The sequence below is a fragment of the Semicossyphus pulcher genome, unplaced genomic scaffold, assembly GCF_022749685.1.
Source record: "Semicossyphus pulcher isolate SPU_LCO1_2020_fin unplaced genomic scaffold, fSemPul1.0.p SCAF_13, whole genome shotgun sequence".
Lineage (NCBI taxonomy): Eukaryota > Metazoa > Chordata > Actinopteri > Labriformes > Labridae > Semicossyphus > Semicossyphus pulcher.
The window spans coordinates 13,816,589-13,933,197 of record NW_027211637.1 but is presented as its reverse complement, the minus strand read 5'-3'; the positions used below and the strand labels follow the sequence as shown (position 1 = coordinate 13,933,197).

General features: G+C 40.4%; 6 protein-coding genes across 6 annotated transcripts; 1 reads left to right on the top strand and 5 right to left on the bottom strand.

Moving 5' to 3' along the window:
• Positions 1–16,943: 16,943 nt before the first annotated feature.
• LOC138590147 (somatostatin-1B-like) lies at positions 16,944–18,237 on the bottom strand. The gene is made up of 2 exons (XM_069660721.1): positions 17,969–18,237; positions 16,944–17,417 (listed from the first exon to the last, which is right to left on the bottom strand). Exons 1-2 carry the CDS (start codon positions 18,071–18,073, stop codon positions 17,190–17,192), a joined length of 333 nt encoding a protein of 110 aa, XP_069516822.1. The 5' UTR covers positions 18,074–18,237; the 3' UTR covers positions 16,944–17,189.
• A 3,284-nt stretch (positions 18,238–21,521) lies between these two features.
• srm (spermidine synthase) lies at positions 21,522–24,660 on the bottom strand. The gene is made up of 8 exons (XM_069660114.1): positions 24,491–24,660; positions 23,990–24,110; positions 23,811–23,903; positions 23,556–23,709; positions 23,389–23,472; positions 22,978–23,123; positions 22,678–22,800; positions 21,522–22,567 (listed from the first exon to the last, which is right to left on the bottom strand). Exons 1-8 carry the CDS (start codon positions 24,619–24,621, stop codon positions 22,550–22,552), a joined length of 870 nt encoding a protein of 289 aa, XP_069516215.1. The 5' UTR covers positions 24,622–24,660; the 3' UTR covers positions 21,522–22,549.
• Positions 24,661–30,141: 5,481 nt separating this feature from the next.
• On the bottom strand, positions 30,142–32,394 carry LOC138590097 (spermidine synthase-like). Its single transcript, XM_069660654.1, has 8 exons — positions 32,264–32,394; positions 31,610–31,730; positions 31,407–31,499; positions 31,171–31,324; positions 31,003–31,086; positions 30,582–30,727; positions 30,279–30,401; positions 30,142–30,175 (listed from the first exon to the last, which is right to left on the bottom strand). The coding sequence occupies exons 1-8, from the start codon at positions 32,392–32,394 to the stop codon at positions 30,158–30,160; spliced, it is 870 nt and encodes a 289-aa protein (XP_069516755.1). The 3' UTR covers positions 30,142–30,157.
• Positions 32,395–36,475: 4,081 nt separating this feature from the next.
• exosc10 (exosome component 10) lies at positions 36,476–48,314 on the bottom strand. The gene is made up of 25 exons (XM_069660111.1): positions 48,185–48,314; positions 46,525–46,661; positions 46,137–46,260; positions 45,946–46,050; positions 45,610–45,769; positions 45,418–45,526; positions 45,270–45,345; positions 45,077–45,187; positions 44,778–44,921; positions 43,035–43,225; positions 42,741–42,897; positions 42,433–42,581; positions 42,195–42,245; positions 41,976–42,087; positions 40,173–40,220; positions 40,007–40,082; positions 39,815–39,924; positions 39,636–39,728; positions 39,487–39,555; positions 39,278–39,383; positions 39,125–39,198; positions 37,137–37,317; positions 36,961–37,025; positions 36,803–36,879; positions 36,476–36,715 (listed from the first exon to the last, which is right to left on the bottom strand). The coding sequence occupies exons 1-25, from the start codon at positions 48,308–48,310 to the stop codon at positions 36,685–36,687; spliced, it is 2,682 nt and encodes an 893-aa protein (XP_069516212.1). The 5' UTR covers positions 48,311–48,314; the 3' UTR covers positions 36,476–36,684.
• A 4,530-nt stretch (positions 48,315–52,844) lies between these two features.
• cntn3a.2 (contactin 3a, tandem duplicate 2) lies at positions 52,845–94,710 on the bottom strand. The gene is made up of 21 exons (XM_069659500.1): positions 94,583–94,710; positions 91,164–91,339; positions 88,198–88,293; positions 87,830–88,033; positions 86,853–86,955; positions 86,319–86,503; positions 84,123–84,259; positions 82,774–82,903; positions 82,170–82,320; positions 81,794–81,921; positions 80,360–80,529; positions 78,884–79,001; positions 62,071–62,229; positions 60,523–60,672; positions 60,297–60,367; positions 59,417–59,651; positions 58,787–58,896; positions 56,537–56,723; positions 56,315–56,427; positions 55,977–56,145; positions 52,845–54,259 (listed from the first exon to the last, which is right to left on the bottom strand). Exons 1-21 carry the CDS (start codon positions 94,675–94,677, stop codon positions 54,162–54,164), a joined length of 2,985 nt encoding a protein of 994 aa, XP_069515601.1. The 5' UTR covers positions 94,678–94,710; the 3' UTR covers positions 52,845–54,161.
• LOC138589287 (uncharacterized) lies at positions 68,618–72,628 on the top strand. The gene is made up of 3 exons (XM_069659501.1): positions 68,618–69,182; positions 69,639–69,810; positions 70,037–72,628. The coding sequence occupies exons 1-3, from the start codon at positions 68,703–68,705 to the stop codon at positions 70,615–70,617; spliced, it is 1,233 nt and encodes a 410-aa protein (XP_069515602.1). The 5' UTR covers positions 68,618–68,702; the 3' UTR covers positions 70,618–72,628.
• Positions 94,711–116,609: the final 21,899 nt, after the last annotated feature.

Genomic DNA, 116,609 nt, shown 5'->3' with positions numbered 1-116,609 from the left:
AATCAAACATCTGTGGGATGTGCTGGACAAACGAGTCCGATCCATGGAGGCCCCACCTCGCAACTTACAGGACTTAAAGTATCTGCTGCTAACGTCTTGGTGCCAGATACCTCAGCACGCCTTCAGAGGTCTAGTGGAGTCCATGCCTCGACGGGTCAGGACTGTTATTAGGCAATATTAGGCAGGTGGTCATAATGTTATGGCTGATTGGTCTAATTTTAGAACAAACATTTTTTTGTGCAACACAAAGAATTTTGCCGAAAGCCTTGTAGCCTATGATTTGTAAAATGTATAACTTTTAACTCACCTCTCACCTCAGTCACATGTCAGTTCACTGTGAAACCTGCTTAGACAGTGACACTGATCAGACCCGACTCATGCGAATAATTATTTCAGACCCTGCTGCCATGATTTCTGAGCAGTAAAGCTGTTAAATAAAAGCCACAGAAAAATGAATACACTATACCCGCTATACCACTGCTATAAAAGCGCTATATAAGTATAGTCTATTTACCATTTTACCATTTACCTGCCTGGCCCTTTTGTTTGCACCTCAACAAAAGGGGTCAGAGAGTTGCTCCACTAATCACAGGCTTGTTTGTTTGACCCCTGGCTCGACCTGTCCACCAGAAGAGCCATTCAGAAAGTCACTTCATCTCAAATCGAATGCCAGTCAGTGTGTGAACACGTTGCAAAGCACTCTGTAAGGTAAAAGAGATCTATAAGTGCAGTACATTTCCCATAATTACTGTATCAGGGACCAAACCAGTCAGGGGTACATCAACAGCAGCTTCCAGAGAATAAAACCGTTTCTATTCGTGTGTGTGTTTTTTTTTTGTCTCGATCTGTGCTGTGCCAAATGTGTTAAGGTCTGATCTCATTGTAAATGTGTTTATAATAAGGAGATTGCAAATATGCATGCTGTCTGTTTGGATGGAACATGTATATTGATGTCATTCGGAAGCGATGGGGCCTTTCAACCAGTTACAATTGTTCAATAAGTAAGCTTGTAATGACCAACATCCATTTCCCCCTAACACTAAAGCACTAATGGCTAGCATTTTAAGTGAATAACCATAATTATCCACACAAACATCACTGTTAAATTCACTTTGCAAATGACCTTTCTGATTGTACTCTTTTAAAATGGTGACATTCCCTTTTATTTTTTGCTGGATGTGAGCTGGTGGGATGTCGAGCAGGAGGGGAGTCTGATGGCAGATGTTCTCCTCTTGGACACCATCCAGCTGCCACTCAGGCAATGACCCTCCATATCATCCATCAACAGAGATGACACCCACTGACAGACACAAACACATCATCCTTGGAAAATCTACCTTTTTCATAAAAAAACAACAAAAAAACAGTTTAAAAATGATTGTGGTGTTTATGTTCTATGCGTCATTCTGACCCAGGGTCTCATTTCTTCTGCCTTTGGGAGTGAAAATAAGCTTTTAGGCCCGTATTTCTGGAGAACTCAGAGCGATCTTAAAGGTGAGAAAAAAGAAAGATGTGCCTTTTTCAATTAGGCTTAACCTCCAAGGAGCTGCATCACCAATACCCACACAATAAACCTCCTGACAAACTCCTTATTTCTTTGCCTCAAGCACATCTTGCTCAAATACTTTATAGATATCAAACATTTCATTGGTACAGAGAGATCTTTAAAGTCCCTTAAGTAGGAATATGCTGTTTTACAAAGAAAATAACAGTCTGTTCTAACCCTTTGATTCCCTTTTCTACGATGCACTGTACATTCAGACTGGAAAGTTCAAATTGTAATTGGGGTCAGCGCCCTTGGAGTTAAGACCTGCCCCTATGTTTAAGTGAGGATGTAATTTTGGGTTGAAGACTGCAGCCTCCAGGAGCTGCTATTTGTTCTTTATATTTTAGGTTTTTTTCTTTTGTTTTAAGATAAAGTGTAAAAAATCTGGCTTGAATACATAATAATGTAATTATAATAATAATGTAATATTGTTTTTTTTTTAATCATTATTTATCACTTCATAACTATGTTGTGTATACACTTTACGACAGAACTGTAACTGCAAACTAAAGTTAAAGTCATCTTTATTTGCCACCATTTTTAATCATATCCTCAAGTTTGCATTATTTGGACAAAAAAAAAATCGAAAAGTTGAAAGCATTCACTGCAAATGTTGCCATTTAGAAGTCCCCTCACTAAAATGAGTGTTTCAAGTTTGCACTTGCTGAAGGTAACTCTAGTTTCTAAATGTCACTGAAGTGATTGGCCAAGTAATTAATAATTTGAAGTTGCAGGAAAGCAGATCCATCACAATGTACTGTTTATTGGTCTTATTGACTGGACACAAAAGAGATTTTTTTTGTGGCAGAAGGCTGTTACCTGCACTACAGTCCCACCTCAAACAGAAAAAACACATCTGTCTTAAGTGCCTACAGCTGATGACACCAGCACCTTCTCCATCACATACTGCTCAGCTTTATAATCGTTTCACACTTCAAGGTTACCTCTCACATCCTCAGGTCAGGCCTGATGGTGTGAGAAACCTTTCCTTTTTTGTTGCTAATTGTAGACTTGAGGAAGTATTTGATGATTTGTATGAAAATGAGAGAGAGGAAAGCACATTTAACACATTGTAATGATGTTGTGATCACAAGCTTCCATATTTCACAAACATCAGATGAACAGTTTACATATTTCATGCAGGACATGACGGAACAGTAAACATCTTTAGAGACTGATGTCACTCACCCCTTCTCCACGTGACCGTTGGGTCATGATTACAGGCCTGCAGGATTTACACAAAACCCCTGTGGGCTTACAGGTTGATTAAAGGAATCATTTTGATCAGGTTTAAGTCCTATTTATTAGATCAATTTCCTTTGTATACGTTAAATTGGAACCCTCCATGCACGCCAAAGTTAGATTCAAAGTTCCACAAGTTTTTTTACTTGGATCTTTGCTGTTTTGCAGATGACACCAAATTCTACCCATCAATGAAGACAGATAAAACCAATCAGTAAACTTAAAAGCAAACATGCCTCAAGCATAGAATGACCAGTTCAGCAATTTTCTGCTTCTAAACTCAGAAAAGAATGAGGTTATTATTAACCTGGTCTGCATCACAACAGTCAGGACTCTGGGAATCTGAAACCTACATCATATCTGGCACATTGTCTCTAAAAAAAGGTGCAGAAAAACTAGTAGCATTTGCCACTACTAGACCCACGAATCATCCTGCATGTACTTAGAATAACTAGAAAAAAGTACTTGTCCCATTTTAGCTTCACTGCATTGCCTCCCTGCAAAATCTACAGTAAATGATCAAAATCCTTCTTTTCACTTACAAAGCTCTCAATGGTCAGGCACCATCATACCTTGAAGAGCTCGCTCTTTCTTCACCTGAACATTACGCCGTTAAAATGCAGGCTTACTAATGCTAGCTGGAATCTCCAAAAGAAGTATGGGAGGCAGATCTTTATTTTATCAAGCCATGCTCCTGTCGCCCAGTGCCTTCTCATGGTGGAATTGAGAGGTCTCTGTCAATAATGGCATTTAGTGCTATATAACTAAACTTTGGTTGATTGGCTGATTAATCTGCTTTTTAATTCAACAACAACATGGAATGATTTGTGTTAGATTAGATTTTCCCTTTCAGGAAATCTGAAAAGCCTGCAACCTAAAATATATTTCTTCACAATGTATACAGTTATTTTGCGATGTACACATTGCGATACATGTACATCTGTTTATGGATCACATTGGTTTCTTACCCAGGGTATTCCTTTCTGAGCTGGAATTCATTAAATACAGGATGTCTTAACTGCGGTTGTTTTATTGCATCAATTGAATTTGTCTTATTTTGATCTGGTAGAATTTTAAGTTCAACATCAAGAAGTTTGCATTTGCACCTGCAAAAGTCAGAATCTGAATATATAAGAGCTTTATGTCAATGTGTCCTGGTTATTTAATCCACTCTGAATCCGTCCTCAAAGCACAGATATTCATCATTAAGGTTTCAACATACGCATGTATATTGGGGCAAGTGTGCATGTGCGTCATGTACAAAGCACATTTGCTGGAGATTGACTTCCTCCGTGGTGTGTTTGTGCATGTACCATAGATAATTTGCTCACTACACAGATCTGAGCATGCACTCAAAACGTGCAGGGACACAAGGCACAGGCCCTTTTGATTTCAGCATGATCAAACCTCAAATGTCCATGCGCACAAGACGGACGCTGTCTTGACAGCGGTGTTTGACCTGCTTGCTGTACCGCGCAGTAATGAAGTGCTTCCTTATATGAAGTCAGCCAGTCATTAAATAAAGAACAGACCATCTGAGATCGATTGAAAAGACAAAAGGACAGGGACTGTTTGTATCCAGAGAGTTAACAAAAGGCAGTGATGGAGACGCAGGGAGAGAGTCATCTTCAAATCAATGCCTATGAGAAGCTGAAAGGAGGCATATAGGGGAACGTTTCTCTTGTTTTTGTCTCCTTTTGAACAACAAACACATCTCTGAACATCTTGTAAAAGAAACAAATTATACTCCCAGACATGCACTCACATTTTGTGACTGTGTTTACCCTCACAATGACATCCCTCTGCCATCTCCCTGAGCCTCTCATCATCTTTCTCCATTCCTCCGGCTGCAGACGCAGTAGTCTCAACCACCCACATGCTCTAAACTGTAATTAAGACTTGAATAAGTGGGGAATGGGTCTTTTTAGCTGAACGGGGAAGAACAATGAAGAGTTAATCCACTGTAATTTGCTCGTCCACTGTAGTTTTGCAGAAAAGACGGCATTTAGGCTTCCACAGCAAAGTACCTGCTGCACAAAAGGGACAGTTATAGAGAAGAACAGACCAAAATGTCTCCTTCAGTCATTTGTCAGTGTGTGATTTCAGGCCACATCAACAACCTGCAGTGCAAAAAATGTAAAAGGTTGCTGACGGGAACATGCACATTTGATACACAGCATAGAGGAAGATGGTTTCAAACGTTGCTTCTAGCTGTTTCGGGGACTCACTCTGCTGCTGCCTCGACCTAAGCCTGGAGGCCAGATGTTCATGAACACAAGACACAGAATTGATGGAATGGCGTCATTACATATTAACATATTTCTTTGTTCTGCAGGGAGCAGCAGGTTCACATTTATGTTTCCATTAACATCGCCATTGTTGCTCATCATGCGTGGGCGCAGAGAACACATTAAATGCCAGAAAACAAAAACACACCTGGAAGTGTGTCATATGGATTTCTTGCTTAAGACTCTCGTTAATTTCCCGCATGTGTGAAGTTTCTGTGGGGGTGGGTGGTTTCAGTGAAAATAACTTTACTTAAAATATGACTTTAGGAATTTTTGAATATGTAAATGGTGCCGGGCTGTCATCGGGGTGAGCATAATCGAAGTTTAAAGAGAATACACAAGGGAAAAACCAGCCAAGTGATGAATGAAAAAATGCTATTCACTTTGAAAGTTTCAGATAAACATGCCAAAATGCAGCCAGATAGAGGTTGTTTTTCCTGTAGTGCAGACACTTCTTCTACTTGATTAATTTTGTGGATGATCAGCAAAGTTAAATTTCCCTTTTTGTGTTGCTGTTTTCTTATATAAAACATTGAATTTTCTCATTATTTTTGTGGTTCTGGGAAAGTAAAAAGACTAAATGAATCTGTTGACTGATGGTGGTGCATGCTGGTGAATGCTGCAACGTTTAATGAGATTTTGTAGTAAAAAAACATATTGTTTTAAACCCTGTATGACCTGAACCATGAAATTATTTTCAGATTATTCCACGTTTTTTAGTCTTTATGGAGCACTCTGACAAATAATAATAATAAATTAACACGTTGCATGGATGAGATTTGTTTTGTGTCATATTTACATCAGGTGTTTTGTTTTGCAATTTACTGGTTACATGATGTAACGTGTTGTTTATAATATATTTACAAACTCATTTATTGAGTCTTACTCACTAACCTATTATGCCTTTTTAAGCCTTTACTTAACTTAATACATACTTTATTATGCAGAAATTTGCAATTAACTATGCGCTTATTTACAGTTAATTATGCTTTTTTGCAGCTATTAGATCTAAAAGCGAGAACAGTGCCTTATTAAGGTTAGTGACTGTTAATAAGTGCATAATAAAGGATGTATTAACCTTTATAAGGCACTGTTCTTGCTTTAGATCCAGTAGCTGCAGAAAAGCATAAGTATCTGTTAATAAACGCATGCATATTTATTTACTAATAACTGCATAATAAAGTATTATTATGTACAGTTGCTTTATTAATCTTAATAAAGCAACTGTAAAGTTTAGTAAAGGCTTAACAAAGGCATACTAGGTAAGTGAGTAAGACTCAATGAATGAGTTTTTAATACTATTCAAAACAATAAGCGCATGCATAGTTAATAAGCGCATGCATAGTTATTTGCTAATAACAGCATAATAAAGTACTTATTAATCTTAATAAAGCAACTGTAAAGTTTAGTAAAGGCTTAACAAAGATAACTAGGTTAGTGAGTAAGACTCAATGAATGAGTTTGTAATACTATTATAAACAATTATAAGAAACTTAGAAAGCTTTTATTAATGCTCTTAATAACTCTTAATATCTCTCTTATAACCTAACAATAAATATGATAATGATACTATCATTAACACTTATAGTCTTATTAACATGTATTTAATGTTAATAAGCATCTTATACGGACTTATAAGGGTCTTATTACCTATTAACTAACAATTATTACAAGGACCTTAATTCAAAGCGTCACCAAAAACTTTTTACCCCTTTAAAGTCCTTCGTAGAGCTGATAAAACCACCCACAAAAATTTACAGAACACAATTTTTAACCCCTTGAACTCCAATAATTATTTAAATTTTCCTTTGAGCATCTTCAAACTTGGAAAAAACATTTTATCATCATCGTATCAGTAACAATGTCAATGTTTTGACCCTTTTGGATTATCCATTCACTGCATGTGTCTGGTTGTATTCAACAAGTTTTTCAGGATCACACTAATGAAGGGGTGTTAAAAACGTATATATATGTATATATATATATATACTGTTAAATTAATTTAGACAGTTTTGTTGAGGGTTAGGGTTATAGGGTCAGATTATTGTCCCCATTTCATCGTCATGTCTTAAAAAATCTGAATTTATGAATAAATACTGATGGAAACTTTTTTAGTGTTGAAAAACAGCTTTTTAAACATGAATCAATTACCTTAAAAATCTTGCATTGTTTCACTCAGTGTGATCATTTCATTCATTGCATATTGCCGGGACAAAGCCTGGGTGCATTACTGCACAGTGTCCCCAAGGATAAACCCACATGTTCAGTGTATAATTCCCTGCTCAGCCTGTTTTCCAGCATCCCCTGATGTTAATGATCAAGAATGGCTCCTGATGAATTGATGTTGAGCGTTTTTCGCGCTGGATTTCACTCCTGACGTCAGGGCCATTACTCTTTCAATTTGGCCCGGCATGGCTCTTTTTCACAGATAACAAATACGGCCATTTCCTTGCTAATTCAAAAAGGCCCAGCTTTAGCAATTCTGTGGATTGGACATAAGGCGGTAAAGCATTCGGTGACGTCGGCGCGAACAAGCAATGATGAGAAATGGCACACAGGTGCTGCTCTTGGCCCTGAATCGCTGCCTTCATTATGGTGCCTCAACACCAGCGCGTTTTCCCCTTCATTATGTCTCAAACAGGTTTTTTGTACAACTCAATTACAATTTCAATCTTGGACAGAATTTCTAGCTTGAAAAAAAATAGATATAACATTTGGTCACCCAGTATTACTTTAGGAAATGCCTAAAAGAAAAGCATCACTCACTTTTTTAAGGTTCTTGGTAAAGCTGCAAATGATTATAAATACATGTTTCTTTGAGCAACATTATATGGACGCATCATTCTCATATCACTGGTATGAAATTATATAATAGTGCTGACATGTCATGACTCAATAACCCCAGTAGGGATATAAATGTGGGGGCTATTTCTTGTATAATTGATTAAACATTTTCAGGTCTGTTAGGCCTGAGAAAAATGATGGTCAGCCTGAACATTAAACATGGATTTCCAATATGAGTAATGGCCCGACTCTCTCCTCGGCAACAGCGAGGACTCCCCACGGCATTAATAAACGAAAAGCATCACTGTCAGCCGTAACGCTGCGGTAACATTTAGGGGCTCAACGGCTCACATCGCGTGTCTCTTTTTCTTTGGTCTCTGCACTGCGGCCAGATCATTTGACATAAGGGGGATTTTGTGTTGTTAGAGTAACTGCAATCAGGTGTATTGCCATCCCACAAGGGCCCAATTGTCCTGAAAATAGTCATAAGCAGCACTACACACTGCGAGAAAATAACATTACTTGAGATCCTCATCTGCTGCTGTGGCAACAAATCCATTACAGGTGCAAAAGGCTGAGCCAAACAAGGACGCCTCTGGGAGTGAATCACAGCAGTGTCACCTCTGTGATTAGACACCTGTATTGTACACATCATAAAGGGACTCTGAGGTACTTAAACAAGGCAGTCAATATCATCTTGTGCTGAAACTATCATCATGAGCGTCTCCCAGACATGAGTCTGAGGCTTGGTGTATAAGCTGAAATCATGAACTCAGACTGCTTTATTATGATCGATCAAGGTTTGACAAGACACCATATAAAGGCTAAAAGAAAGTGTGTGTGACTCTTTTCTGTCTTTAAGCCCTATTTGCATTTCACATCTATTAGCTTTCCTCATCATAACATCAATACTGTAAAAATGCAGAATGAAACCAATATAACAGAGACCTGATATATATAACCTCAGTGGAAATTGGTCTTGAGGCTCACAACCTATTGAAGAATTTATAAACTTATAACCTGCAAAACCATGAGACAATCGACACCAGTTATTTGCATGAGCAACTGACAGAAGGAGTCAAAACCGACAAAGAGATGAGATTAGTAGAGTCATTCAGTTGGTCCACACAGCACAAAACATCTATCTTTACATGTGTTACATTGTCACCAAAATGGCAACTGACTTGGTCTTCGCACCACATATAACACTTATAACTGATTCCATTATTTTTGTAACTTAAGCATGATAGCACCTCAAAGCAAAAAGTGAGTGTAATGAACTGAGCACATTTCCTGTCTTCCTTGTAAATAGCTATTCTAATGCAAAGTATAAATACCAAAAATTGATTTTTTTTAAATAATGCATCATTTGTTCAGCTATTTACTGCTGTTAGCTAGCAGCTATCAGATGGTTTGCCATGATATTTTGTACAGAGGTTCATGGTCCCTAGAAGATAATTGCTAATGGCTAGCTAGACTGTTTCTCATATGGAGCCATGACGTTGAAATTTGTGGGTTTTTTTGTGAAATATCTTGACAATTTTTTAAATGAATTAACATGAACATTGGCACGTACATTGTTTGTCACTCCAAAGATGAATTGTAATGAGTAATGCATGCTAACACTCTAAACTAAGATAGTGACTATGGAAAACATGATACCTGCTTAACCTGCTTGAGCTTAGCGGCTGTAGCTCAGCAGTAGAGTCAGTTGTCTCTCAATCAGAAGGTAGGGAGTTTGATCCCTGACTGCTACAGTCACATTTCCTTGGGCAGGACACTGAACCTGAAAATTGCTCCTGAAGTCATAGCCAACAGGTATGAATGTGTATAGATTGCAGATTGGCATAGTAACCTTAGCCATCAGTCTGTGAATGTGAAATGTAGTGTAAAGCACTTAGAAAAGGGGTTATATAAATACAGTCCATTTGTTAGGATTGACAATGAGAGTGTGTTAGCATAATGATTTTAGCATTGAGTTCTAAGCAACTATTGAGTTCTAAGCACCACTCTGCGTATGTACAACCTCACAAAGCTAGCAAGGCAGCAGACACTGAGCCTTGGTACACTTAGTCATTGGGGATAATGCAGTCAATTTTTTTTTTTTTATGTGTATAAAAAATAAAATAGTGTGCACGTTTGCTAGAAGTCCTAATTAAATTGTGAAGGCAAAAGATCTCATGAGGTAGTTGTCATGGTTTAAGCACGCTAATTAGCCCCAGTTTAAGACGTCTCATAATAAACTGATAAGATTGCTGCTTTTTGCTACAGCAAATGTAACCTGCGGTTTGCTTCTCAAAGCACTTAAAGGTCATCGTTAACTAAATCCTCCAAACCCTGTGTTTTGCTCCCACACCACAGACCTGCCCAGCCTCCCGGAGTAGTGGCAGCCACAATGAACAGGGTCGCTGCAGTGACCGGCGCGCTGCATACCTTCCTCATGCCGGTGACAGCTCATTTTCTGAGCCGCAGCTTTAGCCCTGAGAGAGCAGAGGGCCCTGTAATGATCAGCTTTTAGCAGTGGCACTGGGCGGCAGAATAAGCCATCAGGCATCATTAGGCCCTGCTGGGGGAAACTATCTTTCCATTCCCATCGGTGCTCCCAAACAGGAGAACTCTTTGATAGAAATACACCTGCAGTTTAGCCTGTGTTTTGTGTCCGCTATGAATGCTTTGCTCTGTCACAGTGGGCATCATTTAGAAGTCAAACAACCAAGTATAATGCATTAATCTTGTTGATGATTAAATAGTTAACACCAACATATCTCTACTTATGCCTACATATAAAAAAAAAGGATGCAGCGACTGATCAGCAGCAGGCACACATGGAATCATATTACTTCCAGCTGAATAGAGTCACTTTTGAGAAGCACTAATGATCTCTCGACAGAGCGATGCAAACCTGCAGCACACTCAAAGATACAGGTCTATTATTCCTACTGGGCTGCTACTTTCCCCAGAACATTTTTTTAAATTGATATTTTTATATTTATTTTACTTCAAAATGCCTCAGCTAGTCAACCATGCAGCATTTGTTCGGTACTCTGGATACAACCCCATCTGAAATGTCACCACTAAAGAAATTGAGCTGGGCTGACGGAGATGAATAAGGCTGCTGCGGGCGCCGCGTTCAGAGCCACTAGGTTAATAAAGTACAAGTACATATATGCAGACTGCACAGAAATTCATCTGCACTATTCAAACAAATCCTGTACACCCTGTATAGTGTATCAGATAATTCAGGAAGGCTATAATGAGTTTCCTAAATGTTAAATTAACATAGTTTTGAATATTTCCAATTTACTCAGGTACACTTTGAAACAGTGCTTGCTTCTAAAACACAAAATATGTCAGATGTAGTGACCCGAATCTGTAAAACATAGAGAACAATATAAGTCTATGTTGTTAGTGTTGTTGCACCCAAAGGGGACAGCCTTTTCTCACAGCAGGAAATCGACACACAACCGAGATGCCTGTTCACACCTGACCTCAGAAGCATTAGCCGAGCTCTGGGTGATAATTTGACCTGTCCTGACCGATTAAGGCCAGGTTAGGGAACCATATGATGTCAACCGTCTCTAAATGTTCACTAGTGCATGATTGAAATTATTCTGACGCATGTGAAACACTGTGATCATGTAGCATTCACAGAGGCTCACACGGCCAACAATGAAGGTGTAGGGCTTTAAGAAATAATAAATAAATAAATAATGTAGGAAATCATTTGTAGTTTTCATCCAGATGCAGTATTTAACACCAAAATCACTTTGGCATTTGCAAAGACAGTGACAATGTTGCGATGAAATCTATTTCCTCCTTTTCTTTGGTTGTTTTCTGCTACCTGCTAAAAATCTATTATCTATATCACTGATGCTGTTCAGGGTCGCATGGGCGAGAGGTGGGGTACACCCTGGACTGATCGGCGGTCCAGGGCTGACACGAAGAGTCAGATAACCTTTCACATTCACATTCACACCTACGGCAAATTTTTAGAGTCATAACGAGCATGTCTTTGGACTGTGGGAGAAGGCCGGAGTACGCAAAGGGAACCCACACATACAAACTCAACACAGAAACGGCCATTACATCCAGGAACCTTCTAGCTGTGAGGTGACAGTGCTAAAATATCCTTCATGCTAAATGAATACACTTAAAGCTGCATTAATAGATTTTTGTCCACTAGTCTGACAGTTGTTCTCCCATTACCTCTGTTTTGGTCTCCATTAATTCTTAAGGATATATTTGCAAGATAGCGCCCTAGATATTCCCCTTTTGCTTGCCATCTAGATGCTGCCTGCTGTTTGGACCTGGACAGGCAGTTTACATTGAGTTTCAAGCTTGTTTGCTGAAAACAGCTGCTTGCTGTTTGTGGTAAACAAGGTTGATGAAGTGGAGAGAATTAATGTAACAGAAATTCTGTCTACAAAACAAAAGTGACAAACTAAATTAGTCACAAAAGCTCTGCAGAACTGCAGAACTGGATGATAATTCTCTGTGGGTTTTTCTCTACAAATGACCCTTTTTAATGTACAAAGTGATTTGATTAAATGTTATTATATACCTAGATATCCACAATTGTTTTTCATACAGTGGGCAGTTATATGGTTCAAGTATTCCAATCTTATTTTGATCATTAGAAATCATTCCAAAGATGACAAATAGTCCCACTTTTTGCATAGAGAGACAAAATGATAAACCATAAAACACCAACCATACAGTAAATCGTGACTGACCTAAAATCGTACCACGTATATATACTTCCCCCAAAGTTTACAACTCTTCCCTGCATTTATGTAACTGTGGTGGGTTCACTTTGAAGTTGTCTCTTCTACGTGGAGCACCAACACAACTCAAGTATTTGTTATTTTTAAACACCGGCACATATGAATTTGAATTACACAGTTAGGCCGGAGCACTCGTTTGCCTCCTCCTTCAGATCAAAAGGAAACCAATAAAATGCTTCGCTTGCAGGCCTCAGCTTTGATGTTGCTCTTCTGCGTGCTCATTTGAGCCCAGGGGCATAACGTCCGGAGTGGACGGGAACTCTGACAGCAAATTGTTGTGTGTTTATAATCTCAGCTCCAGAGACACTGATTGGCATCACAAGCTTCTTTTTTAAAAGTTCAAATCTTGTTGTTGTGGACCTTTTTCTTATTCTGCAAAATTATATTTCCTTCAATTCTCACATAAGACATTCTAGTTATTCTGCCACAGGTTGTGAACCCTGATAGGTGTTGTTTTGTTATGGTGCTGTTTTACTGCACAGAAGACAAAATGAAAGATGCTACTGGTTGAACTGTAATCAAGTGAGCCCATAGGAGCTTTTGTCTTTTTAAGATCATTGCAGCGAGCGACGGAGCACAGTTCCCAGCGGCTGCAAGAAGCATGTAATTAGATTGCTTTGAAATTCACAGAAGTGTAACTCAGCATCAAGCGGTGTTTTCAGTGGATCTGGCTGCCAGGATGGATCACTGACAAGCTATTCTCTCCAACTGTCTTTAACACATACATGATGACAGTTACAGAGAATAAAGTGTCATCACCACGGCCTTTAATGTTCCGCATTTAACTGATTCGTTACTGTGAACTTATTTTAACTAGTGTCTTTGCACCTGTGAAATAAGCACATTCATGTGTCATTATCTCCTATTCATCCTTTAGGGGAGGATAATGAGACAGAAACCCTTTTGAGACGAGTGTATGGAGACTACTCTCAGCTTGTTTCTCCTCTGGCTGTGCAGGGTGTCTATGGTGGTACATTATCCCTCATCCTACAGACATTAGGTGTTTTTGTGTTAAAAATGTCATCTGGAAATAAAATTGAAAAGATTATTATAATATCAGAAACAGCACTGTAAAGTTACAGTGCATATTGTCTGCTGCAATCGTGCCTTCTACTTAAAATAGACTGACAGAGTGCCCCCTGATAGTGTGTGAACTTGATATTACAATGTACGGCAAACATGACCTAAATAAATTGGCCATCTTTGTAAACTGCAGAAACACACATTGGTATTTGTGAAAAGCACAAATTAAAAGAGAATCAAAATAAAATAATATGAAATCAGTGGGAACAAAATGATGACAAAATCATTGGAATGATGATATGATAGTATAGCAGTGTTATGGCAAGAAGTACCTCTGGGGTCTGGGGGTATCCAGGTCAGTAAGATTCAGGTCATTGTGTAAGATTTCACACATTTCACACAATGAGTCGCATTGGATTATTGCCCACTGAAAAAACCTCTGCTGAGCAACGGGCCTAATTAGGCTCCTGCCAGCAAGAAACTCCAAGCAGAGCATTCACCAGGGGATAGTTGTATGGATTTTTGTTTTTATGGATCTACTATAATCTACAAGTTTTGTCTCAAATAAAAAAAAAAGAAATAATTTTTTCATCAAGGGAGGTCTTCGCAGTGTAAGCACCACTCCACAACTGCAGCAGAATGGAGGAAAAGTCACAAGGGATTCAAGATGAAAATTTGTTAACCTTTTGCTATGAGATTCAATCTACATTGAAATGTATCAGATATATACTAAAATGTAAAGAAAGGAGACAATATTAAGAAATTTGGGTTTCTATTTCAATAGAGCCAGTAAAGAAGCTTATGTACAAAATGGGCGGAAAAAGATTTGGTTTATAATTTATGTTTATAAAGAATATACATAGTTAGGGTATATTAACTGTGTTTAGGCTATATTCACTGTCTTTTAGGGTATATTTACTGTGACTAGGGTATATTTACTGTGATTTAGGGTATATTAACTGTGACTTCGGTATATTTACTGGGTATAAGAGTTTAGGGTATGTATTTTATGGTATATTTACTGTGTTTTAGGGTATATCTGTGTGATTAAGGGTATATTTACTGTGTATTAGGGTATATTTACTGTGATTTAGGGTATATTTACTGTGTTTAGGGTATATTTATTGTGATTAGGGTATATTTACTGTGTTTTAGGGTATATTTACTGTGACATAGGTATATTTACTGTGAGTCGTTTTTTTTTACTGTGTTTAGGGTAGGTATTTTAGGGTATATTCATTGTATTTTAGGGTATATTTACTGTGATTAGGGTATATTTACTGTGATTTAGGCTATCTTAACTGTGACTTCGGTATATTTACTGGGTATAAGGGTTTTTTTTTTTACTGTGTTTAGGGTATGTATTTTATGGTACATTTAATGTGTTTTTGGGTATATCTGTGAATTAGGGTATATTTACTGTGTATTAGGGTGTATTTACTGTGTGTTGGGGAATATTTCCTGTGATTAGGTTATCTCTCCTGTGATTAAGGATATATTTACTGTGATTTAGGGTACATTTATGGTAATTAGGGTATATTTACTGTATTGGGTATATTTACTGTGTATTAGTGTATATTTACTGTGATTTAGGGTATATTTATTGTGTTTAGGGTATATTTATTGGGATTAGGGTATATTTACTGTGATTTAGGGTATATTTACTGTGTTTAGTGTATATTTTTTGTGATTAGGGTATATTTACTATGTTTTAGGGTATATTTACTGTGTATTAAGGTATATTTACTGTGTATTAGGGTATATTTACTGTGATTTAGGGTATATTTACTGTGTTTAGGGTATATTTATTTTGATTAGGGTATATTTACTGTGTTTTAGGGTATATTTACTGTGACATGGGTATATTTACTGTGAGTCGGGTATTTTTTACTGTGTTTAGGGTAGGTATTTTAGGGTATATTCACCGTATATTAGGGTACATTTACTGTGTTTAGGGTATATTCACTGTATATTAGGGTACATTTACTGTGTTTAGGTTATATTTACTGTGATTTAGGGTATATTTACTGTATTTTAGTAATTTGTGTTTACTGTGTGTGTATATTTGCTTTGGGTATATGTACTGAGAATTTATTTACTTAGGGTATATTCACTGTGTATTTATATTCATTAACCATAAGCCATAAAAAACACAACTATTAAACGTGGCTCAAATAACAGAATATTTCCCCTGCATGTATAGCACCACATTAAATCCATAAGGTCACTTATAAAGACTGTGTGCCCGGCTTGAAACGTAATATTGTGGCTATCACATACCCAATATTCCAGAAAGTCTGAGAGTGTGTTGCAATTACAGTGTCACTGATCGAGTCTTGGTTGCTGCGAGAATCGAAAACTGGGTTGAGAGGGTCACACTGAGAACATTTCATTATCTCAATATGCAGGGGCAGCCTTGTCTGTATATCCACTATGAATTACTGAGGTCAGATTCATATCAACCTGTTATTGTTTTCACTGTTCAAATGTACAACAAGTTTCCAGCTTACAGGCTTTATAGTAAGTCCATCTGCAGTCAAATGGCAGCAATGACTGAATTCAGGGGAAGCTTGTGATTTATATAACTTCCTATATAACTGACATATTAATCGTCCAGTGGGTGACGGTAGTGTCTGGCTTGAATTGTGACTAGGAATTAATTAGGACCTCAAATACAACGTTGTACTTAAAGACATGTATATTTATTTTGCTGACTCTGGCCTTCAAGTTGGGTTAAGAATATTTATTTTTATGTTCTTTTAGTTTTTAGTGTTTTTCAGTTTTTTATTCACAAATCAGTTCTATACAAATGATTTAAGGGTGAGTTGTAGTATTTTTATTCCATATTTTGGTTCTCCTGTGTTTTCTTACACAAGAGGAAATATCTCTCTCCCCTTTAGTATTTTCTTTGCCTGTACACTAAAAAGGCAGGTATACGGCAACAAGAAGATGAAAAATAATTCAGGTTGAGAATCTGCTCTGTTGCTTCCTGAGAGCAGCAGTGGAGAAAAAAAGTAAGAATGCAGATTAATTGGCTTTCAAAAAGGTGAAACGTGTCTGTATCTTTAGTGTAGGATTTACAACAGCAACTTTTTTTTAGTAGATGTAGAATATATTTGAATAATAGGGGAGTAAAGCAAACCTTTTCACAGTTTTAGTGCAGTAAATGTCCTGATTCATGCTAAAAATATATCCATAATTTTGCATGAAATCTGACTGATTTATAGTAAAGAAGCAGTTTACAGTAGTAATTAAATGTGATTCCCATCTCAAACATTATATCCATGCTTTATTGTTGACCCTGAAAGAAACGTACATAAATACATACATTGTATAGATAAATAGATACATACATTTTAATATTTAAACAGCCACACTGTCTCAGTGAAGTCCATGGATGCTGAGTTTGACAGGTGTAGATGATGTATGTACAGCTGAGGTCTACTACAGTTCATGTGGAGCTTTGAAGGGGGGGGTTACAGTCGGCAGGCAGGTCCGGGTGGGTAGTTTTTTTTGGCTCTGTTAGCAGGAGGTGAAAGTTTTCCAGAAGAAGTTTTTACAGGGGGCTTTGCGGTCGCGCTGAGGCAGTGATAGTCGGTTGTAGACGGCTCTCTCCTCCAGACGAGACTCCAGCGGCTCCTCGAGGTCCACAGTGGCCCCCTCCCCCGGGAGCATGTTGGTGTCCAGAGCTCCGTCCAACAAGCCCGACACCAGCTTCAGGATCAGCTCCTTACGCTCTTTGCTCAGCTCCTGAAGAAAATAAAAAAAATAAGAGCACATATTATAAATAGGAACATTTTAAAGACACTGAATTGTGGAAAATTAGAGCTTAATTGGAAGCTCAAATGTCAGGAATTATCAATTTCAGTAATCAGTATTTTTTTCATTAAAAATTTATGAAATAAAAAAGTTGACTTAAAACTGAATGCATTTTCTATTTGTTAGTTCTTTTGAATGAAATATAACAATTTCAGTATTAATTTCTGATTATTTTACATGCATTGTAAGTTAAGTTAAAATCATGATTACGGTATTACAGAAAGTGACAATTTAACATCTTAAAGGGAAGTTTTAATATCAAGAATTACAGGATGAAATAAGATGAAAATTGAACAAATGTTCTATTTTAAACTCTATAAAATTCAATACATCAATTTTTGTTTTTGTATATTTCACAAGCATCTTCAATTCATCATTTTTTTACAGCAAAAAAGTGGTAAAATCTATCAATCATAACAGTTGCAATAAAGAGAACATTTGTTATGAAACTATATATAAGAGATAAAAATAACCCGTCATACCCTGCTCACATGGATGGGGCTCCTATCGTCCACAGGAAGCACGGCCGCTGCTCTCACGCTGAACAGAACCCCCATGAGAGCCGCTAACACCACCAGGAGCTGCATGCTGTGACAGGAGAGCAGGTGACAGAGCGGAGCTACAGTCACAGGAGCAGGAGGCTTACCGAAAGAGGAGTGTGAGTTAGAGGGAGAGAGAAGAGAGAGTGGAGAGAGGTGGAGGAGAAAGTGCAGTGCAGTAGTTAGTGGCCGCTGGTCACAAAGATTTGGAAACCACTGATGTTCTTTCTGCTCTACCTCCAAAGTCACTCACTCTTTTATACGCCTCTCCCCCCTACACTCCTCCGCCACTGACGTAGAGAGTGGTGGGTGTATGTATGACGGACGGTGGAGGGTGTATGTGTGAGTGTGTTTGGGGGTGTGTTTGGAAGAGGATGGGGAGATGAAGGGTTCAGGACATAACAAATGGAAGCGTTCAACAGTTAACCTTTGTGACAAATTGTCAGGTTGGTGTGTTGATGCAGATTCACCAGAGGGAACATCTGCAGCAGACGGAGACGTCACCGCGCTAAAACCAGGTTCTGACATCAACATAGAACTAATGTATGACATTTAGGATGGACGGTCTCAAACTAGACCTCCTGATGCTGGTGGCCAGACTGTTCCTCAACTCATCAACAGCTTGACATCACTGTCCCTAACACTGCTGTAGCAGCAATCAAAAAGCATCAAGGAAACACAAACTGATCAAATTGTTCATTACTTTTACATCCCAGAGCACTTCTGTGAGCGTCTGATTCCTGTCACGATGCATTCATGTTCCTCTCTGACACCTGCAGATTACAATTGAACCGTCTGACACTCACCATGACTTCAGGCAGTGTCTTTAGGAAATGCACAGCACCAATCTAGGGGGGTAAACATAGCTGTTAAAAAGAAGAAGCTGTTCTTCTACAGCAGTTTAGTTTGAGACGTACAGAGGATCTTGAGTCTACATTAACATGAGGAAGATTCAATTAGATTTTATTTGCTCGATTACGGTCTGCCGGTTTTTTGGTTTTATTGTCGTTCCCTTTTACTGATTTCTTGCTTTTCTTTGAGCACTGTAATCATCTTAACCTTGCTCTCTGAAAGGTGCTGTATAAAATAAACTCTCTTTCACTTACGGAACGGTGTCCTTTGACTCAGGAGAGATACTACAGACAGGAAAATACTGCTAAGTGATCTCACTCAAAGGTCCAGAAGGTTGTCTATAAAATGTGTTTGTGAAAGCTACAACTAACTATATTCCAACTACACTCACAAAACAGAGTCATATTAATGTGTGTGTGTGAGAGCATACAATGTATTCTAGTTAATATATTGCAGGCTGCAGGCTGTTTGCTTTCAGCTAGTTATAAGTTGTCTCATGCAACCAGAGCACATTCAAAATGAGTATCGGTAAATATTTTTTTTGTCTTTCCTACACAATATTGTTTGGAAGCGTGCCCTCGATAGCATTTATAATAAATTAGGTGTGAGTGTTGAGGCCTTTGTATTTGGCTAAAAACACTAAATGTAGCCCACAGCTTAAAAAAGAAATAGATTTTGTGAGCGTCTCCTGAAGTAGTACAAAACTCAATTATACCGGTCTAAATGAGATAAACTCCTCACGAAAACTAATTACGGAGAGCTGATTAGAACAAACATTCTTGTTTGAGAGAAAATTGTTTCCAAAGTTCGTGAAGTTGCAATCAAAGCTTCAGGAAACATCGCTGAAAAAGCACAATTAGACAAAGTTCCCTGGTTTACTGCTGTGACGTCTTTAGACGATGCTACCGGCAGGGAACATACAGTACTTTGTAACACTTTTTACTCCAGTAGGCCTCAGTTGATATGTTGTAATGGATTTGTCGTGCCTTCTGAACAGTGTTGACGTCCTTTTCTTCATACACTGCTGATCTGGAGAAGGCCCGGAGCCAATGCAAAGATTAGCTGACTGTTGAAACGGCTAAATTGGCAATTCAGTGTGTTTGAAGAATGTACAAAAGCAGGCCTCCTTAAAAGTATCCACACAGTCCAGCCTGCAAGAGGCTTTAAACTGTGGTGAGTGTCAGCAGGACGACTGGTATAGATTCTTACACTTAATGCCCACGTAAGTCTCCATTTTCACTACATCTGCTTTAAGTACAGCCCCCAGCATCACCTCAACAACTCTCTTAACTTTGTGGTGTGTATTGAGGTATATCAGTCTATTTAACTGCACTGCAAACATTTTTTTTGACTCAGAATTTAAAAGTGAAACATTTCCCTCTGAGTTTTGTTATTGCAGTGCAGACATTGTTTAAAGCAAACATTCACTCAGATATTCATACATACTCTTTCTGTGGTCTTAATGTAAGACGGGACAAATTTTAGGTTTACTGTAACACTTATCTCCACACTGTATAGGAAGTTCAACAATAACGCACTGCATTGACGCAGGTAGGAAACATTTGAATAGAAACCAGTGACGACTGAGGTCCACACAAGAGAGTTGATGCAACTGAGGGCAACAGTGACACTTCTACAGCAAAAACATTGACTGGGTTGAGCAATTTACCGGGGCCGTGGGGCTTTTCATTCAAATTCAAAGAAAAACGTAAAATGCTGAAGCGAATTTTTCAACAGTGTCATTTAAATGCAGTCCTTTAAACCTCCACAGTCTGTGACAAAACATGAACTTAACAGCTTAAAGGATGCCATCTTGTGCCTGATTACTGAAACTGCAAACAGCCATCACTGATGCTATGGTAATGATTATACAAGTATCTGTTAAACTATGTTTAAGGTTAGTTATTTGCAGTGAACAGCAGCTTAAAAAGCTCCTGAAACATATCACATATTAACCTGTGTTTGGTTGGAAAGTGATTCTGCAACTGGGAAAGAGAAGCTAAAAACTGTGAGACAGGTAGGAAGCAAACACAGAATCATTTTCATGAGAGAACATGTTCGTTTTTTCTTTTAGGTGCACATAAGGAAATAAAATTGTCACAAGAGTCATTTTTTAGTAATTGTAGGAGCCATAACTTGCTTTTGGCTATGTTGATTATTATCTATGTTGGGACCTGGGTGTGGTTTCAACCTTACCTAACTGCTCAGTTGGTGGGATTTCAGATAAAGTGGGAGGGTAGGGCTCAGACATTTTCTGTTGAATGTCACGTACTGTTTTTGTATTATAATCTTTGTTAGTGTTAGTTAATAAACAGTTAAACGCATCTGGACCTGGGTGTCGGTTTAGCTCAGGGTTTGGATCGGCGACCCATGTGCATGGCCTGTGGTCCTCGATGCGGCGGCCCAGGGTTCGACTCCCACCCTCAGCCCCTTGCCGTGCGTCATCCCCCACTCTCTCTCTTCCCCTGTTTCCGACACTTTCCTCTCTATAAATAAATGCATAAAAGGCCCAAAAAATAATCTTACTTTTTTTTTTTTAAAAGCATCTGGACCTTAAAATGTTTTTTGTGTACAGACACATGGCAGTAAAGGGACCACTTAGTAAATAGCAGCATTTTACAATCACAGTTGCTACACAGATAAATTAGCGTTTATGTTACCAATTTATTACAGTTTTTATAAAAACAAAAATCATTTGAAATCGCTCAGTTATTACAGGTATTACATCATCTCTCAACAAACATTCAATGTGGATTGACAACTAAGAGGTAACTTAAGATGTTTGACAATGTAATGACTCATCATACATGCCTACTACAGTACAAGCTTACTACTGCAAGTCAATACCCAATACTGCAAGTTATGATTGCATAATGAATTCACATTTTAAATAGATTACTTACACTGCGAAGCTCCAATGCCATACTTAGTTTGACTTTTAAAACCGTTACATTAAAGAGAGTTTGAGAAAACTTCTTTCCTGTGATAAATCAGAGACAATTTGATCAATACTTGACAACAAAAAAGCTTATGTCTAGAACTCTAGCTACCTTTTACACCATGATCAATACAGAACAAGTTTTCTTCTTCAACCAATTTTAGGCACTATAGGGTTCATGTGTAGGGGACACATTAATATTCTGGATCAGTCATAACAGATGGCCACTGTGTGTATTCCTATGAGCACAAATTGATATTAAACATAACAAATAAAAATACAGCAATAGATTACATAAACATACTCTATATGGTATGTAATAAATTGCATAATATGTAGACGCAGTGATTCCAATAAACAGTACACAGATTCAGCGTGAGGTCAAGTTTGATCGCAACGCTCCTCCCACTCCCGCCACCCAGCCAATTAATCTGCCCTTCACAAAATGCTGATAAGACATTTACAGAGTAAATATGAAAAACAAAATATATTCCGATAATAAATTAACACATAGAGTGTGTAAGACTGAAGGAAGGAACAAACATTTTCTCTGTATAGGTCAGCAAGCTCCCATACACTGATTATTACTTTCCCCCACCCATAAAAGCTTAAAAAGGGTTCTCTCGTCAGTGATGCTGAACTGTTTGAGAAGGTGCAGATGTCTTAGGGCAAAGTTGTTTATAAGTGGTTTGTGGGCCAGGTAGAGGATGAACGTAGAGAGCTGTAGTTGCTGGTCATGCGTCACTCAGTACCTGTCATGGTAAAGGAAATACAAAGGAATTAGTATCAGATCTATGTTGACAGTTTTAAACTGCACTAAAATACTGAGAGCATAATATTTAAAGGTTGTTTAAATATTTACCTTTCTTGCAAACTCAGGGAGGACGAACGATGCTTTGTGAATTTCAGGGTTGTAATATTTAAGGCTCATATTTTCCATTTCTTCTTTTGACAAGGCTTTCACTGGCTCCTTGAAATTTGTTTCCTAATTAAAGAACGGAATATGCGTGTCAGTCATTTACAGGACATAACCAACCACAGGGAACAGCAGATACGTTATTGCACAACAGAACAGGTTTACAATAAGCCACAGGCATTTAGAGCTAATCTGACAACAATCAGGTGTGTGGTGAATGGCAAATAGAGAATGACGAGCACTTACAGGATTTTTACTGCACAGCATGAAACCAATTTGGCCACTGGGATAAGTTGGGATAGTGCCGTAGGCATAGTCCACCACAGGAAATAGGGTCTTGCAGAAGGTCCGCATCTCCTTTATCAGCTCCAAATGGAGCCATTGACACTCTCCTGTGAAATTGACACAAGAGGAGATGTGAGGGCATAGTAATTTCCTTTCCGCCTTTTTCAGCACTGTTCTACAATATATTGAGGTAGCTGGAAGACATAAATGAGGACATCCCAGCTCCAAATGAGTTTAAAAAAAGGCGATACTCCTAAGTAGTTTTTTTTAGGTAGACTTAAAAAGGGGTGTGAATTATTATTTAGCAGCACAGTTATAACTTCTACGCTTTTCTCCAACTGCCAACAAAAAACTGATGCAAGAAAAAGTTACCCTGGGAACAAAGTATTCCATCACTTCTCAGTGCTGCCTTCATCAGCTGATAGTAAGACTCCTTGAACAAACTCTCAGCAGGTCCTGCGACAAAAACAAAAGTCAGAATGGGGCCGTCTCTATTAACAGCTAACAAAGAACAAAGGCGTTTAAAGACTTGTACACACCAACAGGGTCTGAGGAATCTGTTATTATTACGTCAAAGGCATCCTGGTTCTGTTTCATGAATTCAAAGCCGTCTCCAACATGGAGGGTAAGCTTGGGACTGAAAAACCCTTTGGCCATGCCTGGGAGGTACTTCTTTGATACATTGATGACATCCTGCACAGTAGAGAACATCAATATTAATGACAGCAGGTGATACTTAAATGCAGCATTAGGGAAATACAGTAGTTGTACAGCTCTCATCTTCATCTTCACACCTCATCTATTTCACACAGAACCACTGATTCCACCAGTGAGTTTTTCACCACTTCCCTCAGCACACCGCCATCTCCTCCACCAATAATCAGCACCTGAAAGAAAGAGAAATTTGCCAAATGTCAAAACAGGGGTGTCCTGTCCTATCCAATAATTTTTCATTTAGAAATGTGTGTGATACCTTCTTGGGGCATGGGTGGCTGAACAGGGGAAGGTTGGCAATCATCTCCTGATAGGCAAACTCATCTCTCTCTGTGCACTGGATCACTCCATCCAGCACCAAGACGTTCCCATAGGTTTTACTAACGTTAGAGCAAAGTGTGGGAGGCACAATAGGAACGCCCTTAAGTTATATTGATCTATAATGTCTCAGTCATTTAGAAAAGGATGCATTTAAGTTGCTAACGTTACCGTGATTCTGCTCAACCTGTCAGTGACAGTAAATGTAACTCTGAGTCAACCCAGAGTTAGCAACATCATTACTAACGTTACCATCTCGCCACTTATCTGTCGTTTATTCGCTACCTAGCTAGTTTGTTTGTGAGCAACAACTTGAGCCAAACGGCTCAAGTCACAGGCAGCTGAAAAACTTAAACAGCTTAAGATTGGTCATTTATTTCAAGTAACGGTATATGCTAATAGCTAGCAACGTTAGCCAAGTTATGTAGCTTAAAGTACTCACCTCTTGAAAACCATAACATCTTGAAATTTTGATTTCTTGTGATAGAGGACCTCTTCTACCTGAAGACTCATCGCTTGGCCCGGCCATAGCGTGCACGTTTCCGTAAACCACCCATCTCTAATGTGATCCATGTCGGCTACCAGCAGCCACAAGTAATAGAAATGTGTCTGTAAGTGTGGCGATGTGAGTAAGTTACGACAAAGATCTGACACTTCACCGTCGTCTGACGGCTAAACATGATGTCTCACATTGTAACCAATGGGATTCTGTCAACGTCAGTGACGCGCCGTTATCTGAGCCAATAGGGTGGCGGGACTTACCGGTTCGTGTATAGTTTGTTTGACTTCACACTAACAACGTCGAGCAAGGCCCCGCCCTGTAGCAAGAGCCGTGTGGCTGCATGGAGGTATCCTGTAGCCCACGTGAAGCTAAACCAGAGCTAGAATCTTTAGCTTAACCACGCTGGCGTACTACTGCGCCTGCGCACACCAGTAAGGGGGGGGGGGGGGGGGTAGAGGAGTGAGTGGGGTCAGTGACCAATTAGTTGTTTACTTTTTTTCTTTTAAAAAGGAACTTCTCTTGTAATCATTGATACAGAGAAATGATTTTCGCTTTGTAAAGCCTGGTAAAAAATACTACAGGTGATGCAAAATTATATAATTCAGTATGTATTACATAAGCTACATTCCCTTGGACTCTTGTTTGGAAGTGTTGCAATTTAGAATGGTAGGCCTGCTGCCAGCACAGCTCAGGAGAGAAGAGTGGCTGCATGTGTACAATATTATGAATGGGTGTGCTCCTTACTTAATTTAAATAGGCTACTTATAATATTACTTGTAAATATTGTTGTACTCTGGTGCCATATTGTGAGATGCACTTTAAAGGTAGCATGACAAAACTGTTAGCCTACAACATTTTTGCAGGTTAGCAACATTGAAATAGAAAACCTTCGACAACTGAGGTTTACTCATACAGAAATAGAGTTGATGCAACTGAGTGCAATAGTGACTTCACATTGCCAAAAAAACTGTCAATTTACGGGATTCAAGGGGCTTTACATTAAAGTACAATGAAGACCTTCAAAACAAAGTCAGATTTCCAGAGTAAGCATTCTGTGAATTTGATACAATTAAAATGAATTCCTTTAAAACTGCAAGGTATCCATAACAGTTTCAAGTATGCCATCTTGTGTCTGAATACTGAAGCTGCACTTGGTCCTCACTGGTACTACGAACAGCACTGCTTATACGAGTACTGCAAGTCTATGAAGAAATAATTATTTCCTGAGAAAAGCAGCTGAAACAGCTCTTAAAAAACATCACGTGTCTATTTGGTTGACACTTCGCTGATTAGCACAAAATGCTTATTTAGCTGTAGGTTTTTACACATTTAGCTTGTCACATTGATTTGAATCACCAAAGAGGAGGATTGCAATGGATGAACTTCCCCATATTGTCTATATACTGTTTGTAAGTCTTACGGTGGCCATGTGTTGTCATAGAGTTTCAATTGTTAAGCTTTCGAATAAAGTGCACTGTGATGTTACAAATCTTTAGTTCCTACTCTAATAAATATTATTTCTTTTGCTTATAAACCAAACTCCATTCCAGTGATTACTTGTTCTGTGGTTGCTGTGAATTAATGTAAACCAAATTTAAGGGAATAAATGTAGAACTTTTGAATAAATTAATGTTCATCTGACCTGAAGTTACAGTTTCCAATTCAAAGAAATGTCCCAAATGTTCCCTCAAATTGCAATTGGAGCATGGTTAACTGTTTGTAAAACCTATAGGTGACACACACGCCAACCTGCTCACTAGAAGGATGCCAGTGTGGGAAATGCACGTTGACAAAGGTAAACTCCATTTCACCCCAGGCTAGCTGTACCCTTGTTGGACACAATGAATGTTAGATGATACCAGTCTAGGATACCAGCATCCCTCCATCAGTCTCACTAAGACTCTGTCATTTGATTTCAAGTTGAAGGGCAAAAGGCAAAGAGGAACAGTAGATTAGAGAACAGGTTCCTTTCTATCCACAAATCTGGAAAGTAAACTTGATAGAGGACTGCCGCCTGAATATAGCACAGCAGCAGCAGTAGCAGCCCGTTTTTAATGTTGTATTGGCTTAAACACACCCATTGCATGATCTGACAGGCTGTATCCTGAGGATCGAAACGACTTTCTAAGTCCTTTCACTCCTGGACCAGAAAATCAAGACAGGATACACAGAGGGCCCACACCTACAATTCCCACATTGTGCTTGCTAATCCCAGAGAATTGCCCAGACTTAAAATAGTCTTAGGCAATCTTTTAGCCAATGATTCTACAGAGTGTTTCAAACATCAGCTTCAAGATGCCTCCCCCATTGCAGACAAATTCCTCTGTCCCTTTGGCTGCACTCACAGCCCAGCCTGCAGTCTTAAAGTAAGAAACTGTCCACATTGCAGATATAACCAGCATCACCTAAATTGGTGCATAAAATTCAGTTAAGAGAGCAAAATGAAATACAGGAAACCTATGCCCCAGGTCACCTACCCCCTAGCTCATCAGGTGAAACCCTGGATTCTGACAGGCCAACTGCCTCCAGTCATGTTCTTCTTATGTTCTCCAGAAAAGTTCATCCCATTGAGACTGTGCAACAAGGCCCACCAGGTGGACCCCCTGCCATAAAAACAAAACAGGGTTTGACACTTCAGGGCCAAAGAAGAGCAGTGAAAGGGCAGATGTATAGACTGGTGTTTATTCACCTCCACGCTTAGATCAGATCCTGATTAGCTGGAAATATTGAATGGTGTTGTCAATTCGATGATCTGCCTTATAAGAAAGATAAAATGGTCTAAAAGGATCAACATGCTATCTGCCATTTTGATGAGCAAACAGTGAGAGTAAATGTGAATAAAGACAGAGGCTGTTTTTTTCTCTCCTGTCGAAAATGAAAAAAAAACAAACCCATAAAGATTCCCAGAAAGAAAAAAAACTTACACAAGGAATAGCAAAGTTAGAAACGGCAGGCTGTCACCAACTTTTATGTGGTCAACTGTGTTTACAGAATTCACTCTGTTGGGAAAGCAAAGCATTTGGTAAACTGTAGACGCTTCTCCTCTCAGGAGGGTTTGAACAGAGGCAGTGGGCGAGCCTTAAAGTAATTGCTCAACCTGCCATGAGAGGCAAAGAGTGGCAGCAACAAGCAGGCACTGCCACAAAATCAACTAGAGCGACAGGAAATGCCACTTAGGCTCTGCTAGCGTTATCAGAGAGACAAAGTAGGCAACAGATACAGCTCAGTGACAGGCACCAGACCCACAATTACATGCACTACAAACACACTGAAACAAAAAAGCAGTAAGATACTCTTTCCCCCTTAAGAACTAAATTGGTTAGTTCAAATGGCCTTACAACATGAGCAGTTCATGTTGTCATCCTTACTATGGATAACACTATAGATAACTGATTCCTTCCTGATGTCTTTGCATCAGGTTCAGCTTCTGTCCAGTGCCCAACAGTTTAAAGGACTGTGCGAGCAGGACAGAAGATTACACAAGCTGGCTCAGTGGATCAAAGATCCTAAACAAGTCTTGAGAACTGTGCTGATTGCAATAGAGGGAATATTAAGGCTTTGTGTCATCAGATGCACACCTATATCCATCAACCCTGAATCACCTTATGATGGGACAATCAGATGCATATTAGCCTAGAGTCATTTAGCCTGAATCTTACCGTCTGACCCATCTGTACTTGAATCAGGTGATGGCAGAAACGTTCTGGAATACCTGCCTAGCTTGCAGTAATGTCAGATATGGTAGCTTGGAACTGTAAACTTGCACCTGAGTAGTAGATATGATAGTGTACAAGCAGCTTTCCAGAATACTTGGGTCAAAAGTTTTCAGCAACTTTAGGGGCATCCTGAAGTCCCTTAGGTGTCTGAGGTGGTGGAATGCTAACAGGTTTTATTCATCAAGGTGACAATGTAAAAGGACCATGATTGATCGTATTTGATACAGACATTAAGGTATCTGAAGATCTTCACCCTTTACACCAAGACCCTGATAATCCTAAGTGGATGCTTGTACCCCTCCTGTTTCTTCTTAAAGTCTACTATATTCTTTAGTACAGCTTTAATTCACAGTGAGCTTGTTCTCCTGGCACAAGGTCTCCAGGTGAGTCACTCTAAGTAGACCTTTTCTTTGTGTCACCCGCAGTCTTAATGATCATGGTGAACTCCACCATGGACATCTTAGAGAGATGAGGTGTGGTTGCTTAACCCCAGTTAAAGGTACAATTACACGTGGTTGAGTTGAGCTCCAGGTCTTCAAGCTTTGTGATGAGTTTGGGTGATTGTGTTTAAGGCTGAGCTGCAGCTACAAACAACATTTTAACTTAATTCCCCTTTCCCCTCTTTGATGAGCCTCTCAGAGAGCTTCTTCACCACAGAGGTCAGAGCTATGTATCAGTTGTTTATTCAGCAGCTAGGATGTGGTTGCTTTAGAACAGGAACCCAGTGCCCGGCCATTTGTATAAGTGGAAATAGTTAAGACACTAATGGTGCACTCTGTATATTAAGCTAAAGACCACATTGCCGTTAGTGAATATACAGATATGTTTATATGAATGCTTATCTACTTTGGCTTGACCTATAAGAACATTGATGTTAGGTGTAGTTCTTTACTCCTTTCTCTTGTCAAAGTGATTTATATCACCACCAAGAGGAATATGATTGATGGTTGATTAAACTCAATTTTTATCCCTCTGTTGGGCTTTAAAACAAACTGCTTTGATGTTGCAAAGCAATAATGTAGTTCAAATTCTAATGTACCTATTTTATTGATTTTAGTTATAGCACACTTCTGATTATTTATGTAGAAACTAAGATTTGAAAGGACTTTAAGTTTCACCTCCATTTTTCCGTTCACCGAGGATTTTTCCTGAAAAGTTTGTTATAAAACCTTTGAAAAATATCAGAAATCTGCATTTTGAAGCGTATACCTGTGTTAAACAGTCCCCGGCTGAATGAACAGTGATCTTAAATAACCGTTTATGTTACCAATTGATTATAGTTCTCATAAAAACAAACTCAATGCTCAAGTATGACACCATTTCTCAACCAACAGTCAGTGTGGTTTTACAACTAATATTGGTCTGTTAAGACTTTTAATGATGCAATGATTCAGCATACAGTTTTACTACAGTACAAGTTTTACTACTGGTAGTGAAAACCCAATACAATTTAATTGCATAATGAACCTTCTGAATTAAATTGATTTTCAAAGCTGAAGATCAATTAGTTTTCTTCTTCAACAACAAAAAAGTACATAGATTACTTTTACATAGTCTTTATGTTACCTAATATATTGCATAATGTGTAGATGTAGTGAATCCATTAACCAGTACACAGTTTGAGAGTGCATTCAGGTTTTATGGAAACCCTCTTCCGAATAAGCTTGTAAGAGACTTAGAGCAGAAACAAAAAACCAAATACAACCCAAGAAATACATTAACACCAAGAGTGTATAAGACTTGAAGGAAGAGAACATAGGAGTGTAGACTTTTTAAGTATTAGTCAGCAAGCCCTAAAAATCTTTTGGAGTCACTCTCTTCAGTGTTGCTCAACCTGTTGAGGAGCGGAAGACCCGGGTTGGGGATGAACATGTTGGGCTGCTGTTGCTGGTCATTCGTCACTGAGTGCCTGTCAAAGGTGAAGAAGATATTGAGGAAAAAGTAGGAAAAAGTGCCTTCAAGTACTTGGAGCATACAAATAAAGTATTTTGAATTATTCTTACAACATTTACCTTTCTTGCAAACTCAGGGAGCACAAAAGATGCTTTGTGAATTTTAGAATTGTAATATTTGAACTCCATGTCTTCAATTTCTTGTTTTGACAGGTTGTCCAGTGGTTCCTTGAAATTTGTTTCCTGATTAAAAAACACGAGGGGCACATCAGTCATTTGATGGACAAAATCAATCACAGAGAAACAGCGGACAAGTTATTGTGCTACAGAATGATTTTACAATAAGCCACACGCATTTATAGGCCATCTGACAACAATCAGGTGTGTGGTGGCTGGCAAAAAGAGAATAACTGGCACACTTACAGGATCTTTACTGCACAGCATGAATCCAATTTGGCCACTGGAATAACTGGGGACACAGGTGTAGGCATACTCCACCACAGGGAATAGCTTCTTGCAGAAGGTCCGCATCTCCTTTATCAGATCCAAATGGAGCCACTGACACTCTCCTGTGAAATTGACACAAGTGCAGAATAGAGGGCATATTAATTTCCTGTCAGTCTTTTTTGGCATCGTTCCATCTTAAAGAAAGTGGAAGACAGACTATAAAGGGAATTAATAACAATAAGCAATAACCTGGTTTTTGACTTGAAAAGTGGAAGAAAAGTCTCATTTTATTACGACTTCTACTCAAGTGAGTAGCTTACAATGAATATTATTATTGTTAACGCAAAACTGTGATGGATTAAGAGGAAATGACATGAAATATATCGAAATATTTTACCCTGGGAGCAGAGAATTCCATCGCTTCTCAATGCTGACTTCAAAAGTTCATAGTAAGGCTCCTGGAACAAACTCTCAGCAGGTCCTGCAATAAAAACACAGACCTCAGAATAGGACTGTCTCATGTAACAGTTTGCAAAGAAAGATGTTAGAACACAAAATAACTTACCGACGGGGTCTGAGGAATCGGTTATGATTACATCAAAGGCCTCCTGGTTCTGCAACATGAATTCAAAGCCGTCTCCGACATGCAGGGTAAGCTTGGGACTGTAAAACCCTTGGGCCATCCCTGGGAGGTAGCTCTTTGCTACATTGATGACATCCTACACAGTAGACAAAATCAATATTAATACCAGCAGGCACTACTCAGATGAAGTTAGAGCTCGTCAGTGGTGTTTCTCGCACCTCATCTATCTCACACTGAACCACCGACTCCACCAGCGGGTGTCTCACAACTTCCCTTGCAACACCACCATCTCCTCCGCCAATAATCAGCACCTGAAAAAAGGGAAACATGCTGACAGTCAAGACAGGTAACATGACTCACTCAGAGTATAGCCATACTGCAGATCCATGAATTTAGAAGAAAAAAAAAATGTGATTGATACCTTCCTAGGACAAGGGTGGCTGTAAAGAGGGAGGTTGGCCATCATCTCCTGATAGGCAAACTCATCTCTCTCAGAGCATTGGATCACTCCATCCAGCACCAAGACGTTCCCGTAGTATTTACTGTAAGATGACATTACAGCAACGTATGAGAGGCACATTTGAAAGCTTAAATGCCCTGAAGCTAAATTCTCCAAATGTCTACATATTTAAAAAAAAAATTTAAATAAAGAACATGCTGCAGCAGATGTCTAACAAATGTTCTTAAAAAAAAGTTAATGAAAGTTTGCTAATCCTGATTCTATTTGAGCTATAAATGCTGGTGCATCTAATAATCCAGAGTCATCATTACTAATATCCACTTTTGATACCCATAATGCTTTGGGAATATCTCACAGGTAGCTACCAGATACAGAAACTTCTGAAGTTCCCAAGTGCCCTAGATTGCTCATTCGTTTTTAATAGATGCTAACAGCTAATTACATGTATTGATATCACTTATTAGCCAGGTAAAAGCCTCTATTAAGATTAATATCTCTATATCTATATCAAGAGTGTAGCTGAATTATTTTTACACCAATACAAAAAAACCTACAATTTTTATACACCGTAACCGAGCTCTCAACGTCAGTTAATTAACGTTGCTACGTACTCACCTCTTGAAGGCCAGAACATCTTGATATTTGGATTTCTTGTGGTAGAGGACCTCTTCCACCTCCAGGCTGGTTGCTTGCCCCGGCCATAAGGGTGATAGTTCCGTAAACCATCCGTCTTTAATGAGGTCCATGTTATCTGCAGACGGCTGTAGGTGATAGGGATGTGACAGTTGACCGATGTCTGACAGTTTAACCTGACGCTTCACGTTGTAATATATAGAATGCTGCTGACGTCACTGTCTCATTTATATGTGAGCCAATGGGATGGCAGGACATACCGGTTCGTCTTTATATTGTTTGACTTGACTTTTTAATTAATGCCTTCCCTAGTTTGCGTAATATTTCAATATGTCCCGAAGCTTGAATAAGTTACAAAAGCGACTAATTTACAATTTAAATTGACTCATTATTGCATAACTGAGTGCTCTCTGTCTCCCCCCCCCTCAGAATAAGTAGCCTACACACTATAGGTCCACCATAACTAATGAAACTGTTTTTTGTGGCCTAATAACTTTTAAAATATGACTTCAACAATATTTCCGTTATGAGACAACTGGTGTCATACATTAATAAGATAAGATAAGATAAGCTTCATTGATCCCCCACAGGGGAAATGTACTCGTTACAGCAGCAAACAAAACCGGCAAATTAAATACAGTACTCAAGTATAAAAAAAGAGACAAAAAGTAGGTGGCATATATAAATAATAACAGTAACAAAATAATTCAAAAAACTATTCAAACTATATACAAATTTGTCCTTGTCGAAAGATATGCAGGGGCCATTTTTTAAAATCAAATCACACATGGTGTGCAGTAATATGATTCAAACCAGAATCAGATATATTAATATTACACATTGTAGCAGAAATTATTACACAGCATTATTGCATAGCATGATGAACCATGTATGGAAAGGAGAATATGTATAATTGTAGTATAAATGTTGGATAATAGTTAAAGTACTATTATAGTAAAGTAATCTACTATAATGAGGTGTTATAAAGCCTGACAGCAGTGGGGATGAAGGACCTGCAGTAGCCCTCCTTCTTGCAGGGTGGGTGTCTCAGTCTGCTGCTAAATAATTATATATAAAAATAATAAAAATAATAATAAATACATAATAATAATAATTAAAGCATTGACACAGTCATTTTAAGCAGCTAAGTATAGCTGATTGACGACTAGGCCTAAATTTGGTGTATTTACACAAGGCTGGCCTTAATGCTTAGATAATGGAGACTGTTATGTCCAGGGGATAAAGTAAGCAACGACTGTAGCAAACTCGTCATATTTGTCAGGGGAAGCCAAGACAAATATCAGTTAAGGTCACAAACTTGCTGTTTGCTGTTAGATTGTAACAGTACCTATTATTGTCACTTTCATACAATTACAGGCATTAAATGAATAATAGTAGTTTCTGCCTGGTGCAAAATGTGATAATTTTGCTGCTGGTGTGTTTGGAATTGCTATCACTGTAATTGCAGACCTGGCACCAGTTTTTGTGTTTGTGCTGTTACAGACCTGAGAACTACAGGAGCCACCTGAGAACCAGAAGGCCTGAGTCCTAAGAGAGGATTATGTTGAAAAGTTATATGGTAATGCTGTATGTTAGGGGAGCATAATATACATTTCTATCTTTTTATTTTTATTTTTTGATAAGTTAAAGTCAAGAATGAACTTTCAGTCTGAACTTTAAAATCAACATGGACAAGAAGCCCTTTAAGGGTTCAGAAAATTTGAAAATTAAACATCTGTCTACATAAACTTGGAAAACTCCCACTGCAAAAGCTCCAGGCAAGCTTAAAAAAAGGGTTTTGTAAGTTTTCTTGTTTATTTTGAGGAGCTGATACTCGATGTTCATCTGATAACAAATTCCTGTTTTTGTGATAAGCCCTCTCAGCCAATTCTGAATAATGTCTAACTGTTATTTAGGCTGTTATATTCAATAATGCTTCATTTACAGGTTTATGCAAATTGTGAAAGCTTGCTTTTGTTTGTCTGTTTAAACAAGGTTGGCCTCAATGCTCACATAACAGGGACTGTTATATCCAGGGGATAAAGTAAGCAAAAAGGTTAGCAAATATGTCAGAGGAAGCCTCGATGAAAAACAGTGAAGAACACAACCTCTTTGCAGGAGAATGTAACAGTAAAGATATGTAATTTAATGAAAAAATGTCAGACTAATCACTCTGTTAAGTCAGGAATAGTAGTTGGTTTAAAACCTGAATCACTGCAGGTGCTTTTGGAAACTGTCATTTCAAAGCTGGCACTAGTAGTTGTTATCTGGCTGTTAAAATACATTCCCCAGAAATAACATAGAACTTTGCCAACAACTAGAAAGCAAAGCTGAAACTGTGCCCAGGTGTGCTGTGTTGGAAAATGATTGCTGGAAATAATGAAATGCAGGTAATTCACTTAGATTATTTTATTTCCACAATGAACCCTTTGATGTATTTGTCATCTCAAAGTCAAGAGAGCATTTTCAATCTCCACTCAGAGGCCAGAACATCAAAAATCTAGAAATCAATGACCACTTGGCAAACTCCAAGAGGTGAAGACCCTCACTGGCTCTCATGATGAACAAAAGCTGCAGAATAACTCCAAAATGGGCCAATTTTTTAATAAGATCTTGGATTAAATATTAGAGGAACTAATATAATATAGCTTTCTGACATGCCAACTACTGGTTCGCAAGCTCTATATTATTATATAAACATACTGTATACTGTATGTGATCATGTTAAAAAGTACAGTTTGGTTTAAAATGTAAAAGTTGTTCTTTTTTTGTTTGTCAGTTGACAAAAGGGGAGCCTCAGTGCTAACAGAGACGGCTGTATCCAGAGGACAATGTAAGCAAAAAGGAAAGTAAACTAGTCAAAGTCTTCAGGGCAAGCCAGGAAGTATTTAAACTAAGACAACAACCCTGCTGCAATTGCATGCAAGATAAAAGAATACATGATATTGATGGGTAATTGTAAGACTAATCACTCTTTCATTGTCACACTAATAATAGGGATGGCAGTTTGCTAATTGCCATACAGATAATCAAAGGCATAGGGTGAGGCTTCCTCCTGCAGGCATGTTTTACATGCTGAGGTGCATTTATATATATATATATATATATATATATAGGCGTTGAGAACTCATCTCCATGTTCACAGTTACTGAGAATTAACCATTATAGAATTCAATAACATGAGAGAACAGTAAACATAAAGTTCTGTGTTAAAAAGCTGCAAAACCACACAATGTGTGGAGGTGGGACACATTTTATCTACTTTAAATACTGTTCATGTTCATAAAATAGTTTCATGTAGAGCTCAGTAACATGTTTAAAAATGGATCGTATTGTGATAGGAAGCAGCTTGGCGACTATTTTTTGCTTGCCCTAATGAAGGCCTTAATGTAGGCATGTTTATACTACGAGTCTGTAGCCCTGCAGAAATAAAGGCCGTTTATAACAACCCCTCTGAGTGCCTCAGATCTTCTCATTAACTTTAAACTTGGATCCCAACGCTGAAGAGCACCAGAGAGACAACTGTTTTCACGTCCACGCAGCACTCCATGCATCTGCTTTTTGATCACATTGTGCTTGTTGATGTAATTTGTATTTTTACCTGTCAGGAAAATGAAGTGATATAAAAAGAAGATATTTCTCTGAAATGTAATGAAGCACATGTGTAAAGTTGTATAAAATGTAATTAAGTTAAAGTGCTGCAAAGTTGTACTTAAGCAGAGCACTTGATTAAATGCAGTTACTTACCACTGTACATCAGCCCATTAACATGCATGTTTTTGGAGTTTGAATAACAGTGTGTACATCTGGGTGTAGTGTTCACATGTCTACACGCACAAGTAGTTCTAAGTTAACATTCTTCCTGTACAGCACATATCCATGGCAGTTCACACATCTTAAAGTGATACTTTGGTGTTAAGAATAGATTTTTTTTTATCTTTGCTTCCAAAACTCCAGAGATATTTTTGCCATCTTGCAATCTGGATATGCTGAGTTTCAGTTTCCCCACTCGCATTCTACAACTTTTATCTTTGCTTTTAAGTAAAGTGTCACATATAATCTGAATAGCAGTGGTGGTAGTCATGAGGAAAGGCCTGGTTATGATATCGCATGATACTGCTCTTCCAAAATGAAACTCTTGAAAACACGTCTTTGGTTTGATAAAGAACAAAAAATGGAGGCGAGACATTTTATCCTCTAAAATCAGCTTTAATAAAGAGGTCTGTGTGTGCACATATTTACAGAGTTAACTGTTCCACAGATGAAAAAAAAACACTTTGAAATTCATTAATTATTGAAATACTGAATTTCATTTACAAGAAAGGAAAGAAGGGGAACACTGTTTCTGCATGTTGAAAAAAAAAAAGCTTTAAAATATTACAGAAAGTAGCCTCAAAGAGAGTTTATCTTTTGGGCCAGTTATGCCTGAATCCTCTGTAAGGAAGAAAAAGACAGGATGGTTAAAACACAGATCTTTTAACAGGCAAAAAGGCTCTTGTACTGTATACTGAATATGTTTACCTGTCCGATTTTCCAGCCATGTACGACATACTCCTGTTTCCAGCTGCAAAGTTGGATTTTTGTCCCTTGGGATTTTTCTGTCGGATAAAAGATTTATACTCACCAATCACAAATTAAATACATATCATTAAAAAATAATTTCATTAAATAACAAATACCTTTTTCCTAAAATCATGACCCTGCCGGTTTGGATCGAACTGTGTGTTGTCCTTTGCTTTGGTACCTGTAAAAACAGAAATATTGAACGTTTTCTAAAATGTAAAATAACTAACTGGATGTCAAGTAATTGATGATTTGTTCAGTATGATGAGAAAATGTATTTTTAAAAACATACCAGCAAAGACTTTGAGGTCTGACTGACTGTAGTCGAAGGGCTTGAAGGCATCTTTGGGAGGTGCTTCTGTCTTTTGGGGATTCTCCGCAGATTTCATCAGCTTCTTACTCGGTTTGGGAGTCGACTCTCCAACCTCACTGGGAACCCTCTCTCTCTTCTTTCCCCCACCTTTTTCAGACTCCTAAAGAAAGTAGTCAGCAACATTACACTCTGCTTAATACTATGAATAAATATATTGAATTTATAGAGGCAGTATTATGCCGATTCATATTTTAAAACATCCATATATATTGTTGGATGTCCAAACTAAATATGGGTGAAGTTTCAAATCTGTAGGTAAAAGTATGTCGGAGTAAGGCTTCTCAGCTCAGTCTGCAGCATAGACTGTGTAAAAAGATGGTTAAAGCTGCAGCTGCATTCCAGTATCTGCAATTAATCTTTTACCCATGTCTTTAAAGGGTCTCATCTCATCATACTGCAGTGATTCTGCTTCCTCTGCTTGGATAAACTAGTGCAGTCTGCTAATTAATCAACAAAGAGAAGCTTCCCTCAAGGCTTGGGAAGTCAAAACGGCTTCACATCTAACTAGGATCACACTATAAGAAGGTGTGAATGATAACATCTGTGTCACCTCACAGAGGTGTCACCTTCCTGAATGTTACACAAATTAGCAAACAGACTTTAAAGTGGGATTTAATAGTTAAAACATGTTTTTATTATCCCTCAGAGTATGATTAGAGGTTGTCAATGATTTTTAATTTACACATACACAGTTCTTCAAATTAACAAAAATTATTTGCCACAAAGCTTTAACGTGTTTTCCTGTGACTTTATCGCCTTTATTTTATTTAGCTAACTGCAGTTAATCGTTTTGGTTTTTTTTGCATCTTCATGAACAGGTTGAAGCAAGACAGAAACCTGATGATGTTGGAGCCCAATCACAGCCCACACCCTCTAAGATGTGACTCATAATATCAGCGCGGTAGAAGCTTTGGAAAATCACAAAGCTTTCTTTCAAACTAAAATAAGACGATATAACTTCACTGCCAAAGTGCCGGCTGAAACTGACAGCTAGCCCACAGAGCCAATATTTGCCTGCAGTTGGCAGGTTGATGAGTGTTACTTTCAAGTGCTGCTGCCAACACTTGTGACTGTAATGCATGCCACCGACCACATGGTGCCAGCGTGCTCATTTGACGGTGGCGTTTCAGCGGGGAGCGCCTTTAAACCAAATTTCACTTAAGCCATCATCACACAATGGATTACTGTGGTGCACTCCATTACTGTGTGCACTGCCGATTGATGGCTGAAGGCTCACACAGCGAGAGGCAGAAGGGAAGGGGAGCCACCTGCAGGGACAGTCAAACGACGGCGACCATTCTGCATGTTCTCTTGCAACATGAACGGAAGATGAAGCACTGAGACTTGTGTCTAACTGAGCATTTAAAGCAGAGAGGAAACACAATATGGTGGCGAGAGCGCACATAAGAAACGGAGCAGGAGGGTGCCAGGCGATACCCCAGAGAGAGAGGGAGCTAAAGGAAGTGGGCTTTTGGGCAGACAGTAGCTTTTGTTGTTCCCTCAGAGGATAGAGAAGTGTTTGATGAGTGGAGGACACGTCTCTAATGCTCCACTCCCACGCTGTGCGTTCTTCTTCCCCAGACACGTTGCGAGACAGATAAAAATATTAAAGAGCACTAACACACGGCTCCTGCAGACTGGCAGCATTGCTTCACTCGCTTGTGAGTCACCGTATTCGCGTGCAGAAATACCTGCCATGTCCTCAGAAAATGGGGGGCATTGGAGAGGGTTAACCTAGCTATTAAAGACTATCTTTAATATTCAGTACCAGGCTCTTGGGTGAACACAACTCGTGTTCTTCATGGATTTTTACTTTACCCAACAGGTGCATTAACAGTGATGTTGACAGACTGCAAAACCTGAAGCAGCAGGGAAGAAACAGTAGAACAAGAGATCAAATGACTCACCGCTGCTTGCTCACGAACTGTGGCAACGTTCTGTAGAGACTCCTTGTAGGTCTGTTTAGCCTTGTTTCTTTCCTCTGTGGAAATCAGCAGGAAAATACAATAAGGAACTTCACTTGAAAAAGTGTAAGTTTATAGAAAGTCAGAGCCCGTTACCTGCCACTTTCTTTGCACGCTCCTTTGCTTCTTCCTTCACTTTCCTCTTGGCCTCCAGCTCCTTCTGTTGCTGTTCGATACTCTGCAGCTTCCATCTTTTGCTGATCTGTAAATGTGACAATGTACAGCTGTGAACATTAAATATGTAGTCAGGAGGACAACACAAAGAAGGCTGGATTTGCATGACTGTAAGGAGCGACTTTAATGACCTCGAATATTTTTGAAGACGGATCAAACTTGGCATTCTTGTTGACGTGCACATCGCTGGAGGGTAAATACTGCAACACATAAAGGTGGCTGATTACTGTGTGTCTGGTTAAATAAAAATCAATGCAATAATGACTTAATCATCTGTTACCATTCTGAAAGGGTTTTCGAAAGACTCAATGATGCGTCTGGCTTTCATCTGAGCCACAGGGAGGGACTCTTGGTCCTTCTGTGGTTCCAGCTCCTGCAAAAGGAAGCACATTCTCACATCAAGAATCAGAAGTGCGTAAAAACCTGACTGAATAAAGCCGCGTAAAAGATGATAACTACCTCAAACAGTGTGATTTTAGCTGATGCAATGAGACCACTTGTTTTCGGAACATCGACATCCATTTTGTGCTCGTCGTCTGAGAAGAGCACCCCTTGTTTCACAGGCAGCTCTGAAAATACACACATTTTGTCGAAGATCTAAAATAGTAAATCACCGGGATTATGCATAATATGTACGAGCATGAGGCTTACCGTCAGGGGAAAAGGGATGGTGATCGCTCTCAGAGGCCCTGGATGTATCATGAGGACCGAACAATGTGACCTCCGGCTGGAAAAGGAAACGACAGTGTGTATTTAACCTCAGCTGTCGCTTCTTTAACATCTGAATGCAAAAACTAGAATATACATCTGAACTGACCTTTTTTATGGGCGTGAGTCCCTTCTTCTTCTGAGCTGCAATCTCAGCCTTTTCAAGTAGAAAACATTACAGAGTTCATTGATTTAGGTCCCTTCATTAAAATGTGAACTTGACATTACATCAGTGACAAAAACCATTATATGCAACTGCTGACACTGGGGCTGCACCATATTGGAAAAGTGACATACGCTAATTTTTTGTTCCGTGATATTTATTGCGATATAAAAAAATACCGGAAATTATACCAGATAAACGCAGTGTTTTTGTCAATGACTGTATATATAGATGGACGATGCATCTCCTTCTGCTCTAATTGTATGAAATTGATGCCAAAATAGCCCCCGTGATAGGCGCTGCTATCATGTAATCTGGAGCCAGAGTTGCACAGTAGCAGCTTCCGCTAACCAAAACACACACTTAAATTACTGAAATAACAGCAGAGTCCCCGCATGACGGCATATTTAACAGCTTTAACAGCTTCTTTGTGTTTGTCTTCACAGATATGGAAACCTCAATGACTGTAGTGATTGTTTTAGTTACGTTTCCTCTCGCCGATCGTCCTCTACTCTGCTAATCTGGAACAGATCGGCTGCAGGAGCCGCATTTGTCAACAGAGCCGTCAATCATCCTTTTTACAGCATCAAATAACTAATTAAAAATAAATACTTGGACGTAAATCAGCATAATAAGACGTACAACTACAGTGACAAAAACCACGAGAAATATTTATTTGGCATGTATTTTCAATTTATAGATTGACTCATGTCCCATCTGATAACATTCATAACCGTTCCTCCTCTACTCTGCTAATCTGGAACAGATCGGCTGCAGTAGCTGTATTTGTCAACAGAGCCGTCAATCATCCTTTTCGCAGCATCACATAACTAATTACTTGTCAGAAACATTAACACTTGGACATAAATCAGCATGATAAGAACTAGCTATAATGACAGAAACCATGTTTGAGAAAATGTATTTGACGAGTATTTTAATTTATAGTTTGTCTCATGTCCCATCTGTTAACATGGAGGAGGCGGTCTTTATGACCTATACTGCAGCCAGTCAGCAGGGGGCGCTCGACATGTTTTGGCTTCACTCTTAGGGAGCTGTCATGTCGTCCATCTTTTTATACAGTCTATGGTTTTAATGTACATATACCATTAACGATCATACTTTTCTATTATTTATGACTTTTTAGTCTATTTGCTTCTAACAAAACATACACCGCCTCCTACTTTTATCACTCTTGGCTCAGCTACTCTGACACCTGCATGAAAAAGTAAAGAGTTAAGGTGGAGTGACATGTGTCGTTATATAAAGTAAATACAAATAGACTTGTAAGCAGCTGTTGCGTAACTTATATGGTAAGTCGTCTACCATTTTTAACGCTCTTCAAACGTTTAATCAGCGTTATCAGCCCCATGCTGGTAACTTTTGGAAATGAAAGCTCACCGCCTCCTACTTCCTTTCGGCACGCATACTTTACGCCGTGTGTACGCTGCAGGTGTAGCCGCTAAAAGTAAGCACTCTGTGGCACGTCCACTCAGTTACTGTATATGTAGCCACAGCGTTAACGAGCACCGGGACAAGGTAACGCTGATACAGGAATGAGTGATGGAAAACGTGAAAATGGCGAGTACTCCTTTAGCATAAAGAAACACTAAAGTAGCAGCTTAACTTGTTTCAGTTCATTTTCCTCACTATCACACGTCCTGCAATGTGAATATTTCATAAGTGCTCATCGCAATCGTGATTGTTAAACGATATAACGTGCAGCCCCAGCTGACACCCGTTTCTTCTCACCTTCAGGAGAGGCATTTCTCTGCCTTGCTGCACCAACAAATGGAGCTCATTGACCTGCTGCCTCACCAGCGGTGGTACAGGGTTACAGCAGGCAATGATGCCCTGAGGCTCTCTGAGTAGATTAAGACAAAATAATGAATCAGAGGTTATGAATACAAACACTGGATTCACCTGCATTGAGGTAAGAATATGAAACAGTAGGAAATGTAATGGACTTACTTGGGCAGCTCCTCGGATATCTTGCTCATCATATGAGTAGGCAGCACATATCTAAACACACACATATTGCACCATGTTAGGACAGATGTCAAAAGAGTATGAATGGTTCTAAAAGTGTGGAGACTGTCACAAAAATATCATGGTTGCAAAATCTGGCTGGGCACCAACTATAAAAAGGAAAATAACAGCTCGAGCAGATTTCCACAACAGCAAGTCTGTCCATTTCCAAACAGCCTACCCGGTGCTTTCATCTTCCTGCCTGGCCAGCTTGTCCCTCCAGGCAAACAGCAGTCTGAAGGCAGTGAGCTGCTGGGTGTTAAAAGACTTTTTCTGCTTCCGCTGCAGCTCCAAATACGACTCCTCCGTGTAGATGGGCTTCACATATTTCTGTATGGAAGGGGGGAGCGAACAGTGAATCGAGAGAAATGTTGGAAAATGTGCCGGATTATGGTGTGGAAATTTAAAAATATGAAAGCTGTAGAGAAATCGTGCAACTGTTGGGAAGAGAGGAGTGGAAAGGGAGTGTGAAGTGAGGTTTGTGCTCACCTTCAGGGAAATGTCCTTGCTCTTGCTCCAGACACTCTGCAGCAGGCCGGGCTGTCCGTGGTTGAAGTCCAACAGCTGCGCCCTCACACAGTCGTAGATGTAGAGGAGGTAGTGGGTGTCTGTCCGGGCATACTGCACCATCTCATCTGGTAAGGGGCTGCAGGGTGGCATTATGGGACACAGTTAACTTCAAATGCCCAAAGTCAGGTACTTCAAAAAATGCATAATCAAAGCACAGTTAAAACCTGTACAACAACTGTCTATTAGCATCAAACTGCCCCGTTGTCTCCGTACCGAATCCTCCAGTCAGCCAGCTGATAGCGTTTGTCTGAGTCCACATTGCAGAAGTGTTTGAGCAGGTGGTCGAGGGAATGTCTGGCCAGGTTCAGACCTCGGCTGGCCTGATGCGTGTCAAAAAGGTTGACGACGTACAAGCCGAAGTCCCTCTGCAGCCACTCAATGTCAGAGTCAGCGCCGTGAAACACCTGCGACCAGGAGAGAAAGCACATACAGCTGAAAGCCCTGTGGTAAGGACCCAACTTACTATAAACTGTAATTTGCTTGGATACAGAAAATATTGGAAGCAAAAATATGAAAAGCTGAGGAGACACTGTGTGACATTTTTCCATTTGGCTTATTTTCACAGATCTCTCAGTAGTTCGAGCCCACACACCACACATTTTCACAGGAATCCTACAGTGTGTGAGTCATAGTGGCTCCCACACACAACAGGACACCCGCGGACTTTATTAAACATGTTTGAAAACTGTGGGGCTCCGAGACACCTCAAAGACAGTCTGGCTCAGAGGTTTCAATCTTTACAAAGTTATTGTTACTATGTGGTGAGATTTTCTCCACTGAATTACTGAGATATTCAATAGCGGGTGATTAAACGGTTCAGCTGCAAACAGTTTATAAGAAAGTCTCGGCCTTCTTCAATTTCATTCGCTTTAAAAAATATATTCCCCTCAGGCGAATTTCAGGCCGGTTTAATTGCTAGGATTAAGGAATGCAATGACACAGCTTTACAATGCAGACCAAGTCAAGTGGAACAAGTGTCCAGACAAGCGGACAGGTTCTCTTTAATTAAGGAGTTTAATGAACTAAACTGCTTATTAAGAAGTAAAACCTAAAGGAAAATTGCCATTATATGTCATACCTGTGCAATGCATTTTAAACCTGCTTGTGCACACAAATAGAGTATTTTCAGCAGGCAACTCTGCTACTAATGAGTTTTTACTAGTGACAGTTTTACAACATACACCTTGATTTTCAGTAATAGTTAATATGATATGTGCTTCAGTGTGGCTCCTCTTTGCATGCCACTGTCAAGCTGTGTCTAGCAGAGTCCTCTGCTTTTAAGGAGAAAGCGTCTAAATGAATTGTTCATTCATAACCAAGAGTGTCTAGGAATGTTGCCAATAACTCTGAGACAAAGCCAAAGTTGAACCGTGTTAAAATTAAAAAACAAGAGCCACTTGGACCATGGACTTTCCCATTTTGAAAACAAATCGTATCTGAATTATCCCATCTCCTCTTTAAAGTGGTCATCTCGAAGATCTCAGATTAGTTCTCTTTGGCGGTATTGCGGAAGCACACTTCCCAGATATCCAAACAGTGTCGCATGTGTGACGTCCGCGGTCACTTTGTTTTTTTTTGTTTCTTTTTCTTTGGATTTTCACGTATTTTTGAAGTTGTATCTGTAGTCATCGATCTTGTCTTTGTTTGTTCAGCCACAGTAGATTACTGTTTACTCGCAACACTTGCAGAGACCGGAAATGTATCCACTTAGCTCAGACCAACCACTGCTGGCTGATGAAAAACGCCTCACTAAGTGTCACCACAGACACCCAGCCCATAATACTGCAAATGCAGCGGGTTTCATCAGGGGGCCATAGGCTCAATCACCATTGTGTTACCTCATTCGGCGATAGATAGTAACTTAACAGACATTTATTTACATGAAAATCTTCATGATTATATCTTTAGGATGGTAAAAGTCATACAAGAAGAAGATCTGAAGAGAGTTTCCATTACCTTGACAATAGTTGGGTCAGTGAACGCCTTGTTCAGGATGTACATCTCGCTGCGGAGCGCCAAGGTGTCGATGATGAAGTCCTCGTCTCTGGTGGAGATCTGCATCAGGGAGGTGAGGCCGAGGAAACTCCTGTAGGAATGGTGCTGCGAAGGAGAACAGAGAGTAAAAAAATGATCTTCTTATACAAAAGAAATTACAGGGGGGTTTAAGACAGTCCAAACCACAGCTTTAAAATTCACCACTGAATTGTATTAATGCCTTCCACATTCAAGCCTCTAACAACTTTCTAATCCTGTACCTCAAGATCCACTGCAAATTCAGATCGTTTGCACAGCTTCTCATTCAGAGCCACCAGATCCTCCAGAGAGTCGATGAAAGAGCACTTGGTCTCAGCTATTGGTTTGTACATCTAAAAATAACCACAAGCAACAGATTTATTAGAAGCTTGACCGACAGTCAGCAGATCATCGTGTAGAATCGCTGTTACTTACCTGCGGTTCTGCCTTTGACAGAAGGCTTTCTGGTACTGTAAGATGATTCAGCTCATAATGGTAAGGGTGTGCAAACCTACATGATAAAATCACATGTTTAGAATAGGAAAAGGCACGCTGTTAATATTACACAAGGGACAAGTCTTACATGTCGTCAACATGCTCCTGAGTTCTCTGCTGGTGAATGAAGTCAGCCAGGGCAGCCGGGACATCGAGGTCCTCTGGTCTCTGCTTACGGATTTGTTTGTTGGTGAAATCTACAATTGGAGAGCAAAATGTTAAGAGTAAGGTTATGGAAACAACAGCTGGGTCTAACATGAGTGTGAAAAGTAAGTCTCACAAGATGGAAGAGGCTTTATTGCGTTGGGCTTGATGAAGATCTTTGGAATGAATGGTGTGTTGCTGTTGTCGACTTTTTCCTTGAATTTCAGCTGAGGCCTCGCAACGTTCTTGGCATGGAGCAGTCTGAACATCTCCGACCGACTGCCAGAGCCTGAACCCTGATCAATAAAGCAAAAGGCATGAAATACAAGTTAGACTATTTATCAAGTGCTCTTAAGAAAGAGAAAATCTACTGTTTTTAAGTGCTTGAATGCCTGCACATTATATCTCAGCCTGAACGCAGCCCAAAAAACTGGCATTTGCATTATAGAAGCTGACAGGTTAATTAGCCAACCTTTCGATTCCAGCTGGAAACGACAATCTTAGGAGGCTGAAACCCTGAAGGCATGACAGGCTGCTGGCTCCTGTTCACCCCGTCAGCTTCGTCCAGAAGAATCCCCTAGAAACCAAAAACAAGAAACCAGTTGGATTGCAAAGACTTCCTTCATGATGAAATGTTTTTAGCACCAAAACTGTAAGACATACCGCTCTTTCAAGGATGACATCGTTTGAGTCCACAACCAAGTCAAACCTCTCCTCCAGCCCCGTCAGCTTGTTCTGGTCTCTAATGTGAGATCTGCAGCCGTGATGCTGCATTATCTGACTCATGCTAACACAGGGAAACAGTGAGGGGGATTAATTCAGTTTATTTGGAACAGCAAGTGACAGGTTACTCATCAAACCCACTCATCTTTTTGCATGTCTAAGGCTCTGTCAGACTTGCTTTCAGTATCACAATCCAGCCTCGCACTCAAACTAAACAAATGTGCTTTTAGGCAGGTAAATTCGGGGAAGAGCGACAACATTGGCAGAGGCGGACGCAGGTCTTACTAAGCCAAAACTCAAAAAAAGCAGTAATACAACACACACTCACCAGAGCAAAAGCTTATCTCCTTGACTTTCACAGAACTCCTGGAAACCCGGGAAGCTCCGATAGAAATCATATTCATCTCCAGCTTGAGGCAAGGCGGCTGATGCCTTGGTGGCGGATAACACCGCACCCAAACCATACTGCAGACGAGAGACAGTCAGAGCTGTTAGTAGGGATGTGCACTTTAACCGGTTAACTGTTATCTGACCATTAAGAACGCTAATATTACTGGTTAATACTACCAGTTAAATGGCTAAATAAAATTTTGTCTTTTTTTAATACATATATATTTGGGAAACACATGTCTTGTTGTCGTTAGCTGAGGTGAGCCTGAGAGGAAAGCAAAATTAAATGAGCAAAAAATAGCCTTGTGTGGGACTATTTCAGCCAAGAGGACGACAACAATTACTTAATTGTGCAATGCAGTACTTAAATACAGCGGTGGTATAAGCACAATGTGACATCACATGCAAAGCAATCTGTTTCTGTTCACATAGCCTAACTTTATCTTCAAAGTCAGAAACTGCCGGTATCCTGGCAGCCATGATGCCCGAAACCCTTTTGGCTGCAACATTAGGCTATATATGAATATATATACAGCCTTATATGTATGGGCATAGATCTGATTGGAGATTGGCACTTAGGCCTTTGCCATCAGCGTGTGAATGTTTGTGTGAATGGGTGAATGTGACATGTAGTGAAAAGCAGCTTTGAGCAGTCGCAAGACTAGAAAAGCGTTATATTATGTACAGTCCATTTTATATGAGTACAGTCCATTTAAAATTTCCTTGCTGTCTATTTAGTTCACACAGGGCTTGATGTGTAACATACAGATGTGTAGGCTAAATCCTCATGTTTCTCTCCATTTATGCTATTGCACATGTAAAATAAACCCTTTGTTGTATTGGTGTTTTAATGGGTCCCAGACTTTTATCCAATCCAGAAGTACATTTTAAGCTTTAATCTTTAATGTTAAGTACAAGTTAGTCAATAGTATTATAATCAAATATAATAATAGTAATGTAGAACAATCAGAAAGTCTGAGGTGTACTTGTATTTAAGGTTGCATGTCTAATGGCATATTTAGATTTTCAAAACAAGAACCTTATTTCTATACAGTGAAACATTTTGGTCACACAGCTTAACTTGTTTAAGTTGTGTTTTAACCATTAATAAAATGTTACTATGAAATTATATTTTAATATTTACTATAAATATCTCACAATATGAATAACTGGATAGGGTAATTAACATTTTCGAATAGTATTTATGTTGTAATAGAAAAAATATCAATCTATTTGGCTGGCTGTTTAACGCCTCACCAATATATAAGTGTGTTAGCTTTTCTCAATTTAATAGCTTTAAAAGTTACATAGCATGTCAGCATAAGTGTTGAGAGCTGTTGTAATGTTTTACTTAGATAATGTGTCATTTTTCACAAACCTTGCAATAAACACACTCGAAACGTCGACCTTAACTTTACCACTAACTTTGATAAACATTATGAGTCCTTGAATCAACCTATGTCTGTGCGTATATTCTAAATAATACCTAACTTATAGTGTGACCACAGCTCGTATCCAACAGGCATGTCCACGTTGCCCGGTTGAGTCGTTGCTAGCTTGAACTCAAACTGCGACCAGCTCCAAGTTAGTTCACTTACTTTAACGAAGGCATCCACGTCTTTAAAGCCGGGACACAAATCGGGTTTTTCCTCGTCGTTGGTCATTGAATTGGCGTCTTGAAGGCCACTGTTAGTGGGATCACCACTCTTGTGAGAAGCCATCATCTGGTTGTGTACATGTGAGCCGCAGGAAGCAACCCCCTTTCCTCAATGTTTTCTTCGGAGCTGGTGGGGAGGAAGCTGTGGGAGCGACAGCGACACCCAACGGTGTGGAGGGGAAGGGCCGCGACAGCGCGGGTGATATTTTCCACAGGTTATGCAAATAATTATTACAAAATCTATAAATGAGAATTTGTTATGTGTCCGAATTTAGGAATGAACTAATTCCTAAAATGTTGAATTTACATTTCACAAATCTGCATTTTAGGATTTCTTTGTTTTAATGTGTTTTTATGTTGTTTTATATTACCACCAAGACTGAGGCCCAAAGTAAGACGCTATTAATCTTGACATTTTTTCATTGCAAGGCCTTGCTCTGCTCGTCAGTGTACCCATTCAATGCAGTGACACTGCAGACACTGCCTCATCTCCATTGTATTAGCTCACCCTGCTACCTGACCAGAAGATTGCACCAGTATTCTGGTACCACGAGGGGTCAGTATTGACATTTGCAATCTGCATAAACTAAGCAGCATCTGCACTGTGTTGCGGAGAAATGCTAAGAAATGATAGACACCAATGATGTCTAAGCCAATATCCCCGTAGGAGCTATCTGAATCCAAAGCTTTTAGCAGTTATCAGCAATAATGGTGATACTGTGTGCATTCTGGTTATACATAAATACCCTTCATTCATTGTGTGCTGTAAAAGGAAGTTACAGTAGCATGGTGCGGTGATTCAGTGGTCAATAGCATGTGAAGAGCCATTGCTGAAGTATTGACACACCAGCTCATTATGGATGATCTGTGGTGTGTAGGGAGAAACCTCTCTTTTCTTCACTTCCCCTTCCTATTGATCTCTTCACAGGGTCCTCTCCCTCTTATTATCTTAAAAGCATCTCTGCAACACTGCCTCAATCAATATTTCACAGTAGCTTTCCATGTCATTCCGTTGTTTTAGAGGAAGGTACCTGAACTTCAGCAATACACGCTCTAATAATAATCCAGTGAAATCATCTTTGCAAAAGCTACAAAGCAAATTTCCGTTATGCATGTTAGTTTTAGATGGTGTGCTTTAAGATATTGCATGCGAACTGGTAGATTTACTGTGATGATCGTTATTACATAGCCTATTAAAACAATTACTTTATGCAACAGAAACCTTTTTGAATGTGTTCTTTATCCACTGAATAGAACATTAATGCTGCCTTTTACTCCCATTTATATGCTTTTTCATAATGTTATGCATTTTATAGCTTTGATGGCGCCCCAAGGCGCCACTCAAATTCCTCCTGCAGTAAAAGACACTAAAACTGCTGATGCTGAAAATGACACAGTGGCACACATAATTCAAAAAAATCCAGAAGAGATTATATCCTCAGTGAATTGTTTTTATTAAGTCCCTCATTTAGAAAACACAAATGCACCAAACGATATCATACATGCACAGCTTCAGCGTATCAAGATCAGCTGATGACTTTTCAATGTGAAAACGTTACCGCCACGATCTCACGGAGATCACCTGGACATCAAAATACTGAGGAGTCACAACAGAAAGGCCAAGCGTTGTCACCCAGAGCCCGAATTGTATTTCTTCATCAATCGTAATGACTTTAAAATGTTTGTATTAATTTACTGATCAATTCTGCCTTTTCTTAGCTTGAAAGTAGCGAGAAAATTGTAAAGTTGTATTGGTATAAAAAGACAAAAAGTACTTGTAGATAGTACTACTTGAATAATCTACTGTGCATTGGCTGACTACCTTGTAACAGGTAGTGTTTGTGTCACTGCACCAAAAGGCTGTGTGTGATAGCAGCTGCTGAGAAATGTAGCTCTCTGCTCATGTATTTTTCAGATTCCGGGTTTGACTGAGAATTACAATTGGCAAGTAGGACACCACAGTTCGGTCTCCCAGTTGTGGGTGTTGCTTCAAATCACAACTAAGAACATACAGTCTGTAAAGTATACTGTATGAAGGCATGAGAGATCTCACTGCACTGGCTTTTTGATTGGCCAACACTGGCTCTTAAAAGTTATTTTAAAGCAACACTTGACCTTTGTGCAGCAGAGAAAAATATAATAAACAATCAGGAACCATATCAAACATTAAAAAAAGAAAAGAAAAATCAAATTCTCCACAGTACTGATACATTACAAAACAAAGAGGTTGGCAATGCTTCTATGTACCAAAGACACAAGTTCATAAAGCCTGTCGTTATGTTGTCTTTTTTCCGTTCATGTCATCAATAAGTCAGCCAGAAAGATGCATTTCCTGTGTAAACATTTGTTAGCTAAACAATGACATTCAGTGATGAAAGAATGTATACAGATTAACCACACAGAAAGCCACAAAAACAGGATTCAAAGACTGCTTTCAGAAAGTTATTAACACTCATTGTGGAAGAAAACCTTTTATCAGATACTAACTGTACCCTGCAGGGTGCACCCGACCTGGCCTTGGATACTGGAGCTTTTTTTTTCCAATGCTTCCTTTCCACTTGCAATCTATGGTAATTTGTTAGAAAAAAGGCATTTCAACTCAAAGGTGTTTTATCTACCTCCCATATTCACCTTGTGCAGCTCTATGTCAATGACTGTACAGCTTTAGATGTCCAAAGCCTCGAACCATGTTCAAGTACAAAAATGCGTTGAAGCTATTTCTGTTAAAATAGCAGAATGATCCTTTTGAAAACTGTTTTCTATGACACCACACGTGTGCACACTAACGCACACAGCCTTGAATCTTCCTGGTGTCATCTCGATGGCATTGTCCTGATTTAGTCCTTCCTAAATCCTGATGTAGTATTCTTGGGTGGGTGTCATTAGTAGCATTACTCCTATGCTCCTTCCCATAGAAGCCCCTCAGGCCTGCTCTAATTTACTAAGATATTTTAATGTCTGCTAAATCATGGCACACTTCACGCTTTCCATTCGTTAAGTCAGGCTGTTGAATAGACCCCTGGGTCATGCACCGACAGATTTGTGGTCTATCTGCTCCGGCCTCTGTAGGGCTATTGAACGGTGGGGTGAAGCAGGTCTGAATACCTGAGCAGTGGGGTTTCACTGAAATACGTAAATAAACAATGACAACACATACCACAGAAGAAAAGCCAATACAACTGACAAGAACGGACAGATTCACAAAGTATTAAAACACAGCTGACCAAACATTTCGCCAAATAATGTCTAAGCTGGTGGCTAGATTTCAATGATCAGACTGGCACAATTGGCAGCACTTTAAGCCTCCCGTCTCGACTGCGATGGCTGATGATGCACATTCAGTGGCACAAATATGTGTGTTGCCCAGATGGATGTAGTCTAGAGCTGCAAATAATGATTATTTCCAATCATTCAATCAATCCAAACAGAGAACAATTCATATCGCAATTTCCCCAAGGCCAACTTTTTAGATATCATATTTTGTCTGTCAAACAGCACAAAACCCAAAGATATTATACCATGGCCACTGAGGATTCTTGATCCTGATTGGCTGGCATGTGTTCCTTTATATCTGGTAATTGTTCAGTATACCCAGTGACTTGTTACCAAGATGCTTGTATGCTTATATTTTGAATCTATTCTTCTCCAACTTCTATTCTTATGTTACATTATGATTTGATTCCACTCTCGTGTGTGCATTCACTAGGAAACCTACAGGCCAGGTTATGGTGGATAAGAACAAGTGTGTAGGACAAGACCAAGAAAAGCATTAATAGCCGATTCAAATGACCACACCAGAATGTGAAAGTGGAAAGCCAGCTGTTATAGCGAGAAGTAAGGCGTCATAATCACTTTAACATGGGGATAATTTTCAGACAGTGTCTCCCAAAAGGCATTTAACGCTTTTAACTCAGTTGTAAACACATAATTGTGTTAAAATGACAGAAGTGAGCCCAAACCCTGCTAACTTTCACACATGCCTGGCCAAACACGGCGTGAACTGGGTGTGATGGTCTGATTGTCTTTTTTGGAAAGTTGCAGAAAACTGAAGCTGTTCGACCATCAAAGTATAGTGGTCGCTTACAGATACAACAAGATGCAACGTGATAATGAGTGAGCTAAATATTGCCAAGCTATGTAGGCAGCAGGACTACTTTGAATTTCATGTTATAACTGTAAGACAGAAAGGTGAGATAAAAACAAGTTATATAAGAAACTTAATGACTGTTATTTTCATTTTGATGATGATCTGACAGTTTGTTGGCATGTGGCCATGGTATAAAGCATAGACTGTATAAAAAGATGGACGACATGACAGCTCCCTAAAAGTGAAGCCAAAACATTTCGGGCGCCCCCTGCTGACTGGCTGCAGTATAGGTCATAAAGCCCGCCTCCCCCATGTTAACAGATGGGACATGAGTCAAACTAGTCAAAGTACTCGTCAAATACATGTTCTCAAACATGGTTTCTGTCATTATAGCTAGATGTTATCATAATGATTTATGTCCAAGTGTTCATTTTTCTGACAAGTAATTAGTTATGTGAAGCTGCAAAAAGGATGATTGACAGCTCTGTTGACAAATTCGGCTCCTGCAGCCGATCTGTTCGTGATTAGCAGAGTAGAGGAGGAACGGCGAGAGGAAACGTAACCTAAACAATCTCCACAGTCGTTGAAGTTTCCATATCTGTGACCGTTAACCTCGAACCAACACAAAGAAGGTGTTCTGCTGTTAAATACACCGACATGCAGGACCCTTACCGTTGTAAGTTAAGTGTGTGTTTTTGTCATCGGTGCAAGATGGCAGCGCCCGTCACAGGGGCTATTTTGGCTTCAATTTCATACAATGAGAGCAGATGGAGACGCGTCATTCATCTATATATACAGTCATTGGTATAAGCAGGATAATATTCTCTGAGTTGGATTCTTTGGAGGGAAATAGATTTTTTAATGCACACCTTGTTGGGTATGTTCGGCTTCTTTTCCTTGATATATGACGTAATGGATTGTTGATTGTTTTCTAACAAGTGACTGATTTAGAATAAGTGTTAAAGGAAACACATTTGCAGTTGTATAACTCTCCCACTACTGCTGTGTACAGGCTGATGTAAGCGGTGTGAATGCAGTGTAAAATCTGATCCATCAATCAGCGTGCTATCACAATAACCATTCTGAGGCCTTAAAGCCTGTAGGAGCCCTCGTGGTACATTCAGCTCTCCACTAACAGAAGATAAAAGCTAAATGGCTAACACTGGCACTGTGAGTGTTTTTATGAGTTTCATCTGGGACACAACCAACTCTTAATGGAGCACGTAAATATGAAGGTTGGCTGCAGTATTTTCCGAAACACTGAGTACACAGACTAGTGTCTAAAAGTGATGGCGTTACAAGCATCTTCAAAGGCACGGGCACGGGTGAATGAACATGTTCCGACTCGCCAATTCAGATGTGGAGACGAAAAAACGGAAATATTCCAAAGTACAAAATACAACTTCTCATCACCGCCCTCCGCGAGGTTCACTGAGACCTTCAAGAATAAGAAACTGTGAGGAATTAAATGTTGAAGAAAGCATGTAGCTATTAGCGATAACAACAAGAAGGCTGAAACTACTTTGGCACATGAATGGAAGTAAGGCATCTGTATCATTCGAAAAAAAAGAGTTGAAATGGAGCATTGTTCCCAACCGGCAGAACTGTCAAAACAGACCTACAATTAAAAAAAAAGCTCAAGCGTTTTTCTGTTAATTAAAGTCTGACAGCACGCTCCAGTCATGCGCTGCCTCATACCCGCAAACTTACACCACCAAACTGTATGTGATCGCCTCCAAAAATGAGAGAAAAGGAAACAAAAACTCAGCAACTTTCACCAGTTAAAGAAAAAAATACCAAGAAGAAGGTTGAAAAACAGTTTGTCATTGTGTCACGACGTTGACCTGAATGTTGATATTGCGATGGCGAGGAGCAGGTAGAGGGGGGAGACGTCCACGCTCCAGGCTCTTGAGCCGCGGGCACTCATACCTGGAACACAAAAAATAATCCGATGTTAAATCTGCTCGGGGAACACTGTTGGCAGCAGCGCTCGCACTCTGGGACATCCATCTGAAATGGTTATTTCTGATCTTAGCTCTTTGCTTTGTTACCTGCAGATACACTCCAAAACAGATTTGCCAAAAACTTTTCAAATGAAAGTTAGATTCTTAAGTTTCCAAAACACAAAACATGCATATTGATGTTTCACAGGGGTCCTTTAAAAATAGTAAAAACTCTTTTATGTCCTGCCTTATGACTGCGATTGTGAATAAAAAATGTATTAAGGGAGCCTGATGCAGTTCGCTGTCATCACTAGTTCCTCATTTATGATTTAAGTGAGTAAAATAGCTCTTATGGATCACAGATTACTTTCCTGTAATGACATAACACCCAATTATAGCCTCTCCTGGATAATATATATAATATTAATGGGGAAAAAAAGTCCTCCTGAACTGCTTTTGATGTCTTAAAGCTTCTAGTTTCCATAAACACAGCTCTCTGAATCGCCTGCTAATGTGTTTTGCCCAAATCTTTTTCTTAGCAGCTTCCGAAGAATCTCAAGGTAAAAAAAAAAATAGTCGCCTATTTTTCAAATGAAATGTGAGAGAAGAGCCAGTGTGGAATTCTATCTCTCTGAAGTGCTGTTTTCAGGAGTTCAACACAGAATATCAACAATGCAAATTAGCATTTAGAGCAGTAGAAGAGCCCCCCGCTGGAGTCCCACAGGACAGTAACAGCATCAAGTAAAAGAGGAAGTCAACCTCTGCGACAGAGATGGATTGTGCTGCATATTTCAGCAAAACATAAGTCGAGGAAAAGCCCAACAGGGGAGGACGAGGGACATGGGTAATGGTGAGTCAACCGAGGACAAACTGTCCCTGTCAGGTTTAAAATGTGCTAAGCGACTTCACTTACAAGAGAGAGTAAATAATTAAAAAGTTCAGGGAGGCTGAGGTCCTGGTGAATCTGTACATCAAAAGTTGCCGCTCAGTTGTGTCTCTTTACATCATGGTGGCATCAGCGTATAACAGCTGAAGGCCAATCTCTATTTACACATTCTACATAGAAATGTAGAATCTGGGACGGCAATGGTTCTGGTTTCCGTTTGTAGTATGCTGTCTGTGTGGAGAGCAAAAGCAGGCAGAACGTAATGCATCGTAATAACATCCAGTGTCCCATCTGCATTCATCTGATGATGATTTAGCTTCTTATTCATCTCTATAAACAGACATCTGCATGCTAACAGCTAACAATCTGTTCTAGATCTAAAATTCAACTTGAAAAAAATTCCTTGCCACTGTGTCACGAAAGCTGTTCAGCATTCAGATTTCCCGACTTCCTCGAATGCATCACATCGATCGTACCTCCGTTCAACAAACTACCATTTTAGAAGTAGTTTTCTTCTCCTCTTGAGGACAGACCTGACAAAGCTTGCATTTTTACTTTTTACTTATCTGCATCATGATGTTGAAATTTTGGCAAAGAGAAAAACGGGTTCTTTTTCTGTACACAATGCAGCAAGCGGAAAAAGGAACTCATTTATGGCTACATGCCCCGGCATGTTCACCCAGAGGCTATATCATCATCACACTATAGCTGATGGGATCCGAGATCTGCTGAAGTCACATTTTTCTTCCTTTTATCCCATCATAACTTTCCATTTTTAGCACCTACAACTCGTATAAACCAGCAACAATGTGCTTACTTAGTTGGTGGATCCGTATGGGGTCCGAGGCTGGGCCCAGACCTCCTTCACTCAGCGTCCGGATGTGGATGATGTACTCGTCATCTTCCTCAGGGAGGGTCAGCTCTGCCGTTGAATTGGCTGTGGTGAGTGTGTTTACCTCATTGTGTCTCTGCCTCCTGTATGACAGCTGAATGGGGGGAGAGAAACAAAGTGGGTGACACATTGTAAACACGTAAGCTTACAGGCTGACAGCTTACAGCAGGCCACCACACAGGTAAGGTCTTCATTTTCACTCGGGCTGACACATAATAAGATAAACATGCAGCTGTAAAGTATAGTGGGGATGTATTACTCACTTGGTAGCCTGTAACTTCTGACTCAGACTCCATTGCAACAACGGGCTCCCAGTAAAGAGAGAGTTGAGAACCAATTAGAGTCCATTCGACATTGAGCGGCGGCTGGGCTGGTGCTGCGTGATGTAAAAAGAATTCATGAATACAGAAACGTTTTACTTTTGCATCAATTAGAAGTTTCATTTTACTTATGAAATCAAACACTTGGGCAGCAGAGCATCTTACGAGGCTTTTTCGTGGTGACATTGATTGCAGGGAGGAAGGGGCCGGTGCCGGCTGTGTTGAAGGCGCTGACTGTGAGAAAATACTGCGTGTTTCCAGCCAAGCCGCTCACTGTGACCGAGGTTTGGTTCCAGGGCACCCTAACCTTCCCCATGGTCTCGGGTTTAGTGTCGTCTTCCCAGTATACCACCTGTTTGAGACAGAGAGCATGTCAGCTAGAGTTGAATCATGACATATGGCTTCGGATTGGAGCAAAATGCGAGCATTAGTAGCATCCATTTTCTCTCAAATACAACACAACAGGGTCTTTGTAGCTGTGTTTGATGTCTTAAGAGAAATGTGGTGTTGATAAATGATCACCTCTGGGTGTTTCCTCCTAAGTCAGATCACGTTTTCTTTTATCTTTGCAGCAGGATGTTTGATCTGATATTACAAAGCTCTTGTTAATGTGCTTTTACAACTCCTGAGACTGTGTAACTGTTGTTACTGGGAGACAACACAATCCTCTCCTTCAGGATTAATCAACATTTATTTTTTAGATTATTGTTTTGGCCTTTTGGTCATTTATTTATAGAGAGGACAGTGGATAGTGTGGGAAACAGGGGAAGTGAGAATGGGGGGTGGCACGCGGCAAAGGGCCAGGGGTGGGAGTTGAGTCGGGGGCTGCCGCTGACTTAACCGCTGAGCTAAACTGAACAACATTTTTTACGTCATAAAAATAATCCATCCAGCCATTAGCTATACTGCTTATCCTGTTCAGGGTCATGGGGGGAACTGGAGCCAATCCCAGCTGTCATTGGGCCAGAGGCGGGGTACACCCTGGACCAATCGACAGTCACTCACAGGGCTGACACATAAAGACAACCTTTCGCGCTCACACCCACACCTACGAGCAATTTAGAATCATCAGTTAACCTAACAAGTAGTCTTTGGACTGTGGGAGGAAGCTGGAGTACCCACGCATGCACAGGGGGAACATTCAAACTCCACACAGAAAGGCCCACTTTGCCCGAACCAGGGTTTGAACTAGGAACCTTCTAGCTGTGAGGCTAACCACTGCACCACCATGCAGCCCCATAAAAATAATATTTTTTGTTAAAAATACCCAAAAATTTCCATAACATTTTCCAAAAGCCCAACTTGATGCAATCAAGATTTCTCTAACCAGCACTGAAAAACACATTTTAAATTCACAATCATGTAAAACAAAAAGCAGCAGATGTTCACACACGTGTGAGGCTAGGAGCAGTTTTGCATTTTTGCTTGATGACTGAAACATTTAATCAATTATCGAAATTAAGAGTCAAGATTTTTTTGTCGCTCGCTGAATAGATTTATTGTCTAATCCTTTCAGCACTTACATACATAAATCTGTGTTACATCGTACCGCATGTAATATTTATTTTCCACTTATTAAAATGTATGCATTAAAAAATGTTTCACATCAAATAGCCACTAAAGTTACAAATCATAAAATGGGTGCCGATTTTGTTGTGATCGTCAAACTGAAACTAAATTATCATCTACTCTTCTGTCCACATTATTTTGTGTTTGCTGCTGTTGAAATCCCTTTAGTTTACTCTGATATTTTATATATACTGTCCCACGTGGATATAGTGAAACAACTTTGCTTTTATTGATCAAAAGAATAACAAACACATCTTACATTAAAGCCCTTTGATCAACCTCATTATTCAGGCAGAAGTATGCAGGTGAGGCAATCAGGCTGTCCCACTTATTGAGGGAAAAACAGAATAAAATCATCTCTTAGGGGTTTTATATGTAATAGTTTAATATTCATATTCTATTTGGAGAACAATTACAAGGCTGAAGATCGATTCCCATGATGCTGCAGTGTTAGACTGTAAAAACCAACAGTACACAGTTTCCAGTGTAATCACAGTTTTTGGTTGCGCGTCTTGGTGCTCTGACACGAGGTCTGCTATATTTCGCAGCACAGACTATCATGGAGCTGTGTATCATGATATACCATAACTGACAGCAAACTGAAAAGGCATGTGGACAGGCAATTTTCTTTTGTTCTCTTGAAAACGCTCTGACATGTTTTCCTGTCGTGTCGGGACAAAGAACTGTATAATTTTGCCTATAACAGTCCCCCAACTGCAACAGCTATTACCATGGCGACGCCGAGTTTGGAAGTGTCGGCTGTGAGGTACGACAGGGGTGATGACTAGCATTTGAATTGTGTTGTGTGTGTGATTTCTATTTCCATTTAAAAGGGTAAAAATGTACCTCATAGCCCAGAACCCTTTCAGGGGTGAAGGAGAGAGCCTGCCAATTCACCTCAATCTCAGAGGCGGAGACACTTCTGGCCCAAACTCCCGCTGGCATCCCACTTGGCTCTGAAAACAGACGACAGGAGACTGAGCGGTGCTGCCTTCTTCCAACAACACAGAGACAAGCAGAACAAATCTCTTCAAATTTTACATTTGTAACAGTGCGGCATTCTTGTTGATCTCTACATGGATGAATCATCACACGCAGGTGCTGCTGGTAAATAGACCAACACTACACTACAAACTGACCCCCTCTCAGCATGCCGAGAAGCCGAGAGGCAGCATAGATCTAAATGCCAAGCTGATTTCACTTTGGCATAGCCATTCAAAAGAGTGCTGATATTTGGAGGCAATCTACCTATCCTCAGTTAAATTTGCGACAAGTTTCCCCCCAGTTTTCTCCCCTTTTTACATATGAAAAGCTTTCGACAGATTTATTTTCCTGCATGTTTCTTTATTTGATTCAGGTGGATAAAATACCAGGCTTTCAGATGCAATAAAAACCCCTTTCATGATCTTTGTCCCTTTCAAAAGCAGAGAAAGCTTTGTAGCTTTACAAAAATCCCACACATATTCATTCCCGTACCTATCTCTGCAGAATAGATGGTGACCACCGGGCTGAATGGACCCTGTCCTTTGCTGTTGTAAGTGCCAACCTTCACATGAAATGGAGAGAAGGGCGCGATGCTGTCGTTGCGGTAAACGTAGCGTGATGCACCGGGCGCAGAGGTGGCCACGTGAGTCCAGCTAACATCTCCAAAGGCGCGGAAAGCAATGATGTAACCAAAGCTCTCACCATTCTGTAGTTCTTCGGGGACAGGCTGAGAGTGAAACACAAAACTATAGTGATATTAAAACATATACAAACCACTCACGTTCACCCCCCGGCTGGGCAGACATGATCACCACCCACTCTCAAAAGAACGGCGTGACCCCCAAATTGCTTTTGTGACCCACCTGACAAAATGAAATGAGCAGTAAAATGCCATTAAAAGAAAAAAACTAAGCTCATTACAGAATTTCTGTGCAGCTTTAAGAATGAAAAGTTATTTCTGACTTTAATGAAATGAGAAAACTCAAATACTGAGAGAGCTGTAGCCAACTAATGACTTCTTGAATATCTACATTAGTTTTCAGCTACCCGACTGGTTTACTTCACTGCTAGATATGAGCACAGCGGATTTGGCTGAACAACAGCAATTCACGGCAGATCAAAGCCTCATAAATGACAATAAGTGTCAGATTAAGTGCTCTCTTTGTGTGCTTCATTACATGCAGGCTCTTTAACTAGGAAATTATAACGACTTCAGCTCCGGACTTCAATTAACCTCAAATTTATGAAACCTACAAGCAAACAAAGCACAGGCTTAAATTTAGCAGGAAATATTAGGCAATCACTCAAAGAGAAAAAAGATGAACTACAGGCACTTTGAATAGCAGACTAGAACATAAGACCGATGACTTACCTCCCATGTGATGACCAGTTCAGATCTGCTCCCACCTCCTCCGCCCACGTCACCTGGCGCTGCATCAGGAACTACAAAAGACAGACCTTGTTCACTCCTCCGTGTAACACTTAAGGCTTTTAAAAGTTGTAAAAGGAAGATAGTAGCAGTATTTTTGCAGATCATATTTGATATTTTTTATTTCATCAGGATGAATAATCAAACGGGAAAAGTGAATTTACTGTACCTGCGTCCTCTGTCCTGGTCTTGACTGACACAGGGCTGGGTTCTCCAACACCAACACTGTTTCTGGCCAAAACCCGGAACTCATACTCAACCCAGGCATTCAAGTCCACTACAGTGGCCGTCACTGTGTTCCCATCGATAATCTCAGGAACTGAAAAAAAACCCCCAGAAGACTTACAGTAAATACATGAGAATATAAAGAGCAGAAGGAACTACATGTCTCTATATGACCTTGACTTTCCTGAATGTAGGTTTAATCTAACTGCTACTACAAAGCTAAAACCTAGCTTTGACCTACAACCACGCAGGAAATAGTCCCCGAATATGACTGAAATATCAGTCAACCGTTATTGCCTTCCTTACCTTGTGTTGTGTAATAAAATATCGAAATAAACTCTTGAACAGAAGTGCAATTGTGAAGATGCCACAAGGCCCCATATGACCTCAGAAGAGGGCACTTCAGTGTGGGTACTCAATGTTCCTAAGCAGTGAGGATGGGTGACATGCAGAGGACAGAGGTAAGAGGAGGGTTTAACTGCGAGCACTGCTGTTGGCAACAGTGACTTCTTTGATAGAAACACTTCAAATCCAAACACAGCGGTTTCATACCTGCATCAAACTGATTCTTTGACAATTTGTGGATAAAAAAACAAGCAGCATTCATGCAAAATTAAGGGACGTTTATATCACCTTTACAGCTGAAGTGAAACAGTTGGATCAATATTTTTACATCAAAGAGATACGGAGCAAACTCATTTTGAGTCATATTGCTGATGATCTGATCCAGTACGTCTAATATCTTCTCTCCTTTTACCTCTGTTTTTGGTCCCTACCATCTAATAAGAATAAGTCTCTGTAGTCGCTAAATGCTCTGCTAAGTTAACCAACAAGGCAGATACCCAGACATCCACTGAATGCTGTCTTTTTGACCTTGTACGCTGTAGCCAAAAATGTTTGCTTACAAGAGAGCGAACGTGAACCAAAACAGTCAATTTGAGGGCCTGAAAACCATTAAAATAAACTGAAGATGAGAGAAAAGCCTTTGAGAGCTGAGGGGAACTGCAGAGCTGGCTGATAATTATCTTTGGGGTCATCATCACTAGTGACCCCGATCACATTGCTCATAGTCATTTGATCCCTTGTTAATTAAAAGTATTGATTACAGGAGCTTTAACTTCTTCTTGTTTCTTTCTCTTACTTTCTTCTTTCGACACAGTTAAAGCAAACTACTGTGTTGCACACTGTGCACAAGAGGTAGATGTCATACAACCTGACCTGACTTGAGCTAAAGAAAAGGGGTTTTGTGTGTCTTTGACGAAGGCAGGTTTAAAGGTCATTAAAGTGGTTTAAATGAGATCATGTAAAGGCAGCAACATTGACCTCCAGTTCTCTTGAGTAAGACCCTGAAATCCAACTATCTCCAGAGCCCTCCCTCTGTGGCTGACCCCACACTCTGACCTCCCACCAGTGAGAGTTTCCCTGCGGGGATCCATGGATTATCTGAATAACATCACAAGTGCTATTAGATGAAAATGTAAGTGCTGCCTACCTGTGTTAACCCTCTGCCAGCCCACGGTGAAGGGAGTCCTGGTCTGTATGAGGTAATTGGTGATGGGGCTGCCGTTGTCTCTGCCGGGGCTCCAGGCGAGCTGGGCTGTACTGTCTGTCACCTCCTCCACCGTCACTGAGTCTGGGGGGCTGGGGGGGCCTGGCTCAATCATAGGAAGAGACACTGTGAGGCACTTGCGCATGCAGAGCCACAGACAAGTCTACAGAATGTGGATGCGAATGTGTGTACTCACAAAAACTACGAGGAAAAAAACATAGCACAGCAAATATATTAGCATAAAAACACATCCAGCCCCACTCTATTGCTACAAGACATTATGCTTGGTAAAAGTCCTCTATATTTGAAATGAATGTTAGGAAGAAGAAACATATTTTTAAAAAGCTTTGAGTTTAAGCTTTGAGGAGAAGTTATGCCCTTCACAAGGAATTAAAAGTTAATTCAAGATTTATCCTCCAATATTCAGCCAACCTGTAATCCTTCCCTTTCATGCTCCTCCTGGTAATTGATCGCGGAAACAGCAGACGTAAGTAGGTGCAGGGGCTCGAATTAAAAGGTAAAAGATGAAAAAGAGACTCGCAGCCCTGAAGAAGCAGAGTTTTATCATTTATTATCATTATCCCACCAATTAAGCAGTGTGATGTTTTACTTTACCCTCATCTGCGGCTTCCTGTTTCTAATGAATGTGTCAGCTCATCAGAAATAATAGACCGCTGGAGAGCTGTGAGACACACAGCAGAATAATGACGCCCCGAGCTCTGCTCGCACTCCACACCGGCTCTGAAGTGGTTCCTCATCTGAGGCAAATATTCTAATGATTAAATATTGTGGGATCATTTTAATAAACAATCGTTGCTCTGGAAACAGACACGTATGATTTCTTGATTATAGTTCATGCAGTATTAACGTGCTATATTTGTGGATGCATGTATATTAATATTGATCACACTAAGCTCAACATGGATGCTGAATAAGTTACAGCTGAACTACATTATGTTCTAGTTTACAGAAGGCGTGAGCGCGCTGACCACATACATTTGGCCTTAAGGCCCTAGCTTTAGAGGTATTGATCTTTGTAAAACTCATTAGCAGCTCCTGATCAAAAAAACCTTTAATACACTGGCCTCATTAATACATATTAATGGAGCAGACAATCAAGGATCAATTCCTTATCCTCTTAATTATATTCCATTGGCTGAGGGGAGAGGGTGCTGTCAGTGTCTTCAGGGTGTTCTAATAATCTGTTATTAATATGGACAGACTGTCAGGGCTTTTATTGTGAAATTGGCAAAGGGCAAACTGATATCTGATTATATTATCATTACTTACAGACATGGTTATTATTGTACATATTATTTTGATTTCAAATTAATATGATCCAAATTTGTATAGTACAGTATTACACATGTAATATCTCAATAAAAGTATGTTATGAAAGTGATGAACATGTTCTACACTGCTGTATTGCCAGAGGATAATGATGATGATGCAACTGTAAAACAACCACGAGCGCAGACACAGTGGTATGAATGCTAACGACGGTGATGTAATCCGTATAACATGACCTTCTCTATAATACCACCACCCAGTGGAGTGTTTTCGAGGCATCATGGAGTGGCATCTGAAACATTTTCTATTGTCATTGTAGAAAAGAAAAAGAACGTAGATGATCTTTGTTTCAGGAGCGATTTTCATTGACCTTCAGTGCTGTGAGAGAAGTTGAGTGAGACAGGATGGGAAATTCATTGAGCTACAACTGTTGAAAATGACATGATTGAAATAATGTTTCTCTGCTACTAACAGCAATTATCAGTATTACTGCTAATTGGTGTTAGAGGTTATAAATGTTAATATGTTGTGGTGATCACACTCGCTTACACTTAGGCACATTAGCACCACATCATCACAGTTATATAAATGAATTTTTTTATATTAAAATTGCATTTTTGGAGCACATGTAACTGCAGCCACTGAAGGAAGATTCTTTCATAGTGTTTCTCACCTGCCTCTTGCAAAGCTATGAATACAGTTTCCATCTCAAAATAAATGGTAACTGAATTGATTTTTTGTAGTGGTTACAGCTTCAGCAATGACATTAAAAAAACAATCAGCAACATCTCCTTCCAGATTGGGAGTCCCTATTGCTCGGTATAATACACACATCACAGGACAACTGCTCTGACAGAAAGTAGTTCCAATGAAAACAGCATGTATGGTTTAATATCCGGACAGGACAGGGACTTGTTTTCTAAAAGCAGTGCTGGTAGGTAACTGACTACACATTAAATCAAGTCCTGTATTCAAGCACAATGTTTTAGATACTTCTACTTTACTTGAGTGTTTCTGTTTGAACAGGCTTTTTACTTTTATTCCCACTTTATTTAAGGGGATAACATTATTCTTTTTCACACCACATTTATCTGACAGTTATATTTAAGCTACAGGTTCACACTTAAAAAGAACACATACAAATATCTTGCAGTCATCACACTCACTTCAACTTAAGCACACTGACACGACATTATGACAGTTAAATGCATTATTAAAATTGTCGTCTTAACATTAAAATTGCATTTGTGTGCGCCTGTAACTCAAACCACTGAAAGATGATTCTTTTATAGTTTTTCTCACCTACCTCTCACAGTATAAAGCTATGCAGACATTTTCTGTCCCAAAATAAATGCTATGTATTGATTTTTTTTGTTGTGGTCACAGCTTCAGAAATGATATTAAAAAAACAATCAACAGCAACATCTCCTCCCAGACTGGGAGTCCCTATTGCTTGGTATAATACACACATCACAGGACAACTGCTCTGATTGAAAGTAGTTCCAATGAAAACAGCATGTTCTGTTGTTATTGCCCAAGCCTTTTAACTTGAAACCTCTCACAAAAAGGGCTTCTTGCATGTTTCAGATGTCTGTTGTTATCAGTTCCACAAAGGAGAGATTTCCTGTCCAAACTACTCAGACGGTTTCTTGTTTACAGTACATAGGGCAAAGGTTTCAATATTTAACAATAAAGCAAGGATAACAGAAAAATACATAAAACTAATATCAATTATGCAGCAGATTTTTTTTTCTTTTTTTCAGCCCCAAATTATAATTTCATGACCTTAGACTCTTTAAAGAGGCCTTGTCCTGAGGTTGGTAACCACTGGAAATAACCACCAAAGAGGGTAAAAAAGTAGTTAAAAAGTTCAAATGAGCTACCAATTATATCAGTGAAATGCTACATATATATTGATGCATTCGTGTTAACAGTATAATAATTGTGATATACATTAATATTACTCATAAGCACCAATCTTCTGCAGAATTACAACGTTTGATCTAAGGATTGGAGTACTTCTTCCACAACTGGATGAATGGATAGATAGATAGATAGATAGATAGATAGATAGATACTTTATTGACCCCAAGGGAAATTTATTTGCAAATATCAACACCTGGGAAAATAAAACCAAAACTACCTGGAGGTCAGTGAGGACACAGCTTGCATCTTGAGTGGTTTTTAAGTGTTACTTACTTTATGGGTCATAGGTATAAAGGCTCCATGGGCCAAAATAATTTTAAAGTGAGTGATAAGAAAGCAGGATGAGATTTTATATTAAAAACCACCAGCATGTACAGGACAAAATCAGCAAAGAGATAAGAAGTACGGCTTTGTCCACATGGGGCGCCAAATCGACATAAACAGAAAGTTCCTCACAGGAGCTTTAAGAATACACATGCAAATACACAAAACACAAGCAAATTAAGAAAACATCCCCATCAATTTGACAACACACACGCAGCATTTGGAAACCCACTCTGCCAACTGAGCTGAAACACCACCCTGACATTTGAATTTTTAAAAAGAGATTCAATTAGTCAGATTGTAAAAAGTATTAAATAACATTATGGTGTTAATACATTGATTTATATGTAGCCTATATTTTAGCAGTTAACACAATTGATAGCTTTTCCTATTTCTTCGGCTTAATAATTTTCTAATAATATAGTTATATAGGCTATATTTTATTACTATACTATTTATCAAATGATTTGTTCTTCTAAGCCACTTTTGGTTTGCATTATCAAACTGCATTAATTAGGTTGAAAGCAATATATTCTGCTTAAAGCAATTCTTACCTTTCTGGCATTTTTACGCATTTTTTTTGTAATCATAAAATGCTCCTAATAAGCGTATAGCACAATACAATGTAAAAGAAATCAACTAGGTGTTGAAACTCATCAATATTTAATTCTCATATATTTCTGATAAAAGTCTGACCAATCATTTTATTCGGTCCGAATAAATTGATTTGCCGAGCTTCCTGTCTGTCATCCGTCGCCGCGTCCCTCCCAGTTGCACCGCTGTCACGGCTCGCAAGTCGCGCACCTCTCAAGTCACGCGCCTCTCTGGTAGAGCACTACAGTAGAGCGGTGAGAGAGAGCAAGGAACGGAGAACTGACAATGACTGACCAATGCGAGCCGCCACTTCCATCATCAGCTGCCCCCACAGAGAAAATTATCAGGACAAAGAAGACTATTTCACAAAAAGCTGCCTTAAAGAAAGAGCTTGATGCGGCAAGAGGCAAGACTGGAGTCAACATCGGCTCTGCTTTCCAGCAATGGAGGAGGCTAATGCAGGTACATCCGGAGCTAAAAAGAGATGAGATGGTCGCGGAGTTTCTGCTGGACAGGTACGTTAAGTTTGCCTAATCGTAAAACACAACATTACATGTGATAACATCAGTTACCAGTTACTGTCGTTCTGTAATATTATGTTATTTGTGCAGGGAAATTTAGCCTAGCGTTAGCGTTAGCACCGGTAGTGTAAACAAACTGACTCCACAGCTTGGTTTGTTTAACGTTACACTACTGGTGACGTTAGCTTCAGCGTTAGCCTCAGTGTTTATTGTGAAGTTGTCATTAACCCAGTTCTAGTATTATAACTCCGGGGTTGCGTTTGACTTGGTTGGTTGTACAGTAACCAGAGCTAGTTCAGCACATTGCTAGAAGACTTCTCCGGCTAATAGATAATGCTGGCTAGCTGACATCTGTGTAAATAAGACCGATCTGTCTATGTTTGTGACTTTTTCCATCCTTGGGAAGAAGTACTATTTACCAGTAGGGAATTTTAAATTGTAAGAAGTTGATACATACACTTGCTCCACTTACTGTACATTGTGATAACATCACTCTGTGCCAAAGCAGCCTAAGATCTATATAAAATCTAGCCTGTTTGAGTTTTTGCAATGTATATCCTGTGTCACGTTTCTATTTCTTTTACTCTTTGTCAAGGTACACCACTCTCACCGTAATGGAGGACATCCAGCACCAGCCAAGACTTGGTACCCCTGGAACTCATGAAGAGCTGAATGTTACATCTAAAAGATTTGTTTGCATTACTAAACAGTAATCTTGCAAGTGCCTTATGTTATTTATTTGCTTTTTTATTGGGACCAAATAACTAATTTCTTATAGAAGACAGCTGTAAAAAAAAGAAAAAGATAAACTGTGTACAATAATAAATGTTTTTCTAAAAAATTGATTTTAGTAATTCACTGCAGTTCATTCAGATGAAGTGGGAATATGAAAAAAGGGTCATAATGGAAGTAAAGTATAATAAACATTACGTTATGTGAGTAAAAAGACAAATGCAATTATACAATGCAAGGTTTTGGTTCCTGCTGTAGGCTGCTGCTGTCGGCCCCTGCCTCTGAAGATCCGGAACGTAGTCGGGATCTCCAACCACACTCTCCTCCAATTTAAAAAAAAGAAAGAGCCTTTTACTTTGTGACTTTAACATAAAGTTAAAAGAAAAAAATGTTGAAGCTAAACGTCTGAACGAGGGCTAAAGTTAGCTACCGTTAGCTGACAAAACAGGTTCTCAACAAAGTTAACCTGTAAACAAAACTGCTTGTACTGCTCCTAATTTTATGACAAACGTTACCGGGACAATTCAGGCAAGGTAAGACGTTATGACAGCAAGAAAATATTAATTCTGCCGAAAAACGACGCATCTGACTGTAAACAAACAGGCGATGAAATGCTATAATTACGATAGTAACGTTGGTAGTTCGTCAGACTACAAAAGGTAACTAAACGTTACGAGGGAGGGAATTTTATTTTATACCACATGCAGAATTGAATATTATTTAATTACTGTTGGTTAGTTTTCACTTACCTGTGCCTCTGACTCTGACTCTGACTCCGACTCCATTGACCCGTTTCACTCGCGCTACTTCTCTCACCGCACGCGTCAGGGATGCGTGGAGGAGGAGGGAGGGAGGAGGGAGGAGGGAGGGAGGGGAGCGTCAGAGGTCAGGCAGGGGGAAGAGGGTGGGGCTTTGAAGGGAGGCGGAGTTGTTCTTGTTCAAATTTTAACTAAGTGCTGAGGGACATGCCAGAAAGGTAAGAATTGCTTTAATATATGCTTAAATTGCAGCCTTAAATTATCCTATCGATTATTTTTCGAGCTGCATTGGTCTGTTGTCTTCCTCAGCCACCGTACACGCTGTGTATCAGTGGGCGTGTTTTGAGGAGGCGTGCTTTGCATGGGGCCTGGTTTGTACTGTCTGCAAGGCTGCAGCTGGAGCCTTGGCAGAGAAAGCAGCTAAAAGGAGATGGAGAAAAAAGGAAAGCTTAACAAAAAGAAAATTGTAAACGTTCCATGTAGAGACGCGGCAAGGGGAACAACGCCGGGGATGACGCCACATGCCAGCGGGGACTGCGGGCAGGACTCGCTAATACTAGCGGAGCTTCGCAGGCTAAGGAAAGAGCACACGGAAGCGGCAACTGAGAACAAAAAAGCTTTGGCAAGACTAGAGACTAACATGAAGGAACTGGTGGAAAGAACAGCCTCATTGGAGCAACGGACGGTAAACATGGAAGAAAGACTGGATGAGACGGAGGAGAGGGCGGCACGGTTAGAAAGGTCCGTCTTCTTTCTTCTTCACCAAGAGGCTCAGACTCGGAGGCTGCAGATTCAGGACAGCAATCCTGGGACCGCAGGTCTAGGACCCTTGTTGTTCACGACAGCACTACCTGGAGCATTGGATAGCCAAAGACCGCATTTTATTGAAAAGAGGGTTGACGATCGGAATGTGAGTACTACATGTGAATCAATTCTGTTTTCTTAAATTTGACAGCGAAATTAACGTTTTACTGTGATACGTATAATATGATATGATAGGCTGAAAGGCATTACAAACTGAAAATCTGATCATTTACAAACTGTAAATCTGCTAGCTTGCTGTCAAGTTTAAATATTCTCAATGATTAAACTGTGCTGATTGTCTGTTTACAAGTGTTATCAGCCAGTTTTATTCATTTTAAAATTCTTTTGTAATGTTGGATGACACATTTTTCATTTTTAATTGGACTTATTATATATATTTTCTTGCATCTTGTATTTCAATGTGTTAGATTATGTTATTTACTGTAGAGCCTATATAAAAATTAAGCTCAATCCAGCACAATGGATTAGAAATGTATTTTTGTCCAGTACTAGGTTTAGGCCTAGTTTGTGAAAAGACTAATTAGGTGCTCTCTTTATCAAGGTGCATATAACAATCCAGCAAGGGCGATCCTTGCCCGAACTAAAAAGATGCACTACATGCTGCAAGAACTTCCATTGCCCGTTCTGCACGTCGACTTTGTTCCACCCAACAAAGTTAAGCAAAGTCAGAGCACATTTGGACAACCATTTCAACCGGGCTGTTCTCCATGAAGGTAAGGTATTCTCTTGGAAAATGTGTATGGAGTTACAGTGTGTCTATGCATTTAAAGTAGCCTTACTGTTATGGTTAATTTGAGCAATGAATCAAGACAAGAACCTGTCTGATTTTGTTTTGGTGACCAGATTCTTGATTCAGATTTTGTGTATTTATAAGTCACAATTTTTAAATAAAATGCTCTTTATATAATAAAACTACAATTCAATGTTCTTATGTTTTAGGATATACCATTCAAAGATGTGGCCTGGGTTGCCGGCCACAGTTACATTATCACTGTCTCTACTGCAAGACAACTCTTTCACGTAAATTAGACTTCAAAAAACATCTGGGTTTGTGCAAGCTGAAGCACGGTGCCATAACGCCACCCATGCCAGCTCCAGTAAACAACTCCACCCCAGCTCCAACAGCCTCCACCACCCTGGCACCAACAACCTCCACCACCCCGGCACCAAGAACTTCCACCACCCTGGCATCAACAACCTCCACCACCCTGGCATCAACAACCTCCACTACCCTGGCACCAACAACCTCCACCACCCTGGCATCAACAACCTCCACTACCCTGGCATCAACAACCTCCACCACCCTGGCACCAACAACCTCCACTGCCCAAGCACCAAAAATCATCACCATGAAAACCTTCACTGCCCCAACCACCCCAAGTGGACAGAGGCGAAGGGTCGGTTTTAAGCCAGTGCTCCGGAAAAAGTGTCCGCTACACCAGGTCATCACTAACAAACAAAAAACTAATTTAAAAAGGTTCATCATAGTTCATCAAGTAGCTGGCAAATGTGGGATTTAATTTCAGTTGTGGAACAAATCTTATTTGTAAATTATTTTATTTCAGACCTATTGCTTAAATTGTCCTATTCTCAGGTTGTTCTCTAATGTAGATGTGATGCATGTCTGATCTCTCATCTGACAGTGCTCACAATAATCAAATCAAATTGTTTACTTCAATCAAGATTACATGGCCGAGGTACAAAGAAAGTGGAAACAGGTCATTAAAAACCGAAAGGACCAAAAAAAGTGAAGGTCTCCATATCCTGCACAGCTGAAAGTGTTACTGGACTCGGGGACTAAGACTTTTACTACTCTAATGGAAGCTGCGCCTTTGCTGAAAGACATGGTTGATCCACATTGAGGAGGATGAGATGGAGAGACTACAGAGGGTGATGGAGCAGGGCAGCTGGATCACAGCAACAGGGAGGAAGGAGAAGAGGAGGCAGCCACACATCACAGAGCCCTCATCGAGTGAATCCCAACATTATCATTATGGACGTTCAAAAGGACGTTTATGTATTAATGTGTGTAAAATCGTGATCTGGAAAAAAACATTCACACAATCTAAATATCTGCTTGATATAAAACACAATGAGTATAAATGGCACTTGGGTTCTAGCTCAGCGAGAGTAAGTTAGAACTTTACATCATATCTAGAAAGTTGCAGGTGCATGTTATGTAAATGGTACAAATGGCTTATATAGTGCTTTTCTAGTCTTTGCGACCACTCAAAGCTGCATTTACACTACATATCACATTCACCCATTCTGCTACGTAAAGTGCCCAACTATCAATCAGATATCACATTCATAACCGTTGGCTAAGCCACCGGGAGCAATTTGGGGTTCAGTGTCTTGCCCAAGGACACTTCGACATGTGGACTAAGGGAGCTGGGGATCGAACCTCCGACCTTCCGATTGAAAGACGACCGACTCTACCACTGAGCCACAGCCGTCCCTTATGTTCTTTTCTATTGTATTTATTTTTGTTGCTGTGTTACGTTTTGCAGTTTTTGTTATTACTCAGAGGTGAAGAGCTAAAAGTAAGATGAATAGGTCAAATATTATTTCTTACAATGTCCATGGTTTATATCATCCCATTAGGAGGAAGAAGATACTCAATGAGTCAACTGAAGAAAGCAAAGTATTCATTGCCTCATACGGCAAGAAAAGGGGCATGACCATTTAAAAAAAGAAATAGACTATTTTCTGCAGAGAAAGTAATAAAAGATAATATGGGAAGATTTGTAATGGTGGTTGGTTCTATAGGAGATATAAATTATATGTACTAAATATATATGCCCCCTCAGACAGATGTGTCTTTAAAAACAGCTGATCTAATTATCAGTGATGGAAAGGTGATGACAGGATGAAAAAATAGACAGGTCGCCACCAGATCAGTGATATGTTATTACATGGCTGTGTTAAATACTTGATTCTGATTGGGTAAGTACGGCATTCCGAGGTCTGCTATTTCTCGATAACAGACCGTAGTTATGTAGAACAGACCGTTAGGGATGCGGCTCTAATCACACAATCTGGAGGAGAAACTGTAATCATATCAATCCGCCAAAAGTAGTCCGGTAAATTTGACGTCGGTGGAGAGAAAGTAATAAAGGTTAAACGATGCAAAAACTGAAGGCTATGACAGAGAGATCTACAACACTGAAGACAGCACATGAAGTAAACAAACGGAACACAGTATGGGATATGCAGCATTGAAAGGTCTATTATCAAAGTAAGATGAATAGGTTAAATATTATTGGAGACTTAATGTGTCACTTCCGTCTGATTCAAAGGTGTTAAAGGAATTAAAACAAGATTTAAAGGGATATTTTGATATAAAAGACGATGGGGAGGTTTCACCATTAATTATCGATCTACTTCCTGTCTCTTTTCCTGCTTGTTTATGCACCCTGCCCTGAATGTTTCTGTTGGATTTTCAGTTGGACCTTTTTGAATTTGATTACTGGACTTTCAAAAGTAATTCTGGCCTTGTTCTTTCCTTTTATTCATAAAACATTTTCTTGTAGTCTGCATCTGGGTCCTCTCCTTTTTGTTTCAACTCTAAACGTGGCAGGCTGAGAAAAGCCGGCCTGGAACAGCAAAGAATGTCAGAGTATAATCAGAGCGCTATAGTTCATACATACGAGAACATCAGACAATTCTACACTACTTGAACTGAAGAAAATCAGGCATACTTTAGATGACCTTGATACGCATAAAGCAGAAGGAGCTCTGCATTTTACTCGTTAAAGATATTATGAGATGGGTAATAGAGCCAGGCAGTTATTAGTATTTCGACTTCGAAAAAAATTTCAAAAGTTAGTCATAATAACTCTAAACAAATTCACACAGTGGTCACAGCAGTCCTGTTTAAAGTCTATCTATGCCCTTTCATCAGGCAGAATGTGGCTTCAACTCACCATTTATAAACCCGGTAGAAATAGTATATAAAATCCTAAATAAGGGTTCAGAGTAACTGGATGTTGTTTTGACATTTTCAGGTCTGTCTTAGTCTGTCTTAGCCTGTTATTATTTGCTGCAAGCACTGAATCTTTAGCCAAATCACAAGACAAAACAAAGACATGAGGATGAAGGGGGAATAGAACGCAAAGTATCTTTATTCGTGGATGAAATAGTAAACTACATAAGTGAACCATCATCATCTATTCCAGCCCTGTGAATGAATATGGAGAAATATAAGGATATTCGGCCAATCAATCTAAATCTAAATGTTGCTGTGGTGTTCTCAGGCAAATAAAGGGAAAAAGTTCACTTTAAAAGGACTAACAAAAGATTTAGATACCTCGGTATCATTATTACTACTACCATATGACAGCTCTTTGAAGCAAACTATGGAAAATGGAGGAATGAAGTCAAGAGGGATGTGGCCAGATGGGAAACTCTGCCTCTGACTCTGATAGGGAGAAAACAAACAGAATAAATATCTGACCAAGATGATTTTTGTTCCCGTTGTTGCCTATTAGGGTTCCTAGCTCCATTTTTAAAACACGAGGCAAAATCATGTCAAAATTTCTATGGCAAAATAAAAAAGACAGAATTAAGTATAAGATTCTTATTTGCCAGAAAGAGAAGGGAGGGTTACATTTACCTAATTTGGAAAATGATTACAGGGCAGCACAACTCAAAGCCACTGTTATGTGGATAACTGAAGATACAGAGCCTGTGTGGGTGGAAGTGGAGCAAAATGCATGTCAAAAGATATCTTTTGAAGCACTTCCATTTATGACTGAAAAGGGCACAAAAGGGGATTAGAATTAATAATGACTGGATCAGGGAGACGATGATGGTCTGCAGTCAGAAGTACGAGGGAAACTGAGACTGTCAAACTCCATTTGTAAGGCCACTAAAACAGCAACTTTTCTACCATCCAACCCCGATTGAACAAATGGGCAAGCAAAGGGTTAATGTATATTACACAAGTGTTCAGTGGACATCTTTTGAACTTAAAAAGTAATTGAATCTACCAGCTCATGACTTTTATAGATTTCTACAACTAAGACACCACCTTCAGAAACATTTGTGGAACACCATCCAAACTAGAGGAAGTGTTTTTGTCATTTAAAGAAGATGAGACTAAAGAAGGGATTATTACAAGATTTATGAAGCATTACAAAAGTGGGAACTGGAAACACACATTACAGATGAAAAATGGGAGGAATCATTTGAAGCAGGACATAAATTCACAAATAGTCCTGTGTGGAGGGAGTTGACCGGAAGGTAAAAATGCATTACTTTAACACTACATCCATCACTAGAAAATATAGTAATGCTGTACATCTGAACTGTGTTGGAGGGGTTGTGGATTGGTCAGGGACACATATATTTTGGGACTGCCCAAAGCTTTTGGATTTTTGGAAGAATATCCGGAAGGAAATTAGACAGATCATCAATTTTCTATTAGATCCATTACTTTTCACATTGGGTGTACCGCCCGATACTATTCATGATAAAGATTTGATCTGAGAATTCTGCTGTTAATAGCAAAGAAAACAATTACAGCATCCTGGCTGAAGCCACAGCCCCCCTAGCATAATGCAGCAGAGACAGAGTAAAATATGTTTTACTTTGGAGAAAATCACAGCAAGACTACAGCTGAAAACTTCTCTGAAAGATGGGCCAGAGTAACCCTAAGGGGCTTGAGCCTATCCCAGCTGTCATTGGGCGAGAGGCAGGGTACACCATGGACTGATTGCCAGTCAATCACAGGGCTGACACATAGACAGACAACCTGTCATGCCTAACCTAACAAGCATGTCTTTGGACTGTGGGAGGAAGCCGGAATACCTGGAGGGACCCCACGCATACACAGGGAGAACATAATGGCCCCCTACATCATTGTATTATTTGTATTGAACTGTATTTTTTTGGAGCTATCTGGCTTATCTTATGTGCTCCAGGATTGGAACTGGAGACCTTCTAGCTATGAGGCGACAGTGCTAACCACTGCACCACCGTGCAGCCTGTTTGAAGATGTGTTGAATAAAGAGGAAGTAAAACAAAAAAAAAGCAAGCATATGATTCATTCAACTCAGTCTCTTAGCCCCCCCAGCCCCAAAAGTGAGTTAGCACTTGGTGTGAGAGAGGAGGTCTGATGTAGGAGCAGATTTTTCCCTTCTAAAATTCCAAACAGGAACAAAACAAGATGTTGCAGAGTCCACTCGCAGTGAGAGTATCTACTATATCTCATCATGCTCTCTCCCTGCTGGAGCAGTTCAAGACCATCAGCTTTAGCTAGCTGGCGTCATAGCCTGATATCGTCAGACTTGCCCACTTGTTACACCACTTTTCTATCATCCGTTAGACTGATGGAGTATGTGGATTCAAAGGCCTCGACGAGGCAACAAGCAGAGATAGGGATTTATTTGTGCAACACTAAGAGTTTGGTGAAGGCTGTAATTGGTGAAGTCTTGCAGTATGAGAACAAGAACTTTGTGCTCACAGCAGGCAACCTACATGCAATGTAAGGTGGCAACAGCGTTGTTGCAAGTTTGTGCGTGCCACATGCCATTGTTAGCATCTCACACAGGACAGGCCAGCTGCTAGACTGTAGAATAATACTTGAAGTCTGCAGTTGTGATCGACTGAAGCCATTTTTCTTCCTCTCCGACTGGTTTTCTATCCACCTTCGTGCTTCGCCGCCCAACATTTGAGGCGGTTTGATCCAAGCAATGAGACATCCATGACAGCTGCCGTGAGCAGGAAGTGTAAATAATGCACAATCTGACTCATAGACAAGTTTCTCTCCAGTCAATACAGGGCCAATCAATTTCCATGGCCTTGATATTGCTTCTGCAAGAGAAACGGCCTTATTTCCACTTAGACCTCAGCCATTTGGAAAGGAGTGCTTAGTAATGACATTTGCCTAGAAGATCTTCAACATGCCAGGCTGAATCACTCATGGGTATCCTTACAAGTTAAACATATGGATCAATGCATTTCAAATCTTGACACTGAAATCATCCATAACCTCATCTGACATTTAGCATATTTGCATAGTGACAATTTGCTGGGCTATTTGGCGTATTGATCAAAGCCAGAGACACCCCCTCCTCCTGCTCTGCACACAATGCAAACCTGCCTGTCACACAAACATAACAAAAGTTGTTCTATTTTGTTCTGCCCGATGCAGCTCCTGACAATTGTGCCTCTCTGGAGCTATACATACTGCATGAGTGAGCACAGACAGGCATCTAAACATCCCACTGTCAAGTACATTGCTACAATATTGAAAATTGGTCATTACCCAGAGAGAAGCAGAAAGAGAGAGAGGAAGAGAAAATAGCTGATTTTCCTGTAATTTCACACAGTTCTGTCAAGTTCTCTGCACAAACATCCCTGAATGCAATTCAAAGGAAAAGCAAGACTTCTTTATTTGGTGTAATCAAGTGAATGCTACTAAAAATAAGCAGCACAAAAAACATTGTACTTTCTGATGACTTCAAGAATGATTTTCACGAGGATATGAGCATTTCTGTTGCACTGAAATCACCGGCTGAAACAAACCCATTTCAGCTTTAAAGGCTTAGTGAACATTACGGCCTGGCATTCTTTATATTTTCAGTGATGCATATCCACATTATATCCCCCCGAATGTATTTTTCCCTTATGTTTTGCAACAGAGACAGACATCTTTTTTTTTTTACTGTGGGTCGTCTTGAGCTTATATCTATCACGCACTTTACAGCTACTGCAAGTCCAAGTGTCCTTGAGCAAGATATTGAACTCCACGTCTCTCCCAATGGGCAGGCCTTGCAGCTCAGCGGTCCTCAGTGTGTGTGTGTGTGTGTGTGTGTGTGTGTGTGTGTGTGTGTGAATAGGAGAATGAGAGGCAAATTGTAAAGTGCTTTATAGGTTAAGGTAGAAGAGAGCTATATAAGTGTTGTCCATTTGCCATTTGCAGTTTATAGCCAAAGGAGCAGTGTGTAGGATATCATGGAAAATAGTGGTGAGGTTGCAGACAGCAAACAACTGATAACCACTCACTTAACCCTCCTCTGCTAAGCATGGAGGAGCACCATGCTTTGTAAAAAAGAAGTGGATGCAGCCACCATGATGTCACCCATTGGTTTGTGAAGTCCTGTTTTGCAGCCTCTAGTTGGGCAGTTTTGACCATCTCTATGGCCCCTTTCCCACTGATCAAAAAACCTGCTAACACCCGCCTTTCTGCTTAGTGGGAAAGGTTACAATCGGCATTCAGACCTGGGTCAAATGACTCTGCAGTAGGTAATTATCGCCTCAGCTCAGCTCCGATCGGCATTGATTGGAACCCGGGTTGATACGCTAATCTCTGCCCCCTTTCCGGCCACCCGTCTCCGTCCGAGCAGCGCTCAAACATCGTTTCAGATGGCGCTGAGTTTGATAAATAGACTGAATGAGGAATAGATACAATACAGACCTAACCACCGTAACATCTCACTGTTTACTAACCCTGTTTCCGGCGCGTTTGTGATGTCAGACAGTGACGCAGCAGAAAAGAGACCAGCAGAGTATACTTCACTGGCAATGGGAACAGAGACAATCGGCATTTATTTGCAGGTCTACCCGGGTCTGAAAAACCCGCATCAATGCGCTAATTTTAGTAGGAAAGGGGTATATCTTGGCTCTATGAAACCAGAATTGACCATATCAGGTCGCCAGGCTGCATTGCTTCGTCTCTATCCTTGTTCACAGAACACCCAGGCAGTGACTTGTCAATCACATGTAGCCCCGCCCTCAGATAACTCTGATTTATTGTCTATTTCTACTTTAGATGGGAAAATCAATTATACAATGAACATCATGTGTAGCTGAAGAAGACTTGAAGCTAGCAATTGAGACCATAAATTCAATATGAAAAAGGTTTACGAAGGTAATAAATCAACTCTGTATTGCATTGGCTTTACTTTCAAGTAACAATCTAAGAGGAGGACATACGGTAGCCATGACACTAAAAAAACACAAAGGCTGTCTCTACTCACAATTGGGTGTACAATCTGGGCTACAGTGTTTCAATTTCATTTAGCAGACGCTTTTGTCCAAATTGACGTACATCTGAGAGTTGATACAACACAAGCAACGATCAAGACCGGAGGGAACAAAGTCAGTAAGTGCCAACAAACAGCTTCAAGTGCGATCGGACACTGGGGTTGACAGGAAGAGCACATTTTTCACATCATCACCATCATCATCATCATCAATAGCTTCAATATCATTAAGTGCGGAGGTGTTTGTGAAAGAGCTGGGTCTTTAGCTTTTTCTGAAAGGTAGAAAGGGACTCTGCAGACCGAATGGAGTTCGGTAGCTCGTTCCACCACCGGGGGACTACAGAGGAACAGAGTCTAGCTAGCGGCTTCGGGGCCTGTTGTGATGTAAGTACCAGGCGCCTTTCATTAGCAGAGCGTAGTGGGCGGGATGGAGGGTAGACCTGGATGAGGGCGTTCAGGTAGGCAGGAGCCGTTTGTGTTGCTGTTTTGTAAGCGAGCAACAGGGTTTTGAATTTGATGCGAGCAACAACTGGAAGCCAGTGGAGGGATATGAACAGTGGAGCAACGTATGCTACTGTATACAGACAGGGCTGTGCAACATGGTGGAATCCATGGAAGAGGATGATTATACACAAATATTATATCCTATTTCTCCCCGTAGATCCTCCTTAAGCTGACACACTGGTCCATCAAGACCACATTTTTATATCCCTTTAAAAAGAAAAGAAAACAGGGACCCTAAAACAATCAGGCTGTTTCAATTAGTGCCTGTCGAGCAGTGAGGAGGTTTCCTTACCTTTCACGATCAATACGGCCACGGCTGACAGGCTCTCCACGTCCGTGTCCACCACGCAGATATATTTGCCGGCATGGTAAAGCTGAATGTTCCTGATCATCAGATCTCCTGCTGTTCTCTACCGAGGAGGAGAGAAAGCTTTATGTAGCATGAAACATAACAGACCTTGTGACAGCTTATTAAAGAATGTAGTCAAGCATATATAAGGTGCAGTAAATAGCGGTGCCAAAAAACGTTTGCAGATCCTGCAGGACTATGCAGAGGAAAATCAAGCTCGTTTCCAAGGAGCGATTCAACACATATCTCTTGACAGTTTCTGCAGTCACAGCCATAAAGGCAAACATAATGAAAAAATTCTGAAAATGACAGAACCTCTGAGTCACATTTTTCTGTCTATGATGAGGATCAAGGCTACATTTTCAGAAATTGCATGCTGCAAATGGAGTTTTTGTGTCCAGCAAGGCCTCTGCTGTTTCACATGCTTTTTGCAGGGGTCCTCATAATGACCTTCCAGACCTGTTGTGAGAAACTAACAAATAAGCTTTTTCTATTGAGTTCAGCTGGTTTTCACACGATTGGAGATGAAAAAAAGGCGCCTTAGATTCTCATCTGAGAGGACACCCGTAAGCAGCAAATGGTAAATTAGTGGGGAAATCTTCCCTTGGCATTGGCAGGGAAATGTGGCAGTCGAGCCAACACGGTTTAATTATGGAAATTAAATTCCTTGAAGCAGCAAAGTTAAGTTGATAATCTCTTTGGACTGGGGACATTCGAGGATTTCTGGGGAAGGAGTCTCTTCAGATAAGAACATTGTCAGTCAAACACACACAGGAAGAATGGTTAATCTCCAAAGGGTGTGAGGGTGTTCTCAAAGTGTTTTGTCATCTGGGGCTCTGCCATGCTTTCATTCCTTTAAAAGACACCTCTAATGATGTGTATCCCCTCTCTGTTACAAGGAGCTGTGCAGCAGGCTATGTCAAAGTAGGATTTGAAAAGAATTCGAGACCAGCCAAAGTATTAAAAAATAGATTACTTCAGAGGCCGGAACTCGAGTAGGAGAGGCGTGCTCAAGAAGATGACAACCTGTCACAATGGCTGAGCAGCTAACACATTACCTACATGCTGCTTTTTATGTAGGAAGTGTATTTTGACGTAGCAGCCACCATGTTTCAATTCACAGAAATACAATTGGCAGCTTTAGAGGGGCAGAATGATCTAATAGTGCTTCCTTCGAAGGATATTCACGTCCCCAAAGCTTATCATGCCTCCAAGGAGACTTTTACAATTGCAAAATAAGGATGCTATCACACCCATTGCAGCAACACACGCCACAGTAAATCTCTCCAAGAAATCCCAGGATGTCAAACCACAAGCTGTCTCTTTTAACTAATGGCACGGGTGGAGTGAAGCAAGATGGGAAGAGGTGCCAACTGCCCATTCACACGTTCTGAAGGAGTACGACTGCGGGTCACTCACCCCGCCCACTAGCTCAAAGTGACCGTCTCCCTTGGCGATGAGCTGTCCATTGAAGGCCCAGGAGAAAGACACGTCAAGGACGGGGTCACTGGTGACCTGACAGGGTAACACGATGCTCTCGCCCACAATGATCTCCATATCCACGGGCCCCTGGATGATTCGGGTTGGATCTGCACCGGGAAAGAAGAGTCATTTTTGACGGGACGGCTGCCAATCTCACAAAGAACATGAGACATTTCATGCAAAAAATATGAGCAGTTTTTAGATGGTTTGCTGAAATAGAAGCTTGAACATATTCTATTGCAAAGAAAGCCACAGGCAGAGCAGTATTATCTATATATAGGAAGGTCTCAGGAAAGTCTAAGTCGAATTATGCGATAAAATGAAGCTTGCCGCCACTAAAATGGCCTTATACTACAGGCTGACACAGACGGAATAATCTTCTGGAATCCTGATAGCAATTATAATACACTGCAGATCAGATCAAACTTCATGTAATGGGCTGCTCCCTGCATCCAGGACTGAAATGAGGGGCGCCGATTTAAAGTCTACAATAGCAATCATTTGGTTAAGTGTAAATGTGCTTCAAAAGTCAGGGAAATTAATCCGCTAGAATCAAATTAAGAAGGTTAGAGAGGAGGAGGATTTGCTCTCTAACATCTACTTTAATGTCTGGGTATAGGAAAATCACATGTTTATAGTGTCCCCTCAGCTCTGCAGCTTGTAATAATCAATGCTTTGTGTCGCAGACTGCATTATGGCCTCGGAAAACAAGCAGGTCATTTAAAAAAATATCCGAGCTCGGCAGTTATAGCGGCAGACAATGGTATTCAGCACATTAATAAAAGCAATAAGAGAACATGCAGCGATCACTCCGCTGGAAACACACACTTGAGGATAACAGCATCTGTAACACCTCCTCACTAACACTTTCATTGCTTCCACTCAGGGCACTTTCATTTGTTGCACTAAATTGGTTGTTTTCGACTGCTTTGAGAAAAACAGTGATCGAGTATTTTCTCAAACACCTTTCAAGTGCATTATTGCAGCTGCTGCGAAATGCAGCCAAACAAACCAATTCAATAAAATGAACCTGAAAGACGAGATTTCTCTCACTTTGCAGCTGAGATTTTTGTGACGACTGCTCGACTCTCAGATGTATCAAAATAAAGTTACATTTGGAAATCAATCTTTATGGATGTTATTTAATTATGCAAATACTTTATTTTGAGTCCCTCAAGGCGAGCAACTTCCCAAAGTTTTCACTCCTCAGATCAAAACTTAAAGTTTGTTTATGTTTTCTACCCACCAGTTATTGACTCAAGGCCTCTCGGTACAGCACCCCCCTCTCCTGCTTTAATCCATACTGAGCAATGAATTCTGCTTACTAAGTGAGAACGCACAAACATACTGCTATTTAACAGCAGAGCTTACCGGTTACAAGGAGTCTTCCAGTTGTACTCGACATGCCAAATCTATTCCTGGCGAAGCACGTATAGCTGCCTGCATCCGACTTGCTCACGTTGGCAAGCCGCAGCGTTCCATCTGGGGAAAGCGTGATCCTATGGCAGAGTACAAACAAAGACAGCAGTTTACAGTCTACGATGTAAGAACAAAGAGAAACTGTGATTCTGGATCTGTTGATGTGTTAATGTTCTGCATGTTCACAGACATCAAGCAAATGAACCTGCTCTCATATCTACACTGAATAAATACTGATGTGCATACTTTGACCAGCAATCAGCCTCTGCTATATTCATCACCAAAGTGGTTTCAGAGCACAAACGGCTACTTTCATTTCAGTCCTCACCTGTCGTTGGTGTGGATCGGCAGGTTTCCTTTCTTCCATAAGATGCTGGCGATGGGATAGGCCTGGGGTTTACACTCTAAAGTCACAGTAGTTCCTGCCTTGGCTTTGAGCAAAGCTCTGAGGACGTTTCCTGTGAAGTCTGGAGGAGAGGCTGATGGGAAACAGTAAACTGACGTAAGTACAAGACTGCAGCAAATCTCACGGGGCGTTTGCAGCATGCTTCAGATTGATCTGTGGAAGCCATAAAACTGTAAAGAAGCGGAGGCGGACGCTTTAAGCTTTTGTAATAGGAATAAAATCAATATAAAATCTGATCACTTATTAAATATTTCTGCTCAATTTTTTATGTTTAAAATGAATTTATTATGACAGAAAATATTATCCATTCTTTAACAATCACATCATGCACACCTTAGCATCAAAGTAAATCTGTATATCAGGAAGGGAAAATATTTTTTAAATGTGTTTGACCCCACAAAAACCTCCTCGCTGACCCCATTATCCGCTAATCCACACAACCTTTAAGAATGACAGTAGGTTGACCTTTAAGATTCTTTGCCAACAGTGATTGGAGGATTTAAAGGAGAGATAAATGCCAGCCTACCTAAAACCATTAGTTCAGCAGCGAAATATATAACGCCGTGTTTATTCTCGGCCACACACTGGTACATGCCGGCATCAGACAGTGTCAGCACCGACACCGTCAGGACGCCGTCCTCCACATGGATTCTGTCCTGTGAAGAAAGGGATGAAAGAAAGCAATTATTGCCTAAGACTTTAAGGTTGCTTCTGCTTTGCTCAGCGCGCTCTGGCAGAGCTCAATAAGCATTGGATGAGGATGGAGGCATTGTCAATGGGTGTAGATCAAATCAGGATTATACTGCAGAAGATAAATCAGGAAAAGCACAAACCACATTTTTGTTTTATTCTTGTTGTCACCATCTTTTTTTTTTTATAGCTTGCCAGGTGGTCCTGCTGGTCTACACTGTATCTCAATACATGTTTGCAAGACATGAATCATGCAGTAAAAACTGAGCTTGCACGATTTGTTTCTGTGTGGCTAAATTAACCTGTTATAAAAGTTTCCTAATACATGCATCATCACTTATGTAGGATGATTTATCTGGAACAGATTTGAGGTGTTACATGACAGGTTTCTGCATTAACAACCTTACATAACCCTCAGTGCAATCTTATATTGTCTCTTTGCCTTAAGAGGATTAAGCTCTTACATTTATTGACAGCAGTGTGGTTATCATAAGCTGTATACTGTGTATCTGAAACTGAGATGATGCTCCCTTATTGGTAAAAATACGAATCATTCATTAAATATGTTCTATCAAATCAAGATTGACATTTAAAAATGTCTTTTTAATATCAAAATCAGACATTTGCAGTGTAATTCACAGAAGAAGCTCAGCCCTGAGGATTATTAAATGCTGCAGAGGAAAAAAAAAGACTCAGCTCGATGTTAAAGTCGAGTCGATTTTAAAGCTGCAGATCTTAAAATACTCGAGACTACATGAAAGTCTCCGGTGGTCTGGAGTGAGGTGCGCTGCTATATACAGTATATTTCACAGGAGATTAAGCCCATTGTCCCTAAATCTGGAGGAGCTTAAACATGCACCATGAATAATGAAAAACAACCACTGACTCCATTCAGATGAAATGGAGCAATCTCCCAGGGACTACACTGATCCACTCTCTAAGACTGTGTAATCTGCCAAGGTAGAGCAGAATAAGAGACAGTTACATCCATGTCTCATCACTGGCACACCTCAGCGAGATGTTTACACTCTCCTCTCATCTCACTCTCAATTGCTCTTGGAAGGAAAAAAAAACAGCCGTGTGCTTTGGCGGCGGGCTCTCTGAAATGAAAGGATGAGCTGGAGCTGAAGATTAAGTCTTTAAAATGAAACATCGGTAGGTGGCAGAAGACGGGCAGTAATTTACCTCTGAGAGAAGCTGCTGGCCGTTCTTCAGCCACGTGTAGGAGGGTTTGGGCTTCCCATTGGCGCGGCACTCCCAGTACAGCCTCTCCTCTATGGCCAGGGCCGTGTCCTTCATGGCCTGGATCCACTGAGGCTTGGCTGAGGGAACAGAAACACACTCCAGTGAAATATCAGACGGGAAGCAGGAGGACAGATTTTGAAGCAGCAGAATTATCACATTAAATATGCTGCATCCAAAATAGTTCAAAGGGAAACAAGCGCAGATTGACAGCTTAAGTAAGTGGAATAAAAAAACACGCTTTGAGTTTGTCTTTAGAGAGGATAGAGAAGAGAAGGGTGGATGTAGGGTATCACTCAGTTTCATCACTTATATGTGTCAGCAGCCTGTGGCAACTCAAGATTAGCAGGAAACACTGCAACACAAAGCAGGAAGCTCTCATGATGACGGGGGTGAAGTGCAGCCGACTCCACAACTCAGCCCAACCTGTCACCTTAATTCTGCATATAATAAACATCATCCCTGTCTGTTTCCCGCAACTCCCTGCATCTTAAGTCTTACATATTTACAGCTTTTCAGGAATGTCAATGGGTAGAGTGTTATTCTAAGCACAGCTCACTTTGCAGGCACTGTACATACTGTCACCTCCGATTTCACAGGTGTCATCTCGCCTCTCTCGCACAAACATTCTCGGCTGAAGTAAGCCAAGGACCTAAAAATGTAATAACTGCAGTAAGATTAAAACCAACAGCACTTATTATCCAGGGTAAAAGTAATTACTTTTTGCCGGCTGTGCATATATAACAATGTTCATATACCCAAAAACCCTTTCTTATCCACTTACACCAATTCTTTATGTGACATAAAAACATGAAGAGTAATTAATGGAATTTTTCAGGACTCTTTAATGTTCTCAATGTAAACTTACTACAACACACTGCAATAACGTGTTTCAGTAGCAAAAAACTTAAATCAAAGGGCTTTGCAAGTATGGATGAATAAGGTTCTGGGAGATGCAGTCAACATGCTAGCTTTCGTTAGACTAGAATGTTTACTGACGTCAGCTGCTCTGTCTCCTTGTACTCTGGCTCTCTAATTAGCTATCGTGGCCCCGTTTGGAAAATACTGACGTGATCTTCCAGATTTTAAATCTTGAAATCAAACATCTAGATATTATCAGGGCAGCCAAGGGGCATGCCAATATTAAATTATGCAACACTCGCTTAAATAGGTGGATGATTGCACTCGTGTCTAGGTTCATGTAGCATTCATTATGTTTTCAAGAATAAAAAATCGACTTTTTTGAATGGTAAAAAAATAAAAATAATAATAAAAAAATAAAAACATAATCTGACATCTTTCCTGACAACGGCCAAAACAGATTTGTCCTTCGACAGTCTGAGGAGGGACAAATATAAATGGCCCCAAAACTCCTGTGTCTTGAGTCTGGCCCAATGACAGTATATAAAGATGAACAATGCGTCTCCATCTGCTCTCACTGTATGAAATTGAAGCCAAAATAGCCCCCTTGAAAGGCACTGCCATCTTGCGATGGGGGCGTCATTTGGAGCCAGAGTCTGTGCAGTAGAGAAAGGCGGTTCCACCGCTAACCAAAACACACATTTAAATCACCGGACAAAAACCGGCAAAGATCCCGCACGTCAGCGTATTTAACAGCAGAACAGCTTCTTTGTGTTGGTCTGAGGTTAACATTCACAGGTGTGGGAACTTCAATGACTGTAGTGATTGTTTTAGTTACGTTTCCTCTCGCTGCTAATCAGGAACAGATCGGCTGCAGGAGCCGTATTTGTCAACAGAGCTGTCAATCATCCTTTTTGCAGCATCAAATATCTGAATATATATCAGAAAAATGAACACTTGGACGTAAATCACCATGATAAGAACTAACTGTAATGACAGAAACCATGTTTGAGAAACATTTATTTGGCATGAATTTGGATTTTATAGTTTGTCTCATGTCCCATCTGTTAACATGGAGGAGGCGGGCTTTAGATCTTATACTGCAGCCAATCAGCAGGGGGTGATAGAGAGGGTTTGGCTTCACTTTTAGAGAGCTGTCATGTCATCCATGTTTTTATACAGTCTACGGCCTTAATCAGCATGGCAAGTATTTGACACAGTTCTTAATTATGTTACAATTAATGACTTTTTTGTCAAGACAAATGAAAGTCTTCATACCAAAGAAGGCCAGTCGCCCGGTAGCCGTGTTCTTGCCCATCTTGTTCTCAGCCACACACTCGTACCCTCCCGTGTCGTCCTGCTGGAAGCTGGGGATCTCCAGCACGGCGTTTGAGTACTTCATTTTTACTTTGCTGGGGAAGGGAACGCCGTTAGCTCTCTTCCAGGTGATCTCTGGGACGGGGCTGGAAGAGAGAGGAGAGGTAAGCCTCAGAGGAGATTCTCATTCACGATCCTTTGAAGTTTAAAGATTGTCGCACAGGTTGTCTGTAATAATCCTGCAATAAAGTGTGTGATGGAGCTTAAAGCCTATTCAATGTTTTTTTTTTTTTACGGATGAAAGGTTTAGATTTAACTCGGTCCAACAACAAAAAAAAGCCATCTCAGATGGTTTTCAGACCAATCACAGCTTGATGCTACACTTTGAAAAATATAATTGCCACATTAACTTTACTACACAGAGATCCAGAGGTTCCTCGTCCTGAATGAAAGACTGCAGAAGATTGAAAACATGCTTCACAGAATCCAGCTTACTTCCCAAGGGCGAAACACTCCAGCGTAACTGTTGATCCTTTTGCGGCGGGTACATTGTCTGGGAAATTAACTTCTATTTTCGGCTCGTATTCACCCATCACTCCTATGCAGAGCAAGCACAAGAAACTTGCTCAGTCCTCCATTATTCATGACTTACAAGCAATATGGCTCGCAATATGGAGCAAACAATAGCACTGCAAAACTAACATGGGGGAAATAAAAGACACGTGAGCAAACATTCTCTCATGGGGGAACCTCAGAGTAGTACATCACTTAAGTGTGCAGTCGCCGGAGTGCAGCGAAACACCAGCAAGGAATAATTTAAACCTCCTCTTGGTGGAATGAATACAGTATATTCAAAATCTGTTTTTTCAGCTAGTCTGGCTGTTTATCTATTATTTCAAAGCTTCAGTGGGCAGCACCCAAACTCTGCTGTTTCATTGTTAATATCAGTATTCAGGGAAGACAGTCGAGACCGGGATCAGAAAGCGATGCGAGGAGATTTAAATTTATGCAGCTACATGTACAGTACACTGAGTGGAAACTAACTGGTTGAGCCACCAGAACACTCAATGTAATGGTCCAATGACGTACAGCTTATGTTTTATTCATTCCAAAGGCAATCTTTATTCACTCTTTCTATGAAAGCATAACAGAGAATAGAACAACAAACTGCTGAGGGCCCCAGCCTGAGACTTCATGTTTAAGGCGCACAGGGAAAGCTTTTAAAGGGAATGTGAATTATAAGAAAGCTAAGTCAGCAAAGAAGAGATTTGGGTGCTTTGTTTGCTGGCCTACATTGAGGAGCATTTATTTACTTACAGGCATTAGCACTCGGTGACTCAAATACAGCGAGACACGACACGACAAAGAGCACTCACGCTAGTATGATGATTAAAGCCACCTTGAAAGGAAAGGTCCTTAATACATAGCTGAAAGGCATGCTTGTCACATCACGGCCAGAAGCTGCGTCTTACCATCTGTCCGCAGGATCAGAGACGTGGGTGAGCTCTGAACTTTGCCCTTCGTGATGCTGTTCATCACCACACAGGTGTAGTTACCCACATCGGAGGGCTCCACCTTGGCAATGTAAAGGTTTCCCGTCTGCTGGGAGACGAAGCGACGATTGTCTTGTTGAACAAAGTATGGGTACTCATTGAAGACCCATGCATAAGTGAGATCTGGAAGACATACAAGGACACATAAGAAGCAATCTAGGATACCACATAACGAGATATTTAATGTGATTAAGAGTATTTAATGAGATTAAAAGAGGCTAATCATCCGTGGTAAGATGATACTTTAATCCTGTAAAAACACTAAAGATGAAGGCCAGAGAGTTTACCTCCTGAGGAAGTGGGCGTTCCACAAAGTAGCACCACTCCCTGTCCCTCTCGCACTGACACCGCGCTTCTGGTGTGGACTTTGAAATGATCCAAGTCTAAAGGGGGAAAAAAATAAAAAAGGAAGATCACCACAGGATCTCACATATCAGAGTGTAGCAGAGCTGAGTAAAAGCTTTGAGCAAGACACTGACACAAGCCTATAAGGAAGTTGGCATGAGAATTACACTTCTGCTACGCCTGACAGAGCCACAGAGACAGGGGGAGAAAGAGCTCATACATAAGAGGGGGGTTTGTTACTGTCAAAATACAGTGCAGGAATTTGAATCCAGGCCCTAAATGACCCTGTTTTAAAACATGAGAACTAGGCTGGTATGAACAGGCATACATCAACTGTGTACATCTATGAAAGCTGCGTGAGCTAGGTTTTATTTTTTACTTCAAATCCTCTGGAAGTTTGACTTGAAATAGTAAAAATGCATAAATTACATCAAAGTTAAGAGTCTCATCAAGCATCCACAAAGATCTGACTCAGAATAACCGTTCATAACTGTTACAGAGCTCAGTTTGCTGTTTGAAGACTGTGCTGGGGTGGTCGATCACATTTTGAATGACATCTCCCTGGTTCTGCACCTAACAATTGGCGCACGTGACAGTTAGCATAGTGCAGCCTTTAACAGTATGTTTAAGTCGTCTGAGTCAGATTTAGAGGATGAAGCAGAAGCCCTTCAACCTGATAAATATTAATTACGCGTTGCTTTCTATATCATCGTTAGCATTTAGCATATACATGCAACGTTAGCAGAGATTGACCTATTTGTTCTCAAAGCAACGTATGCTAGCTAAATGATGGCTCTTTAGCGTTAGCAAGCTGGATCATGACGAAAACTAAACTCCCTAAAGGCTAGTATCAACATCTGTCGTCAAAAATTGATCATCAATGGCCAGCACTTAAGTACCACAGCTGGAAAAGACAACCACAATCAACATTCAACACACAGGACTTTTAATAATCACTTCCAGACGATGTTAGCGCTTGGTGTAAAGAGCTAGCTAGCTGCTGTGTGACTATTGTTATGATTGTTTTGCAGAATGTATTGTGTAATATTCATGCTGAATATCCAAACTTAAACTAGCCTAATAATCTCGACTTTTATTTAAATAAAAAAATGTCTGTTAAGTCACTATCTATCGCCGAATGAGGTAACACAATGGTGACTAAGCCTATGGCCCACTGATGAAAGTCATTGCATGTGCAGTATTACAGATTGGTTGTCTGGTGGGACTGGAAAAAATCACAAGCAGCGCCTAGTTAGTGACGCGTTTTCCAAAGAGAACGAAAACTGAGATTCTTCGAGATTACCACTTTAATAATTGTTTGATACCTTGTGTTAACAATAAAATCTCTGTTAACTTTAAATTTGAACGTTCAAAAGTACAAAAGCAGGAGTCCAGACCAGCAGACAGTAGGTGCTTGGCTACACACCACTGCCCTGAGGTTGACACCCGGGAACATCCTGATCATTAATACATAATTGGATAATACAGGCGGAGGGCAGGAACTCTGAACATACAGACATCGCCACTTCTAGTTGGTGATAAGTGATGATTGAAAGGGGTCTTTTTTTCCTATGGGTCAATAGCCTACATTGGTTTTAGGAAAATCCAACTCATGACTTTACTACTACATTATGACTACTATCATTATTAATATTTATGCGTTAGTATTTGTTGAGTGACCTATTTTCTACCAACAATATGTGCAGACTGTAAATTTTGAATGATCCTATTTTGGGGGCCTAGAGCTTTTTATTCTCTTTGTGGCGATAAAGAAAGAGGCATCAAGTATTATTATTTTTAACCTGTATTGTATGTAAGTGTAAATTCTGATCTCCCTAGATTAACCACATACACATGGCATGATGGGATAGGCTGCAACCCAAACCATAACACAACAAGGATATGTAGACACATTACAAAGTTTATATACAGTCGAAAACTTCCATTGATGAGGACCATGAGATGAGGTTGTTTGCATAAGCATATGCAATAATGCAGAGAGACAAAATAAACATACACATATTTTCCCATATACATATATACATATGTATCTATCCATCTTTCAGTAACTGTAAAATCCATCGACTTTGCTGCAGCCAGTTTTCAAACAGTACTGTTAATATTCAAAGGTGAAAATTACAAAATCTCTTATCAGAAAGGTGTATGTATTATCAAGTGTAACCGGAACATTACTTCTGCAAAGGCTTATTGTTGTTAAGGTTTTTTTTAAATGTCATTGTTCCATTTTTCTCAGCACCGCATTTCTTAATAGCTTGTCAAATAAGACCAAAAATATCTGCATGGCCAGATGCCACCAAGGAAAGGTGTGAAAAGATGTTGTGATGTGCTTGAATAGAAGCCTTAATGAATAGCACATAAATAGAAAGTGTTCATTTATTTATTCATTGGAGATGTTGATGGTTTCACCACCGAGGATATGTGATGTGAAAGAAATCATCTTTCATAGCCTCACTCATTATTTTTGTTGCGATGCATTTCTAATATAAAGTGATGTTTTTTGGCATTACTCTTATGTTCTGTTTTATGACAGTCGCAGCATATTAAAGTAAACACCACTGTCCCCAGGCGTCAGTCCTTATTCAGATATTCTTTCTACACTACTTAAGCAATATGGCTGACTACTTTTCCCCTTGAGATCATCCAATAAAACACAAAATGACTTTTGATAGAGCTAAGTAGTCATTCTCAGTTTGCATGCGTGATCATAAGTAAAGAACAGTCGTCACGCTCAGGCTGCTCCCATGTTACTTCAACATTTAATGTAGCTACAAAACAATTTCACAGCACTCTGATAAATATTGCAAATGAAGCCCACCCAGTTTGGTGTGCGTCTGCATTATTTGCTAAGTGCAGCTACACTTCTGTTCCCCATTTGAGTGAAACTTACAGGCAAACTGCAGACTGGCTCTCCGGCTGAGGATGGCTCCTACAGTGTTGAACGCCATACACTGGTACATCCCTACATCCTGGTAGCGGTCCAGACTGCTTATAATGAGGTTGCCCCCAGACAGACGCCGCCGGCGATCCAGGCCCAGATTTATGAGAGTCCCATTCAATGACCATCTGTGAGGGCAAAGACACCATCAGTCCCTGGCAAAATGCGCCGTCCATTTCTTTCTACCAACCAAGGTGGTGTGACAGGAGGTGAGTGGAGAACACAACTCACTGCAGTAACTCAACTTGCAGTAAGAATAATATAGTGTGTTGGTGCTGCTGTACCGGAATTCACAGGTTTGCAGGCTTGAAGCATGAACAGCAGGAAGTTCACCATTAATTCTATCCTGCAGGGCTTCAACTTTCCAGATAAAAGTTTCATTCAAAAGTATTTTTTTCTCCTTTAATATCCTAAATTCTCCTTATGTGACATTTTTATAAACTGCAAATTGATAATTTGATGCTTCTAACTATCAGATTTAAAACATTTTTAAGGATTTTTGCACATTCGTTCATCCATCTATACCGCTTATCATGTTCAGGGTCGTGGGGGGCTGGAGCCGATCCCAGCTGTCATTGGGGCGAGAGGCTGGCTACACCCTGGACTGATCACCAGTCAATCACAGGGCTGACACAAAAGCTCTTTTACACTGCCAGTTCAAGGCGGGATTATTATTATATGTTACGTTTCCTCTTCTATGTAGAACGCACAGAGGCGGAATGGTGGGGTGAAGTCGTTCCGCCTCTAAACCGGCATAGGAGGTGGTAACAGAGGAGTAACAGCGTCAGTGTAAATAGTGGAGCCGGCAGGGTGGAACAGTGCCGTGTGTGTGTTTGCGAAGCATGCAATGTTCGTTTACACCTCGCGTATGTTTTGCTTCCGCAACCCCGAAACGCTGTGTAAAAACACACAATGGGTTGGCTTTACGCCGGCGTTGCTTGGTGCATGACAAAGCAGGTCTAAAGGTGGAGCCTCGTTACGGACCTGTTGCGAATGGCAGTGTAAAAAGGCCTATAGAGACAGACAACCATTCACGCTCACATTCACAAACCAATTTTCATCAACGAGTCATCAACGAACCTAATGAGCATGTCTTTCGACTGTGGGAGGAAGCCGGAGTACCCAGAGGGAACCCACGCATGCATGGAAAGTCCGAACAGGGATTCGCACTAGGGACCACTGCACCACCGTGCAGACCCATATTTGTTCAGTTGTTCTGTAATTTATAATGCTGCAATGCCCATACTTGAATGTAATAGTGATATGAGTGATTTGTTTTCTGCAATTTTCTTACTTATATTGTATCTTTCTGCGTTTTGCGTTAGGTTTCACATCCTAATCATCCAAATCAAATCCTTTCTGTCACACTATACTTGTTATTATACCTGTGACTTCTCATTGGGATAAAACATTAGCACTCGGCAAATGTAACAGTGGGCTGATGCAACAATAGATACCTTTTACACTCCGGTTACATCTTTCCCACACCTACCAGGCGTGGGAATAAAAAAAAGTTTTAGCTGAAGGCTCGGATTGAGAATGAAATAAATGCAGCACCTGAAAGAACTCATAAAAACATAAGGTTAATTCATTGATTTAAACAAGTGCTGTTATTTAGCGAGAAAATACTCCTTTTTGTCCCACCAACGCAAAACTCCATCTCTTTAAATGCTATTCAAAAATGGAGCATTGATGGGTTCAAGGACACTTTTCAAGAAGGTTCCATCATTTTTCACAAAGCATAGAAATGTTTTTCAATTCAGCCACATTTTTCTATTCTGCTTTTCGTATGAGGAAATGAAAGACATGGAGGCCATGATGGGCAACTTTCCAAAAGCTTTCAAGTTCAGCCTCCAAAATAATTTCTTAAAAAATAAATCCAAAGAAGTCCCTGCTGCCATATTTTAGACATTTATACATGATAGTTGTGTTCCAGTATGTATTTGGATTAACCTTGCCACCGGTGATCCATGCCTGCGTGTGACCACTCGTGTGCAGTCAGCTTTTATCCCCGAGTCAACATTTTCACCTCTTTCTGACCTGCTCTGAAGTGCTTCTGCTGTTCAGTGGTGCCCTGAACATTGTGCAGGTGATTGAATCGCAACTGCAAAACTGAATTACTCTGCTTGAGTTTCATTTTGTGAACACATGTTGTCTGCCCATCTGAGCACAGGGAAAGTATTTCAGGTGATCCCGCAGTCCAAAGCTGCAGGTGTCAACCATCAGGTCAAGTAAAGGTTGACCAAGTCCCCTTGTGTTTTGATTTAAAAAAAAATCCCACTGCATCACTTTTACGACCTGCTGTGGAGGAGATATTTTTCTGTATAAGACGTGGGCTCCTTCCATGGCTTTTTTTATGCGGCTTCAGTGTGCATACAATGACGGTCTCATCTCTTTGTGAGTGACTGGCAGGGGGAAGGAGAAAGGGGGAAAAAAAGAAGAAGGGGGAGGGAGCAGTGTGAGCCCATTTACACTTCAAGAGAGGAGCCAGAGAGGTGCTGAGGGCATGCGGAGCCGAGCACAGCCCGCTTGACAAGACTCCACGTTAAACATGCTCATCTCACCTTTAATCAGTACATGGAAATACCTGGTCTCAGGCAGGGGACGTGAAAAGCCTGAAATAATGAGCGTATGTACTCCAACCCACTATCATTCAGCTCGTCTGCGCTGCAGTAATTCCACTGTTGAACTCCAAAGACTCTTGTAATCAATGCTAGTTGGTGCCAACTCGTGTCTTGCAACCTGCATTGGTCTCATGGCGTTTAATAAGAGGAGGTTTAAGAAGCATTAAAATGCTACACGTGTGTCAGAGATAATATCTGGCGAGACGGGAGCGATATTGGCAGGTGTGTTTGTCAGTGTGAATTAGAAAAGCCTTTAATGACACCGCTGCTCCCCGAGTGTTTATCTGCCTTTCAGTCTGAGGAAAACCAAAGGAATGCAGCCACGTCCCTATTCCATGTGTCATATTTCAATATATCTATACATATGTATAATACATCTATATGTTTTATAGTTTCACATTTTGCACCAAGTATTTTTTTAATAGTTTAAACAGATTCTGGCATGGATTTTATGTCCCTCATGCACTGAAAAGTTATGCGCCCTGCAATGAAGATTGTACTCTACATTAAGGATAGCACTCTTATGAAACTGACAGGTTTTCAATGCTTTAAGTAAACAGAAGAGTTAGTGCAAATTGGCTGCTGATTATGGGCCCTAATATTCATAAAGAGACTAAAAAACAAACCAAAACAGAAATAAATGGCAGTGGCTGACACTTACTAAACTACATGGACTGCAAATAGAAATTTCCTCATCAATGTTTCAGACAGATTTTGGCACAGACCTAAAGTTGAATTAGTGCTTACCTGTACTGAGGAGGTGGTATTCCCTTAGCATCGCAGGTCAGAGTAGCTTCTTCTTCTATGGAGTCGACAGGAATGAACAAGTCACCTGGCTCCATCCTCCATCTTGGACCATGGTACGATCCACTGTCCAGACAATCTGTCACAGAAACAGTAACAGCCTGAGCAGAGAAACTGGGAAAAAAAAGTGCCATTTTTTTTTTTTTTTTGATAGAGTCTGGCCTCTATAATTTCACATTCTTCTGGAGGAAATGGGATATTTGGTTCTAATAGAGAGGCTCTTTCAAAAATGGGAGGTGGGACATTACTAAACATGGGGAAAGAGTCAATACATTTCTTTTTATGTGGAGGTGATGAGAAGATTCCCCCGAGAGAATGAAGTGGAATAAAATGGACAGCTGAGGATGCACTACTGTGTCAGGATGCCGTTCTTGGCACAGTGAAAGAGGAAATTCAAGCAATTGCAAATAAGAGCATTTTTAAACGATACAAGGGAAAATACGTTTATATTTTTGAATCATAAATTGGTGAATTGTTGATTATTCTAAGTCAAAAAAAGTTAACATTTCTTTGTGTATTTAAAGGTGCAGTCCCTGCTCTGTTCTTGGTGAGCGTAAAGAGGATTGTCTGTGCTGTTTTGTGTTAATATCCTGCTATGTGCCGAGGAAAATGGCGAAAAAACGACAAGAAAACAAAAGCCAATGTCTGTCCATCGGGTTACAATCACAGAGCAGTGAAGAGGAAGATTGAGAGTATTGTTTCTGTGTTGTGAATGGAAGTCAATACTGAGGAGTGTTCCTTTAAACCGGGGCCATCCTATCATCTCTGACACTGACAGGATTTTCACCTCTTCAGCCATCATCCCGCAACTGTAAATGTCCAAACGTGAAAGAATCATTACTCATATAAAAAGGTGGTTTACCTGCCAGACAGTCGATGATTGATAACAGTAGAAGCTGTTTCCATGGCAACGTCATCTTTGGCAGCCAAGGGCAAATGAGAGTTTCATCCAATAAGCTTTAAAATGGCACTGGCGTTCTCCGAGAGAGGGGAGCTTGACCTGTTGGGACGAGGTTTTTGTTGTAAAACACCAAACAGTGATATCCCTGCTTTGGACGTTACGCCTTTTAATCATCTATGAGGAGACAACAAGCAGTGGAAGTATGATTACAACAAAATTGGATGTGGAGTCTCATTTCTTCTGTCCAATATTACATTTGTAATCAGTGAAGATCCAGACCGTGTCACTTTGTGCCCTATTGTTTGGACAACTTGCACCCGGAGATGTCTGAGGGTGATACCAGAGGCATATGGGAGGAAGCCCATGCCAATCTATTAAGGGAGCAACCAACGCCTAAGCTCATCCTTCACTTGGACGGATTCACTTCTGGCTGCCTGAGGAAGACTTGGACCTGGGAATTGGGTGCCATCCAATCAATTAGATTCACCCACAGCAGCATGTGTCTCCCCACATGCTGGGGTGAATCAAGACAGCCTGATGAGGCAGCCATTCCACCCAGGTCCATAATCAAGGGCAAGTGTCTGTCTGCTCCTAGCATGTGTTGCAAATTGCGATGCACCCACTTCTTGCAGAGGGATACTGAGCGAGTAATGATGAAATTATGAAATGTCAAACATACACACAACCGAGAACCGGCAATAACACAGCAGTCAAGCAAGCAGTCACACACATACAAAAACAAGTGTTTGGAGTGTGCCCGCAACTGTGTAGATTAGTGTGAACCTGCATGCATGAAATAAGCAGGTCTGCACAGCCAAACCCTCACAAAACACACATTTCTTCAAGAGGTGTTCAAGATATAGTAAGGGCAGAGACAGATAATAACACCAATCTGCTAAATGTCACACAACCCACACACACCTACACACCAAACTCACTTTATCACCGCGTACAACACATATAACACTCTGCCTCCACACACACACACACGCACACATACGCTCACTTCCATTTAGAAGACATAAGCCACGACGAGCGGCTCATTTGTGGCCTAATCCCGGGGCGAGCCAGGTTCAGAGCGCTACTTATGGAGGGTCTAATTGTTTGTCAGCTGCCTGGATGTCAAAATCAGACACGTGGGGTCTCAGCCAGGATTTTCTTCCCTGCCTTTCATGTTCGCTGGGTCCTTTTTCTCTCCCGAAACTCGACAAAATTGGATTGGTATGCTTCCTCTCAGGAAGAGTCCTGCATGCCATACCTCAGTGATAGGCCCCTAGTGTTGCAAACTGCTGGCACCTCAGGACGGAGGATTGGTGTTTGGAAGGTACAGAGGGTATTACACTCCTGTCGACTTTGCATGTTATGGTTTGCATTTGTAATGGGGTGTTTTTGTCAGGGGATGGTAATGTGTAACAGCTGATGCAATGTGTCCCTCTCTGTGGGTGCATTTAATAAATAATTTACAAATGCAAAATACTGAGTTACACAAATGTGTCACAGAGCAGACCACTTAGTCATTCACATGTACGCACACACATACAACGCACAAGCATGTAGGCACCCACCCACATGCACACACACGCACGCGGAGTCACGAGCACGCTCCCGTGGATAATGGTGCTAACGACGGCGGTGATAAAAGGTGGTGAGAAAGCTCTACAGGGTGAATCACTCTCAATCAAGGAGGCTACCTTCCTGTGAAAACACACCACTGGTTTAACTGACACGCAAAAAAAATAATGTATAATCACGATATCTCCTACCTCCATCACACCCTGCCTGCATCCAAGTAACACGCTGGTTGAACAAATAGCCCAGCTGGCAGAGTGGGAGTGTACTTACTTTGAAGGCCTGAGCTGCATTCATCACAGATATTCCAGCTGACATCGTGGCATAGCAGTATGCAATTACCTGGTGAATGTTGCAGGGTAGAAAAGGTGTGTATGTGTGTGTGTGTGTCTTTTACACTTACTGTATCTCAGTAGGCAAAAAAAGGCCATTATTGTCACAACACTTCAAGGTTTGTGGAAGGTATTTTTTTTTACCTTTTAATACTTTCCATACAGGGTCCTTGGGAACACTTGAATACATTAATGTGCTTTTTATTTCAACTGCAAGTGCATACTCCACCCAAGGCCCTGTGAAATGTGTTGGTGTGTGCCTGTAGCAACACATTTCAGAGGGTGAGGTGAAGTGAATCCAGGCTGCAGTGTGTGTGCATTACACCAGGTAGAAACCAGAGGGGCTTTTAGAGGCTGTAATACCACCATGTGAGTAACGTAACAGCATGTCTGCATCACTTTGACAAAGAAACGCACCGCTGAGACACAAAACAAGCCCTTATTTTGAAATAATATCAAAGTGACTGTGTCTGAGTGCATGCCCCTCCAAAATGAGACTACTCAGTGTGGAGGAATTGGCTGCAGTTGGGAGGGCACGTCACGTTGCTCCAGCCTTAAACAAACAATTATCAAATTAAAGGCATTAGGAATTGCCAATTCGGAGTAGAAGGCAAGACAGGCCGATATGTGAGCCTGGTAAGAGTGGATACATATTTCAGCATATAAATAACACTGTGTGAATAATTTAGATTTCTGTATTTGTGCACGTTCAGAAATGCCAAGCGCGCTCATGGGCTGAATATCTTTATATTTATTTGATTGTCTTACCTCTTATCTTGAAATATCTTGACACCAGCAGCAACCAAATGCAGCCCTCGCGGAAAAAGCGACAGATTGATCCTCCATGGAAACCTTGTTAGGAAAATTTCGGTCACAATCGCAAGGTCGTTCATACAGGTGAAAAAATGAGCCGGTGGTCAGTGAGAGATAACGGGGAACGCAGGAGGCATAAACACACGCGTCTCATATCGCTGCTCTCCTCTTTCTCCACTCCCCACCAAAAAAAAAAAAAAACATACACACACACACACGCACTCACACACACACAACACCCACGTTGTTTGCTGCGCTGAATCACATTTGAAACCTCCCCAGTTAAAGAGGCTCGACTATAGCCTGTTTACGCGCTCAAATCCAACACGCGCGAGGCTGAAATTGGGCTCGAGACGGAATCATGCAGAGATGATTTATTATGCGCATCAAGTCAGCTCCCCCTGCGAAGAAGAAGAAGAAGAAGAGGAGGAGGAGGAGGAAGGCTGTACGGCGGCGAGGAGGCGACGGAGCAGCCAGAGTCAGCAGCAGCAGCAGCAGGGATGGGAAGGTGCGGGAGGGAGGAAGGCGCACCTGGCGGAGAACCGCGCCCCCCTGCGACAGACCGCAGTATTGCAACCAAACTGTGAGCCTCCAAGCAGGGGCGATCCTTGCTTGAGCATATTGAGCCCCCCTAGCCCTATTTGGAGTAGTTCCCATCTTCTTGATCCTCAAGAATAGCCTTATTATCTATGTAGGAAGCAAAGTTAGAATGTAGTTTTAGACACATTATATGCCGACTGTTGTCATACAGAGATATAACCTCTGCAGTGGGCTAAGTGCTTTAACAGAATTGCATCTTCAGAGAGTACAAGATCTACATACAAACTCCAGTTTCTTATTGATTAGTAAATCTACTGTCTCTATATAATACACCAGATTGCAGTGCCGAGCTTTATGCTCAGATCAATGAGAATTACAGATGAGATTTCATCAGTGTCAGGACAGATAAGACGTTGGTTTATTCAGTGTCAGAGCTGTGAATTGGCCTCAACTGTTATGATTTGTGATAAGGGCTCAGACACAGACAGATGTATTGAACAGATAGGTGTTTATTGCAAATGGTTCTGGGATCGTGGATGGACTGAGTTGAGGAGGGAGTTTGAGGGTCGAGTGCAGCGTGGTGTGAATGGTGTGGGTGGGCTGTCAGAGCAGAATGGAAGCCTGTGGTACAGGCAAGGCAGTAGCAAGGTTTTACGAAGAGGTTTTAAGTTTAACCATGGCATTTGAAAAGGACATTCTTCAAATTATATATTTTTTTTTTGGTACTTTTTAATTGTTTAAAAAATAAGTTTCAAGAGTCAAACATTTTTTTAAACAAAGAAAAAGAGGAAACAAACGTTGAGATGAAACGGCATTTAGAGAGTATCTAGCTTCCGTATCTGTGACGTATGTCCGAGTGAAACAGGACGTGCAGGCGGGACATATCATTAGAGGGATTTAATTTGATCGTTGAAAAGTGGGCGTCGACAGACATTCTCAACAGCGCAGTAGCTAGCTAACTGACCGAGCGTGCTTGGTGCTCTGCGGCTAAATGTTGCAGATTGATCGGTTGAAATTGGTTGAAAAAGAGAACGAACCAATTGATCAATCAGTTTATATTTATAGCTCCAAATTACATCTTATGTCATGACACTTTATACATAGAGCAGGTGTAGACTGTACTCTATATAACATTATATAAAGCAACCCAACATTAATCCACCTATGAGCGAGCACTTGGCAACGGTGGGGAGGAGAAACTTCCTCTAAACAGGTAGTAACTTCAAACAGAAATCATTGGTGAACAACCATCTGCCGCAACCGGATAGGCTGAGAGATTGGGAAAGAGGTGGAGACAGAAAGAGAGAAGAAATAAAATGGAGAGGAGTCTTCATTTCAGTTTGAAACATTATCTGTGGGTAGGTTCACACTTCTCCTTCACCCCGACGTTCTCCTCATCTTAACTGGTCAGGTTTGGGCTTTTCTTGAGCCCCAAGTGTCCTCATCGGCCCTCCTTCTCTCCTGGAGTGATCGGCAAGGCTCGGGCTTCTGTGTGCCAAATAGTTCTATAAAAAGGGTGTTTGTTCACCGAGCTAAAACTGGAACAATATCTAACAGTATCTGTAAAATGATTTCCCTTTCAAATCTAATGAGGAAAATCTGTGAGTAAGTCAGGTGTTATCTTCCATGATGAAAAGACATTAATTGACTTAAAATAAAGTGTGTGTCTGTGTGTATGTTGCCATAAGTAAGCTACTATTGACCCTGTCCCTCAGCTCTTGGCTGAGGTTTTCTCTGATAGGGATGTTGCATTCATCAGCATCATCCCTCTCTCGTTTTTCTGCAGCATCAACTCTCGTGTGCTCGTTTGCACACTTGGCGATGGGTCTGGGCGTTTATTTGTCCTTTTCATAGAAGGGGTGGTGTCTGGGCTTCGACGTCAATCAAAAAATATTTGAATTTCTTAGATTTTTAATCATTACAATGATCATTTTTTGGAAATTTTCTTTCAAGCTGAGACTTTCATGAGAAGATCGATGAAATGGGGCTGCTGAAGAGCTGGGAGCCGATGAAAGGTAGACAATCCACCCACACCAACTTTACTAAAACCAAACCACAATGTAATAATGACAAGCTTTGATTTTAGAGCCTTTATGGTAGATTTCAGCATTGTGTTAACGTAATTGAAAAATGTTCTTCTCTTATAACTCTCAGCAAAAAATGTTCAACAATTATAGCTTCTCATATTCATGAACAAAAAAATCCATAGTGGGAGATATTTCGAACACACAAAATCACCATCCCTGTGTCTCTTCTTAGCTGGACTAGTTTCTGCGCTCCTGATGGTGCTCTGGAGGAGGAGCTGCTCCCTGCTGTCGCTCAGCCCAGCAGGGTGACCCTCAACAGGAACACTGTGGCTCCTTGACCTTCTGAGCCACATCCTCACCATCAGCGGAGCTCACATCCTGACAGATTCTCATCAGCTCCCCGCCTGACTTCACACTGGAAGGTAACCAAACGCTGAGTCAAAACAACCTTATTTATCAGCACAGAGATTATACACAGCACACATTAACAAGAGAAGAAATGTGGAGTTAATTTCAAATGCAGCGACATGCAGACTAAAACATTTAGACAGATATAAACACAGCTAGATACCAGCAAAAATTTAGCATAACTCCCCAGATTCTTCCGAGAAAACTATTTTGCATTAAATGCAGTGTTCAGCACATTTGGTTTGGAGGCTTTCCAATTGTGTAGAAGATATGCCTCATCTGTGGACACAACCCAATTTTATGTTACATTTACCCACGTTTTTCTGAAGGTTTCAAAAGGGAATTGTTTCTAAGTTTAGCTACCAACAAGTTTAAAGCAGAATGATCTTTGGCCTTAAGGCAAAATGTGAATATTTTTATCTACTACTTAAAGGATTAAGTCAGGAACTCAAGAGAGATGGTTTGTCTCGTTTTCACAAGAACTGCTAAACATGCTAAAACACTCGCGACTACCACCCAATATGGGAACTTTACAAAATAATACAAAGAAATTATGGTTGAAATTGACTTTTTCTGTGTTTAAAGTGGAATATTAATTCAGTGTTGTACTGCCCAAATCATTTCAGCAGCGATGCAGCCCAGAGACCAACCATCGACGGCCTCATTGACCGGAGCTCCAGCACGACCTCTGGAGATCTGAGACAAGCGAGAGAGACAGAAACACATCACACTCCTGTTTACTGTCTACACTTATCTCGAGGATGAAAACTAGAGATGCCAGTTTGCAGAATCATTGATTTGACATCCTTTCTGACACAGCTGTCCCACATATACAGATGTGCTGTCAGTCACTTACCTGTACCATCGGGTCTGGAGAGATAACACCTGTCCACTCCGTGGGATTGCTACAGACTAAGCTGAAGTCAATGACTTTCAGTGTTGATAGCGTCATACTAATACTTAAAATAAAATCTTTTTAATCATTATATAAATCGTTTTATGCCTGTTACAATAATTAACAAATCAGTGAAAGCTGTGTATATTATCTGTATATTACCAGTATCTTTTTTCAGCAGACTTAAAATATAAATGTACTCTTTCACAGTTTCGTATAGGTTGGAAAATAGACTAGAGATGGGTTTTAAACAAAACCTCAAAGAATTGTTTTTCATGTTACTTAATATATAGTAGCCTATGTGTTTATATGTATATTGTCTGTGTTTTGCCGACGTCACATGGCTCTGAAACAAGTGGAACAAATGCAGGAAAATGTGATTTTACATCTACATATTGAATAGATTTCCATTTTCCTCTGTGGGACCAGATGATATTTGGAGAATTGAATCAACTTACCAGACTTTCAAAGACGACAGCGATGTCAGTGATGAAATGGTTTTCAATTGTCAAAAAGAGTAACCTTCTCTCTTGACAAAATCTTTTCAGGGTGTTTCGAGGTTGTCAAGCCAGCAAACACGGCAGGGTTGCCAGGTCTATGTGACAAAACCAGCCCAAAACCAGCCCAATGGCCAATCAAAACCAGCCCAATACTAGAACTCAAAATGTACCCCTGTCAAATCATGTACACTGCAAACAGAATTGCCAAATGCATTATAAAATACACAGATTAATTAAACTCAGATGGTCATAGAGGTGGGTGAGAGGAGGATGCTATCAAAACTGGCATCCATCATGGACAACTCCTGTCACCCCCTGGGATCTCGGATATACAGTACCGACAAAAAGCTTTTGTATTATCTCCAGCCACACGTCCTATAAATTATTTGATTCCGTTTTCACTTTACAAGTCCATTGTGTATAGTGCTGAATGATCTGGAGTCCGTTTGGTAGGATTTGGGTATAAATAAATAATTTCATCTAAAATAATACTAAAAAGTAAGGATTTCTATTTATAGATAGCCTATTATTCATGTAATTTTTTTTTTGCATGCAAAACAGGTCTACCCAACCAGCGGACAAAAACCTGGTGCCTGGTCCACTATAATAAGAACAGGTCAAAAACAAGCATGATAGCTCTTTTTTCCCCATAAGAACAAGGGCCATTATGTTAATTGAATGTGAGACAGACCAGACAGTTTCTGTGCAAGCTTCATGTACACAGCAGAGCAGGATGCTGGCATTTTCCTGGTTAAAATGAATACATACATTGTACACAGATGTACACTCCGGCGTGCGGCTTTTGTGGCGGCCAAACAGTCGTGAATTAAGGGATCAAGGGATTAAGTGCACCCCAAAATGCGCTGTAGAGCAAATAGTGTTGCGGTGTTCGGATGTTGTTTGCACGTATTAAAATCAGCCATTATGCATACATTGAGGGCATCACTGGCCCCTTTCTACACAAATGAGCCTCATAGCAAAAAACTTCCAATTTAAAAACACCAGCGCTAACAGCCACACGCAGTCAGAGTGAAATTAAAAGAATCTTCAGAGTTGGTGGTCATTGGCTTTTCTCCAAGGTTTAAAAACAAAAGTCAAAACAAATCACCACATATCTTTGGTATCTTTGGTTGGCAAATATGCAAATTAGGATTACAAAGAGAAGGCGCACAGCCCAAGAACTGTATTTTCAAGAACAACCGAAACAACAGAGATTTAATTTAAAATTAATTTAATAATTATCCACATCATGAAGGTAACTTCAACCATGAACAAAATATGATTATGAGTCTCAGGAAAATGGTGTGGAATTCCATAGAGCCTGCAGATTCATTTACCCATGGAAGTGGAATATTAAAGCTGCAATAAGCAATATTTGACCACTAGGGGCTAATTAACAAACAAAACCTACTGCAGTAGAGTTGCAAACTGGAGCCATTTCAGGCGTCCAGGGTACCTAAAGTAGGCCTAAAAGTCCTGTTAATTTGGCAGCTGGAGGGCTCCCATGGCATGTAAGAATTGAATTATCAAAAAATGACCAACAGCATTAGAAAGTACATGTCCAAGCCTTTGTACATGAAACCATAAGAAGTCAATAGGTCTCAGAGAAAGTACTTTCAATTAAACCAGCCAGGGTGGAAGCTAAAGAGCTTTACAGAATACAGATTAGGCATTATACGCAGTTTAACAGGGTTTTATCTTGGATTTTGATTCAATGTTAAATTATATCAGAAGTGATAGTGCTGCATTTCGCAGCCAATGGTAATGATGAAGTGTTCTCAATTGGAAGGGGATTGGTCTCAGCTGGATAAAAGTAACATCTCTTTCTTCCATTAACCACTCAGGATTCAGCGTTGAGCAAAATCATTCGACAATGTTTTTCTTTACTCCAACTTTTATTTTGTCTTATTTAGTGATTCATATTTGATTTTATGAAGACATACTGTAGTGAAGACTTTAAACCAAGATTTGAGGAGCTTTTGAAGCACGTTTAAATTTGAATTCACAGTGGTAGCCTAAAGAGAACACTTTCATCTCCCTGGGTGCCTCGGACCCATTTTAAATGTTAACAAATGAAATATTAGCTGTCTCAGTTTGGGGGCTGCATCCTTTGAAGGAAGCGGTCTATGGAGGATGAATCATTCTTAGCCTGAGTAGACCGCTAAGGCTAAATTGAAATGAGACGGTCTGGTCTACGCAGGATTTCCTGTTTGTGTCACCAGTTGTTCCGGCCCTTACCCTTGCGTCATCAAATGCTGCTCCTGTCGCCTAGCAACAGGTAGCTAGCGGGCTAAGTAGCTATCATAACTAACGTCCAGTAACTTAACCTATTATTTTAAAGACAATTTTTTTAATGTTTGTATCGCTAGCTATTCGACTGAGTTGAAACCAAAAACTTTGACATTTAAAAGTGTATTCCTCCGCAGTTTAAGAGTCTGCCATCTAACTTGAATTGACACGTAATGAATCTCAGGATACGCACCTGATGGAGCGTTCGTCGCCTCGGAAAAGGAGGACACATTTGAAGGAGCCTTCAAATGGGACAGCCTTTGACGCGTCGCTGTGGGCCTTCAAATATGTCCTTCTAAGGATGCAGCCCCTGAAAGGGGACACAGATTTTATGTTGGTAAAAATTGTATAATTCAGCTTGCAATATAAAGTGAGACATGTTTTGGATTTTCAGAGAGACTGATTAAAGAAACCTTTTACAATGCTAGCTAAAAAGACATCAACTCCTAGCTAAAAGTTGTAAGCAAAAATATGTTACTTACTGCACATATTTATAAAAAGAAGAGCATCATGGTCATCTTTCTGAAGTCCTCTTTCTGGAATCTTGTTGAGGTTAAGTTGGTCCATATTCAACTTATCAACTCAGGTGTCTTGAACCGTTTTGGTTAGCTTCCCCTGGCTTGCTAACTTATCAAAGCTCTATGGTGGAGATTGTGTACAGTTGCTAGCTTGTGTTAGCAGAAAGTGCTTAGTTATGGTTTTATATGAGCCAGTGTTGTTCTGGCTCTTGTATGGTTTGGATATAAGTAAAGTTCCACCTACACTTGTCTTTACTTGCAATTTAATTTAATTTGTTTATTTAAAAAGTGTGGCTAAATGTGGCTAGTATGTAGCGCTCTGCTTTATTCATTTAAAGCCTCCTAACACCTATTTTCATGACTCTACTCACTCCTGAGAAAAATGTGCCTGTGTCGCTGTGGTTTGTCTTTCTCCATCAGCCTCTTGTTTACTTCAGCCTTCATTTCTCACCAGACAGCGTAAAATCAGTGTGAGTTTATGGGCTAGGAGTGGCTGCCAGTTATAATATGTGGGGTCACTAAGAGCCATTGGGACTCAAGTACACATGTACCAGAAAACCCAATATAATGAGCCAGACAAGTGGCTGAAAACACAGAGCTGCAGAGTGGGGTGTTAAAATTACTCCAAAATTGGGTGAGTGCGGATTCTTTGTGTGCAAGTGGGGCATGCATGGGGGCTGAATGACATCACTCAAACCAGCTTCTGATTGAAAGGAGACTGAAGTGTTGTGGGTACAACTGAACCTGTTTTCCAATGAACCACGCGCTGCACAGAAAACACATCTGATTGTTATGAAAATCTAATGGAGCATGTACATGTGGTTAAAACACATAAAGACTTACTGAGAGTGCTGTTGATGGTTATGTGGTGACATTTCTACCTTTGTGTTATTGTCTAATTTACTGTAACTAAAATACTAATGTATCTACAAAAGAGCTGAATTCAATTTAACTGCTAACTAACTATATACAGGATTGTTACGAAAAGAACAGAAAAATGTCTGCAATGAAATGCCATTACTTAGCAACAGGAATGTGATGTTTCACCAGATATAATGTTATTTAAAGTTGTAATCTCGAAGATCTCAGTAGGGCGATAAATGGTCACTGCAGGAGCACACTAAACAGATATCCAGACGGTGTCGCATGTGTGACATCCACAGTTGGCTCCGCGTGTAACTCTTGATTTTGCTCACTGATGGTTTGCCTTCATCTGAGTGTTGAGTTCGTTTCATTTTCTTTGGATTTTCACTCATTTTTGAAGTTGTATCTGTAGTCATCCATCTTTTCTTTGTTTGTTTAGCCGGAGTAGTTTACTCGCAACACTTGCAGACATCTGAAAAGCAGCCGCAACCCTCTCTGGCAGACCAACCACTGCTGGGTGATGGAAAACGTGTCACTAACTGGGTGCTGCTTGTGATTTTTCCTGCAAAAGTCACACCAGACACCCAGTCTGTAATACTGCAAATGCAAAGGCTTTCATCGATGGGCCATAGGCTCAATCACCAATGTGTTACCTCATTCGGCGATAGATAGTGACTTAACAGACATTTATCTAAATAAAAATCTTTGAGATTATCATTTTAACCCACAGTTTACAATTTTTTTTTAACCTTACCTTATTTACACTTTATCATATATTTTAACATTATTTTCTCAGTACAGTCATTCTGAAACTGCCTTTTCTCTCTGCTAGGTACACACACCAGCATGTCTATCATCACATACTTGTTTATCCTGCAGCAGAGATTCTTCTCTGTTGCTCTTCCTCGGCGAGCTTGTTTTTTCCCCACTTGTCTGAACAGAGGGTGCGAGGATAAACAGAGGGCGTTGTATGATGTACAGACTGTAAATCCCTCTGAGACAAATTTGTGATAGGCTGTATAGAGAAAATTTACTTCACTTGACTGGACTATAATTCAAAACTGAATTCACCAACGGAAAGAAAATTGGCTTTAGTAGCGAACGGCTGACGTTTCACTGTTTTTGATAAGCATCGGCTGACAGCTTTGGTTCATGGTGAAAAGATGTATCTCCCATGACAAGACTGGAAAGAAACTGCCTTCCCCTCCAACACTCTTTCTCCCTTTTCCCCTTCCCCGTTCACACTCTCTCACATACACAACTGCCCTTCATTAGTCTCCATCGCTCGCTCTCTTTGTTTATTTCCCTCTCTTGCTCGCAGACACAAACACTGAATCCCTCTTCTTTACTACTACAGTCATGTTACCCTTGTGTGCATCACCAGCAGCTCAATATCTGTGCTGGGCCTCAGTGAAGCCTTACTGTATTATGGTAGGTCCCGTAGTCCCTCAGTCTACTAGTAACCCCATTAAACCTACATTGATCATCCTCATTCCAGGCCCAGGTTCCTTTAACATGGCCGGGGCATCATTAATAATGCTCCGTACAGCAGCCATTTGACATTTCCTTTAATTATGCCTGTAATTTATTCATGCACTTGATCCTAGGAGCTTGTTGTGAAAAGCTTCCTCCAGGAATATTTTATCCCGCTCCTCTCGAGGCCCACGGATTAACCATCTTAATAGCAAACCCCTGAAGGTATTACTTCCTTTACTGTCTGTCTGGGAGTGCGCCTCCATGCGTGTGCGCACATGCACGCAATTGTGCTGTGTGTGTGTATGTGTGTGACGACAATGAGCATTGTGCCACGAATGTGTGTGTTAAGCTGCAAAAGTCATTAGGTCTTATTTCTCAACCATTCAGACGACTCAATGTAAATTCTCCTGTATTACCAGCTTGCCTAATTTTGGGCGAGCACAAAGAAAAGTGCAAATGGTTGCAAGATCTGTGCTTATCGCACAATGCAGCGACCCCCAATGTTTAACCCAGTTTTGCAGGGGAAAACATCACCGCTTAATTTGCTCACTCTGCAGGTCGTTAACAGACAGCGAAACACAGCAATTTCCCCACCCGAAAGTGGCGGAGGAAATCTCACATGCGCACACTTCAAAATGGGATTTAAGATGTTAATTATGATGTTTCTTGAGCACATAACATTGCTCAACTCCTGACTGCACACCTGACAGAAAATTCTTCAGACTGTGTGGGGGGAAAATGTGTGTGTTTGAAGACTGCAGCAGAGACTCTTATATGAAAGGAACACACACAGGTAAAAATGCAAGCCAATTTGTCTCTTTTAAATGGAAAGTAATTTGACAATTTGTCAATTTGTGCAGACAGGAGAAAGCAGTATGAAGCCTCTTTACTGTTTCATAAACATGTAACAGCTTTTGCTGCAAATATGTAAACCTACATCATTCTCTAAAACCATAAATCCTCTTGCTTTTCATACCCCTTTGCACTGTTGTATAATACATCTGAACATAAAAAACATCTCTCACCTACGAGCTTGTCAATCGTCTGCAGTTCACTTAAATATATCACACAGACGCTCTTAATGATGTTCTCTCTTTCTCTGTCTCATTTTAAATCAGCGAGTCTCCCATGTTGATTCTTTTTTTTTTTTTTTTTTCAAAATAACATTTCTGGTATCCTTAGTTCATTAGCCAGACTGTTTTCAACAGCCTGGCATAGAAGACTAATGGGCCAGCATACCTTTTATTGCATAGTGCAGTTCCGTGGCTGTGGAGGTCCATTACTTTGGAGGATCAAGAATTTACTCTCTACTGCTGCTGATAGGGAGGCCTTGCTCTGGGCTAATGAAGGGAAAGATCCACTTTGAGATAAATCCTCCTGTAGGTCAATAAAAATTTCACTTGGCTAAAGAAGAAGGCGAGCAGGAAGCAGCTTGTGGGGTCTGACATGGGGTGAGTCAGGGAAAATCAGCAGGGAAATGTGTCGTTCTGTCGGGCTGTGGCTATGCATATGCAAGGCTGTAAATACATATATTAATGTTGCAAACCTATAAGCACAGGTTGCATAAAAATGGTAAATGGTCTGCACCTCTATAATGTCTCTATTCTTCTAAGTACTGACACACATGGGAGCCATTTTGGATTCTGTATCTTGCCAGGAGGCACTTGCCAGGGACAAACAAATATTCCCATTATGGGACCACCCACAATACCAGCCGCCCAAATGAGATATGAGTTTATTGGGGCCTAGATATAAGTAAAATGTCAGTTCACACAGATTAATCAACTATTACTGTTGTTTTGAGGCCTTCATTACATGACATACATCTACATAAAGCCTTATATTGGATTTACATTGTGAGTCACTGTGTGCAGGAATTCAACAGTTATGGCTCACGAGGTGACTCGAGTCTGAGAGGAAGGGCAGGACAGCATTCATCGAGCATAAAGTGAACAAAAGGCTTTTTGCAGCAACAGATGGTGGCGTGAGCGAAAGGCTCTTCTTACTATATTAAACACAGTCATGCAGAGGGATGCTGGGGAGCATATAGTAGCCTTCTCCTTTGTAACAGGAAGCGCTGTGGTTTATTGGAAAGGTGGTCATAATCTGAGATCATAATTAACCCACGTTTACAATATCTCCGCTGTGCAACACAGGCTAATACTAATTATCTCCACCACAGATCCATTAATTATATCAAGGTTACTCAAGTAATTTATTGCAACAATGATTATATACTCTATTGATTGTAGTTAAATGCCACAGTAGCGCCTCTAAATGGCATTTCCCTTCCCTTTTACAAATAATGGGCGATATAAAGTAAAGACAAAAGGCTGCTGAAGCTCATAATGGTCAGTTGTGCGAGAGACTGTCAGAGGTTTTGATTCAACTCGATGGTCATTCAGAGGCTTTAGTTTGTAGTGTTATTAAGCAAATGCCAGGTTAAGTGTTTTAGAGTCGGCGTTTATGAGGGTCTACTTGTAACCAATGGCTGTCTTTGGTGTAGTAGTTGTCCTTTGTGTGGAGTTGAGTTATCAAGAGTTCCTTTTGCAGCATTTTATAATTTCTCTGTGTTTCTAACAGCTCCACCAGTAAAGTGACAAAACATAAAAAGGCAACTTCACACAAGGGAGTCATTCCGAGTCAGCTTTACTGTAACAGGGATCTGCGAAATCGCAGTTTACACTGAGTTTTCAAGGCAGCTTAAAGAGGTGCGCCAAGGCCAGAAGTCTCTTAATCTTAGCAGCAGTACATCACCCTCGCAGTAATTTGGGGTTTAGTGTCTTACTCAAGGGCTCTTTAGCAGTGTTTGTGGTCTGTAACAGCAGCCACGTTGCAGTTGATAGTGTGCAAATAAACTGGCCAGGAATCAACCCAACAGAGTATCCTACCGCACTTTGCTGACAGTCTGTATCACTTCCTCAAGGCCAACCTTGAAGTTTTGACAAGATTAAAAAATTGCACTGACGTCATCATCTCCTGATGCCTGTACGGCCACGGTAAAAGGGACCCTAAATCCTGAACTCTTAGTGCGCACTGAATTAGACTCACTGCCTGCAGCCTTGCACTGCTGAGCAGAAAACATTGCAAAAAGGAGCAGGTGGCAGCACACATTACTGCCCACGTCCTCATGCCAATCTGAACAGACATTTCCAGCGCTACTCATTTGGTTATAAATTCTGCCAATGGCTACGCATAAAGTGATAAGAGAATTAAAATTGCTTTAATGCTTTCGTTTCAGTCAGGACGGGGGGAGGGGAGGTGTTAAGTGTGGCAAATGATGGCAAGAGGAGATTTATAAAAGGAACAAGTTGCAATGTGTTAAGAATTTTTAGACAGGAAGTCTGTCCTGCGCTCGTGTTCATGGACACTTTATTTGACAACATGATGGCGATGCTCTGATTTAAATCGTGCTTTTAGACAACTGTAACTGTTTGTATCCATAAAGACTGACACGTCTCATGCACTGCATATTTATACTCACCTAGACATGTCTGATGTTTAGGTCGAGCAGCTGCTTCTATTTATTTTAGCTGCTATTAATATTTTAACTGTATAACTGTTGTGGGTGATGATACAAAGGTACTTTCAGCTGAATATTCATTACTTATAAATAATTTAGCTCTCATTTCACCAGCTTTCAATTGATTCATCGCGTGTGTGTGTGTGTGTGTGTGCGTGCATACATCTCAGTATTGTATATCGTTCTCAGAGTTGCCCTGTATTAGCTTGTCTGACATCTGCGATCAATAGAGCTACATAACCCACAAGGTCAGCCCAACGCACATGAGATTTTTTTTTCATTTAAGACGCTGCATAAATCTACAGAATAACAAATCACTGCACATTTCTTATTTTCTGTTCTTTTCTCCAAAGAAATTATCTCCACAAATCAGTGTTTTGATATTTATTCTAAAGACCCCCTCCAGCGAGAATCAAGTGTTTAACCTTGTAAACATCTCCATGTGGTGTTTTTTAATGTGCTACAAGACATTTCAGGGACAACATAAGCAGTCATCTCCATGGCTGGGCCTGTCTGCTTTTAAACTGCAGTGTACTAAGGACAGGCTGAACAACACGTTTTCAGATTGGCAGGTTTGAGACGTCACAAACCTAAGGAGCCAATCCCGTTAATGGACGGGGTGACGCTACGTACATCATTATGTGCAACCTATGGCAACCACTTCAGCGATTCACGAGCCAGCTGAAACCGTCATCGTCATTTTTGCAAACTCACTACTGACCACTAACATTAACGTTACTACTACTAATTACTACATTTCAAGCTAGCTAAGTTTCAACAAGCTGCCACTAAACGATGGCAGAGATGTGTTTTGTTTTCACGACAGAGGGGGCGGTTGTAAATTTGGATAATGGGCGGGGACTATGAAGATTCCGGGAGTTTTAATGAGGGAGAAGGAGGAGATGCCCTGGGAGAATTTGACAAGGTAATTAATTGTATTTTGCAGAAAAAACACACAAGACACAATTTATTATTTCAAGCACAGCATTTTGTATGTCTTACAAACATCACTGGAGCTGTTCTTTAATATCAACTTACAAGAATGTTATCCACTTAAGTTTATGCAGAAATCTTTCAGATATCGTGTAAGGGGCCAATGTAGTTTCAAACGAAACTCAGGGTCCTGGTAACATAAAAAAACCCACATTTAAATGGACAAAAATAATCTAATATTAGCAGAAAGAAGTGTTTGGAAAATTCCACAGCCTCAACCAAGTTGTGTAACCCAACAGGTGCTGCCTGGCCCCGCAGTGCGCCTCCTTAAATGAAATGTTTGCCTCCTTCATGAGAAAACGAGGCAGTTGGGAGTTGTGTTTGCTTTCATTTTGAGAGCATTAGAGGCTTATACGTGAGTGAACCCTGCAGTATAATGGAACAAACAACAGAGATGTCACCCGAGTGGGTTCTCTCCCATGCTTTCCCTCTCCAGAGGGGGCTCCTGCACATAAACACACATCATGGATGTTCAGCAAGCGTGCTGCCTGGTTGCTCCTGGCATTTGTTTTCACACATTGTTCTCGAGTGTTCAATGAAAAGATCTATCCTCGGTGATTGGGATTTGGATATATCAAGGTCCAAGGTGCAGACCGCAGTATGGATTTTCAATAGTCTCCTGCTAATGAATGTTTTCACTCTTTTGTTGTCAATGACATAATGATCCCTGCACTAAGAACACATTAAAACGCGACAAAAATATTAGCTTTTGTGCACAAACAAATACTTTGTTGGTTGATTTGTAAAGATGTACTTAGGTCGCAATTAGACACAAACATCTACACAACACGCTGTACACAAAACGGTCCCATCAGCACTATCAAGAAAGTGCAAAAACACAATCAACCTCAACAGCTGGTAACAAGCGACTACTCTGCACTTCCCAAGTGTTAACTTGCACATTTGTTGGCGACAAATGATGCAGAAATAGTGTGCAAAGGCAATGTTTTCTCATTACGGCCAACAGGAACAGCGGTAGATCTGCTTGGCTCTCAAATTTTCATGGCTGATCATTAGCTGGTTAAGGGTGAACACATCTGTTTCCCAATGCCTTTCCCTAGTGGAGCATTCAGGATGTCCAACACATGAATTATTCAAACATCTTGATTAACATTAAGGATCCCTTAATGGTCAACATGCTGACTTATGAGTGTGTGCATGAAACAGGAAATCTATATCACAAGTATGCAGGGACGGACCAAGCTTATTCAGGGCCCTACGCAAGACCCCCCTAAAAATGTTACTAATGTAACAATCCTACAGATGAATTACTGCATGTCTATTAAAGAGCTTACAGACAGCAATAATGAAGAACAATCAATAAAATAATACATGCAAATGTATTTTCTGCATGTGCACTTTTATTTGACAGGCTTATGTTTATGATTTATTCATTCACAAGGCACCTGCTTACAGCTTTCTCTGATGTCCCTGAGTCATATGGTTTTCAGTGAGTCACTCGAATTTGATCCTTGGATCATTTCCCCCTAACGGAGTGTATGTACTTTGCTGGTGCACTGAAGCTAATAGTAGCTTCAATTTTGTCTTAAAATCATCATTATCAATCACTGCTTTTATTTAGTACAGGCTTTTTTTTTAACTAGAAATATACAACTGTGAACTAAAGAAAACAACAAGGATTGCATATCCGATGGTAAGATCTATCAGATCCCCATCCATCTATTATCTATACTGCTTATCCTGTTCAGGGTCACAGGGGAGCTGGAGCCTTTCCCAGTTGTCACTGGATGAGAGGCGGGCAGACAGATCACCAGTCAATCACAGGGCTGACACATAGAGACAGACAACCTTTCACACTCACATTCACACCTACACCAATTTTAGATTCACCAATTAACCTAACAAGCATGTCTTTGAACTGTGGGAGGAAGCCGGAGGGAACCCCCGCATGCACAGGGAGCACAAACTCCTCCTTTAAACCAGGAGGTTGTGGGGTGACAGACCTAGCCACTGCACTATTATAAAAAATGTTACTTTGAATGTACTTGTGATAATCCCAGTGCTCTGCATTAGCAATTCAAGTATGTCTGGACTTACGAAACCTCAAACCTATGATGACAGCAGTCTGCTTTTGGCATATTAAGTTGTTCACTGTCATTTTTCAAATGATTCAGAAGGAATTGACTTCATGTTAAAGTGTAAGCACACAGTCTCGCAGCATCAAATCAATCTGTCCTGACTTGCATGTCAGCTAAACACAAACTACTTTTTAAGCACAATAAAGTGAGAAAAACACAAACACACTTTTGTACCCACACATATGCCGTACACCCAAAGGAGGCCGCAGAACAACACAACAAAGCATAAACGCAGCCCTTAGTCACATATTCCCAATGTGCATGAGTATTAAAGTCATTTAACATTTCAATTTAAATATTCCCCCCGGGCACCAATAGTCTAGCAAGCTGCCTTTAACACTGCTAAGTAGTGATGATGTAATATCTCTTATTCCACTGCAACGCTGATATTACACATTCTCGCACACACTGGCCCCTTGGGTCTTGAGTCAATAAATGAAGGCAGCTGGCTTTGAATGCACTTATCAGTCAACATTTATTCCCAGTCCGTCTCCATTTATCGCCCATCATGCTACTGTTATCTTGTTGGGCAGCAAATATGAGATAATCGATTGAAAGTATAACAGAAGTTTTGCATGAGGCGTTTGATGATCCCACCCAACACGACCAGCCTCTATAGAAGGCATGCTGTATAGGAAGTCTGCTCTGCTATGAGGCACACGTTATGTATTCTCTGAAGCGCTCTTCCTCTGAGAGAGCATTTCTCAGCACAGCTTTATCGCCTTTCTTTCCACAACCTTTTCATCCACACTTGCACTCTCTCATAACCCTGTAAAGTAAGGTTGGTCAAATAAAATGCTACAAAAAAAAAAAAAAAAAAATCATACCTGTTTTCCGGCATATGGATGCAGAGAAACAGCCCTGACATCTTCAGGTCAATGTGCCTACATGCTGGGCCTAAATATAAAGGAGCTCATAATTGGATGATTTCATAGAGTGAGCAGTAGCTCAGCCTTGTATTATGGATAATCCTTGAAGCGCTGCTAATATTCACAGTCTGATGATAGCCTTGCAATGGCAAAAGGACAGTCAGTCAAAAGAAGATGGCATTGCAGAAATCCTTTGAAATGTTGGTTATAAGGCTAAGAGCAAAGGTTGATCCATGTAATTCTAATTTTATTTTACATACATTTTTACCAAGTGCATTTAATTTGCATTCTGGTCAAATATTCTCGAGTCAGGGCAAGGCAGCTTTATTTCAAACGCAGAGGCTATTCAAAGTGCTTTACACAGGAAAAGTAAACATTGGAATGAAGAGACGCCACATAAATCAAATCTCACACCCACCTTGTTGCCTTTTATGTTGCATAAAATGTGCCCTTTATTCCTTTTTCCCTTTTTTATTATAGAAGTAAAACCTTTTCTTCTGTGTTTTGTCCACTTTTTCTTTGTTGCATTCAGCCTTGTTCACCTTCCCTACCTTATCTGACATTTTGCTTTTAAAATAAAGTGTGTTCCAGCCAGGCCAAAACATAACGCGATATTAAATGGTTGATTTAAGGTAACCTAAGTTAACTTTTTTCCATCAGGGGTGTCTTAAACTTGTACTTCCTGTATGTGTCTTAGACAAAGTATCCACAAGGTAGCCCCAGATGTGTAATAATTAAGCCTCTCGCAAGTTGCAGGATCATGGTGAGGACTGTTTTTTGGAGGAGCAGTGCAATAATTCCCTTAATTGCAAAGCCAGTGACTTGATATATTATGTCAAATAACTCCACTACACAGACAGCAGTGTGGAAACCACAGGGAAATATACTCAGAAGCTCCCTCTAGTGTTTGACTCCTATTAATAAAATACTATATGTCAGCAGCAGTCCCTGCAGTAGAGACATCAGAAGAATATTTCTTACTTGAAAAATCCTCACAGATCTTCCACCTTTTACTGAGGACAAAACGGTTGGAGATGCGGTTGTGGTGCAGCGTTTCTGCAACTGGCAGAAATGATGTTTAATGCTCACATGCACCTTAAAAACCAAGGTCCATCTACTGCACAAGAATGACACTCTTACATAGAGATACTGTATGGGGAACATATTATTTTCTATCCATCAAATTGCACATAAATTAGAGGATTTTAGGATTCTCATTTGGTTTAATCAGCCTCCAAACATTTCCAGAAGAGACAAGATCATAAAGTAATGTTTCAATATGCCCAATAAATTCTTTAATTAGGTTAAAAGTCTGGTAAAATGCTCCAAATTTTCCAAGCTTGCCTGCATAAGT

Bases quoted from the DNA above. Each gene is read 5' to 3' on its own strand.
- LOC138590147 (XM_069660721.1), bottom strand. From the start codon at position 18,073: ATGCAGCTCCTGGTGGTGTTAGCGGCTCTCATGGGGGTTCTGTTCAGC. The intron at 17,418-17,968 runs GTATGACGGGTT...TATTTTCTTCAG, and splicing joins GCCCCATCCATGTGAGCAGG to GAGCTGAGCAAAGAGCGTAA.
- srm (XM_069660114.1), bottom strand. From the start codon at position 24,621: ATGGATCACATTAGAGATGGGTGGTTTACGGAAACGTGCACGCTATGG. The intron at 24,111-24,490 runs GTGAGTACTTTA...CTCTAACGTTAG, and splicing joins GATGTTATGGTTTTCAAGAG to TAAAACCTATGGGAACGTCT. The intron at 23,710-23,810 runs GTGTGAAGATGA...TCTACTGTGCAG, and splicing joins TTCTGTGTGAAATAGATGAG to GATGTCATCAATGTATCAAA.
- LOC138590097 (XM_069660654.1), bottom strand. From the start codon at position 32,394: ATGGACCTCATTAAAGACGGATGGTTTACGGAACTATCACCCTTATGG. The intron at 31,731-32,263 runs GTGAGTACGTAG...GTCATCTTACAG, and splicing joins GATGTTCTGGCCTTCAAGAG to TAAATACTACGGGAACGTCT. The intron at 30,402-30,581 runs GTAAGTGTGCCA...TTTTTTAATCAG, and splicing joins TGCTGTGCAGTAAAGATCCT to GAAACAAATTTCAAGGAACC.
- exosc10 (XM_069660111.1), bottom strand. From the start codon at position 48,310: ATGATGGCTTCTCACAAGAGTGGTGATCCCACTAACAGTGGCCTTCAA. The intron at 39,556-39,635 runs GTAACAGATGAT...TATGTGTTGCAG, and splicing joins TCGAAAACCCTTTCAGAATG to TATTTACCCTCCAGCGATGT. The intron at 37,318-39,124 runs GTGAGTCATTTG...TACTTTCTTTAG, and splicing joins CAGTTCGTGAGCAAGCAGCG to GAGTCTGAAAAAGGTGGGGG.
- LOC138589287 (XM_069659501.1), top strand. From the start codon at position 68,703: ATGGAGAAAAAAGGAAAGCTTAACAAAAAGAAAATTGTAAACGTTCCA. The intron at 69,183-69,638 runs GTGAGTACTACA...CTCTTTATCAAG, and splicing joins AGAGGGTTGACGATCGGAAT to GTGCATATAACAATCCAGCA. The intron at 69,811-70,036 runs GTAAGGTATTCT...CTTATGTTTTAG, and splicing joins CCGGGCTGTTCTCCATGAAG to GATATACCATTCAAAGATGT.
- cntn3a.2 (XM_069659500.1), bottom strand. From the start codon at position 94,677: ATGGAGCCAGGTGACTTGTTCATTCCTGTCGACTCCATAGAAGAAGAA. The intron at 62,230-78,883 runs GTAAGGAAACCT...TGATTGAGCCAG, and splicing joins GGCCGTATTGATCGTGAAAG to GCCCCCCCAGCCCCCCAGAC. The intron at 58,897-59,416 runs GTACGGGAATGA...GTCTGTTTTCAG, and splicing joins CATCTATTCTGCAGAGATAG to AGCCAAGTGGGATGCCAGCG.